Genomic DNA, 144179 nt, shown 5'->3' on the forward strand with positions numbered 1-144179 from the left:
GGGAAGGCGGGGCACTGCGTGCGGGGCGGGCCTGCGGCGGCAGAGGCGGCGTGACGCTGCACCAGCCTGAGACCCGCCGTGCGGGAAGCTGTCCCCAGATCCCGGGAACCCGGCAGTGGCGGCCTGCACAGGCTCCGCGGAAGAGGGGCGCGGAGAGTGACCTGTGCTCGCACACAGCCCCCCTGGTGGCGGCAGCAGCAGCCCCAGCGTCTCCCGCCCGTCTCTGGGCTCCGCAGTTTCAGCCGCGGCTCGCGCCCGTCTCTGGGGCTCGCGCTTCCCGCCGCGGCTCGCGCCCGTCTCGGGGGCTCGCGCTTCCCACCGCGGCTCGCGCCCGTCTCGGGGGCTCGCGCCCTCAGCCGAGGCTTGCGCCCGTCTCTGGGGTTTGCGCTTTTTAGCCGCGGCTCGCGCCCTTCTCTGGAGTTCCTTTAAGCAGCGCTCTTAAACCCCTCTCCTCGCGCGCCAGGAAACAAAGAGGGAAGAAAAAGTCTCTTGCCTCTTCGGCCGGTGCAGGCTTTTCCCCGAACTCCCTCCCGGCTAGTCGTGGCGCACCAACCCCTCCAGGCTATGCTCAAGCCGCCAACCCCAGTCCTCTCCCTGAGCTCCGTCCAAAACCAAAACCCGAGCCTCAGCTCGCAGCCTCGCCCGCCCCGGCGGGTGAGCAGACAAGCCTCTCGGGTTGGTGAGTGCTGGTCGGCACCGATCGTCTGTGCAGGAATCTCCCCGCTTTGCCCTCCACACCCGTCGCTGTGCACCACTCCGTGGTCCCGAAACTCCCCCCTCTGCCTCCCGCAGTCTCCGCCCGCGGAGGGGCTTCCTAGTGTGTGGAAACTTTTCCTCCTTTACAGCTCCCTCCCACTGGTGCAGGTGCCGTCCTTATTCTTTTGTCTCTGTTTTTTCTTTTTTCTTTTGCCCTACCCAGGTATGTGGGGAGTTTCTTGCCTTTTGGGAGCTCTGAGGTCTTCTGCCAGCCTTCAGTAGGTGTTCGGTAGGAGTTGTTCCACGTGTATATGTATTTCTGGTGTATCCGTGAGGAGGAAGGCGATCTCCACGTCTTACTCTTCCGCCATCTTCCCGCCCCACTTTCTGTTTTTCTTTTCTTTTATTCCATTGGTGATTAAAACTGAGATCATTCTTATAGGGACTAGCGTATAAAACCCCCAAGGACTAATTGCTGACTTTAAGCAACAATGACCTCAGGGTGATAGATTATCCATGATATATTTTGACCATATGCATATAGCCATTCATTAGATGCCTGGAAATATTAATGCCAAACCATCACCGCTTAAAAATGTGCTTGTTTAGAGATTGTTTTTAAGCTTGTTGAGCTGGACCACATGTTTCCCATCTCCAATAATTAAATGAATAGTGAACTAATAAGCTATCTTTTGGTTTGCTTGTAGGAATGCAATTGTTAATATGTACTGGTAAAACGGAGGTCATTGTGGGGCACAATGAAGTCATTATTGATGAGTCAGTGGAATTTTTGTTGGTTTCCTGGAGCAAACAGATATTTACATGTCTGAGCTTTTGAGCATATCTGGCAGGGGCTGAAAAATATAATGTATCTTACATATCAACTTGCAGTTGCCATCCCAGGAGTCTTTACCCACATTGGTTATAGAACAGTTTGCAAAGACCTAATGGGAGTAGCCAGGCATTCCTGGATTAAGTTATTCCATTTCATCTTCATGGAGAAGAGGTGCATTATTTAATGCTCCCTCAAGCCACCATTCACACTGGGGAGAAAAAGTGTTGTCTTAGTCAACTTGAGCTGCTAGAAAAAGTACCATAGACTGGGTGGCTTATAACAGTAGAAATTTATTTCTCACGGGTATGAGGCTGGGAAGTTCAAGATCAAGGTGCCAACAGTTTTGGCAAGGGCCAGCTTCCTGGATCATAGACAGCTGTCTTCTCCCTGTGTCCTCACATGGTGGATGGGGCAAGGGAGCTCTCTGGAGTCGCTTTTATAAGGGCACTGATCCCATTCATGAGGGCTCCACTCCCATGACCTAGTCAAGGGTGAAGGTATTAGTAAGTGGGGCCTTTGGGAGGCGATTAGTAATTAGGTCAGGAGAGTGAAGCCTCATGCATGGGATTTGAGCTCTTGTAAAAGAAATCCCACAGAGCTCCCTGCCTCCTTCCATCATGTGAGGACACAGTCAGAGGTCAGTAGGCTGCAATCCAGAAGAGGGCCCTCACCCAACCATGCTGGCACCTTGATCTCAGATTTCCAGCCTCCAAAACTGTGAGAAATAAATTTTTGTGTCTTCTAAGCCACCTAGTCCGTGGCATTTTGTTATAGCAGCCCACAAGGACCAAGACAAATGGATCTTGCCCAAGAAAACTTCCTAGCGTAGAGATAATACCCCAATAGAAAGGCAGGCAGTCAGAATCTTGGGGCAGATGGGGAGACACAGCAAGGGAGACTGAGTGAGATAAACTTTAAGAAATCCCACTGGGGGAAGAGGCAGCTATTCCATAGCTAGCACCCAGAGGGCAGAGGCCAGAGCGCAACCTATCAGCATTGAAAGACTGCATCTTTGTTCCCTCATCCACTCTCTCTCCCTGGGTCTGACCCTGGGGGGGTCTAAAACATTTGCTAGGGAGTTGGATAAAGGAGGAGAGAAGCAGTCAATGACAGCCAGTTCTCTGCTGCAGGCTTTCAAGCCTGAAGACAACTTGATCTAGAAATTTAGATTAAGAATTAGGTTGGAGTTTCGATATCAACTGTTCTGAACTTTTAAAACGACAGACTGTTCTTGGGCCTTGAACACCTATGGGACCTGCTTGAGATTTTATCTGGGGCCTGAAAAAATGGTCCATGTTTACTATGGAGTGGTGAACAAGATTAAAACTGCTTTCATGTTCACAATCTGTTGAAACTGTTTTCTTCAAAAAATGGGTTACATATACATTTTGGAATGTTTGCTAAAAAAAAAAAAATTCAGCTTGATACTTTATGACCTCTTTTTATGTGTATGTGTGTACATCCATACACACATATCATAGACACATAATCATAGACTTGTACCGCTGGAAGGATATTTAGAGATGTTCTAGTCCAAAACACTCAGTTCATAATGAGGAAAACTGTTCCATTAGGATCTCTTTCAGTTTTAAAGTTCTCTACGACTTTATGGTATTGACAGCCACTCATGGAAGATATTGCAGTAAATCACACTTTTCTCTTAGGGATATGCATTAGACTATTGTAAAGCAGGATGAAGTAACCTCTGGTGTTGGGGAGGAACTCAGGATACCAGTTGGCTCATTGCTTCTGAAGAGAACATAAGGCTGACCGCTTTTTAAAAAAAATTTGATTGGGGATCTGCCAGCTTAAATAACTGCAGTACCTGACCGAGAGCCAAGCCTGGGAGGCCAAAGACACAGAGTCCAAAGATTGCCCTTGTTTTAGACAAGATCATTCCAATTCACCTTCACAGAATGCTTGGTCCAGGGATTTAGGCTTGTAGGCTTCCAAGATGTCAGTCTTTCCATAGAGCCTTGGCTCTGTATCCCTGGGTTTTTCTCCCTACCCCAATGGCTGAGACAAATCCAGAGGGATCTTTCAAGGAGCTTTAGGCAGGAAAATAGAGGAGTAGGCAATGGCCACAGTCCATTAATCTCATTTTCTTCTGTGTTCTCCGTTTAACATCACCAAATTGCCTCTCCCTTACCACTCAGGAACCACTTATCCTGTGTAGAATATGATTGGCAGGAGGTGGGCACTTCTACTGCAGCTTGGCAAGCATTCCATGGTTGATAGAGTCCTAAAGATGCTAATACCACTCCCCTTCTCTTCTTAGGCCCCCAGTGGTTTTGAAGTAGCAGCAGTGACTGAGTGGTTAAAGTCTCAGAGCAGAGAGGCCGTTGCCTGGAGCTGTGTGTGTGTCAGGGCCTTGCATATTCAGACAGACACTGAGAGCAGTGACAAGTGTATGGAACTTTCTTGGAGAAATCTCTTGGGCAATATGCATTGATAGAACCCAGGAGTTCAGCATCTCAATGGCCTGGGGATTGAAGGAGAAGCAGGCTTGAACACAGAGATCTCTGTTTCAGCCTCGGGGATCCCCCAGCACAGTTTCAGGTTGACTCTAGTAGGAGAATCAGCTTGTCCCAGCTCTGGGCTCGTAAGCCTCCCTGGCCTGCAAGAGCACACAGGTTCCCACTGCTTAGGTTGCTGGTCACCAAGAATTCTGAAGAAGCTTTAGCTCTATAAGCAAAGTCAAGAACCACTCTGTGGTTTTGCTGACGTTTTCCTTTATAGTTATAGAGGATAAGGAACTTTTCCAGAAAAAAGAGGAGATCTTAACAGCAAAAAGCTTCCTGCCCTTAGAACGTGATACAATAAAATGACTGAATTAATTGAATGACTGCCCATCAGTTTATTCTCATTGGTATTTTAATTATCTCCTATTTTTTTCTCTTATGACTACCTGTTTGCTTTAAAGGAAACTAATAAAATCACCTTTTAATAGAATCACTACTGACCTGGGCCATTGTATTGTATTAATCAGGGTAGGTAATAACTACTGTTAAAACAACTCCTAAATCTCAGTAATTTGAGACTAGAAAGGTTATTTCTTGAAAACATTAAAGTGCAATTGGGTCTTTGGCAATTGAAGTCAGATCACTTCCAGCAAGTAGTTCCACCGTCTTCTGGGCCTCAGAGCTCTCCACTGGGTCTTCTGCATCTTTCTCCTGGCGAAGGAATAGAGCCAGCGTGAGTGGCCCTATGAGAGGTTTTAGGGAAGTCGGCACATCACAGCCACTCATGCTCAGGATCAGCCCCGGCCTCACCCCACTGCAAGGGGCTGGGAGAGGTCGTCCAGCACGTGCCCAGGAAGAAGAGGAGGCTATGGTCCTGGTGCGCACGGCAGTCTCAGCAGCGGCCCACCGATCCTCCTGCAGAAAGCAGTGCGTGTGGCGACTGTGACCCCAGGTTCTAGAGTCTAGCCAGACTGTCTGCACCGGAATTCTGGCCCTGCCACTTGTAGCTGTGTGACCTTCTTTGTCAAATGGGCATCATAATGGTATTCACCTTTTAGGGCTGTGGTGAGGGTTAAACGAGATGACTCCTGTAAGTACGTACTGAACTTAGAACAGTGGCTGCACATGGTAAATGCCTGAGGAATATTCAATGTTCATCATGAACAGGAAGCACTTAGACCAGGCCTGATAAGAGGATGCAAGAGGACATCAGCTGTAGTGTTTCTCCTTTCTCTTACTGTGACTTCAACTACAAATGTCATTTTCTAACACTTTCAAGGTCCTCTACTGACCTCCAACTGCTTCTCCTTTTCGTTTTTGTTCTCTTCTTTGCTGCAAGTTTGGGTGGCTATTTCTGTTCCTGATTTTTATTTCTTTCTCCTCCATCATGTACCCTCAAGCTGTAAAAGTCTTCTTTATTTATGCCCCACTCTGGCCTCCAGTCCCCTGCCTGCCATCAAACACCTCCTGAAAAGTTCCTCCTAATGAAACCTTGTCTTTATTGCCCATGTAAAGAATGGCTCTAAATTAAGTGGAGTGGTCCCCTCTGGTTTTCTATTCCCCCTGTTTTTATTGTATCAATTCTCATAGGAAATGAAACCCAGCAGAATCTGGGCTATTAGCAGCAGCCATGCCAGTAATTGGGAATCAGATTTTATGGAGTTGCTGGGATACTGATAGGACAAAGTCAGAAAATAGAACCTGAGATAATTAACAGATTTTGTAATTGCTTTACCTGCATGAAAGCAATCTGGAGAATTTTGGTTGGTATCCTCATAGACAATGAGCTTTATGAGAGTAGGCGTTTTGTTTTATTTGTAGCTGTAGCTCCCTCACCTGGAACAGTGCAGATAATGGGTGTTCACAACTTTTTTGCTTAACTAAGTGTTAGCAGCAGAAAGGAATGGGTAAATGGTAAATGAGAACAAGGGAACATTTATTTATTAAAGACTACTTTTTTTTTTCTACCACTACTTTTAATGGATTTTTAATTAAAAGAGTAAAGTCATTATTAATAAGTATTTTTCTTTGCATCAAAAAGGACACTAGCAATGTTGGAAGGACTAGCATATTTTATAAAAGCATATGTCTTAGGTCCAAATGGCCAGTCTTCTTCATCATATTATTCATTTTCTTTTAAAAATTGTCAAGAAGACACATTCTTCAGATTCAGTTTAATTTAAAAAAGGCAATTACTCATATGTGCACATTGGTGAAAAATGTTTTTTCTTGTGGGGAAGATAAAATGATTCTTAAATTATTTAGAAGAAAAAAACTCATGAAATTTAGCACACACAAAAAAATAGAAAAATAATGACGGCTAATTTGCCCAACCTGTATGAAATACAATATAAAGCTTTACTAAGTGGAACCCAAGGCACTACAGCTGGAATAAGATAGTAGTATCCAGCATTTATTAGTTGTTCTCTTTGTTCCATGCACTGTTAAGTGCTTTACATGCATTAACTAATTTTATCTCATACATAACAATGCCCTGAGGTAGCTACTATTTTTATCTCCGCCCAAGAAGAAAGCAGAGCAGCGAGATTAAGTAACAACCATCTCCACTCACACAGCTGGTTAAGTGTGGGACTGTATTCAAATCTAGGTTTCCCCATCCTCAGAGCTTGTAAAAGATCTTTTAGAAGAACTTAACATACGAAAAAGTTTTAATCATGTACATAACTTAAAATGTCATATAATACCTCAAAGCTTCAAATGAAGCCCAATGTCACACTCTTACACACACACACTGAACTCTCACACCCCAGAGGCAGCCACTTTCAATTATTTTAGGTTTTGCTGTTACTGAAACAGGAGGGAAGCGGGCAGGGCACAACCTTTAAAAGAATGACATAGCCATAGGACATGACAAAAACTGATTAGAACCAACTAGGTCCAAGATGGCGGAAGGTTCCACTTCCAGTGGACCTTGAGCCTCATTTTATGCTCATTGTAACATATTAGCATGAAAAATGACACCCCCACCAGCGCCATGACAGTTCTGAGGCCAACCATAAAAGGTCAAAAAATGGGCAGTGGCCGAATTCCTGGAAATCCCCACCCCTTCCCCAAAATAGTTGGAATAATGCTCCCACTGGTTAGCCTATGAAATTACCCAGCTCATAAAAACTAACCACCCCATATTTCAGGGCCTCTCGCCTTCTGAGATGGCCCACATTGTGTCTGTGGAGTGTGTTCCTCTCTAAATAAATCCATTTCTTACCTATCACTTTGTCTCTCACTGAATTCTTTCTGTAACGAGACATTAAGAACCTGAGCTTCATTAAGTCCTGAGACCAGGTGTGTGATCTCAATGAAAAGACCATGCGTTCAAGTCCCAACCTGAGTTGTACGGTTTCATTACTATTTAATGAATATTTAATGATATTTCTAAATGTAAACCTCACATTGCTATTTCTTGATATTTTCAATTTTAGACCTTATCTATTGACTTCCGAGTCTGAAAGATGAGGATTTATCTCTTTTCTGCACAATAGTTTCCTATCCTCACCTTATGGTAATTAAACAATAGTTGGTTAAAACAATATTTACTGTTACATTATAATAATATAAATATTATTCACAAAGTCAGGCATAGACCATGATCACATTCTACTTCTTCTAACAATACCCCACCCCTTCTTGGAGTTAATTCTTGTCCCATTTTCTTAGTTGCTTTGTCTTCCATGTACCTATCACAGATTAAGTCCCCCAAATCTCCTCTACAATTATAAATGTCCTCTTGATATAAATCAAACACATCAATCCTATTAGTTTCATTTTGTTTTTCTTTGAAATATCTTGATGCTCGCCATCTTCCTGCTTTTTTTAAAATTAATTTTTATCAGACTACAGTTGATTTACAATGTTGTGTTAGTTTCTGCTGTACAGCAAAGTGAATCAGTTATACACATACCTATATCTATTCTTCTTTAGATTCTATTCGCATATAGGTCATTACAGAGTATTGAGTAGAGTTCCCTGTGCTATACAGTAGGTTCTTATTAGTTATCTATTTTATATATATACTAGTGTGTATATGTCAATCCCTATCTCCCCACACGTTGGTGAAATTTTAAAGCAACAACAACAAAAAATCAGAGCCAAACATTCCATTCCATTAAATTATTATGGTTTGTAAAGTTAACTTTCAAATGTTAAAGATAAAACACACTTGAGAAGCTTCTTTATGTTTTAAGTTTTTTATAAGAACCAGCATTTCACTGAAAACATAGCAAGAGGTGGATTATTTTTACCTGATGCTCCATGTCTGTGTGTGCACATATTTCGGTCTGGGCTACACGTAGCCAATTCTCTATCACTGGGAACTGCTTTGAAAGTTGAAAGATCCAGGTGTCTTTCCTTCCTTCTCTCCCTTCCAGAGTTCAAGAGCACAGCCACAGGATGGGAAAATGGTTAAGAGAAATGAGAACACAGAAATCAGTTTGTTTTGCTTCTTGTGAGCAGTTGTGTTAAAAGGTATGAGTGAGGAGAGAGAAAGTAATGGATAATCCATTAAAATGCTGTGCCTTAGGAGTACCATCAGTGCCTCTCACTTTCTGCTAGTGACATTCCCATAAAGGAAAATTGCTGGATCATGTTCCTCCTGCCCCTCCACCCTGAGAAACTGTAATCTTCACTCCTGACTGGCTGTGGGACTGGCTGGTGAACGGATCAGCTTCATCACGCCCCACCCCCATCCTCTTCTCCACTTCCTACAGAGTCTCAGAAGTTGGCTCTCCTTTCCTGAATAGGTCTACTGATGAAGAAATGAGGTCAAATTAGCATGAAGTATCATTTTGAGAAAGAAAAGTTAGCGATGCTAACACTTTTGATACTGGGGCAGGTTTGTCAAATATGTTAAGATTTCCTTTTTGCCTAACCAGTAAGGTTACCATTTTATAAGAACCAGTCCAGATTTCCTCCTACTCTGACCTGTACCACCTACAAAAAGACTCTGGTTTTGAGTGTCAGGATCTTGAAGAGGTACAATGTTGACACTCTGGATTATCATTTCAATTTTTTTTTCCAATTTGTTCATGTCTAGAGTCTTTTTATTTATCTACTTTTAGGCTCTGAGAGAGTGACTCTGGGACTACAACTTAGAGTGGAGGAATAAAAGTAGAGAGATAATTTTGAGATTTAATATTTTGTTTTATTAAAAGATAATTTACTGGCTTTAAATCACAAAAGGATAAAGAGCCAAAAGAGACACTATATAGCTTAAATAATGACTTTTTTTCTCTAAGAAATATAGGAAAATCCTTATCACTTAACCTCATATAAACCTGTTATATCCTTTATATGTTCTTTTTTCCTGCAACATCTACCCCAGTACAGGCATCAATGAATGTTTGTTGAAAGAATGAATGACTGCTGATCCACAACAAGCTAAGGCAAGGATGGAGAGAAGGTGCCAGAAAAGGAGATAGTTTCCAGATCTCAACATTAGAACTGGATACTTAAGGGGCCTTCCTGCCTATCTGAGTGATGTCTGAGTTCTTGGGTCATGTGGTTTAAAGCAACCTTTCTCCTTACCAACCAATAGGGATTGGTTATGCAACTAGCCGAGTAATTCAAATCCATATCTATCCATTCCTGCACAAAAGATACATACTTTGCCTGGCTCATGAATAAATAAAGGCTTGTTTATCCCCTTGACTCTGGGAGAGTTGGCCTAAGGAATGGCACTGTCACACCCATTTTCTGCCTTTCATCCCTTACCATGGGTTCACGTTTATTGCTTAGCTAGGAGGGCAGTTAAGGAGGACACATGCATTTCCTGAGTGTTACAGGGTGTGGGGTGGTAACAAGATCAGACGTGAAGTCACAGAGAGTGCTGCCTACATTAAGACTGGGCCTGGGCTTCTCTGGTGGCGCAGTGGTTGAGAGTCCGCCTGCCGATGCAGGGGATGCGGGTTTGTGCCCCGGTCTGGGAGGATCCCACATGCCGAGGAGTGGCTGGGCCCGTGAGCCATGGCTGCTGAGCCTGCGCGTCCGGAGCCTGTGCTTCACAACGGGATAGGCTGCAGCAGTGAGAGGCCCGCATACCGCAAAAAAAAAAAAAAAAAAAAAAAAGACTGGGCCATATGAACAGAAAAACTGACTGAATTGAGCTGTGAACTGTTAATTAGGCTCACAAGGCAACAGGGAGAAACAGCATTCATCCAAGAGTACACATTCGGGTGTGATTTGGCTCAAGGTGAACTCTGAGGGGAATCCCATTCTGATTGCAGTGTTGAGTCATGCATGCATATATGACCTGGTTTCATTAACCCTTGGATTAAATTATATCTCATGAAAGGTTACAATTTAGTATAGTAAAATCTAGGCAAGTCATGGTTACTCTTGAGACAGGCATGAGTTCTGTTTCTCAGAATCAGTGTTAGCAAAGGGGTATCTTTTAAAAATATTACTGCAGTGCACCGTGCAGTCCTACAGCCTGCCTCCTGCTTCAGCAGTGTTTGGGATGTGCCTTGTTCCAGCCTCTGACCACCCTCCACCCTCTTTCCCAGTCACAACCTTCTGAACCATCTTCCCGGCCAGCCATCCTCTGCCTCCAAGGTCAACCAATGCTGTTTTTTGAGCTTAGTTTCTTATTGCATGTGAATCAACCATGAGTTCTCAGATGTGTAAGAATTATTCCACTGAGCTGGAGGCTGCCGTCAATGGCCTGGTCAACCTGCATCTGCAGGTCTCCTACACTTACCTCTCTCTGGGCATCTATTTTGACCGCAATTATGTGGCTCTAGAGACCACTTCTGTGAGTTGGCTGAGGAAAAGCTGAGGCCTCCAAGTGTCTCCTGAGGATGCAAAACCAACACCACAGCCGCACCCTCTTCCAGGAGGTGCAGAAGCCATCCCCAGATGAGTAAAACCCTAGATGCCATGGAAGCTGCCATGGTCCTGGAGAAGAACATGAACGAGGCCCTTCTGGATCTGCTCCCATCTCTCTGACTCCCTGGAGAGCCGATTCCTAGATGAGGAGGGGAAACTCATCAAGAAGGTGGGCAACCACCTGACTAACCTCACAGGCTGGCCAGCCCTCAGGTTGGGCTGGATGAGTGTCTCTTGGAAAGGCTCACCCTCAAATACAACTAGGAGCCTCTGGAGCCCAGTGGCCTTCTTCTGGAGGGGCCCCTTTGTCATTCCTCTGGTGTCAAAGCTTCTGCCTGAGCCTTTCCCTGCAGTCAGTAGGCAGCTTTTAAACCACGCTGAAGCTCTCTCCCAAGTCGTGAGCCAAACAGAAACAAGAAAGCATTTTGCAGAAAACAATTTTTTTAAGTGCTCTTAATCCTGAAAGCTTTCCTCCCAAATGTTACACCTATTGGTGTGCTGGTAAACTAGATCTCAAATAAAAGAAAGCACTGATTTGTACTGTTTGCCAGTTTTCATGGTGTAAATGTTCCCACCATGGCCAGTGCCAAGCCACCAATGTTCACAAAACTCCTGGATATTAGATTCAATAATCAAATCTTGCAAGCAGGTAAGACCTAGCTCCAGCACATCCATGAAAGCAAAATCTTATTCATTTTATAAGCCTTTATTAGAATCATACAAAGGGCTTTATGGAAGCTTGCATCTTCATCCATAGGTGAAGACAGGATGTGGCAAAGGGAAGACGGTGATTGCTAAACTCCCTATGATGGAGATTTAATGGGCTAGCTCTCAGGGACTAGAGATTCAAGGGAGGGAAAAGACCCTAAATGTTTTCAATTCATTTTTTCTTTGTATTACATGCCCCTTGCCCCCCACTTCCCCCTTGCCCCAAGTCATTTGTTCGGAGAACACTGGGATAGATATCTTAGAGTAAACTACTTAGACATGTGAGAACAGTGCCTTGATTTTCAGCTTTTCTTGAATTCAAAGGCTCGCTTGGTTTCATCATATAGATCTGCAAAAACTCCTCTCATAGCTTCCTTCTACCTGTAAACTATAATGTTGACTGGCTTCACCTTCCGTTTATTGTTCTTTTCTTCCATACTTTCAGAAACTGCTCTTGTCATCTAGCTCAGCAGCTTCAATAAGTTATACTTTCAAATACAGTTAGTGTTTGGTTCAATACAATACAAATGGCAGAGCAGGGCTTAGTAATGAAGTCTCTCTAGTCCCATGGTCCACATACATAATTCCCCAACAACTGTACTCCTGCTCCAGAAATTTCATAGGTGTGGTATACCTTTGGCATAGCCTCCTTTCTGGATTTATTTATTCAGACTATCTGCCATCCAGGCAAAGTGGAGCTACAGTTAGTATTTGTAGGAAGAGCCCACCAACCCAGTAATCTGTGCTAAACCAGAGTTTTTGGAAGGTACAGTTTTTTCCCCTCATTTTCCTTAGTTCCCTTCAGAAATTTCTTCCGGTAAACACTTAACTCTAAGGCTCTCATCTTCCTAGAATTAAGCCGATATAAATAGACTCCTGTGACTCCAGCTTATTATCCCTTCCAACTCTACTAGGTCACAGCTTGACACACAATATGATTTTAGAAACCCATGCCAAGTGACTGATTAGAAATATAGTGCCTCCCAGAAAGACAAACATAACCATTGATTTTGATTTTGCCCCTACTCTTTGAGTGTACTGAGGCATGTCTCTAAGCAAGTGTATCCTGGCATTTTAAAAGTGGTCTTTTGAAAACAACCCGTTGGAATCCACCATGGGCTTAAATGGGGTAATTAAGAAGGAACATATTTAACCTTAGCATGAAATACAACACTCAAGTCAAAAACTAAATTAAAGGAACATGATAGCAGCTCTCACATGCAGTAGCTAGACATTCTTATTGCTTTCAGGGGAAAATGATATTTTAAAATCAGGAAATTCTATCAGAACCACATATTTCCCAGACATTGAGATAGAAATATTAATACTGGTAGATGAAGACTGTCAACAAACTGTAGGTCGCTATCAAAACTACTGTTCTTCAAAGTGAATACCTTCCCATTCTGACCTCCGTTTTAGTCCAGCCTTGGTCTTTTGGGCAGCTGAATGAGTTCCAGGACATCTCCAGAGGCCAAATCTGGGAAGTCGATGAATAAATTGTATCAAAAGCCGAAGAGTTTCCAGTCAGCATGTTTGTCTGGCATAGCTGTCACCAGAAGGACAAAGGTAGCTATCACATTAATATGTAAAAAACAGGAAATGTCTTGTTAATAAATCCCTAGCAAAAATTTTATTAACAGTGAATGGTAAATCACCTTGCAGCTGCTAGTGGTCCACAGACTAGGAAAAATGAGAGCAATATTCACTTTATTGTGGTGGTCTGGAGCTGGATCTGCAATATCACCAAGGTATGCTTGCATTAGCTGTGTTGCATTGGGCAAATTACTTACCACTCTCTGCGTTGGTTCCTTGTCTGTACTTGGGGGATATAGGTTGATGTAAAGATCCAAATGAAATAATGTATGCAAACTTATGATCCTTAGCAATGAAGGGAAATATAAGTGGTAAAAGAACAACAAAAAATATCATTTTAGAAGAAAAAGTTGCTTGATAATTTTTTAAAGTTGGGCACAACTTGGTGAATACCTCTGATTTGGTTAGTAAAATATTGGCCGAGGAAGACTCTACCCCAAACAAGCAACTTTACCTGGAGACAAAAGGATAGCTGCTCTATTTAAAGAGGTGGTAGTGGGCAGTACATTACGTTTTCGTAGCTAAGATTGTTATATCAACTTGGATGGAAAGGCCCAACATTAGAAGATTCTGTGTGCGTATATATAACTGCAAGTGTTGGGGGAATAGTGGGTTTTATACAGGGGTGTTTCGTTTTGTTTTGATTTATTGCTTTGACCTCTTAGCTATACACTTAGTGATCTCTTAGGGCCTGAGCTTTTGTTAGTGTGGTAATCTTTTGAATAATTCTTAAATATTCTAATTCTCCCCTTTCCTGACACAAACGGAAGGACTGCATTTCTCTATCCCCTTTGAAGTTAGGCATGCCCATATGACTTAATTTGGCAAATAAAATGTGAGAGGAAGTAATGAGACTCACCTCTGATTTTCTCTATTTTGGTGATGAAGGAAGTACAAGTTGAAATGGAATCTACATCAGCCAACTCTGCCAGTTGGAAACAGGACATGTATCGTGAATGAGAAAAAAAATTGTGTTAGCCAATGAGATTTTGGGGTTTATTACTAAAGCAGAGGCTAAGCTATCCCAGCTAGTCTAGGTAGTGTAGGGCCAGGTATCTACTTGTGGATGGACATGGATTCAGAAGTAGCCAGGTGACACAGCTGAACAGCCTAACTGATACTTACAAAGAATGATTCTTCAAAGATAAAAATAGCCCACAAAAAAAAAAAAAAAAAGGAAGAAAGAAAGAAAGAAAAAAGAAAAGAAACCCTTCAGAATCTATGTCCTGAGAGCTCTTCCATTTGCACCAGGATTTGCTCTGCCTCTAGCTACTGTCTAGCTTGGGAGGTTGATCCATAGGCTTTCCCTTTTATAATCCCCGATTCAGATAACTATCATTAGCAAAATGAGACTGTGGACTACTAACTTCTTCTATTATCACTTCTTACATCTCTCTACCTTGCCAACTCCCTATCTCTCTACTTCCTTCCCTTCCTTCTTTCCTAAAAAAAAAAAATTAGCTGAATGAGTGGCTAAGCATGTTCTAGGTATTGTACACATTTCTAGAAGTGCAAAGCCAAATAACTGTGATTTGGCCTCAGAGGAGCTCTATTTAGTTAATGGCACAGTCTGACCTCCCTAAATAAATAATACTAACATAAAATGGTAATGTTATACTTGAGATATTTGCTGAATAACATGCAGGCTTGGAAATAACATGGAGTGACTATGATCTTATATGGCTAAACCTTGAACTTTCAATCCAAACAATACACAAACATCTTAGTAGGGAGATCTGCAGTTAGTAGTAGTCTTTCAAAGTTTGCTATGCCATAAGTATGGGAATGTCTTGAGTAGGCAGAGACCTTTATTTTGAAACAGAAAAAAGAATGATTAAATATGCAGAGTATTTGAGGAATGTATAAGGAATGTCTATTTCATTCTGTTAGGGCAGGATGTAGACCTTTCCAACTCACATGATCTTCTCAGTATCAGAACAATCAATCATATCTGAAAGTGACAATAGGTGGAAATAATCAAATAACAAAGAAGATACATAAACATTGTTAAGTGATTTGGGCTCTAGCCAGGAGTTAACAATGTTAGAAAATACTTTGCAGATGATTATACACTTAAAAGCCATAAACACTGACTGATTAAAGAAATTTACTAATTTAATTTTAATTAAGTTTTGTTAGTCCAAAGTAGAATTGCAATAAATGTAAAAAACATGTGCTTTCTTTTTTATTCAGCAAAGCATACATTTTTTAAAAACATAAAATCATTCAAAAAAACCAGCAAACATGCCACCAAACACAGCTAAGTTTCCCTGATGATAACATGTTGTGACTTTTTATTTTGGCATGTAGAGGTCATGGAAACTCACAATATATGCACAAAGATTCTAAGTGCTTATTTGGAACAAAGGATTTTGAGTTGTAAAACCATGAATGGCTTATAGAATGCAATTTACTAAATTAGTCTTTGTTCTTACAAAGTGATCTTATCCTTTGACAGGTGAAAATATATATAATCTACATTTTTACAATCAGTGACCCACAGTCACTGATTAATTTTCATCATTGGTGGAACTGGCAGAGTTTTCACTCTCTTCAGCTGGTGGGCTGTGTCCCCGCTGGCTTGGAATAGCAGGAAGCACTCGGTTTGTCCATAGAGGTTCTCCAGATAGAACTGGGAGGAAAGAATAGAATGAAAAACTTTCAAGGTTTGCATCTCTCAGAGTCTCACAAGGAATGATGGCAGTAGAACTGTGTTATTTCTGAAGGAATGGAGGCCCTTCTAAGAAACTTTTCTTGGGGAGAGCTAAACTGCAGGAGAAAGCCGTATCTATCTATCTATTCAGGCTTACCGCATGTAGTCAGGGATGCCAAATATGCACAAATACAAGGTGGGGCCAAGTTTGATCAAAACATGATCAGGCTGTTGGTGCCTAGCAGAGCCTTCTTTTCCTAGGGTGGTGTAGCCCTTGATGGCCAGGTCAGCACAAGGCTCTAAATAAGCCCCAAGACGTTTGTACTGTGCTTTTATGCAAAAGTCAAAAGGTTCTCAGGTTTCTTTTAGGAAAAGCACTGTACCTTTCCACTTCTTTTTCATAGAGCTACAGTTATCAAAGATCTTTATCTTCCCGTCTCCTTAAATTTAATTGTGAAAAGCCCCTGGGTTCTGCCAAAGAAAATCCCATTACTTTGGCTTCTCCAAGCCACACCAGGATTCAAGGCTGAGTGTTAGATGTCTTTGTGACTACATTTAGATGAGTGTTAGATGTTTTGGTGACTACAAAGACAATTAGATGTCTTTGTGACTACGTTTCTGCTTAAAGACAAGGTCAGACTTGAATTTCATTCAATGATTGAATTCACACCATCCAAAACTCTCCCTTTAGACAAATTAGTAAGGGCAAAGGAAATAATCTGTCAAGGCAGAGATCTTGGTTTGTGCTACTAACTCTGTGTGTGACCTTGGACAAATCTCTACCTCTCCTTTCCCTTATCTGAAAGAAGACAGGGTTGTACCTAAAGGGTTCTAGAACTCTTGCTTTGTCCCATCTGAACTGTAGCCTGGGGCATAAAAAATATATTGGATATTTACTCTGTGCAAACAGCTGCAAAGGGTTTTATGTACATTATCTCATTTAATCCTCTCAACAGTCTTATCAGGTTGAACTACTCTTATAAGCTAAGTGAAGAAACTGAAGTACAGAAAGGTTAAGGAACTTGTCTTAAATAGGGCAGCTTCTAAATCATCTAACCTCTGCAATTAAGAAGATGTGGGGAGAGAGCGAGAGAGAGCGAGAGCGAGAGCGAGAGAGAGAGAGAGAGAGAGAGAGAGAGAGAGAGAGAGAGAGAGAGAGTGTGTATGTGCACACAAGTGCTTGAGTACATGTTATAAAAGAGTGGGTTGGGATAGGAAGAACAGGAAGGAAGGAAATTAAAATCCAGTGAGTAGGGGCTTTCCTGGTGGTGCAGTGGTTGAGAGTCCGCCTGCCAATGCAGGGGACATGGGTTCGAGCCCTGGTCTGGGAGGATCCCACATGCTGCGGAGCAACTGGGCCCGTGCGCCACAGCTGCTGAGCCTGCGCTCTAGAGCCCGCGAGCCACAACTACTGAGCTCACGTGCCACGACTAGTGAAGCCCACGTGCCTAGAGCCCATGCTCCGCAACAAGAGAAGCCACTGCAATGAGAAGCCTGTGCACCACAATGAAGAGTAGCCCCCGCTCGCCGCAACCAGAGAAAAAGCCCGAGCACAGCAACGAAGACCCTACCCAGCCAAAAAAAAAAAAAAAAATCCAATAAGTATCACCTGTTTCATGTGACAGCTGACTCGGTATCCTGTAATTCTGCTTCTGGCTCTGCTACTTACTACCTAAATAACGGGCAAGTTATGTGACCTCTCTGAACTCAGTTTTCTCATCTCTACTGCCTCAGAGTACAGATATAAGGATTTACAATCTCCAAATTTCTAGGCATGGGGCTCAGGAATCCCCTATATAACAAGCACCCCAGATAATACTTAGGCACAGGCAAACCTGATCACTTGGTGAATAGAATATATTAACAGTTTATATTGTGAGAAGTTTTGCATAAAATAACGCTAACAGTAAAACTGATGAACAGCATCTACTTGATTATTCCTTTCTGCTTAGGAATGCATTAGCCTGTGAGTGCAGAGGTAAGACACATTTCTATCTGTCCAATATAGTAAGGAAAACAATGTCAGGAAGCCAGTCTTAAGAGAAGAATTTTTAAAGCATTAAAGACATTAAATAGTACATAGCAAAATAAACGTCTGTTATTGTTTTTATAGTCCAAACACAAAAATTCCTCAAGGGAGGGAGTATTTTTTTAAACAAGCATTACCATGTTGGATGAAGCTTTGAAGACCGTCTCTATTTTATTTTCCTGTAATTTACAGGGTTGGGCACCTGATGCTCTCTTGAAAAAAATGAAAATAAACCAAAATAACATTTAGTCCTGTCTAGACGTGTTAACAGTGTTAACCTTTGCAAAGGAAGCCGAGGAAAATTCAAAATACTTACATTTTTGGTCTGGTAGGGGAGCCAGGTTGTTCCGGGTGAAAGGAAGATCCCAGATTTTAGGTCTGTTTGGGGAGAGATGCTGAAAATTTTGTCCTGGGGACAAACATATTTGCATCAATCATATGAGACTCAACCAAGGGCAAATTATAAAATCCAATGGATAAAAGAATCATAAAGGTTGTTATAGATCATGAAATTTATGATGTTAACAACAACAACAACAAAATACTAATAGCTCTACCATATTGTTTCTGTCACATTCCAGTCACTGTTTACATGAAAGGAAAAGGTATCAGAAATCATTTCTTGAGTAAACTATTTAAATACAATTTTATGAACAAGCACAGTTGGCCACGCACTCTACAAAACTTAAAAGTTTGAGAAATAACATAGGGTATTAGTGTATCACATATTGGTCAATCTGGGTTGAATGAGTGGGTGATGAGTAGAATATATTCTTCGAGAGCTGTGTTTCTTACTCCTGTCTGCGCAGAGAAATTATCTGAGGAGTTAAAAAAAGATGCTGCTCTGGCTAAACACCACACCAAATAAATGAGTATCTCTGGGGCTGGGATAGGATGCCAGATTTTTGTCAGCTCCCAGGTGATTCTGTTGTGAATCCAGGATTGAGACACACTGATCTAGAAGATGGGAGCTGAGTGAAAGCACTTGGGAGATCCGGATGATCTAATTTAGATGACCAGTAGAGTTATGCTGGAGCTATGCATAACAGCTCTTAAATTTTCAGGAATTTTGTGAGCTGGTTTACATCATACTTGGTGGCTTGACGTCAGCCATGGTGGGAATATTTACATCAGGGAAATCAGCAAGTACGGATTTTTCTCTGAAGAGCCACCTATTAAACATTTATTAGCACATGACTGATTACAAGAGATGGATGTTCCAAACACCTGAAAATAGAAGGGACTACACAAAAGTTAAGTTCATTTAACAAGTTGACCGAATGGTATAATAAATAGGAGTTTGGGCTCTGGGGTCAGACAGGATTAGGCTTAATTCCCAACTCGGCCAAGTGATGTTCTGTCTCTAAATCTTAATTTCCTCACATGTAAAATGCTGAAAATAATTTTATCTGTCTTTTTCAGCTGTCATAAAGATTCGGAGAACAAAGGTAAAGCATTTAGCTTACAGAGCAAACAATAAACATTAGCAATTATTACAGTGTTATTCTGTGGCATGTTTAACATGATCTCCTGGACAGTGGGGCCTGTATTCATTTGATCTTTTGTTTAGTAGTCTAGTAGGAACCAGAATCACTACAGCAACACTCATAGGGTTTAAGTCTTCCGTTTGGGTAAAGCAGTCCTTAGAACAGGGGAAAAAAATCATTAGCCATGATCCACCTCCCATCTGCTTCAGTGAGTCCAGTGGTAGATTTGTAGGGGCAGTCATCTGAGCAGTGTCATTTGATGTCATTTGATGAATAGTAAGCAAAATTTCTAGTCTCCTTGGTGGACATTTTGCCATTATATTTTTATTCCTTTGAACTTTGAAGGTTAAATAACCTCACAAGCCATTATTTAAAAGAAAACATTCCTAAGTAGAATTACAATAAAACCCATATCAGCTCATACCTGATTATTCATCCATGAACACTTGAGCAGAAATTTGCAAAACCAAAAATGAGATAATGATAATTATGGATAATGCATATTGAGCACTTACTATTGTCAAGGACTGGACTAACTGCTGTAGGCATAATCTCATTTAATCCTAACAATCACCTTCCCTTGTGAGATAGATACTATTATCATCCCCATTTTACAAATGAGGACACTGCAGCTTGGAGAAGTTCTAAATTGTCTGCAAGATCACATGATGGGAAGTGTCCCCCAGGCTCTGGACCTAAAATCCACACTATCCTGCCTCCTTAGGGGCCAGAGCAATATTGATAGGATGGGAGAAGTGGCAGAGAAGGACTTCAGCAGTGATTTGGGAGGAGGTGGGAGGAGAGTTAAACTTTTTTCCACACTGGCATTTTGCTCAGTTTTGAAGGACAAGGCAGAATGTGCATAGTCCAAAGTTCTCTTATCTGGGCTGTAGGCACCTTCAGGGAGTGTCCAGCCTGTGGGGACAGGGTTGAGGACCACTGTCTTAGAATAAAAAGGCAGGAAGCGTTTTCATCGTTAAATGAGGAAACAGAAGTGAATGAAGATTAATAATAATTCAGCACTCATCTATTGCAAACTCACTGTATTCCAGAGCCTAGAGTACAAACAGAAGGCAAGGTGCTCAGGAGGGGCTGATGGGAAGAGAGACAGGTAAAGCTGTACTTTTGAAGGCCATGAGTAGTGCTGTGAGGGTATCAGAGGTCAGTGTGTCTTGAATCCCATAGACCTCGCTTGTACATCTGCTCTGCTACTTCCTAGCTAGCTCTGTGACCTTAGGTCAGTGGGCTAACCACTCTACTCCTCAATTTCTTCATCTCTAAAATGGGGATAAAAATTCCTCTCCTGCAGTGCTGTTGAAGGGGAAGTATGTGGTTCACTGCCCCAGAGGAGGCTTAATAAGGCAGAGATATTCTTTTATGATGGATAGTGAAAATGGGTCACACCTCCTACAGCAGTCAGGGTAACTTCTACATAGGAGGAAGTTTTGGGCTGGTTCTTAAAAGATTGTAGGAATCTGTCAAGCACACAGTGGATAAAAATAACATGGGCAAAGATGTCATAGAGTAAAAAGGTATGTAGTTGTATAGGAACTGAGAGATATTCAAGGAACTGTTCAAGGGGGTGGGGGGTGGGAGGAAAGGATTTGAGACGGGAGGTGCAGAAGTTGAGAATGGGAAGTGAGGCCAGACCATGTTGGGAGGACTTTGTTTGCAAGCTAAAAATCTGGCCTTCATCCTGTTAAGATGCAAGCTTCTGATGGGTTTAAACAGAGGTGGTCACAGCATCAGACCTACCTACTACCAGACCTGAGGAGGAGAGCGTGTTGTTGCTAGGATACTCTAGAAAATTCTGGAGAAGAAAGTTCTCTCTTGAGGGAGAAAGGAAGCAAACACTTTGTTAGTTTCCTTGTGATAGCCTGCAAATAACCAGGCTGGTAGCAAACACCACAGAGCTTTCTGTTCAATTTTCTCTGAAAGCTGCTCTCAATGAATTAAGCTGATGTGCTCCAAATTCCCTCATTAAGTTAAGTGCCTCATCCCGCATCTCTCTCCATCTAGCCCAGTGACAGGTCTCAATAAATGTTAAGCAATAATCATTACAGCTAAATGTTCAGGGCTGCTGATGTAAGCACAGGACATTAGCTGCCTGGAATTCAAACGGTAGCAATCACTGCTAGCCCATATTATTTCTACTAAACCCAGGGTGGGAAAAGAGAAAATCCAAAGTAAAGGGACCATCCAAGTTCAAGTCAGTGGTGCTGTGGTATGATTTATAGTATCCAAATGCTTTGCTACTTTAGGTTTCAAATCAAGTATGGGAGCTCAGTGTAGAAATCTACTGAGTTTCAACCTGCCTAGAGTAACAACTTGAACCCCTTAAGTGAACCCTCCCAACTGTACTCTGGAAGCTTCAGCAGTTCTAAAAACAACACCTCAAATTGGGTTAAAAAACATTCACAAAAATGAAATCTATAAGGCAGAGAGAAATCTTTTTATTTTGGGGAGTACAGTGTAATTTCTAAGAAAATCACATTGTAGGTAATCTGGTAAGCATACTAACAAACTGGACTTTGAGACTTAAAGAGAGAAATATGTACATTGCCATGGGATAACTTCCTATTTAGGAGGTCTGGGTTCAAGTTCTGAATATGTCCTTAGTGACATATTCAGAACAATTAGTTGTAAGACTGAGCAGATTCTAGGCCATGTAAATTATAACTGGAAAGGTCCTCATGAAACAAAATGGTCCCAGACTCTGTATCCAGAGGGTAGGAAAACTGTAGCCGAGAGAGATGACATGTCTTGCCTTATCAATCAGGGCTCATTCAGGAAAACAGAGACTCCTTTAGGCCTTGAAACAGAGGGAATTTCATACAGAAAGGTGGTTATACTGGTTGGTGGAAAAGGTGAGAAGCCAGAGGACAGGGTAGAAGGACAATCCAGAGATTAACCACAGCAGGAAGATGCAACCACTTCTAGGCTGGAGTGATAAGGGGAAGAGTTGGTATCACCAAGGCTCAGAAGCTAGTGGGAGCCAGAACCACAGAGTGAGGGGCTTTGTGGAGGAAGTGGGAGGAATTGGAAGCCCTGTTGGAGAATCCATAGGAAGCAGAGGGACACTGTGTAGAGCTACACCTGTTTTCCTCTTTCTCCTGCTCTTACTCTATTGCCAGTGCCTCTTGGTACTTGGCCAAAAGTACCTGGAAGCAGCTGCAAGGGAGCCTGGGAAGTGTAGTTTCCTGAGATACAAAGTAGAGCTGGAGGGAAGAGACTAGATCCGAGAGCAAAAAGGCAGCTGACTAGCACATTTACTTAAATGTCATCATCTTTTAAACAAAGGTCATCTGTAGCTTGTCTCTAAGGCATAGTGCTTAGCGTAGGGCCTGGCACATAGCTAAAAAAAAAAAAAAACCCACAAATGTGTATGTGTGTATAGTACTATGCTCAATCACTGTTCTAAGTATTTTATATGCATCAATTTGTTTAATCTTAACAGCAACTCACAGCCCTACATGTTAGGTATTTCCTCCCATTTTTGACATGAGGAAACAACGGCTCAGAGAGATTCAGTAACAGCAAGTAAATGAGAGAGTCAGAATTTGAACCCAGATAGTGTGACTTTAGAATCCCTCTCTTGGGGCAATTCCCTGGCAGTCCAGTGGTTAGAAGCTGGCTCTTTCACTGCCATGGTCCCAGGTTTGATTCCTGGTCAGGGAACTAAATCCCATAAGCCGTGTGGTGCAGCCAAAAAAACGAATCCCTTTCTTAACCACTGGATGCGCTGCCTCTTCATAAATCAGGATAATAGACATTATCCTTTAGAGACATTATCCATTAAAGAATGAGTGAAAGAACTAAGGTCCTTTCCGTTTAAAACTCTTATGATTTTGTATCTAAACATGAGAAGAAAATCAATTTAAAGTGAGTTGTATAATCAGTTTAGCAAATCCATGTACCTTAAAGTTCATTTATAGGCTGAAGATTCTTGGGAGTTTATCTTGTCATGACTCAGTTACTTAGAATGGCTCCTAGTTATTATCAGCATTCAAAAACATTGGTTGTTGGGGCTTCCCTGGTGGCGCAGTGGTTGAGAATGTGCCTGCTAATGCAGGGGACACAGGTTCGAGCCCTGGTCTGGGAAGATCCCACATGCCGCGGAGCAACTAGGCCCGTGAGCCACAACTACTGAGCCTGCGCGTCTGGAGCCTGTGCTCCGCAACAAGAGAGGCCGCGATAGTGAGAGGCCCGCGCACCGCGATGAAGAGTGGCCCCCGCTTGACACAACTAGAGAAAGCCCTCGCACAGAAACAAAGACGCAACACAGCAAAAATAAATTAATTAATTAATAAACTCCTACCCCCAACATCTACAAAAAAAAAATTGGTTGAAAAAAATAAATGCTTTGGTACAGACATGGCTAATTATTTGACATTCCCTTGGAGAACTCTGCTTCTCCTTTTCTGCCCCATAGGACTTTTCAAGTTACTTCACTGGAAAAGTGAAACAAATCCTCAAACCAATTTATTGAATTTCCTTTTATTTTAAATAATATAGAAGGTTTTAGATGGCACATGTGACACAATCTACTAGTTCTCTATCCAATATCTATTCTCTTTTTCCTCCTAGAAACAAAAATCCAATTTTGGAGGGACGGTCATGTGCCCAGTTAAAAGGATCCAATTCCCAGTCTCCTGTGCAGATAGGCATGATCATGTGACTAAAGTTCTGGCCAAAGAAATGGAAGCAGACTGTGGAATTTATGGGAGATAACTTATTAATGGGAGCTAATTCAGCTGGCGGACATCCATTTCCGCCCCACCCCCCTTCCTTCCTCCTGCTCTGTCAGACATTATGAAATGTGCAATGATCCAAAGGATGAAAGGCATAGGTTAAGTTGTAGAGCGTACAGATGGAAGGAGCCTGGGTCTCTGGTGATCACGGATTCACCAAGCACCTGGGAACCATCACCTTCGACTACTTTCATATGAGAGCAATAAACTTCTATGCTGTTTAAGCCACTGTTACTTTGGATTTCTGTTACAGGCAGATGAACCCAATCCTAACTGATATAGAAAAGACAGCCCAAGGCTGTCCTGGGAACAGAAAAGGAACAAGACTTTCACAAATTTCAAAAAATTTTCATAAAGAAGATATTAGCCAAGACAGGACTAACTCCAGAAAGCAGGCTGAGTCAAGGCCCTGGAGGCCACCAAACACAGCAGATCAATATCTTTTCTTCCTCACCCTTCTGCAGAATACAAGGAAAAACTACCCACGCTTCAGTGCTTAGTGGAGGAAGTAAAATCTTGAGGAAAGTTTTTCTCAGGAAATAGCCTTCATGTGTTTATTCCTATCTATCCTGTGCTTAAAAACATATAAATATGTATGAGGGAAGCCATACTCTACCTCACAGGTTTCAGACATCAGGTACATGAAGATGAGTGAGGAGAGCCAGACTCATGCTGCATATTAAATGGGAAGGAATATTCCTTATTTCCAAAGATATACTGTGCTCCTCTACTTCTTAAAATATACATAGCCCCCTTGGGCTTTCATTTTTCTACTTCTGAAAGAAATATGGTTCAAGCAATATATCATTTTTCCTCTTAACCCTACTATAAGAAAAACAACAACAGAAACTTGTTGATAAAGAACAACTGACACTCCACAGACAGATACTGGAGAGTGGTGCAAACTGGGTTGAACTGGGGACAGTGATGTCCAAGTGATGTCTATGGGGATAGTGGTTACTCAGATCCAGGCAATTATTGCCAAGTGAAATTTGGGTTCAGTGTTGCCAGACTTTTCAACTTCTCAAGAGAAGCTAGAGTTTTAAATTTTTACGTCAAACTTCATGATTTTTAAATACTAGTAATTAATTCACTTGATTACTGCATTAGTAATGAACTGATTTTGGAAGTTGTTTTGCAGCCTCTGCTTTATTAGAACGATAGTTCTTAGTCTCTGGTATACATCAGAATCACCTGGGGGCCGTTAACAAAGAAATAAAAATTTTAGTGTGATACATTTGTTTAACACAAATGTTAAATGGGAAAATGGTACGTATATATTGCTTGCATGTGTATAAAAATATAGATTCTTTAGTGTGATACACTTATTTAAAATGTATATATACATATATATTTAAATATGTATAAAATATCTCTGGAAGGTAAACAAAAAATTAATAACATAGCTTTGGATGAGGGGCACTCAGTAGCTGGGGCAAGAGGCAGGAGGGAGAATTGCCACGTAACCCTTTGGTGTGTATGGAGACCTGAGCCACACATGTGTGAATGTGTTCTCTTTCTACGTGTATACATAGAAGGCATTGCCATTTTCCCTTTTGCCTCACCAAGATCTTGGTTCAGTAGTCCTGGAGTGGTCATCGAACACATGATTTAAAAACAAACAATCACACAAACAAATCAACCTCTCATAGGTGATACTGCCAAGTATCCCTGCTTAAGAATACTTGCTAGTGGAAATAGTAATATTCCTGCTCTAATCTGCCAGTCACCACACATATCTGCTACGATGAGATAAGATGAGAAGGCACATATTTTTACTTGATGATTGCTCTCGAGGTGGAAAAGCAGACTGTTTCCATAGCCTGGAAATCCTGAATCCAGTACACTCAAGGGAAAAAGGTAGCCTAATCACCCATTTCCATTCTGACCCTGTCCTCTAGGCCACCTACTGTCACTCCAGTTCCTAACCCAGGACTACATAACACATTTCTTGTATAGAATCTGTCACAAATGAGAAAGAAGGAAGCAGGGACATTACCTGATGAAGGATTATGTAGATGAGGAAGATGCGGCGGCCCTGACACCTCCTGGTGACTGGATCTGCTGGTAAGCAACCTGTCTAGCAGCTTATCAGAAGAAGACACAGTCCAAGCTTTATAGAACACCTGGTTATCTAGCAATACCTGGCAGCCAGTTCTGTTATTCAATAAATCCTGCTCACTTCGGCTTTTCTGAGATTGCTGGGCAGCATGATGAGTACCAGAGCTCAGGCCAGCATGGGAAGTGGCCCCCTGGGGGGCTGTCAGGAAGTTATGGCCTAGGGTGATGGGTGGGAGACTCTGCGTTCTGATTGGCGGAAGTCCTTTATGGGCCAGAGGCTTCTTTTCTGGCAAGTGATATTTTGAATTCTCTGAGGTCCTCTTCTTAAAGTCAACCATAGCCACCTGATCACCAGGCTGTTCTTGGCAGTTGGTATCCATGTTGCTGTCAAAGGTGGTGATGATGTCATCAACTTCCGAGGTGGGCTCCGCCCTGTGCCAGTCCCTGCAGTGATCTTTCCGATAGGCCCTCTGCTCTTCTTTTTTGTTCCTGCAGAAGATTTGACTGAGCATGCTGAATCGTCCCTCCTTCTTCTGGGGTCTACTCTTCTGGGAAGGAAGGGGTCGAGTAGGCTCTGTTCTATGGGAATATAAAATAACAAGGATGCTATGTGAGGGCAGGAAGTGCAGACACCAGCAGTAACCACACAACAGACCTCCCTCTATTCCATCCACCTGAGCAGGTTGTCTGAGATCATCCATAGACACTCGAAGCCCTCTTAAGTCAAAGGTGATGTGCAAGAGCTACTCACAACCTCCTTGGCCATCCCCTTCCTTGCCACGGTCAGTTCTCTGTCCAGTTAGAACATTTCTTAGTTAGATTTCACCTGCTCCCTCAGGAACTATCCTTTCAAAATTTGTTTTCTCCCAGGGATCAAGTAAGCTGAAAATACCTCAAAGTATTACTGTTCTCACTTCTTAAGGTCAGTAGGAGTGCAAGCTTTATGTCAAAGAGATGAAGGCCAAATGTGGAGTACATTTGGCCTTCAGGCTTCAACTAGCAGCAGCAGGGTGGAGGTTGCAGATGTCAGGGGAGTGTGATTTTAGGCTTTCTCTGAAAGGGATCCCAGGAGATCTGGGCAGAGCTCTGATAGGAAGCCCGCCCATTTTACGCTGTTTGTGTGTTGTTTCTTGTTGAGCTTTTGCTAAATTTCCTATTGAAAAAGTGTACTAAAGGAAGCCGAGGAGAGAAGCTTTTGTCTGGGCTTCAGCTGCAGAAGAGGAAGTGTGTATTCCAGAGGTTGGGCGTGGCAGGAGAGGAAAATGAGCAATGCCCAATGAGCAGGCAATTTCTAAAGGAAAAAACGGTCAGCAGCTGTCCGGCTGGCTCTTCCTGTGTGGAGAGTTTCCCTGAGGCACTATTCTGTTTTTGTTCCTTGGAAAATTCTGTGTTGTTCTCTTCTGAGGCCACAATTGATTTAATGCTTTCTGTGGTATGAGTTAACGATGAAACCTGACTGTGTTCATGCCCTAAAAGCCAGATTGCAACATTACTCTTTGGAGTGAGATATTGTAATATGTAATTTGAAAAAATCACCCCTCATTTTGGCTGCATATAATGAATGGTTTTTGTTTTTGTTTTTTTTTCTGCAGGTCACACAGTGTATAATTGAATCTTTATTCCTGTGATATATTTTTATCCTCCTTTCACCTTCCAATAGGCTTTTTGAAATATTAAACACAACTTCTGGACTCCTGATACTACCAGAGAGAATCCCAGGAGATCTCTAGCATTCTTTCAAGTTTCCCCATACAGAATATACCCCTGTGCTAACTGATGCTACTTCAGCATCTTCTATAAACAATCTCCTCCTCCTCTTAAGGTTGTGATTTTGGTCAGTGGGTCTCAAAGTATGGTCCACTGAACCTGGAGGTGAGGGCCCTGATAGTCTTCAGAAGTTTCTGAGGTTTAACCTATATTCATAATAATATCACTTCTAACCGGTGTTTTGGTTTTTTGGTTTTTTTTTTTGCAGCGGAGCACAGGCTCCAGACGCGCAGGCTCAGAGGCCATGGCTCATGGGCCCAGCCGCTTCACGGCATGTGGGATCCTCCTGGACCGGGGCACGAACCCATGTCCTCTGCATCGGCAGGCGGACTCTCAACCACTGCGCCACCAGGGAAGCCCCTCACCAGTGTTTTTTCCACTGGTCTGCTTTTTACACCAAGGGTGCAAGAGAGCAAGTGGGTGAAACTGTGGGCTCCTTGGCACATATCAAGGTAGTAACAACAATAGACTTTCATTAAAAAAATTGCCATTAAACTTAATAATGTCCAGTAAATGTTATTAATTTTACTAAATATTGATCCTTGAGATACATTTTTTCGATAAAATAGGAATTACTCATAAACAATTCTACTATATACTGAAGTACAATGGTTGTTTTGAGGTAAAACATTTGTGCCGTTGTTTGAGTTGCTAGCTGAACTAGACACTTTTTTCATGAAACATGATTTTTATGGCTTATAGACAAGCTGTGGTTATTTGGAGTTGGGCATTTGATTTCTCAAAAATGAACAAAGTGAGCCTGTCATTTCAAGGTAAACAATTGACATTAATTGTTGCCAATGACAAAAATCTAGCTTTCAAGCAAAAATTAGAATTTTGGAAAATTTGTATGCACACTGTGAGCTTGACAGCTTCCTGATACATAGAGGCTTTTCTGATGAGATCAGTGGTGATATTAACAAATGTGATTTTTTTTCTGGTATTGTATAATGAAATGTACTATTTGGAAGATATTCATAACTAAGTAAACCAATATTTTCCAAATGACCAATGCAAGATATTATAAAATCATGTATAGATGTAAGACACATTTAAAGTGCTAGAGAGATGAATGGATTTTAATGTAACAGAATTCAAAAACTTCACTGATATGGTGACAGAGTCCACATTGCCACTAAGCTTTAGGAAACTACTACTTGTCAAGTTTTGGCGTAGTATCAAAGGAAAAGTATCCACAGTTATCTGAAAAGGCTCTTGAAATACTCCTCCCTTTTTCACCTACATATCTATGTGAGGCCAGATTGTTTTCATACACTTCAGTCAAAACAACCATATTGCAATGGGTTGAATGCAGAAGCTGATGTGGGAATGCAGCTCTATTTTATTAAGCTTCTATAAAGATATCAAAGAGATTCAAAGAGCAAAGTAGAACAAAACTGCTCTTCTCATTACATTTTTTTGGTTTGTTTTGAAGAATGGGTTATTTTTTAACTAAAAATATGGTATTAATGTGAACTTGTAAATGTAATGGGTTATTACTTTAATAACAAAATATTTTTTCAAAAGTTTCTCAGTTTTAATTTCTAATGCCATAAATATTGATAGGTGTAACTCACATAAACAAAAGCTCTTTAGGGTCCTCCATAATTTTTGAGAGTGTAAAAGGGTCCTGAGAACAAAAAGTTGGAGAAACGCTGATTTAGGCAAAAGAGCAACTAAGGGTATATGGCATACTCTAGGGCCTGCGTGCCAGAACTACTGAGCCCACGTGCTGCAACTACTGAAGCCCACGCGCCTAGAACCCATGCTCCGCAACAAGAAAAGCCACTGCAGTGAGAAGCCCGCGCACCGCAACAAAGAGTAGTCCCCACTCGCCGCAACTACAGAAAGCCTACGCGCAGCAACGAAGACTCAATGCAGCCATAAATAAATAAATAAATAAATAAATAGTATATGGCATAAAGGGACGAGGAAAGGGAGAAAAAGGAAAGAAGAGATTAGAGTTCAGCGAATATTAGGCTGATGGATTCATGCTTACTACTATCATTTTGCTCCACAGCGTCAAAGACATGTCATTACATGTTAGATAACGGCAAACACGATTATTAAGTTATTGCTGATTTTCTGCTAGTTTTGGCAGTTTAAACAATTTCATCCAATTTTATAAATCTTTGAAAGGAAGAAAAAATGAGTGCCTCCTGGTGCGCTCACCTGCTCTCTTGGGAGAGGAGCTTGACACAGGCCGTGTGACCGCAGTACAGGGCATAGGCCAGGGGTGTGCTCTCACTGATGTCTCGCAGGTTGCTGTCTATGCCCAGCTCCAGCAGTGACTGCACACAGTCTGCCTTTCCTGCAGCTGCAGCCCAGTGCAGAGGTGTCCTGGGGGACCACAGGGGAACAGCATAAGTGTCTGAGCACATGAATGGTACAGGTTACTTAGCTGGCAACAGCACCTGCTTGAAGTTGGGTCATGGCAGGAAAGACTTGTTGCTATTTACAGTGTGGAAATGGTATGTATTAAATGGGGCTTCAAGATGATGGTGTATGTGTGTAAGGGCCTCTCCTCTAATTCTGATATTCTGTGGCCTTCCACCTGCTTTGGTCTTTCTGAGAATTTCCTAGAAGAGGAAGTAGTGGGTCAAAGGGTATGAACAATCATAAGGCTCTTTATACATAGTGCCAAACTGCCTTCCAAAAAAACTGGCTCAATCTCTCCTCCTACTAGCTGTGTCCCTACTCCTTCCCAATATTGTATTATCACCATCTTTAAAGACTTTTGCCAACTTGGTAGGCAACATGGTACTTCAGTGTTGTTTTCTTCTGCATTTCTTTAATTAATAGTGGGGAAGAACTTTTGAGATATATGTTTATTTGCCATTTGAGTTTCTTCATTGAAATGATTCTTAATGCCCTATGCCCATTTTTCTATTAGATTATTAGTTTTTCTTACTAATTTATATGGGTTTTTAAAATATTTAAGGTATCAATTTTTTTCTAGGTTATGTTTATGAAAACATTTTCTCTAATTTGTTACTTAGCTTTTAATTTTTTTTTTTTTTTTTTTTTTTGCGGTACGTGGGCCTCTCACTGTTGTGGCCTCTCCCGTTGCGGAGCACAGGCTCTGGATGTGCAGGCTCAGCGGCCATGGCTCACGGGCCCAGCTGCTCCGCGGCATGTGGGGTCTTCCTGGACCAGGGCACGAACCTGCGTCCCCTGCATCGGCAGGCAGACTCACAACCACTGCGCCACCAGGGAAGCCCTTAGCTTTTAATTTTTTAGTGATTTTCCATAAAAAATTTTAAGGAATAATCACATTTATTTACCTCTTCATTTTTGGTTTGTTTCATGATTTTATGTTTTAGAAAGTCCTTCATCAGCCAGAAGGTGGATGAATATTCATCAGTATTTAAACCTTGTTAAATGGCAAAACTATTATTTTCTTAAGGAAGAAAAAAAAAAGCCTGAGACTGGAAGAAAATATTTGCAAACTGCACATTCGACAAAGAATTTGTATTCAGAATATGTAAAGTATTCCAAAACTGAATAAAAAAATACACACGCCAATTAAAATAAATTAGCAAAAGATCTGAACACTTTATCAAAGAAGATGCGTAAATGGTAAATAAGCACATAAAAACGTGCTCAATAACATTTGTCATTAGAGAAATCCAAATTAAAACACAATGGGATACAACTACATATTTATTTAAATGGCTAAAATTAAGAAAAAATAAAAAGAATGTATATACAGTATGTGTCTGTGTGTGTGTCTGTGTGTGTGTGTGTGTGTGTGTGTGTGTGTGTGTGTGTGTGTATAACTGAGTCACTGCTGTACAGCAGAGATTGGTACAACGTTGTAAATCAACTATACTTCAATTGAAAAAAAAATTGGAAAAAAAGAACCCCAAACCTGGCAATACCAAAGGCTGATGAAGATTCAGGGTAACCTGAACTTTTATACATTTTTGGTGGGAATACAAAATGGAAACAGTCACACCAGAAAATAGTTTGTCAGTTCCTTCTAAAGTTAAACATACTTACCATATGACCAAGCAATCTCACTTCTAGATATATAGCTAAAGAAATGAAAATTTATGTTCACACAAAAACTTATACACAAATGTTTATAGCAGCGTTATCCATAATTGCCTAAAACTGTAAACAACCCAATGTCCTTCAATGGGTGAAGACAAACTATAGTTCATCCACAAAATTGAATCCTACTCAGCAATAAAAAGAACAGCCTACTGATATATAGAACATAGATGAATCTCAAGTCATTCTACCAAGTGAAAACAACCAATGTCAAAAGATTACATACTGTATATTTCCATTTATATAACATTCTGGAAAAGGCAAAACCCAAGAGACAGAACTAATCAGTGGCTGCCAGAGCTTAGAGATGGGGGAGGCCTTGACTACAAAAGGACAACCTGAGTTGATGCTGGAGGTGACAGAATTGTCTTGAATCTTGCTTGTGATGGTAACATGAATCTATGCATGTGTTAAAATTCATAAAACTACACATCAATAAAAAGTAAATTTTACTGAATGTAAATAAAAAGGAAACCAATATTTTCTTCTAGATTTATCTGGATTGAAAAAAAAACTGCACGTGTGTCTGTATGTGTATTTTGATATGTGTGGTGAGGCCTGGAGCCAGTCTGACCATTTTTCCAGTTACATAGCCAACTTTTCTCAACACCATTTATTAGTGCAGTGGGATCATATTTTGAGATCCTGACGTATATAGTTACTTTTCTACCCTTCCTCTTTCCTCATTTAAGGATATGGTTGATTTTATGCTCAACCTCAGGGGAGGGATATAGCAGGCTGGATAAGAGAAATAGTCAGTGTCTTTCTGCTTCCAAAAGCCAAGCCCAGAACTGAGAGCAGATTTGGAGTAAATTAGCTCCCCAGCTGTAGAAAGAACTATCAAGGCAGATGGGACAAGAAGGTGATAAGAACATAAAGGACCACTGGACCCAAGAGCAAAGGGGACCCAAACCTTGCTTCCTTGGCAGAGATGCTGGGAAATGGGTGGTGGGGGATGTCTGTGTGGTGTGCCTGGGCAGTGGGACCCTGGGAGGCTAAGGAGGGGCACAGTGAAAGAGGACATTCCTGTGAATGGGGTTTCCCGTGAAGAGAGTGGCTACTCTTCCTGTCACTCTGGGAAAGGATCAGTCCTGAGGCAGGAAAGGAGGGCATGGAAGGCCTCTTCTTGGCTTTACTCTGGGGCTTGACCGCTGGCAGAAGGCCACCCCTGGGAGAGCCAAGAGGTCTCTCAGACATGGAGGCAGCCTGCGGGCCGGGCATCTGTGAAGGGGCTTGGGTCTTAGTATTTGGAGAGTAGCCATGTCCACAGTGCGACCACAGTCCCCATGGTAAATCGTGTCCTCTGTCAATCAAGCATCCTTTTCCTCATGTTATGATATGGGTAGAAATTTGAGAACCCTTAATAGGAGCGTATATTTTTTCAACACAGTCATCAATCACACTGCCTATTTGAACATGTAGCAGATATGATTCATTCCATTCTGTGTGAGTGAGGACTCCAAACAATATTTATTATGAAACAAGATGAGGCATCAGCCATATTATGCCTTCCTGCTTAGAGAATATATTGCCCATAAATTCAGTAGATGGAGGGCTGGATATCAATGCAGTCAGGTTTACCAACACGTGACAATTCTCTCTGGAGCATTGTGAAATACTCCTTCACAACAATTGCTAAGAGTGACTGTTTTAATTCTTCTGGCCATCAACATGGAAGAAGTCCAGAAGGACACAGGGAAAAATATTATTTTGCAGAGAAACAGGAGAAGCATAGATAACTTCTAACTAATACACATAGAGCCTTCGTGGGCAATATGTAGCATCCAGTTTCAGGTTATCTAAGCTGTAGTTCCTTTCTTATCTCTAAGCTTCAGGATAGTCCTACAAACATAGCAGACTGGACTCAGCTAGCACAGTGAGGAGCTGGAGAATCAGGGCCCATGATTCAGAAGAAATTCATCAGAGACAAGCAGTGGGCGATGAGGTGGTCTCTGAAGGGCAGGAGATGATGGGTACAAGAAAGCAGTGTTGGCTGGAGTGTCAGAAGCCAAGGAACGATTTATGGAACATGCAAACATTCTCTAGATAATTCCCAGATATGTGTAGGTAGGAGAGTTTGATAAAAGACTCTCCCTCCTGAAAATAAATGACTTGGGTACTAAAGGAAAGTATGACCTCATAGACTGACGAAATTTGGGACATTTAAGCTACATAGGCTATTTATGAGTTATGTGTTCTGTGCCATCAATCTTAGGCTAGTACCACCGTGTTTTAAACGTCATAGATTTATGATGTGTTTTAATATCTAGGAGGACTAGTTTCCCCATATTTTCCCTCATCCTCGTTTTTTTTTTTTAAATCATTGCCTTATTTTTCTTCTCTTTCCTCAAAAACTGTCTCTCCACTGGGGGAAAAAAAAAGAAGGAAAGCAAAGTCACAATTGTTGCAAATGCGTTAAGTACTTAAACCTATGAAAATTTTGAAAAATTCTATACTAATACAAGCTTACAGTTTCAATGTGAAGGCACAGCTACACAATGCAGGATGCAGAAACTGAAACAAAATGAAGGGCAGGATTTGATTAGTGCATGCAACACATGAGCTGAACTTTGGAGCAGGAACTAGACCTTTCTTGAGATTTTACTTCACTTTGAACCCTTGTAGGACCCAATCTTTTGCATTTTCTTTCTGCCCTTGGTTTTTCTTTCTTCCCTGAGGCTGGGGGAACTAAATTTTCTCTGCTAAGCATGTGATAATGCAAAGTGGGAACTACTCTATTCAGAGCTGGTTCTACAAGTATTCTGAAGTAGGCAAACTGTTTTCTAGCCCTCTTTTCCTAGATGTGTTCTTTTCTTCTCTTTTTGGATCATTCACCTTTTCTCCTCATGTAACTAAGTCCTATTACTCTCTTACCTGCTCAAGTTCAACATCTGCTCTTAGGAAAAGGTCTACTTTCAATGATTTATACCTTAATTTTAATTAAAGTCATCATGTTAACCATCTCCAGCTTCTGAGACTTACTGGAACCCAAGAATTTTTTCCCCCTGTGTTATAAGGATTTCAGATATCAGGAAGTAGGAAGTGCTTCTTGGGGCATCTAAAATCATGATAAGTAGGTGGCTAGATTTGCACTTCAATAGAAAAAGGTAAACAAAACTATACGTAGTGTACAAGCCTTATACTCATTTTCAATAGTCTTATTTGTTGTTATATTATTCTTATATTTCCATTGAGTCTATGCCTAACTGAAAGAAATGTTAGATACACATAGTAATTGAAAAGTTCTAATAGTTGATTATGGATGAAGGGCATGTAGGTAAAAAGCTCTGTTTAGAAGTCAAGGGTACAAGTCTTCATTTAGTTGCTAAATACCTCTGAGGCAAGTCTCTTTACCTTTCTGGACTCAGCTTCCTTTTCTATGCAAATATATCTTTAATTACTGAAGAAACCCAAAGCAGAACCCTGATAAGGTCACATCTAGTTCTGAACACAAAGCCTCTATTATGCTCTTCTCTGGGTAACAAGAGCTTGTTGACTTTATGACATAATCCAGGAACAAAGGAAAAGAATTAAGACACTGTTAAAAACAAAAAGCGCCTATAGCAGGAAGCTGATATACAGAAGGCCTTCTGAGAACACTGAGAACGGTTAGCAAAAAGTGGAAAGTCTGACAGTACTGTACAGTCATGGCGTTTCTCTTCATAACAATGATTTTTCCTGCCCTGACTAAAATAGAGCAGCTTTCATTGTCACAAGCACATGTATAAATATTACTGGCAGTAAGGCTATAGTCATACAGGATAACTCCTTAAACATCTTCTTTATTTTGAGATTAAAATTTGGAAAAGATGACTGGTAGTTCCCCACATTTCTGAGTTGCCATGGATACCTGTCATCCACATCCAGAGCCTGCAGGTTGCACTCAGGGAATCTTGCCAGCTCGTTGATGATGTCACTGAAACCTGCTGCTGCGGCGATGTGCACACACGTCTTCCCACTCTCATCGTCGTAGTTGATTATGGACGGACCATGGTGATGGCTCAGAATGATGGAACACAGAATTCTATTTCCACTCTAGAAAACAGAGTCAAAAAACGCTCATTAGGTACAATCCAGTGCTCTTCCCTGTCTATGCAAATTAAGATAAAAATTCAAAGCAAAAAAATTCAAAACAACAACAACAAAAAATTCATTTTATCAAACCCACAAACAAATTTCCACTTGTCTCAAGTCACTGCAGGGATTTTTGTCTCCTGTAAGAGCCAAATTGTCTTCCATAATCAGTGAACTAAGGAGGACTTAAATACAGGTGTAATTGACTGACATCAGAGCTAGCACAATGGGTGGGCCACCTAGATGACTTCCTCATTAAATATATTCATTTTGTTTCCCCCACTTGCTGTAGAGGTTAACCCCTGAGAAGCTGGCAGAGTTAATTTTAATGTTAACAAAATGACTATGACGAGTACTGACTAGTGACATAATGATGATCAGAATGATCTGGTAATGGTCAAATTGCTATAAATTGCATGTAATCTAATTGTCAAAAATCCTTTGTGAAAAGAAGTGGGTCATAATTTAGTAGCTAATCGATAAAAGAAATAAAAACAAATAAGTATGAAAAGGAAAGAATTTTAGGCAACCATCTAAACTGGGTTCCTCTTTCTGTGTAGGTGTATAATAAGTTTTTATCTTATCATTTTTTTTTTTTTTGGCTCTGTGGGTCTTCATTGCCGTAAATGGGCTTTCTCTAGTTTCCATGAGCGGGGGCTACTCTTCCTCGCAGTGCAGCGCGCGGGCTTCTCATTGCAGTGGCTTATCTTGTTGCAGAGTACGGTCTCTAGGGCGCACAGGCTTCAGTAGTCGTGGCGCATGGGCTTAGTTGCTCTGTGGCATGTGGGACCTTCCAGGGCCAGGGATCGAACCCATGTCCCCTGCATTGGCAGGCGGATTCTCAACCACTGCACCACCAGGGAAGCCCTTATCTTATCTTTGAAGGGAGGCTATTCTACACTCTTTTTAGTAACCTGTCCCAGCCTTAAAAGTCACCAGCTCTTTCTTGAGAGTGTCCTACATCTCTTCAGCTTAAACAAATGAGTAAGTAAATGCTGTGCATGTTACCTTTCATTGGACTGAAAAATACAAAAAACACTGCATAAGCATTTGCAATTTTAGATGACAATAAATCCTCAATGGCCAGTGAGTTCTAGTTTTATCTCACACAGTGGAAAAGTCTTATCTTTCAGATTTCTCCTGATATCTGTGTAAAGATCATAAAACAGTCCAAATAATTCATCAGCATTTTAATTTTCTCAGTGAATCTATAGAGACACTGCATCTCCACGCAGCAGGTCTTACGGGAAGAATGGAGGTCTCTAGGAGGCGTGAGGAGCAGGTTACAGAAACGGCAGAGACACGCTCTAGTTCTGGGGGCCAGGAGCCAGGTCACGTGCCAGGCTCAGGGTCCTGGGCAGAAAGAGTGTTGAACATCTTTTTTTTTTAGCATCTTTATTGGAGTATAATTGCTTTACAATGGTGTGTTAGTTTCTGCTTTATAACAAAGTGAATCAGCTGAGAGTGTTGAACTTTTTTAAAGCTGCAATTCTAATACATTCCAAGTGCTATTCCACAGCCACCTCCTAATAAATTTTCCCATGTAACATTTCTTTTGGCATTCCTCCCACTTTATTATCCCAGTTTATTTGACCCCAGGGCTGTCTTTTAGAACCTCTGAGTCAGTTTGCACAATTCTGTGGAACAGCACCCTTTCATTTTTGCTTTTCCTCTTCCTTTCCCTCCCCTCTCCCTGTTTGCACTGAGGACTCTCCGGATATCCCGTTACTCAGCGTGGCTTCACAGGGAACCATCACAGTGAACCCTCGAGTGTGCTCCCACTGTATCAGGGGACCGCAGCTGATACAAGTTCTGCAACCTCTTGCAGGACCAAAGGCTCAGGGCACTCAAAGCTCTCAACTGTGAGCCCCAGCAAGAGTGCTGAGTGGGTTTTAAATGTTACAACCAGGGCCAGCTACATAATTTGTGGGGCCCAGGGGAAATGTGGAGCCCCCTGCTCACATGGCAGAGGAATAATGTATTCCCTTCTTCTATGGTGTCTCTCTGGACCTGTCATTGCGATTTTTATTTGCTATTTAGTGTCACACTCCCTTGGGCTGGGCATGCTCATGGTGACTGCAAACCCTCACAGGTGCCTAGGGCCCCATCTTGCAACTCAGTACATGCTCAATCCTGACCCTCCCTGAGTCTGTGCCCAGACCCCTGCCAGGGGACTGAGGAGCTGGGGCCTGAGCATCTGTCCCAGGGCAGCAGGGAGGTGGGACTGTGTGAGCTGAGGCTCCAGTGTCCTATTAGACTTAACATACAAAACACAGATTCAACGACAGAATTACTGAGAATTTTCAGATGGCCACAGAGCATTATACCTGGAGCACAGAGCTCCCTGCTGAGTGTGGGGCATCTGTGGCTTTACTGGTCACACACCCATAAAGTGGGTCCTGCCTGCAACCTTTTTCCTTTTTTCCTTCTCACCTTCCCCCTTACATCCTCTTTCTCCCTCCATTCTTCCTTTGTCTCACAATGACTTAAATAATTCAGATCAATGACTTTAGTTCTATGGCATGCCTGTCATCAAAAGGTGGCTACAGTGAACACATGTAAGCTTTCATGCCTGCTTTACCAGCTTTTCTAAGGTTCTTTCACCTGATGTTACGTAAACATATTTTGAGGGGTCTGAAATACGGTATATTTAAAACAATCAAGAGACCCCTCTCCCCTTTTAAGAAGCACTAGCCATTGGAGAAGGAAAACAGAAGCAAAAAAGAGTGTCCACTCAATGAATTGATTTTGTTTATGGTTTCCTGGAAGAGCAAAGGAATTCAGGTTGCCACAGTGATTCAAACAGCAAAACACTCTGTCACGGTTCTCCTTCTGTGTGGGATGGAGTGTCAAGCACAGATGGAAAAAACAAAACTTACTTCTTACACACTGTCTTCCCCTCTCCTTGCCTGACCCACAGAGGAGCCATTCTGGAAGCAGCCAGCTGAGATAGAGGCTGCGGCCCAGCACATCTCAGTGGGCCTCTTCTGAGTTCCTGACCAGACAGTCCCAGATAGCATTTCCCTTGCAAGCTGGAGTCTTACATGGCTTTTCTGGATAAGAGAAATTCCACCCCCTTACACTTTTCCTCCACAATGCCTTTTGTCCTGAATCTTCCAGACAATTCCTTTGTCTCTAAACCTGGCCCTTACTTACAACATTGTCATTGCCTTTTTTTTTTTCCTTTGGAAGAATATCCTCCCAGGAGTAATGGTGATAGCAATGTTTACCGAGTGAACGTTCTGTGCCCAGCACTGCATTTCCACGTTCTAACTCATTTAATCCTGACTACAACTTCATGAGGTAGGTACTCGTATCATCCCACATTGTAGAGGAGAAATTGGAGGCACAGAGGGATTAAGCTGCCCACTGTCACAGCCAAGAGGTGGCAAAGCCAGGACTGACTGTCTGCAGAGCCCTTGTATTTCACCACTACACCATTTTGTCTCCAGTTAAAAGTACGGTCTATTTATTTGATCCTGCATGTTCATATGGGAGGAATTTAAGTGAAAACTGCTGTTGGGATCAGCAACATCAGTAGCAATGAAGTACGCCTTGCCAACTGAGACCTTCTTCCAACATTAGGTGCTTTAAAAACCTTTCCTAGGAGGGTTGCCACGGTGCACCCTCACAAGAATTTGAGAGAGCCCTGGAGAGTATTAGTTTGTGAGCTGAGTCCCTGGCTCAGTGGTCTCCTGGTAACAGCATTCCCTTCTTGGCAAAATGGGCTGAGTGTCAGTCAAAGGGAGTCTCCAGGCCTGGGAAGCCTTGGTCACAGACACCAGGAAGCACCAGGAGAGAAGAAATGGGATGCTGCCCAGAAGGGCCCTTAGGAAGAATGGAGAGTGGGTTTCTGTTTGGTGGGAATATCATTCAACAGGGGAAGAATATTGTATAGATAGTATGGAGCTCTAGAAATCTACATTGGGTGGCCAAATGAGATTGTGGATTTACTTATTTTTGCTGCATTTTTATTCTTTTTGTCCATGGGTAATCCATAAGGTGCCTTCATGTACTCTGAAAACTGCTGGGAACTACCGAGTCCTAGTCATTTTCTCTTTATACCTCATGAGGGAGGGGAATTCGCAAGAAGCCTTGCCAGGAAGAAAGTTGAATTAACGTACAGGAATTTTGCTGTAGGAGACTGATAAAAAACAAGATTCCAGTATCTTGATCGTAGACTCTTATTCATTTATTTATCTATTTTTGGCTGCGTTGGGTCTTCGTTGCTGCACCCATTGGGCTTTCTCTAGTTGCGGTGAGCGGGCTTCTCACTGCAGTGGAGCATGGGCTCTAGGCGTGCGGGCTTCAGTACTTGTGGCACGCGGGCTCAGTAGTTGTGGCTTGCAGGCTGTAGAGCTCAGGCTCAGGTAGTTGTGGCGCACGGGCTTAGTTGCTCTGTGGCAGGTGGGATCTTCCCGGACCAGGGCTCGAACCTGTGTCCCCTGCATTGGTAGGCGGATTCTTAACCACTGCGCCACCAGGGAAGTCCCGATTGTAGACTCTTTTTATTCTAGGTGATCTCCCAAGGAGTCTTAACGCAAGATTCAGGACTAGTTGTTTATTTGTTAACGTGTTGGCGGCATTAATTCTATGGTGGGTTCTTCAGGGAGAGAACTCCAATCTCCATCCTTCTCTTGGAGGTAGGGGTCTGTTTGTCGCATGACAGTGACTGTACAAAGCAGACGTAAGGGTTTGAGGTCACATGGCCCTTTTAAAGGGCTGGGTGGTTTTGTGCTATAAGAACACTGGCCCGTAAGTTCAGCTGGAGCCAGATGTGTTAGACTGGAATGGAGCTGGAGGGGAAGTTTTACTAGTTTGTATAGCGTGAACACTTGAGAGTTGAGGGTTTGGGGCTAACTAGAGGACAAAGGGGCCCAATATCCTGGCTTGGAGTCAGGACCATCTTCATGGTTAGCCCCTTTGGACCCAGGCTTTCTGCCTGGCCTGACTCCAGAGGCTGCTGTATCCCAAAGCCTGGGGCTGACTCTCCTGGAGAGCTAGTGGAAGTTAGAAATGGGGGGATGGGCAGTGAGGCACGGTGACCCTCAGTTGCTGAACTACTTCATTTCACAGGTGCTCTAATGACTAATATGGAAAAGCTCCCCATGAAACCTCCTTCCCTGCTGTGTTAGTGTGTAGACAGCGTCTAGCTTCTGCTTCTAGCTGTCTGGCAAGGTGACAGTCTCTAGGACATCTCTGCATTGCCCTTGCCACACCTATGACTGGAAATCTTTCTGCTGAAATGGAGTCTAGCAAAGAGTAACTCATAACAAATATTTGCTGAACAATGCATAAATAAATAAATAAAAACAAGCCTTACCAACTATGGGCAAAGCCAAACGAAATAGAATTTTACTCATCCTTTTCTTAGCTTCCCTTTCTTTTTCTCACTATCTCCCACCTTTCACTCTCTTTTCGCTTCTTTCCTCACTTGTGTTTACTCCTAGGTGAGTTCCTGTCTCTTCTCTGTCTACCTCATCCCCTTCTTCTCTGCAACCAAGCACTGGGGAGCTGACACATGCAGGCCACTTTAACTTAGGCTACCCTTCAAGACAGCTCAGTCTTTGCTCCCAGGGTAATGGGGTTGATTTCATAAATTTGACTTTCTCTTTGTTTACTCTGGGCTTATGTGGCTTTGTAGTTTTCCTCTTATCAAGCACTGGGAGTTGTGTGGCCTGAGTCTCTGTGGGCGTGGGGTGTGTTTGGGTAATGATAACCTCCCTGTGCACTAGTTTCACCACCTGTGAACTGAGGGGTTGGACTAAATGACTTGTGTGGTCCTTTCCAGTTCTAAGGCTCTTCCATCTATGAACCGGATCCCCTGGTCTATGACATTTGTAATTAGCCTTTGGCACTCTGAATATATTTAAAGTATACTTACAGGACTTTGATACAGTTCAAACAGTTGACCACAGATCTTGGCCACCACGGGAAGGAGGAGGATTCCATGCTGGACCAAATCAGTCTCAGGCACTGGGGTTGATGGTTATATTCAAGAGCTCCAAGGGTATGTGTATGTGTATAATTTCCTTAACCACATAACCACATACTGAATGAACAAACATGAAATAGTTTTATATTACTGCAGTTCTTTTCTTTCTAACCTCCCTTGAAAAATGCACTGAAAGAAAAGTACTGCTGAGGAAGATTCCAGATAAACACATTTTCTAGGTTTAGGAGGAAGGAGCTAGAGGTGAGATTTGAGGGGCAGTAGATACTTGCCCTTCTCACTGACCTGCCATCATATCTATCCTAGAATTCCTATCATTAGAAAAAACTCCTTGATACTAAGCCACATGGACTAAGGCACATGGACTTCCCTGGTGGTGCACTGGTTAAGGCAACTGCCAATGCAGGGGACACAGGTTTGATCCCTGGTCTGGGAAGATCCCACACGCGGCAGAACAACTAAGCCCATGAGCCACAACTACTGAGCCTGTGCTCTAGAGCCCGCGAGCCACAACTCCCGAGCCTTTGCACCACAACTACTGAAGCCCATGTGCCTAGATCCCGTGCTCTGCAGCAAGAGAAGTCACCACAACGAGAAGCCTGTGCACCGCAACGAAGAGTATCCCCCGCTTGCCACAACTAGAGAAAGCCCACACGCAGCAACAAAGACCCAATGCAGCCAAAAAAAAAAAAAAAAAAAAACACTAAGGTATTGCATTCCTAGAAGTTTTTGTTAAGCTGAAAATGGTATTTCACAAAAAGAATCCAATAAGCCACTATTCCCACTGGCTTGGGATGGATAAGCTTATTGAACTGAATTCAGTGAACACCTTTTTGGTGTTCACAAAGATTCACAAAGATCTGTTCTGGATCTTGAGACATCTGGATGAGTAAGGCACACTGCCCTTAAGCACATAGTCTAGAAGACGAGACATAGGCACCCCACTGATTGTAACACCAGTAACAGAAGTAAGGAAGTGCTAGACGGAGGGAAAAATTCTGAAAGGGAGCTCAACAAAGAGGGTGAACTTAGTTGGGCCTTGAGAAATAAGGAAGAACAAGTATAAATTCTGCAGTTAGAAGGGATGATGCAGGGAGTGCAAGAAGAAAGAAGTATTTCACCAAAAGGGAAGCGCATGACCAAGGGGAAGACAGGATGAATCTTTACGATGTACTGAGGAGATTATTAATATTCTAGTATGGTTGGAGTAAAGCCTATATGGCTTGAAGAGGAAAGGGCAGGGAGTGGGGTGGGTTGCAGAGAGCTTGTTCATGGCAGTAAGTGCAAGTCACGGAGTTTGTTTTTTACCAGAAAATGGCACTTGGTGAAGGTTTTTGAGCCAAGAACCAGCAGTGACCATAATTGTTTTGTTGTAGTAACAGTTATGTTAGTACATTCCTTTGTGATTTGTAGAAAGAGCACTTGGTGCAATGTGAGAATAGATTGGAGAAGGAAAGGGCTGAAAGTAGGAATACAGATACTGAAACTGTTCAGGTGGGAGACAGGGGAAGCTTGATCTAAGGCACTGATGGTAGGTGTACTATATTGTCTCCATTTGTTCTTCCCGGTTAACTCTCCATCTTTTTTAATCCTGCTTTTCATCCTTTAGCATGTATGAATTGCATCAAATGGGCCCCTTTGCCCTTTGGCTTCTGGTTGGGATCGGCCAGTGAGTGGTACTGACAGGAGATGGATGTAGGAGGAAAGAGTGATTGGGGCATTTATCCTCCAGTTCCCTCCCTGCTAGGCCACAGTTTGACTGTTCCATCAAAGTCTACAGTTTCCATCCTAGGCCCTTTCCTACAGCTACAGCTTTTGCTGTGTCTTAGTAACCACTGCCTCCCATGCCCTCCCAGATGCCCTAATGGCAACCTGCTGTTGTGTGTAAATAGCCTCTTTATGAATCTATGCTCAAATAATCCCATCTGAGTGGGTTGTTTCCTGCTGGGGCCAATTACAATACACCAATACACCAATTGGCCAATAACCAATTACACATGAAGGATGATAAGGAAGCAGTGTCCATGGGCCACATGATGGCCTTTGGCTTGGGCTACCGGGTGGATGGGAATGTGACGGGAAGGAGAGAGCATGGATTCAGTTTGAACATGCTGAGTTTGACGTGTCCATGGGAAATTATGGGAAGATGCCTGGTAGAGCTGGAAATGTGAGTTTAACGTTCAAGAGACAGGTCAGAGCTGGATTTTGATCTGAGGAAATTCTGAGTAGAATGATAGTTGAAGCCTTAGGAACCGATGGGCTTTCTGAGGAAAGGAGAATGAGAAAAAGATTAATGACTAAATTTCTGCAGTGTTGAGGAGTGAGAGGAAGATGAGTCCGAGAGATACCTGTGTAGAGTCCTGATAAGCTAGTGTCATCACAGATAGGCAAGAACATGCCCCGAAGGGCTGAGATTCCATCAAGGGAGACTGGATGCAGATAGGGACAGAGTTCTGCTCAGTGTTAGCCCAGAGAGAGCCATGCAATCTGGTCTCCTGGGCAGATGGGGGAGGTGAACAAGGGCAATGGGCCCACAGGAGGGCACCACCAGCTACCAAGGGACCCAAGAAATGGGGGCTGAAGTGAAACTTAGTTTACTTTTTGGGCCCAATGTTTCAGATCTTTACTGCTTTGGTTGCCTGGATCAAATACAGAAGCTTTATTAGTTCAAAGTGCTATAGCTTTAAATATGGTCTCATATAGTTGAAGAGAAAAGCAGGAAGTTCAGTGAAAGGAATTAATGACAATGGGAAATAGACTCATTTATGTGGAAAAACTTTATGAGGAACACAGTGCTGGCCCTGAGTTATAAATGAAGAAGGCGGCTAACGGTGGCAAGCATAATCCCGGTTGCAGCTGACATTTGGAATTACCCTCAGTCTTCTTCGCAGAATAAAGGGCAGAACACACCACTTCTGAATTTTACTGCTAACCGCAGGGAGGGAGACGGTGTACAGTTCCTCCAGAGTGTGATTCTTAACCTTTTGGCGAGGGCGGGGGGTAGTTACAGATCCTCATTGAAGAAACTGAACACCTTCCTCAGAAAATTGTATGCTAACATCCTCACACATAAGAACATGCAATATTACATACAACTGTAGGGGTCCTAGAAGGAACCTGTCTTCTAAATCTTTCCCCCCACAATGCCAGATGCAGAATAGGTGCTCATGAAATTTTTTTTTCTCATGAAATATTTATTAAGCTATTGAGAATATAAATGTGTGAGGCATTATGCTTATTATACAAAATCATGGTCAAAACGTAAATATCTTAGGTAGGAGTAGCTAAGGTTTTAGAACTCATTAATACGAATTCATTTATCACAGTGGTTTTCAACCCCAGGTGGACATTACAATCTCCTGGAGGAAGGGAAAACTTTAAAAATTACTGACACCCAGGCTCCACCCCAGACAAACTGACTGAAAAACTAAGGGTGTAGGGCTTGGGTATCAGTATTGCCTAAAAGCTCTTCAGATGATTCTAATGTGCAGACAGGACTGAAATCAATGTAGCAGGTTAACAGCTGTAACATTTAGTAGAGAGAAAGAATACAGTATGTAGATGAGGGTATGATAACTAAGCTTTCATGGAGGAAATTGGGAGCCATCATAAAAATGATAATCTATTCCAATTACAAAGAATATTACACATCACTGTCATGTGCATGGTCTCATTCATGCCCCAAAGATACACCTACAGTTAAGCCAAGCAGGTTTAGGTGACTCTTTCCAGAACAAAGCCAGGTCTGTTAATGCAAACTCAGATCTTCTGAGTCGAGCACATTTTTCTTTGGATTTTGCCAAGTTGCCTCTTGGAGGATCAAAACAAGGGTTCCCACCCATGAAGAGCCCAACTCAGAAGGGGTCTGGAGTGGGGTCTGGGAACCTGTTGTTTTACACGCACTGCTGATGATTCGACTGCAAAGCCATCTCCCAAGCAGCAGCTCTAAACTGGCTGTGGGAGAGGAAGGTGGAGCAGAGGAGGCATATCAGTCAGAATTACCCGGGGAGATTTTTCAAAATGCACACGCATGAGACCCATCCCAGATCTGTGAAATCAGAAAACAGGGGCGATGGGAGTGAATATACAGAAAATGCTTGATTCTGATACCACTCTCACCTTAGCTGAGAGCCAACACATGTGGGATACATCTTGGCTGCCCAGCCAGGCTGCCCTGGGGCCACTGCTCCAATGGTGACCCCTGACCAGCCAGAGGACTGGGCTCTGGGCAGGGACTGGCATGAGGGCAGCTGATTACATACTGAAAGTATGGAGGAGCGTGCTAAGGGCAGGTGAGGATGACAAAAACATGCTTTGTTCACTTCACAGTTTTGCAGGGCTGGCCCTGCTACAGGGTAACTGAAGCCAAATTTGTAGGAACAAAAACAGACTAGTTTCCAAATCACTTCTGTTTTGCCCTTATCTCAGGCACACATGTCAACCCTGAAAGTGCCAGGTGCCCTTCTCTGCTGTGTGTGGCATGTGAAAACACCTGAGTGAAACCACCATCAGGGCGTGCAGAATCACAGGGATCCTGGCAGCAGTTCAGCAAGGGTGCCCTTATTGGGCTGATAGAAATAAACAGTGGGGATGCCTAGGTTAGGCATGAAAAGACAGAATGGGCTAGCAAGTTTGTTGAAAGGATGCATAGTATCGCTCTCCTCTCAAGGACAGAATAGGTAACTCTTAGTTAATCATTCCCTTTGAATGATTTCCTTAGAAGACACTTCAGTAAATGTTAGCTATGGTCACTCTTTCACCTTAGTCTCAGTTTTCCCCTCTTTGGGTTTTGTGGTTTTTTAAAATTTTTGGCTGCACTGCACCGCACAGCATGTGGAACCCCAGACCAGGGATCAAACCCATACCCGCCGCGTTGGAAGGTGGAGTCTTAACCACTGGACCACCAGGAAGTCCCAGTTTTCCCCGCCTTGGACTGTAGATTTCTATTTCTCTGGTCATGTGTACTGATACAGACTCCCTTTTGGGATAGTGAGGTAGGGTTATGAGCCACGATTCTCACTGGTCAGAGTACCATTGTTCAGGGTCACCTCTGCTCCAGAGGATTTGGAAGGAAGAAGAGAGTCATGGTCCAAAGACTTTGAAGGGACTTTCCTAATAATTCTTTGAAGGGTTATCCTGGTACACTGTGAGCCAGCAGCAATCATTGAGATGGAGAAAGAGAGAGTGAGAGAGGTGTGTGTGTGTGTGTGTGTGTGTGTGTGTAACAGCCGAGGTGGGTGATATTCTGTAACTCCTCCCCCTCTTTACCTTGGCAGGATTTCTTCTCAGCAACTGATGTACCCAAATCCTCCAAAGTGACAGGTTTGCTGTTGCTGCTTTGGATATGAATGAAGGGAAGAGGGCAGCATGTATCTTACTTGCTCTGTTGTACATATAAAGTCCACATCAGTGCTGGGACTGTACCTTTGAAAATTCCATCTTTCAGGTCTGACATACTCAGAATTGTTAACATTACTTTACACCATTTATACTTGAGACAAGCTCACTGGCTAACTTCTCACCTGCACAGCCCAGTGGAGAGCCGTTTTAAAGTCTTTATCCACAAGGGTGGGGTCTGCCCCCTTCTTCAGCAGCATTTGGGTGTGTTGAGGCCGGTTGTGGAAAGTTGCCCAGTGGAGTGGTGTCATTCCCTACAAAACCACAATCAGAGGGACACAGATGAGCACAGGATATCAAGAAGGAAAACGGAGCACACTTTCTCCTCAGGCCTGAGGGCGTCACCAGATGTGCTGGTTGCCGCCTGTCAGTTCATTCGTTCCTTGAGCCATTCATTCAACAGATACTTATTGGGCTTCTACTTGGTGCCAGGCAAACAGGTGTTAAGGATACTACAGTGAATGAGATAAATAAGATCCTGTCCTCGTGGGAATTACACTGTGGTAGAGGAAGATAGATAATAAATAAATGCACACAAACAATCAAAAGGATTTTCCAGATTGTTGAATGCTACAAAGTGGTTGAGAGTTCGTGCCCCAGTCCGGGAAGATCCCACATGCTGTGGAGTGGCTGGACCCGTAAGCCTGTCTATTTTACTACGGTATCCCCAGGGACTGAACCAAGGCTAAATAAACAGCTGTTGAATGAATGAATGAAAGAATGAATGAATAGGGAGAGGAGGAGAAAGATGTGAGATGAGGTTGGAGAGAGGCAGGGCTGATCCTGGGAGCGTGGGATGGGGAATACCCTGCATAAGGCCTTTGGATTTTATTCTAAACTCAATAGAAAGACAGTGGGGGATTTTAAGCAGATGTTGACATGACCTGATTTACACTGTTTAGAAGAAATCACTCTGTGGCAGCTTGGAGAACAGATCTGGATGAGTCAATCTGGTGAATCCCACCTTCTTTCAGAGCTTAAGGTCACACACAATAGGCATCATTTAATAATAAGATAAGCTTTCCTGGGAAACATTTGCCAAAAAGAACCAGTATTATTTGGGAGTGTACTATGAAAAGATGGCCTCTTCTCCTTGACGATGGCTCTCAATAATATGAAATGTATCTAAAATGGTTCTAGATTAAGATGCCTGGTAAAGGGAGCAGAGGACGTAGGTAGCTTTCTCTTTTTGGAGCTGTCTCTGCAGGTAACATAAAGATAATGTCACCGCCTTGCCCTTCTCTGCTCATCCAAGATGAGCTGAGTGGAGAAGATGGGCCTCAGCCTAGCTAGGAGTGCAGAACTAATATTATTCCAGAATTAATATGTATTCATCTAGAGATCTTTATGAGTTCTTATGTATATCATCTCACTTAATCCTCCAAACAGCTTTTTGGATTTAGCATTGTGGTGAAGTCCACTATGTGCTCACCAAACTCTACTTCCTCTCCCTCCAGGGCACATAGTCAGTCTACACTCCCCAGCCTCCCAGCAGATACATGTAGCCACGAGACTGAGTCCTGAACATTGCAGTGTGGACAGAAAGGATGGAAGGATGGAAGCCCCTACCCCTCCAAGGTCTGTCTAGAAAACAAAACCTATGTTGTCTTTGACATATTTTCTTCTCCTCACCTGACAATGGAATGTGGAGGAGGACAAGGCTCAAGAATGTGCTGGAATCATGTGATTAATCAACTCAGGACCCTGAGGTGATTAATCAACTCAGGACCCTGACTGATGAGGGAGGACAGGGTCACCTCATCAACCAGCACTGAGCTATGAAGCAAGCAGGAATTAAGCTTTTATTATGTCAGGCCACTGAGATTTTGAATTGTTTGCTATAGCAGTTGGCCAACTCTGACAGGTGCCACTGTCCTTCCCATTTTGTGGAAGAGGAAGCTAAGCCCTAGGGAAGTTTACAAGTCTATGATCGAGCTGAATCTAGGGTGTGATGCTTGTGGGGCTGTGAGATTAGAATGTTAAACCCCCTTGACCAGTTCCATATTCTAAATCATTACATTATGGTCTGCTTTCAAATTTCACATAACACTGAGCCTCCAGATACTCTTAAGGATATTTCAAGAAATTGGTTCCATATGGAAAAGAATGCTGGTCTAAAAACAGTGGAATGTCTTGTTCTTATTCCAACAGCTGAATGTTACTTTGGGTTCAGAATAGCTCAAAGCATTTCAATGGGTCCTCTTCATTTTTTAATTTGACCCACTGGAATTAGACATCTGGACTCCAGGGAATCAGATTCTTTTTACTGTGCAAGGATTATTCCCAGTGCTGAGTCCCATGTGCTTCAGAATCATTGGCTTCCTTATGAAGTGCCGCCACCTGTATCCAGGGTTAAAGACATTGGAGACAATTTTGAAGTCACTGGGGTGTTAAGCTCCAAGAAGGCAGGGCCCTTGTCTGCCTGTCTGAATCCCTGGAGCCTAAAACAGTGCCAGGCACATTGCGGATGCTAAGCAAAGGCTTATTAAATGACTGAGTGACTTCTTACTGTTCTTGATTGAATTTTTTGCTTTTGCAAAATTTGGCTTTGCTTTCTAAAATCATTCAAAGAAGAAAGACAGAACATGACTTCTTTATAGAAAATGAACTTGTCTGATACGATCATTGTTACCAATTGTTCAATTGAAACTTGTTAGAATTCTTGATGAGCGCTCCAAATGAGGTAGATGGAAATCACTATATGCAGAGATATAGATTTAGCAATATGAGAATTCAGTGTGAAATTGTGAATTAAACTGTCATTATGTACTGGTAATCCTTGTCTCCTAAATATAGCTTCTAGGCTTAAAGAGTTATTCTCTTAAAACAACAACCACCCCTCCCCAACCCACTGCTAGAAAAAACAAAACAAAACAACCCTCCCCACCTCCTGCATGCTATGGTAAATGGTGGGGAGGGGCACTACCATTTTTCATATACCTACTTGGTGCCAAGAACTTTATTCACTTCACTGAATCTTTACAACAATCCTAAGAGATAGGTATTTTTAGACCCATTTTACAGGTGAGGAAACTGAAACACAGGTTAAATAGTGGGTTGGCCAAAAAGTCCGTTCGGGCTACGGACAAACCCAAATGAACGTTTTGGCCAGCCCAATAACTTCCCTAAGGCCACTGACTGGGTACAAGGCAAAGGTGGGATTCAAATCCAGGTCTCTCCAACTCTGGAGGAAAATGCTCGTTCCACACATCAAGCTAGTAGACTTTCAATTTTGGAAATGAGCTCGGCTGCTGGACAGTTTTTTTCCTTGTGATTTTAGCTAGATTCGGGGTCTTCTCACTGTCTAGAATGGTGATTCTCAGTAGCATCAGGGCTGCCACCCTTTACTATTACTTGTTTCGTTTGGCATCACCTCTAGTTTTCTTCTAAAAGTGCAGCTGGCAAATATTTATTTTTGTAAGGTATTGAAATATATATATTCTCCCCCCACTCCTCCCCTACCCTGCAATTTGGAATCAGTGTTATAATAACTGTTGATCCTCTGAGTGGCCCCAAATCAAGACTTGAAACACTCCTTTACTTCTCTAAATAATAATATGTTATATAATATACATTTGTATATTTATATTACAATATAAACAGGTTTCAAACATTCACTCAAGTCAAGGGAAACTTCCTGTTGCTATTTTTTTCAATTGGGCTAATGAGAAATACAAATACATCCTCTTAGTAATATGAAAACCAAAACTTTTAGAATCAGCTCAAGTACAGCCCTTTGTATTGCACAACACACTTTGTTTAGGAACTTTTTCCTACAACTGCCTCCTCCTTCCTTCAGCTTCTATTAACACAGCTAACACATCTTAGTTGTGTTATGTTAGGACTCTGGTGGCCATTTAAGGGTCAGACTTCAGGCTTGGCAATTGGCATTTGCACTGAGCTGTGATAGGGACCAAGATTAGCTGTGATGCACTTAAAGGCAGAGGCTGTGGCTCATTCACTGTGATATGCCCAAGTACACATTAGGTGTTCAAGAAGTGTTCATAGGAAGAATTAATTAGTGAATTGCAGGTTATCCAGGCTTCCTTGAATTCATGGGGAGTATAAGATACTAGAGTCTGTCGAACGCAAGCCAGCCACCTGCGGCCAAACTGTGAGGCTCCTCATTGAGTCACTGAGGACTCAACTGGGCCTTCAAAGAATCTAAGGGCTGAAAATCTAGGAGCTACCTGAGGATATATTACAACAAACACCCAGATGACTCTTGTAACAGGAGAATTCCACTTTCTTGATAAAGAAGGAGTATTGGCTCAAACAGTGAAGAGTAACTTACATTCATTTAAGAACACAGCTCTCTAGAATGTTTTGGAGGGAAATGTTAAGTTTTGGTTGACTTAGGCTCCATCTCGAGATAGCTGATAGGACTGTGTGTGGTGATTGCTGGGTGCATAGCGGGGCTGTTTTGGAACACACTCTTGTACAGATGAGTAATACTGTGCCTTGAGCCTGTGCCACCAACATTTCAGTTAAGGGCTTTCAAGTCCTATTAGCTTCTCAGAACTTTTTTCTTTTTTTCCAAAACCACTGTAACTTTTATGTTTTATGAAGCAGAAATCTGATGAAGTGCTTAGCAGTTTTCATGTTTCAGAACTGCACTTTTAGACCAGCTCTTGCAGATGCTGAAAGACACAGAGAGAGAATGTGTGATGTGGCTAGGTGCTTGGTTCACCCCTCGCCTTGGTGCACTGGGAGCAGAATTTTAGCAGGTGTTTGAAAGATCAGCAAAACAATTCTAGATCATCTGAAAGATCTAGAATTTCACAGAAGTCCAGTTTGGCTCAGTTTGACATTTTAATATCCACACATTATTAATGTTGTGATTACCTCTCACAGAAGTTATAGAGGGTCTTCTGTGTACAAAAGACTGGAATAAACGATGTACTTTAAAAGATTCTAAAAAAACCTAGATCGTTAGCAGTGCTGTAATGAAAGCCATTTTCTTCAAATTTATTTGGGAAAAAACTTACAATTACAGATCACAAAGATTAGTAGTGCATTAGCAAAAAAAGCTTGCATATTAACATTGCAAATTTGTTCTTTAAAATAGTTTGATATCTGTTATTCAGTATAATTTTTTTTAATTCTATATATTTTATTTTATGTAATTTGAAACATTTTTCTGAGAAGGGATCCATAGGCTTCCCCAACATACCAGATGTGTCCATGTCATGAAAATGGACAAGGACCCCTGCCCTAGAATCTACAGTACATTTTTGAAGATCTAGAAAAATATAAAATTTTAATTTTTTGAGAGGAGATTTTGAAAATAACTAAAAGTCACCTGGAGTCAAGCCTGGTAAATAAAATGGGTCACTGAGTTGGGTCAACAAAACAAAGAGAGAAAAGACCAATAAAATAAAATTATATGACTTTTTCTTGAATTTAATAATGTATTTATCTAAACATGTATTTTTGGGGGGACTCTACTAGGTGCAAGTTACTGAACTAGATTCTAGGGACACAGATAAAAAATACTGACCCTAGAAAATTATGGGGAAAGGAGGGTTGGGGGAGAAAGGGAAGTGAGGGCTTCTAAGTAGTAGTGACTCTACTCCATTTGTTAAGGTGTTCATTTTTAGGATAAAAATTCTCGTTCATTAAAATTTTTTTGCTTTATTATTTTACCTTTTGCCAACTGTAAAATAAAAAGATTTCTAGGGTCCGGGACTATTTCTACTGATTTTGCCTTTATAGTGCACAGTCTCTGCTTATGCTTGTATCTTAGGAATGTTGTAAGTGGATTTTAGTGCTAAGAACTATATCCAAAGATTCACATCTGGTTTTGCAACTTGGATTTATTTTCTGAGAGTGCTGTTGTAATGGAAGTTTGGATTGTCAAGCCACTCACAAAAATCTACTTATATCAGAATGTGCATTTAATATAGGATCAACAATCTATCCTAAATACCATGCATAACAGTGCTTTTCTGGATAAATGCATTCAAAGTTCTAACCCAGATGCCAACATTTCATAGCCACTCTTGATGGGGTGCTCTTCGTGTCAAAGCTAAAATGAAAGCAGGAGAGGTTAGGTTCCAGGAATTTAGCAACTTAACTCTCTGTAGCTGCAACAGACAAGCCTCTCGCTTTGTCAGTGATTCCCCTGAGGTCCAGAAGAACAAAGGCACAAAGGACAATCTGACCCATCTGACCCATCTTGCCTTTCCCACAGTGTTAAACTTTACAGTGTGAATAGCTTCTAAATAAGTCACTTTATAACTAAGCAGTGTGGTTAATGAAACAGGAAAAACAAACATCACTGAAATGAGAACAAAGAGTTCAGAAATGGAACCATATATTTAAAAAAATCTTGTAACAAAGTAAAAGAAAATTTAGCATAGCATAGTTATGTCCCTAGGGGTAGGGAAGGCCTTCTTTAAAAAGATACCAAAAGCAAAAGCAACAATGGACAAGAATGATCATTTTGATTATATCATATTTAAAATTTTCTGTACATGAAAAGACATCATGAACAGTTCTAAAATAAGGAACAGACTATGAAAAAATATTTGCAATCCAACAGCAAAGGATTAATGCTCAGAATATAAAATAAACTCCTATGAATCTGTAAGAAAATTACAAGTAACACAACAGATGAATGGACAAAGGATCTAAACAGGCAAGTCACAGGAGATCTAAAAATGACCATTGCACCTACGAAATTATGCTCGATCTCACTAGCTATAAGGGAAATGCAAATTAAAACAATAACAAGAAAATCCAGCAATAGGAAAACAGTGATAAACACCTTTTTACACTATGGGTGGAGCTATAAATTGATGCAGTCGTTTTGAAGAACCACCAGGCATGCATATTAAAAATAAAAATAGGGAACCATCACGCAATGTTGGTGGGAATGTAAACTGGTGCAACTACTGTGGAAAACAGTACGGAGGTCCCTTAAAAAACTAAAAATAGAACTACCATATGATCCAGCAGTTCCATTCCTGGGTATATATCCATAAAAAATACTTATTTGAAATGACACATGCACCCCAATGTTCATAGTAGCACTATTTACAACAGCCAAGACATGGAAGCTACCCAAGTTCCCATCAATAGATGATTGGATTAAGATGATGTGGTGTGTGTATATATATATATATATATTATATATATATACACACACACACAATGGAATATTACTCAGCCATAAAAAGAATGAAATATTGCCATTTGCAGCAATGTGGATGAACCTACAGAACACTATACTTAGTGAAATAAGTCAGACAGAGAAAGACAAATACTATGTGATATCACTTATATGTGGAATCTAAAAAATAATGGAAAAGAATGTATATACAAAACAGAAACAGACTCACAGATATAGAAAACAAATTTTCGGTTACCAGTGGGTGGGGGGAGAGGGACAAATCAGGGGTACAGGATTAACAGATACAAACTACTATATATAAAATAGATACGCAGGAGAGAGGGAGAAGATGGCGGAAGAGTAAGATGCGGAGATCACCTTCCTCCCCACAGATACACCAGAAATACATCTACATGTGGAACAACTCCTATAGAACACCTACTGAACGCTGGCAGAAGACCTCAGACCTCCCAAAAGGCAAGAAACTGCCCACGTACCTGGGTAGGGCAAAAGAAAAAAGAATAAACAGAGACAAAAGGATAGGGATGGGACCTGTACAAGAGGGAGGGAGCTGTGAAGGAGGAAAGGTTTCCACACACTACGAAGCCCCTTCGCGGGCAGAGCATGTGGGTGGCGGAGGGGGGAAGCTTCGGAGCTGCAGAAGAGAGCACAGCAATAGAGGTGCGGAGGGCAAAGTGGAGAGATTCCCGCACAGAGGATCGGTGCCGACTGGCACGCACCAGCCCGAGAGGCTTGTCTGCTCACCCGCCGGGGTGGGCGGGGGCTGGGAGCTGAGGCTCAGGCTTCGGTTGGAGCGCAGGGAGAGGACTGGGGTTGGCGCTGTGAACACAGCCTGCAGGGGGTTAGTGCACCACAGCTAGCCGGGAGGGAGTCCGGGGAAAAGTCTGGACCTGCCAAAGAGGCAAAAGACTTTTTCTTCCCTCTTTGTTTCCTGGTGCGCGAGGAGAGGGGATTAAGAGCACTGCTTAAAGGAGCTCCAGAGATGGGCGCAAGCTGCGGCTACCAGCGCGGACCCCAGAGACGGGCATGAGACGCTGCCGCCACCAAGAAGCCTGTGTGAGAGCACAGGTCACTATCCACACCTCCCTTCCGGGGAGCCTGTGCAGCCCACCACTGCCAGGGTCCTGGGATCCAGGGACAACTTCCCCGGGAGAACGCACGGCGCCCCTCAGGCTGGTGCAACATCACACCAACCTCTGCCGCCTCAGGCTCGCCCCGAACTCCGTACCCCCTCCCTCCCCCGGCCTGAGTGAGCCAGAGCCCCCGAGTCAGCTGCTCCTTTAACCCCGTCCTGTCTGAGCGGAGAACAGACGCCCTCCGGTGACCTACACGCAGAGACAGGGCAAAATCCAAAGCTGAGCCCCAGGAACTGTGCGAACAAAGGAGAGAAAGGGAAATCTCTCCCAGCAGCCTCAGAAACAGTGGATTAAAGCTCCACTATCAACTTGATGTACCCTGCATCTGTGGAATACCTGAATAGGCAATGAATCATCCCAAATTGAGGAGGTGGACTTTGGGAGCAAAGATATATTATTTTTTCCCCTTTTTCTCTTTTTGTGACTGTGTATGTGTATGCTTCTGTATGAGATTTTGTCTGTATAGCTTTGCTTTCACCATTTGTCCTAGGGTTCTATCAGTCCGTTTTTTTTTTTTTTTTTTTAACTTAAAAACTTTTGTTTCGTAATAATTATTTTTTATTTTAATAACTGTATTTTATTTTATCTTACTCTATTTTATTTTATCCTTTCTTTCTTTCTTTCTTTCTCTCTTTCTCTCTCTCTCTTTCTTTCTTTCTTTTTTCTTTCATTCTTTCTTTCTACTTTTTCTCCCTTTTATTCTGAGCCGTGTGGATGAAAGGCTCTTGGTGCTGCAGCCAGGAGTCAGTGCTGTGCCTCTGAAGTGGGAGAGCCACCTTCAGGACACTGGTCCACAAGAGACCTCCCAGCTCCACGTAATATCAAATGGCGAAAATCTCCCAGAGATCTCCATCTCAACACGAGAAACCAGCTTCACTCAACGACCAGCAAGCTACAGTGCTGGACACCCTAGGCCAAACAACTAGCAAGCCAGGAACACAACATCACCCATTAGCAGAGAGGCTGCCTAAAATCATAATAAGTCCACAGACACCCCAAAATACACCACCAGACGTGGACCTGCCCACCAGAGAGACAAGATCCAGCCTCATCCACCAGGAAGCCTACACAACCCACTGAAACAACTTTAGCCACTGGGGACAGACACCAAAAACAACGGGAACTACAAACCGGCAGCCTGCAAAAAGGAGACCCCAAACACAGTAAGATAAGCAAAATGAGAAGACAGAAAAACACACAGCAGATGAAGGAGCAGGATAAAAACCCACCAGACCTAACAAATGAAGAGGAAATAGGCAGTCTACCTGAAAAAGAATTCAGAATAATGATAGTAAAGATGATCCAATATCTTGGAAATAGAATAGACAAAATCCAAGAAACATTTAACAAGGACCTAGAAGAACTAAAGATGAAACAAGCAACGATGAACAACACAATAAATGAAATTAAAAATACTCTAGATGGGATCAATAGCAGAATAACTAAGGCAGAAGAATGGATAAGTGACCTGGAAGATAAAATAGTGGAAATAACTACTGCAGAGCAGAATAAAGAAAAAAGAATGAAAAGAACTGAGGACAGTCTCAGAGACCTCTGGGACAACATTAAACACACCAACATTCGAATTATAGGGGTTCCAGAAGAAGAAAAGAAAAAGAAAGGGACTGAGAAAATATTTAAAGAGATTATAGTTGAAAACTTCCCTAATATGGGAAAGGAAATAGTTAATCAGGTCCAGGAAGCACAGAGAGTCCCATACATGATAAATCCAAGGAGAAACACGCCAAGACACATACTAATCAAACTGTCAAAAATTAAATACAAAGAAAACATATTAAAAGCAGCAAGGGAAAAACAACAAATAACACACAAGGGAATCCCCATAAGGTTAACAGCTGATATTTCAGCAGAAATTCTGCAAGCCAGAAGGGAGTGGCAGGACATATTTAAAGTGATGAAGGAGAAAAACCTACAACCAAGATTACTCTACCCAGCAAGGATCTCATTCAGATTTAATGGAGAAATTAAAACCTTTACAGACAAGCAAAAGCTGAGAGAGTTCAGCACCACCAAACCAGGTTTACAACAAATGCTAAAGGAACTTCTCTAGGCAAGAAACACAAGAGAAGGAAAAGACTTACAATAACAAACCCAAAACAATTAAGAAAATGGGAATAGGAAAATACATATCGATAATTACCTTATATGTAAATGGATTAAATGCTCCCACCAAAAGACACAGACTGGCTGAATGGATACAAAAACAAGACCCATATATATGCTGTCTACAAGAGACCCACTTCAGACCTAGGGACACATACAGACTGAAAGTAAGGGGATGGAAAAAGATATTCCATGCAAATGGAAACCAAAAGAAAGCTGGAGTAGCAATTCTCATATCAGACAAAATAGACTTTAAAATAAAGACTATTAGAAGAGACAAAGAAGGACACTACATAATGATCAAGGGATCGATCCAAGAAGAAGATATAACAATTGTAAATATTTATGCACCCAACATAGGAGCACCTCAGTACATAAGGCAAATACTAACAGCCATAAAAGGGGAAATCGACAGTAACATATTCATAATAGGGGACTTTAACAGCCCACTTTCACCAATGGACAGATCATCCAAAATGAAACTAAATAAGGAAACACAAGCTTTAAATGATACATTAAACAAGATGGACTTAATTGATATTTATAGGACATTCCATCCAAAAACAACAGAACACACATTTTTCTCATGTGCTCATGGAACATTCTCCAGGATAGATCATATCTTGGGTTACAAATCAAGCCTTGGTAAATTTAAGAAAATTGAAACTGTATCAACTATCTTTTCCGACCACAACGCTATGAGACTAGATATCAATTACAGGAAAAGATCTGTAAAAAATACAAACACATGGAGGCTAAACAATACACTACTTAAAAACGAAGTGATCACTGAAGAAATCAAAGAGGAAATCAAAAAATACCTCGAAACAAATGACAATAGAGACATGATGACCCAAAACCTATGGGATGCAGCAAAAGCAGTTCTAAGAGGGAAGTTTATAGCAATACAATCCTACCTTAAGAAACAGGAAACATCTCGAATAAACAACCTAACCTTGCACCTAAAGCAATTAGAGAAAGAAGAACAAAAAAAACCCAAAGTTAGCAGAAGGAAAGAAATCATAAAGATCAGATCAGAAATAAATGAAGGAAACGATAGCAAAGATCAATAAAACTAAAAGCTGGTTCTTTGGGAAGATAAACAAAACTGACAAACCATTAGCCAGACTCATCAAGAAAGAATGGGAGAAGACTCAAATCAATAGAATTAGAAATGAAAAAGGAGAAGTAACAACTGACACTGCAGAAATACAAAAGATCATGAGAGATTACTACAAGCAATACTATGCCAATAAAATGGGCAACCTGGAAGAAATGGACAAATTCTTAGAAATGCACAACCTGCCATGACTGAATCAGGAAGAAATAGAAAATATGAACAGACCAATCACAAGCACTGAAATTGAAACTGTGATTAAAAATCTTCCAACAAACAAAAGCCCAGGACCAGATGGCTTCACAGGTGAATTCTATTAAACATTTAGAGAAGAGCTAACACCTATCCTTCTCAAAGTCTTCCAAAATACAGCAGAGGGAGGAACATTCCCAAACTCATTCTACGAGCCACCCTGATACCAAAACCAGACAAGGATATCACAAAGAAAGAAAACTACAGGCCAATATCACTGATGAACATAGATGTAACAATCCTCAACAAAATACTAGCAAACAGAATCCAACAGCACATTAAAAGGATCACACACCATGATCCAGTGGGGTTTATTCCAGGAATGCAATGATTCTTCAATATACGCAAATCAATCAACGTGATACACCATATTAACAAATTGAAGGAGAAAAACCATATGATCATCTCAATAGATGCAGAGAAAGCTTTTGACAAAATTCAACACCCATTTATGATAAAAAGCCTGCAGAAAGTAGGAATAGAGGGAACTTTCCTCAAAATAATAAAGGCCATATATGACAAACCCACAGCCAACATCGTCCCCAACGGTTAAAAACTGAAAGCATTTCCACTAAGATCAGGAACAAGACAAGTTTGCCCACTCTCACCACTATTATTCAACACAGTTTTGGAAGTTTTAGCCACAGCAATCAGAGAAGAAAAGGAAATAAAAGGAATCCAAATCGGAAAAGAAGAAGTAAAGCTGTCACTGTTTGCAGATGACATGATACTATACATAGAGAATCCTGAAGATGCTACCAGAAAACTACTAGAGTTAATCAATGAATTTGGTAAAGTAGCAGGGTACAAAATTAATGCACAGAAGTCTGTGGCATTCCTATACACTAATGATGAAAAATCTGAAAGAGAAATTAAGAAAACACTCCCATTTACCATTGCAACAAAAAGAATAAAATATCTAGGAATAAACCTACCTAAGGAGACAAAAGACCTCTTTGCAGAAAATTATAAGACACTGATGAAAGAAATTAAAGATGATACAAATCGATGGAGAGATATATCATGTTCTTGGATTGGAAGAATCAACATTGTGAAAATGACTCTACTACCCAAAGCAATCTACAGATTCAATGCGATCCCTATCAAACTACCACTGGCATTTTTCACAGAACTAGAACAAAAAATTTCACAATTTGTATGGAAAAACAAAAGACCCCGAATAGCCAAAGCAATCTTGAGAACGAAAAATGGAGCTGGAGGAATCAGGCTCCCTGACTTTAGACTATACTACAAAGCTACAGTAATCAAGACAGTATGGTATTGGCACAAAAACAGCAATGTAGATCAATGGAACAGGATAGAAAGCCCAGAGAAACACCCACGCACATATGGTCACCTTATCTTTGATAAAGGTGGTAGGAATGAACAGTGGAGAAAGGACAGCCTCTTCAATAAGTGGTGCTGGGAAAACTGGACAGGTACATGTAAAAGTATGAGATTAGAACACTCCCTAACACCATACACAAAAATAAGCTCAAAATGGATTAAAGACCTAAATGTAAGGCCAGAAACTATCAAACTCTTAGAGGAAAACATAGACATAAATCACAGCAAGATCCTTTTTGAGCCATCTCCTAGAGAAATGGAAATAAAAACAAAAATAAACAAATGAGACCTAATGAAACTTAAAAGCTTTTGCATAGCAAAGGAAACCATAAAGAAGACCAAAAGACAACCCTCAGAATGGGAGAAAATATTTGTAAATGAAGCAAAAGACAAAGGATTAACCTCCTAAATTTACAAGCAGCTCAATATCAAAAAATCAAACAACCCAATCTAAAAATGGGCAGAAGACCTAAATAGACATTTCTCCAAAGAAGATATACAGATTGCCAACAAACACATGAAAGAATGCTCAACATCATTAATCATTAGAGAAATGCAAATCAAAACTACAATGAGATATCATCTCACACCGGTCAGAATGGCCATCATCAAAAAGTCTAGAAACAATAAATGCTGGAGAGGGTGTGGAGAAAAGGGAACACTCTTGCACTGCTGGTGGGAATGTGAATTGGTACAGCCACTATGGAGAACAGTATGGAGGTTCCTTAAAGAACTACAAATAGAACTACCACGTGACGCAGCAATCCCACTACTGGGCATATACCCTGAGAAAACCATAATTCAAACAGTGTCATGTACCAAAATGTTCATTTCAGCTCTATTTACAATAGCCAGGAGATGGAAACAACCTAAGTGTTCATCATCGGATGAATGGATAAAGATGTGGCACATATATACAATGGAATATTGTATATAAAAAGAAATAAAAAGAAACGAAATTATTTGTAGTGAGGTGGATGGACCTAGAGTCTGTCATACAGAGTGAAGTAAGTCAGAAAGAGAAAGACAAATACCGTATGCTAACACATATATATGGAATCTAAGGGAAAAAAATGTCACGAAGAACCTAGGGGTAAGACGGGAATAAAGACACAGATCTACTAGAGAATGGACTTGAGGATATGGGGAGGGGGAAGGGTAAGCTGTGACAAAGTGAGAGAGTGGCATGGACATATAGACACTACCAAACGTAAGATAGCTAGTGGGAAGCAGCCGCATGGCACAAGGAGATCAGCTCGGTGCTTTGTGACCACCTGGAGGGGTGGGATAGGCAGGGTGGGAGGGAGGGAGACGCAAGAGGGAAGAGATATGGGAACATATGTATATGTATAAGTGATTCACTTTGTTATAAAGCAGAAACTAACACACCATTAAAGTAATTATACTCCAATAAAGATGTAAAAAAAAAAATAGATACACAACAAGGATGTACTACATAGCGTAGGGGATTATACTGTTGTAGTAACCTATAATGGAATATAATCTGCAAAAGTACTGAATCACTATGCTATATACCCGAAACTAACACAATATGGTTAATCAACTATACTTCAATTAAAAAAAATAGAACCCCTCCCACACACACAAATGTACACTCTCTACTGCCCAACAATTTTTCTTCTAGAGAAATGTTCATATAAAATACTCAAGGAGGCTTATACAAACACCCTTCAGAGTAGTGTTTGTGACAGTGAAACATTGGAGACAACCTAAATATTGATATGGGCACAGAAAATATAAGGACGTATTTTCATAGTGTGAATCATGAAGCCATTAAAAGGAACGAGCCAGATTTATATGCATCAACATATCCAAGAGACTCTGAGACATACTCTTGAGTGAAAATCAAAGTTGCAGAACAACATATAACATGAGATATCTTTCATGTTATACTCCATAGTGCCTATGTGTCTCTATATATATACACACATAGTGTAAAAAGACAAAAGACTGGGAAAGAGACACATCAAATAGCAATTGGGGGCTAAGGTGGTGGGGTGGAAGTGATCATGGACTTCTAGTATTACTTGTAATATTTAAAAATTTAAAGAAGCAAATGTGTTCATGTATTGCTTATACAAGTAAAAACTAACAACACAAAAAATGTTTTAAGTCACTGAGCTCAGATTCGGACAGCCTCTAGAGTGATATTCATCTCTCTGATATAAGGTGGCAGATATGGTTTTTTTATGTAAGCAGTTAGAGGATGGCTTCAGAAACAAATTTTTTCCTTCCTCTCTCCCTCTCTCCATTCTTTAGTTTCAGTTAACAACCTAATATGTCTCTTAATGAAGTTAGATTTCTATTAATTGATCATTTAACCTTTAACCATTACTGTAATAAGCTTGGGAGTCCTTCAGTTATTGGAAAATAATTTTATTCACACTATGTAGGGGTTGTGTCTTGCTCTTTCCTCTTGTCGTTAGGAAACCATAATGTTCTGCCAGGAATCGCTTACCTTTTCCCTGATTTCTTTTGCCTTTGCTGTTTTTTGCTTCCTGTTATTTAGCAGCTGTAGAGTGTGTGTGTGCTTTAACTGTTACCCCCTCATATATGATGGAGACTACATTGTGCTTGGAAGTCACTGGAAAAGTGATTGTGGGAGGGGCGGGGTTCAGTAAGCGACTGCTTATTCAGAACACTAGAAGCCAAATGCAGGAACTCCTCCAAGGTAACAAATGACAAAGCCTGGGCCGTGTTCTTTCCATTTCAGAACTGTCCTTTGTCCAATGGCAAAGAGCAAATTAGCCCTTGCAAATTTATGTGGATTGGCTCACACCAGCAATATATATGTTAATGAAACACACAGGGAAGACTTAGTAGTTGGCTTCAGATGGACTTCAAACATGCTGTGACATGGTGTGAAGAGGAAGCTGCGACATTAGGGGGAAGTGTCCTTTTTGAAGCTCCTGCTCAAAAATGCCAACAGGTCAGAATGCTGGTGTAAGAGCAGGAGGAATGTTCTATGAGAGGTTGCTTTGCATGAGAAGGAGCTAGAGACTTTTCCAATATTTACCACATATTATCTGAGAAGTGTTAAAATTACCACCATTAGAAAGATTTTTGTCTACATTCATTGTCTCCACCAGCCAAGGGCCTCCCAGGGTGGGAAAAAATAGGGAACTGTCACTTTGCTAGGGGATGTTCAGCTCCACTGAGGAGGGGACAGAGTTGGATGTCTGTAAGAAGAATTTAGCTTTAGGGTGTGAATAACTGAATTTGCCCCCTTTCTAATAAGCCCCAGTTAGTGGAGGGAGTGAAGGTAGGAGTTGGAGGTGGAAGAAGTGGTTGGCAAGTTGCCCAAAATCTAGAAGTTCTTGATCAGCTGACATAAACTGCAAGCCCCCAAGCTCCCTGATTTCACACCATGGGCAGAGTGATCAGAGTGTACTTGCTGGTTCTCTGGTTCTCATTTTTAAAGCAGAAGTTTAAAACAGTGCAATATTCTCTCATCTGAGGTTTTGCTTTAAACCACTGAAGACATGGGTGGGTGAAAGCAGCATGTACCCACTGAGTCAGGGAGGTGCCCAACCTCAGACCCAGGCTGTGATGTAGGGGCTTTTTGGTGTGGTCATCACTGCCAAGCCCGTTGGAAGGAGGCCTTTGTTCAGAAGGCTCAAGAAAGATGGGGAGCCCAGCCCAAGAGAAATATGGGGTAGGGGGCCCGCCCCTGTTAGAGGGCTTCCTCCCATCCTGTTGTCTATGGCCAGGTCGTCTTGAAAACAGTGTTACTTGGCATCTGGAGGCATATGCACTTTCAGTGCTATCAGACTTTCTTAAAGTTATCAGACATTCTTAGTGCAGTCAAACCAAGCTTCCTTTAAAAAAAAATCCCTTTAAAAATCAGGTATTTAAATCAGTTTTAAGAAACTATTAAAGAAATCAGGCTGGCTAATAAAAATCAGACCTGGTTTTTAGAAGAGTTAAGTAGATAAAAGACCCTCAACTGCTTTGGGGCAGCTCTGCCTGGTCTGACCCCCCCTCCCTCAGGAACTTAGTTGGGAGTGCCGTGCTGTCTTGTTGGAAGCCTTGTACAGGATTGCCTTGCAACGTAAAGCAAACAGCAGTTGTGATCGTTGGCATTAATAATGTGGCTTCTGGGCTTCCCTGGTGGCGCAGTGGCTGAGAATCTGCCTGCTAATGCAGGGGACACGGGTTCGAGCCCTGGTCTGGGAGGATCCCACATGCCACGGAGCAACTGGGCCTGTGAGCCACAACTACTGAGCCTGCGTGTCTGGAGCCTGTGCTCCGCAACAAGAGAGGCCGTGATAGTGAGAGGCCCGCGCACGGCGATGAAGAGTGGCCCCCACTTGCCACAACTAGAGAAAGCCCTTGCACAGAAACTAAGACCCAACACAGCAAAAATAAATTAAAAAAATAATAATAATGTGGCTTCTGGAGCAGGGAGCCTAGAATTATAATCTATCTGTCATCTTTCACTCAAAGAGAGAGTGTCGGCAGCCATCGAAGTTTCTGGTACTTGAGAAGACAGGAAAGAGCAATATTTATTTCTCAATGTCCAAAGGGAAATTATAAAATTTCAGTGGTATGATAAATGCTTAAATACTTAATGCAATAAATCCTTCCCTATTAAAAGCTACCCACACCCACAGAGGGATAAATTTCTTCCTGAATTAACAGCGGAGACACAGCCTTCCCTCTCAGGGTAGGAACACAGAACTGCTCCACCCCCTCCTTGCACCTTTAAGAGAGGAAGCACTGTGGTTCAGAAAGGCCCTTATTCCCACCCTAACATGCACAATGCCAACTGTTCCTTGAGAGGGCAGGCTCACCTCACTGTCCTGCTGATTAATCTCGTTGAGGCTTGACTGTTGTAGCAGGACTGTTAGGAGCCTGTAAGAAAAACAGGAGAAGTGGCTTAAAAGAGCAGAGTCTGAATGCAAACATGACATTAGAAATACAGTCTGCTGAAGGCCTCCAAATGACCATATGCCCTTTGCATTTACTAGGGGAAAGATCCACGGAAAAAAAGCCAGTGTGATGGATAAGAAGGCAGGTAGGAGGAAGACCTCTATCTCTTCTCCCACCTCCTCTCTGTCTTAGTGCTTCTGGAGCAGCCAAAGAGAACGGAGAAAGCGAATCCTCACACTTATTACTCACCAGAACGGTATCCCTTTGCATTCACTCTAAGAAGCAAAGTCCTCCAGTGCTTATTTTTTATTCATTTTCCATAAATTTATAGAGTGCTTTCAAATTGCTTCACCACCAGGTACACGTGTCATGCCTTCTAAATGTACTGGAGGCAGTCAGCATTTACAACTTCCGCTTATTCTTTCTAAAACGCACAAATACCTAAGCATGCAATGGCAGTTCAGTGTGAAACAACTGCCAATGATTCTCAAGTTCAAGTTCTTATCCCACTTGGGCCCAATACTTGGTTGACTGAGGTCAGTACTCCATATGTGGGAGAGAAGCAGTTGAGTATAGTGGTTAGGAGCCCAGACTCTGGAGCCAGACTACCTGGGTTCACATCCCAGTCCTGTCACTGACCAGCTCTGTGACCACAGGCAAGTAACTTCACTTCTCTGTGCCTATGCATCCTCATCTATAAAATGGGGGTAATAAAAAGTGCCTACCTTATAGATCAGTGTGAGGATTAAATGAGTTAATATGCATACAGCATTTAAAGCATGCCTAGAACACAGTAAGTGTTATTTCTAGAATACTTAACCCTAGAAGTTTTAACCCTGGCTCCATCTCAGAATTCCCTGGGGAGATTTTTTTTACCTGGGCTGTATATTCAAGGTTTCTGATGCAGGAGGTCTGGAGAGCAGCACAGCTTCTACCGTTTAAATAAGCTGTTCAGAAAATTCTGGTAAACAATCAGATTTGGAAACCACTGAGAAAGGTGATGAGTGAATAAATCAATGGATACTCATTGTTATAGAAGGAATTGTGTCCCTCTCAAATCTATATGTTGAAGCTCTAACCCCCCAACGCCTTAGAATGTGACTATATTTGGAGATAGAGCCTTTAAAGAGGTAAATAAGTTAAAATGAAAGATTACAGCGGGCCTTAATCCCATTTGACTGGTGTTCTCATAAAAAGAGGAGATTAGGACACACAGAGTGACACCAGAGGCACACGCTTACAGTGGAAAGACCATGTGAAGAGGCAGCAAGAGGATGGCAATCTGCAAGCCAAGGAGAGAGTCTCAGAGGAAACCAACCCTGCTGGCACCTTGATGTTGGCCTTCCAGCAGCAGCCTTCAGAACTGTGAAAAAATAAATTTCTGCTGTTTAAGCCATCCAGCCTGTGGTATTTTGTTACAGTCACCCCAGCAAACTAATATACTCACCAAGATGATAAAGGATTGTCTATGGGCAGACAATGAAAAAATTCGGCAACTATTTTGGAACAATTATTTGAAAAATAAGATGGCTTAGCCTCCTCCTGAATCAGATTTTCACTGTCTCTCAGCTGAGATGACATCTAAAGTCCTAAGTAGCAAATTGCTTAATATTAATCAGAGGGATTGATCATACTGTGTTATAAAGAGAACTTAAATGGGGGCGGACTTCTTCAGTGGGGGGCATATAACCAAGAAGCCTAGGTTTTAAATCTAGTCTTATCACTGTTTTTTGGGGAGCCAGGATACTGCTGTGATTTAATTCTGGCCTCACCACTGCATGACCTCGCTGAGCTTCTGTATCCTCACTTCGCTAACAAGGATAATAACAGCGGTGGTGGTGGTGAGGGTTAAATAACATAACAGGTGTAAAACTCCTAGTATACAGATTTTAAAGGAACAGTGTCTATGACTGTAAACAGCACATCTCTTTATCCTTTCTGAATTCTAGAATTTCTCCGTCAGGTGGGAAGATGCTACAAAAATAACTGTATTTTGGTTAATGCTATTTTTTATATTTTCCCTTATAGCTGCTTTATGCGGGGGAGGGTAACGGGTGACTATCTTTCTTCTTTCTTTCTTTCCTTCTCTCTCTCTCTCCTCTCCTTTCTCCTCTCCTCCCCTACCCTGCCCTCTACTCTTCTCTTCCCTTCCCTTTCCTTTCTCTCTCTTTCTCTCTCTCTCTTTCCCCTCTCTCTCATTAATGGCCATTGTCTAATCTCTCGGGCACATGTGGTCCAAAGTGCTGGGGGAGGGAGAGTGAGAGTTAGCAGAGGTCAGTGGTGGTCCAATCTGGTTATCCTCGGCTAACCCTGAGCAGACTGAGATCAGCTGTAGTCGGACAGGATCTTCTGGGGCTCCTCCAGAGCAGCGTGATCACATTCGGGGAAGTTGGCTCTAACCAGATGAGAATGGGGGTGGGGAGATCAAGACCTCTTCTCACATCCTGGGTGAGCCTCCAAGGGTCACAGGGTGAGCCCTGTGCTGGATAGTCCTCTGTTTGTCTCTCAGATCCAGTCTCTGCCCTGCAATGTCCTACTCTGAGGCTGACCTCCAATAATTCATCATCCAGGTCCCTTGCCCTCTGACCTCCCACTGGGTTTGGTCAGTGGGAGAACCAGCAGGAGGAAGGAAAGAAGCCACTTTCCTTTCTGACAATGATTTTTTTCCTCTACTAAAGGCCTTGGCTCCTGCCAGGTGGCCCCTCTCCTACACTACAACTACCGCCCAGCTCTCAGCAGGTTTCCAGTAACAGCTTCCTTCCTCACCTCTTGTGGCCTAGGGGAGGAACATTTTCCTGCTTTTGGAGGGGCGTGGGGGTGGCAGACTGTCATCATCTCTTGCCAGTTAATTTCAAATAGTCTTTCATTAAACTTTCTTAGTCATCTCGTTTACTATTTCATGTCTTCCCTGTCACGATCCTGAGTGATATATGCCAATCTATACTGCTTGCCTCCATTTGACTCCTAAGTCACCGAGACTGATCGATCTTTAAAGCTGGTACAAATTTACAGATGAGTATTCTCTCTCTTTCTCTCATTTTATGAGAGCAAATGACCTGATGCACTACACTGCTTGCCAAGGCCATCACACATTGCCCTGGTTGTCCAGCCTGGGCTAGAAACCAGGTGTCTGCTTTCCAGCCTTGTGCTTCTATCCTGTTCCGTGGTTCAGAGGTAATCTGCAAGATACTTGTCCCACATCTGTCTTAATTAACAGCGGACTTGCAGACCTCTTAGTTTTGTTTTCTCGGAGCTCCTGTTTTGTGCTAAGGTGATCCAGGAGTATTTCTCCCATGACCCCCCAGCCCAATTTCCTATTAGCACCAGCTAAAACTCTGCTCTCAGATCTCCAGGCCACAGCATAAGGCTCACCTCATCCCAGCTGCCAGGACAGCAGGCACAGGTCCCCAGCAGGAGCTTTCCCAGACAGGCAGAGTGGTCAGTGATAAGAGCACGGAGGCTAGAGCCAGACTGCCTCTATTAGAAGCCCTGCTCCCTCACCAATCAGCCAGACCTTGGACAAGGTATAAAACTCTCAGTGCCTACATTTTCTTATCTGTAAAATAAACATAACAACCCTACTTCTTAAAGATTTGTTGTAACTTTAAATAGGTCAAAGCATATAAAGAACTTAACATGGACTTCACATACTATAATAAATTCTATATAATGATTAATTTCTTAAAAGGCTCCTACCCTTTATATTCTGGGGTCCCGTGATTGCCATTAGGTGATTGGTAGGCCAGAGAGAGCTCAGCTAGATGTATCCAGGAAAGCGGGGAGGGTTGTCTCCTTGAGCTTCTCTGTTTTGCTGGCCCCTTGGGCTCACAGTCCTGGAGGGGGCTCAGCCCAGGGATGGCTGGGAAAAAGAGTCCCCAAGCCAGTCATCTGCTCTCCTGTCCCTGAAGCTGCCTGAAACATCCACTGCAGGTTAGAATGCATCACCTGGAAACTAGAGAATAGGACCCCAAAGAAATGATTTCCCTCCTCCCTCTGGCTGTAGTCAAGAGCAATGAAAAGAGGCAGAGCTGCTGGCACTCTGGCAGGAAAAAAAAAAAAAAAATCTGCTGGTAACCATGGAGACCATAAAAAAGACTTTCAGAGAGCCCTGTGGCTGCTTTCAGAGGAAATCGCTGCTCGCCTTGCAACTCTAGCATGCGCAGTGTTGTACAAACACAACTGCGTGCTCTTTGGAGCTCTGTCTTAATGATCATGCCCCCTCTTTCACATGGACGCCCTCTGAATGTCCCAGCCAAGGAAGCAAGAAAAGCAATAGGGAGCTGAAAGGGAGAAAACTCGGACCTGCTGAGAAGCAGAGCATTCAAAGCAGGAAGGGGACTCGTGAGATGAAACCTGTGCTCCTTTGCTTTTGTACATCCAGCTTGCCTTCGTGTTCTTAATTATAGGTCCTTTATCCTGGTAGCAGCTTAGATTTCCCACAGAGATGTAGCTTAGCTAAGGCTGTATATTGCCACTGGTTGGTTTGCTAGTGAGTTGTTTCCATCAGAGAACCAAAATTTCTCTGGAGGCAAAGGGCTAATTGAAGTGTCCCCTTGGCTTGTTTATAAGCAGCTTCAGTTTGAGACTTCACTCTAAATAGTCTCCAGCAAGCACCGAGTGGAAGGAGTGTGCTGTTTGGAAATATAGGAGTTAGTGGATTTTAAAAGGAGTATGAATACCTGAGTACAAGGCCACAAAGTGGCTGGTACATATGCTTATGATTAGAGGAAAAATATAGATGCATGTACACTGAATGGTTGAGTCTAATGTTCATTGGGTTCTAAAATCTTGCAATGTTCTACAATGTCCCAAGGTTAATACAGATGGGAGAGCTGTTCATACCCTGATGACCTTCGCAGTAAATGTATGCTCATGTCAGTGGGTGCAGGACTGTGTGGGCATGCACCTGTGTGTGCAGATATATTTTTTGTGGACCTGTGTGTGCTAAGGTGAAGAAGGCCAGGGTGAGAGCTTGTGGGTGGCCGTAGCAGGGTTTCATTCTTTAGTGCTGATCTACGGTACTTTATTTCTATCTTCCATCATCATCATCATCGATATCATCACCCTCATCATCACCACTCACACTTACTGAACATGGACAATTGACAGTGTTCAGTGCTTTCCACATATTTTCTCATTTACTTTTGCCTACTTACCTATGAGGTAAGTACTGTATTATTCCTACTTTCTAGAAAAGAAAGCTAGCTGAACCTTGACATGTTAACTTGCCCAAGATAATGTGGTCTGTAAGATACGGAGCCAGATTCATACTCAGTCAGTCTGACTCCTGAGCTGGCACTCCTGGCCACCCTTTACCTCAATCCCAAAACAGGAATTTAGGTGGTTTTCAGATACATATAGTAAAACAAGATCACAAGCGAAAACACTAGGCAAAGAGAAAATGAGGGCAGGATAAAGAACACATAATTATGGTCCTATGTGCATGCCAGAGGTGAGACACAAATTAGGCTTTGAGTTTTCTAAATATGCAAAGAGAGAAACATGACCATAAGTCACAGTGTCCACATAGTAAAAATAAAAAATAATTTATCAGGAGAAGCACAGGAATTCCTCCTTTAGTAGCAATTTTTCTTGTGGTTTTTCAGAGAAGATTTTTTTGGACACTGTAACAAAAAAAAAATTTCCTGACAATCAGACAATAAGGAGTTTTGTATGGCTGTTTCTTATAAGGCCTCTCAGTGTAGACTGAGGGCTTAATGATAAAATGTGGCCATTAAAGTAAATTCAACAAGTCCACAGCGGTGGACTCCAGGAGCACAGCAGACCCATTGGGCAGGTTACTTATCTTCACACATGCAGTATGCAATTAGTTTTCTTCTTGATGCCTTAGTTTTCTCATCTATAAAATGGGGATAGAAATATTACCTATCACATAGAGGTGTGGTAAAGATTAGATGAGATAGTACGTGGAAAGCACTAAGAACATGATAAACAATGAGTGCTATTTGTCATCGTCATCCTTTTTGTAACTACAGACCTATATGCTTTAATGGTCGGACAAGCTGGCCTAAAGTTGTATTCACTTAGGAAAATTAAATAGTCAAACAGGTATGCATGGCCTAATGGAAGGTCATTCCCTTCTGCGTTATGATTTTAGGATTAGAAAGTGCCCATAAGACAGACCAAGAACATTTTTTCTCAGAAAACGATTCTGAGTTCATGCAGACACACAAACAAATGGGCAACTGAAGTCCAACTTCTCTGGTGCGGTTAGTTTCGGCTTGAAGGATTTAATGCAGATGTTATCAAACTCTGCCACGGCCATAAAATTTCTCAGTAAAACAATGATAAAATATCTAATTTTAAGCAATGTAATTCCATAAGGAATTCTTTCAGTCAAGCTAGTTTTGAAATGTTCTCTAGGTAACAAAGCCAGTTGATTTGCTATATGGGTTGTGTCAAACTAAAGGTTGGCACTTGCCATCTATCCCTACAAGGATGAAATCACAAGCTGCTGAGACTGCTGACCTTCAACACCCCCTGAAAGGAGTTCAGGGTAGATCAGGAATGAGGCACTCTGTGCTCTGGGAAAAACTGGCAGGACTGGCCTTCAGATATTTTCAGGAGAAGATTTTATGAGCCCAATTCTTGCATCTCCTCATATCTAGAAAAGCACTAAAATCTTTCATGGTGACGTCTGCTCCTCGTGACCAGCAGCAACCTTCTGCAAAACTGTGTGCTGGACTGCATGTACTCCCCCTTCACTAAAATCACATATATACTGACCTTCCCCCCTACCCCTTTGCAGCAGTTGCTCAGAGCTATCTGAAATGCTCTCTCCTCGGCTATAAGTCCTCATTTTGCCCCAAATAAAACTTAACTCACAACTCTCACGTTGTGCTTTTTTTTTTTTTTTTTTCAGTCGACAGTTGTTAAGGTTTAACCCAATTCATTTTTGGAGAACATTTAACAGGTATGATAATTTTGGTTTTGGAATATTTAATCTTAACCTTTGGGTTTTAATAGTTACAGCAGCTAGCATTACCATAAGAAAAGCAGATTTTATCTTCCAGAATCAGCTAACTGTCCATTTAGGACAATAAAACTATATCATCAGCACACAGAGGATGTTTATTTTTCTGGCTTCAGCTCTTCCTAAGGTGGTGACTGGGTCATTTGGGACAATTTCATGAGAAGGGGAAGCCACAGCTCTGTGTTATCTCAGTTATAGTGATGTAATGTAAATCCTAGAGAGTCTAGGGGCACTGCTGGGCATAATAAGAAATAGTCTAATAAGTCCACAAAAGAGGAAGTACATTTAGTTTTTAATATATTATTGTAGTGATTTCAAATGATGAACCAAATCTATTGACCAAATTGATCCTTAGTGTGATTCTGACTGCCAAGGCTTAGTTCACCCCTCAGGTGCAATGGTTTAATGGCAGAGCCAGGTTTTCACCAAAATTCTTGTCCCCCTTTCTTGGATTGGAATCATCACCAGAAGGTGGATTCTTGGTCAGGGACTATATTCCCCACCGCTCTTTATGGCCAAATGACTCATCCTTATTAATGGAATGTGAGCAGAAGTGAACTGTGCCATTCACAGGCTGAGATTTTAAAGAAATAAGTAAGGCTTATCTAAGCTCCTCTTACCCTATCTGCAGGCCAAACAAAAAGGATTCTGTGATGCTAGGAGATGATGAAGCCACAAGCTTGCATCCCTGAATTACCTGTGGAGGGGAGGCTCCCTGCCCCCATCCAGGAAACATACATTGGACTAAACTTTTATTATGTTAAAATGCTGAAGCTTTGGGTTTTATTTGTTACAACAGCTATGATTACCATAACTAAAGCAGGTGTTCATTTTCCAGAATCAGGTAGATTTTGAAATGACTACTCTGAGTGAGGCAGGCAAAAATCATCTAAGTGGAGTAAATTGGAGCAGAAGAGTCTTAAAAGGTACATTTAAAATGTATTTTCTAAAGATTACTCTTGGGAAGACAGTATGATTTTGTGACTAAATATTTCGTGGGTTGTCTAGAAAACTCACTCTTTTTTCATCAAAAGGTAGTCATCTTTTTATGATGTCTACTGATTGTTAGCTCTGGGATTGCTGTTTCTTCTCTAAACTTCCTTGTTTTGTTGGGCTTTGAGTAAATCCTAGTTTTCTATTATTCCTGGATATGATCCAATGATAATAAGAGGCAAGGCTTGGTTGGGAATAGTCCTGGAATTTCCCAAGTCCTTTAACTTTAGTGTAAACAGACTGAAATGAAGAAATCCTATTACCTCTCAACCTGGAAGGGGCCTTGGTCTCCTCAACCCCCGCATGGCTTCAGTTTACTTCTGAACACAGGGTCTGAAGGAGGCAGCAGAATGCACCCACCGTGCTGCTGGCCTGCAGCCTAGCTCTGGGGAGTGTGAAGTTCCTGTCTGAGGCCTGCTCTGTCAGCAGAGGTTCAGGAAGTGCCTGGAACGGAACCTTGCTGATTCCACAGTGGGAAGTGTGCTGTCATCAAGCTGCCAGGAGGGGCTTTCGAAAGACTGGGGACCCAGGCCACTTGGATACAGAGGCCTGGGGTAGCTACAACTGGTCTGGGCAAAGCTTTTTCCTTTGTTGCTCAATCGTCTTACAAAAAGGTGACCTCAATCATCCAACTATTTGAGGGCTTTCTTTGCATGGTCTCCAGCAGCACACACTTCTGGTTTTCCTTCTCACCCACTGGTCCCCCTGTCTCAGTCTCCTTTGCTGGGTCTTTGCCTCCTTCCAGCCCATAAATGTTGGCATGACTCTGGGTTCATACATTAACCTTCCCTTACCCTGTTTGGTTTCCATCACAACACTCGTCACTATTTGAAATTATCCTATTTATTTGTTTACTAGTGTGCCACTTAACTCCTGCACTAGAACGTAAGCTCTGTGAGGTCAGAGACACTGGCTTGCCCACTGGGGAACTCTAGGGCCTAGAGCGGTGGTTGGTCCATAATAAGCAATCAATAAATAGTTATTGAGTTAATAATTGCCTGATTAATTGAATGAATGAATATAAGAAATTCAGATGATGACAAACAGCATTTCTTCTTAAATCAGAGACTAGGAGAAAAGGGTTTTATCGAAGTAAAATTGGGATTGAGACTAGAGTTGAGATTGTTCCAGGATATTTTGATTCACTGAGATGGGGTCCTGTCTGCTGCAAATACCAAAAAAATGGATGGATTTTGTTTTTATTTGCCACATGGATTGGATTAGGTGACCTTCTAATCCAAGTTGGGTGCCTCCCAACTTGAGCGTCGTGTGAACCTGGCTACGTACCTCACATCGGGCTCAGCGGTGGCAGCGTGCAGTGGCAGACGGCCATTTTTATCAGGGATATTGTGCTTGGCACCATTTCTTAGTAGACTCACACAGCCTTCCAGCCAACCCTGGAAAAGCAAGAGCATCGTTATATAACACAATCTCGCATAACATAGTAACAGAGTCCAACAAACTTTCTCCAGTTTTCTTTCCCTTTCTTCTTTGGTTTGGCTAAAAACATGTTCTACTGGACCTAAAGTGGTTGGTTAAGGACCATAACTCCCATTTGGACAACAGAGGGCTGAAGGTCTTGAGGTGTGGATTCCTGAGTCTTCTGAGACCTTTACCCTGTAAGATGCAGACTGAGTCCTAGACTCTTCTGCGTCTGCCTCCCCATTTCTAGGGCCACTTGCTGGCATTCCACTTTTATACCCAGTTCCTAGAGCCAAATGTGGCAATGTGATGGGGGTGATTAATCAGCTCTAGACCCTCATTCTATGGGCTTAGCTCCAAATCATGCTCGTCAATGGTCTGACCTGGATGTCATTGTCCAATTCCAAAACTGGGCTCCTATGTCATTCTTGAGTCACAGCCTCCACTCGATGCCTCAATTCATCTATATCTGATAAATGGTCCTTCGTCCTCTTTTCCAAGTTCTTTTTCTAGTAATCACAAAGATAATATCTTGCTTATTCTAGTCAGTCCCCTTCCTGATGCCTGGAATTCTAAACTAAGCCCTACTCCAATGGCTGGGACCCTGCCACCCTGTTGACTGATCTCTCTGCTGCTGAATATGGGGCTATCACCAGCACCCTCTAAGGGCTCCCCATTGTTGTGTTTTATCCCCCTATGAATTCCCCAAGAAACTTCCTTTGAACTCCCTGTTGTCTACTAATTCACCAGATTGAGACCTGATATTGCCACATCTGATGCTTGTCCGTCCTTGATTAGCACTTACAGCTGGGTCATTTCTCCACTGTCTCTCCTATTTCAAAGGGAAAATATAACCACAGGCTAGTCCTCCCTTTCTGTTTGTTAATACTTTAAGTAACTGACCCAACCCTGCTGATAACTGAGTTTGGCTCACATGCCAAGGAGAACACCTCCTACATTCATCCAGAATCATTTGGGTTACTCACCTAATTAAAAGTAAACTTATAAGTAAATGAAGTATATAAGTATACTTATATGAAGTATATGAGTATAATAATAACTATGAGTAACTGAAATTATTATTATGAAGAATAATATAATAAAACTCTATTTTTTCCTGCCTTCTTCCATTCCTGTATAGTTAAGCCTCAAGATTACCCAGTAACAAGAGAAAGATTACTGAAGATTTTCCCATGCAGTACTGGAAGCAATAAAAATGTTACTAAATGCATGGAGGAGAAAAAAAGATAATCATCAGAAAAGACCTTTCGGTTCTGAAAAGTCTGCAAAGAAAATCTTTCTACAAAAGCACATTAAAATTCATAGGGTCTAAAATTGAATATGGCTTTGTAGAACTGACCAATAATATCTGTCTTAAGTAGAAGCAAATAATTTTCATAGTTTACTAATGTATTAAATCTGGTTTTAGTTCCTAATGCCCATCATCAAGTTTTCTGATTAAAAGGGAAAAATATGGCCAGGAGACCCAAAAGAAAGGCATGCTGGACAAATTTCAGAGTTGCCAAATTTTTGGGTGGCCAAAGTTTTAGAGTTTTTGAAAAACAAATCTTCTGATGCAGAAGGGTTTGAAACATTTTTATCATTTTGCAACATTTCCTGGAACTATGGGTGTATGTGGTTTTCTTTCTTTTCTTCAGAAAAGAAATCAGAAAAGCATTGACTTCATCTGAAACCCATGGTCACTATTCAGAACCAACAAATATGTTTTGGACCTACTATGTTCTGGGTGATTCTGCATGTGGTTCTCCTTCAACAGTGATAAACTTAGGGTATTATTTTTACTACATTTTACAAATGAGGAAAGAGGCATAAGGAGGTGAAGAAATTTGCCAAGGATCACACAGCTATGGTAAGTTTATTTGTATACTGAGCTTGAAGCTGTGACTGAGACAGTTTCTGAGTGCTCCCTTTGCCTAGTTCCTCTTTAATACTTGAATACAAACATTGCCAGAGGGATTGGTGGGCTTCACTGTGTAATCACTAAGATACCACCTACTCTCACCTTCCCAGGGATCCTCAGGAGAGCCAGTGAGGGGCCCTGCTTTGGGCTGCCAGACAGAGGTGGGGTCAACAGTAAGAGGGTAATGCCCATGCTGTCATGCCGGCGTACTTCCCTATGCAGCTCCTTAGAATGTGTTCCTAGAAAGAGTTGTATGCAACAGTGGCACCTCGCTAGGCTCACTGTTCACTGTGATCTAGAGGAGAACTTCTTCCCAGTCCCTTAAGTGCTACCTAGCCCAAGAAATTTGAAATTTTGAATTTTAGAATTTTGAAAGAAGTGTAGCTTGGTTTCACTCTGTTCTGTATGCTAGCGGCAGTTAAATTTAGAAACCATCTCTATTCCCTTCCTCCATCCCCTGATCCAAATTTTCTCTTTTCCTCATCTCAGACACCAAAAATCCCTACAGCAAGAGCAGTTATTAGGGCAGGTGCCAGAAGGGAGGAGGACTGCAAAGGCCATCATAAGTCTGTCTGAGACACTGGACTTCACCTAGTACTCACAGATCAGTGTGTTTCAAACTTGAATGGGCATAAAAATTGTTGGGGAGAAATGTTTAACGTGCAGGTACTTCTCTCTCCACCCATAACCCCTGTCCTGCTCCCAGAGTGTCTGACTCAGGAGGTCTAGGGTGTAATCCAGGAACCCACATTTGAAACAAGCACCCCAACACTTTGAAAAATTCTTCCCAGTTTCATGTGTGAGTCCTAGAGAAAGAGGGCATGCAAATAAGAAATGAAAGAGTAGTGTCTAAAGAAAATCTCTGTGAGGACTGGGCAACACTTTATTGCAAGCAGGAAGGTGTGGTGTTTGGGGAAGGGAAGTGTTCTACTTGTCCAGGGCAGCTTCAGGACACCGTGGGTGAATCCACCACTGTCAATGGGCAGCAACAGCAAATGCAAGAAGCTGCATCGGCAGCAACAGTGGTTATGATGAAGATTTGCAGGAGCCACGTTGGAGAGGAGGGAGAATGATGACCTTCGTGTGGCAACAAGGAGGACTTGTTTGACTTGGACTCAAGACAGCCCTGGAGTCTCCCGAAAGGATTACAGGGAAGATTTGAGAGGATAGAGGTTTGAAGATTTTCAGTAAGGCTTTACCAAGCTTGTGCTAATATTGGGAAATGCCAGACTGAAATCTCGTGTTGAGGACTGGCTCTGTGTAATTTTTAAGTTAGGCACTGATTGTGGGTTGAATCCTATGCTTGGTGTTGTCCTTAAGAGACTGGTATTTCTCCCCTACTCCCTACCCACCACTCTTCCCAGTTCTCATTGTTCTCTACTTTGCTCATCCTTCAGCTTCCACTCAACTAATCCTACCCCAAAGAGGTTAACTGCAGCTTCAAGTGTTACCACCCACTGAGGGTATTAACAGAGGGCATTCTTAGGAGTACCAAGTGTGCTGAGAAATGCCCCAAGGGAAATTCTGATGCAATTAAGATGGAAAAGAATATTTCTCTCATGGCAATATCACCTCTAACTTAGAGGATTGTTAGGAAGATCCAAAATGACTTCAATCCATGAAACCAACTCTAAGTCATTATATAAATGTTGGACATTATTAAAGCAAAACTTTTAAGTTCTATTTCTGTTGGCCAGCTGCACAAATCTAAGAACACTCTTCTGCAAGTGGGGCCCCATAACAACACATTTAGTCCACCCCACTCTTTGACAGCCACCACAGACACAGTTGGTACCAGATAGGTTGCCAGGCATAGACTTGTGCGGCCATAAGCATCCTGCATGTTAATATTGGCTCCCATCTTCAACAGCAGCTTCACTGTGTCCACTTGACGTCCAGAAACCGCATGCATTAAGGGTGTACATCCTAGAATGAGACATTTCAACAGCTTTAAGAATGTTTGACTTGTGACTTCAGACTATACTACAAAGCTACAGTAATCAAGACAGCATGGTACTGGCACAAAAACAGAAATAGAGATCAATGGAACAGGATAGAAAGTCCAGAGATAAACCCACACACATATGGTCACCTTATCTTTGATAAAAGAGGCAAGAATATACAATGGAGAAAAGACAGCCTCTTCAATAAGTGATGCTGGGAAAACTGGACAGCTACATGTAAAAGAATGAAATTAGGACACTTCCTAACACCATACACAAAAATAAACTCAAAATGGATTAAAGACCTAAATGTAAGGCCAGGCACTATCAAACTCTTAGAGGAAAACACAGGAAGAACACTCTTTGACATAAATCACAGCAAGATCCTTTTTGACCCAACTCCTAGAGTAATGGAAATAAAAACAAAAATAAACAAATGGGACCTAATGAAACTTAAAAGCTTTTGCACAGCAAAGGAAAGCATAAACAAGATGAAAAGACAACCCTCAGAATGGGAGAAAATATTTGTAAACAAAGCAACTGACAAAAGATTTATCTCCAAAATACACAAGCAGCTCATGCAGCTCAATATCAAAAAAACAAACCCAATCCAAAAATAGGTAGAAGACCTAAATAGACATTTCTCCAAAGAAGATATACAGATTGCCAACAAACACATAAAAGGATGCTCAACATCACTAATCATTAGAGAAATGCAAATCAAAACTACAATGAGGTATCACCTCATACCAGTCAGAATGGCTGTCATCAAAAAATTTACAAACAATAACTGCTGGAGAGGGTGTGGAGAGAAGGGAACCCTTTTGCACTGTTGGTGGGAATGTAAATTGATACAGCCACTATGGAGAACAGCATGGAGGTTCTTAAAAAACTAAAAATAGAACTACCATATGACCCAGCAATCCCACTACTGGGCATATACCCTGAGAAAACTATAATTCAAAAAGAGTCATGTACCACAATGTTCACTGCAGCTCTATTTACAATAGCCAGGTCATGGAAGCAATAAGTGTCCATCGACAGTTGAATGGATAAAGAAGATGTGGCACATATATACAATGGAATATTACTCAGCCATGAAAAGAAATGAAATTGAGTTATTTGTAGTGAGGTGGATGGACCTAGAGTCTGTCATACAGAGTGAAGTAAGTCAGAAAGAGAAAAACAAATACCATATGCTAACACATATATATGGAAACTAAAAAAAAGGGTCTGATGAACCTAGGGCCAGGACAGGAATAAAGACACAGACGTAGAGAATGGACTTGAGGACATGGGGAGGGGGAAGCGTAAGCTGGGACGAAGTGAGACAGTGGCATGGACATATATACACTACCAAATGTAAAATAGATAGCTAGTGGGAAGCAGCCGCATAGCACGGGGAGATCAGCTCGGTGCTTTGTGACCACCTAGAGGGGTGGAAGAGGGAGGGTGGGAGGGAGACGGAAGAGGGAGGGGATATGGGGATATATAGCTGATTCACTTTGTTATACAGCAGAAAGTAACACACCACTGTAAAGCAATTATACTCCAATAAAGATGTTAAAAAAATAAAATATAACATGTTATGAAAAAAAATGTTTGACTTGTGAAATTTATGAGTAGACTTTATTTTCCTGTTCATTTATTATGCTCTTTGCAGATGAACTACCCTCAACACAAACTCAGCTGCTGACCTGAAGAGAGATGATGATTGTTGCTACATTTATATAAACTATGTATTTTTCACACCCTATTAAATCTTTTGTAATTTTGCTGTAATTGGTTGATTAAAACATTTTGTGCAGATGATAAAATTTGCTTATTACTACCTTGGGAATCAGCATAATTTGGGACATAACAGGCAGGTTTATCCTGACTTGAACAATGCAGAATCTGGAAGTACCTTTGGAAAGCAATGCCAGCCAGGCAGACAGGGGCAGCACACATTTATTGGAGGTGGTAAGTGATATAGGGCAGTGATGGTAGCCTAGCCTTGGGTTGTACAAATTCTTGCTAAAAGTGGCCACTTTTACTGAAATACTTTTCTGTTTTTGGAATCAATATAGGCCACATTTGGTTTTCGTGTGTTTTCTTCCTGAATAAAAACAGAGATGAAATTACACATTCTGATTAACTTCGCAGGGCTGTTGGAACAAGCCATACTGCTGAGGCAGAATCCAGGTAGGTGCTTCACACTCCTTCAGGTGAAGAAACCAATGTAAGACATATCCCTTTCCCAGCTGAGACTTGTTTAGATGTCTTTTGATTGGAGATTCATGTAGAGGTTATAATTCTTCTCCAGGTGAACTGCAAACTATGACCTCAGTGATCCCTGAGAATGTATAAATTCCAGGACTACTGTTCTTATTGAAAGATTGCAGCCAGCAAACCAGTTTCTCTCCAAATTTCTGCCTTCTAATATTCTTCCAGGCGTCTGTACTGGGTAAAAGCATCAATGAAGTGCTCTGTCTTAAATAGTGGCAAAATTTTTCTCTCTCTCTCCCCTTCTCTTTCTTCTCTTCTCTCTTTCCCTTTCCCTCTCCCTCTTTTCCCTTATTTCCCTCCCTCCCTCCCCCTTCCTTCCTCCCTCCCTCCCTCCCTCCCTTCCTTGCTTCCCTTTCCTTCCTTCCTTCCTTCTTCCCTCCCTCCCTCCTTCCCTCCTTTCCTCTTTATTTATATTTTGCTTATGGGTGTTGAATTGCTCCAGCACCATTTGTTGAAGAGGCTTTCTTCCACTAAATTACATTTGCACCTTTGTCAAATATCAGTTGAGCATATTTGTGTGAGTCTGAGTTCTCTGTTCTTTCCCACTGATCTATGTGTCTATCCGTCAGCCCACACTACATAGTCTTGATTTCTGTAGCTATATAGTAAGCCTTGGAATTGGGTAGACTGATTCTCTCCCACTTTATTCTTTTTTTTTTTTGCGGTACACGGGCCTCTCACTGTTGTGGCCTCTCCCGTTGCGGAGCACAGGCTCTGGACGCGCAGGCTCAGCAGCCATGGCTCACGGGCCTAGCCGCTCCGTGGCACGTGGGATCTTCCCGGACTGGGGCAGGAACCTGTGTCCCCTGCATCAGCAGGCAGACTCTCAACCACTGCGCCACCAGGGAAGCCTCCACTTTATTCTTCTTTTTCAAAATTGTTTTAACTATCTTAGTTTCTTTGCTTTCTATATAAATTTTAGATAATCTTGTCTATATCCACACACAAAAAAAATCTTGCTGGAGTCTGATAGAAATTGCATTAAACCTGTATAAGAATTTGGGGAGCATTGCATGTTTACTATATCGAATATTCTAATCCGTGAACATGGTATGTCTCTCCATTTATTTAGATCTTTGATTTCCTTCATCAGCATTTTATAGTTTACAGTATAGAAGTCTTGCATGTATTTTGTTTTATTCACACCTAAATATTCTTTATTGAGTGATTTTACTTGGTATTGTGATTTTAATTTTGGTGTCCATGTGTTCATTTCTAATATATAGAAATAAATTTGTTTTTGTGTATTGATCTTGTGTCCTGTGACCTTGCTCAACTCACTAGTTGCAGGAGTTTTTGGTAGGTTCCTTAGGATATTCTATGTAGACAATCAAGCTGTGCAAAAAACGAACCATTTTATTTTTCTTTTTCAATATGTATGCTTTTCATTTTTTATTTCCTTTTCTTGCCTTTTTGCACTGGCTAAGTACTATGCTGAATATGAGGGAGAGAGAGCATTTTTGCTTTGTTGCCCATCTTAGGGGCAAAGCATTCAGTCTTTCACCAGTAAGTAAAATGTTAGCTCTAGAGTTTTTTTGTAGATACGCTTTATCAAATTGAGGAAGTTCCCCTCTATCCCTATTTTCTGAGAGTTTTTAATCATGAATGTGTGCTAAGTTTTGTCAGATGCTTTTTCTGCATCCACTGATATGATCATGTGATTTTTCTTCTGTAGCTGGTCAATATGATGGATTACACAGATTGAGTTTCAAGTACTGAAATAGACTTACGTTCCTAGAACAAATCACACTTGGTCATGGTATATAATTAGTTTTATATATTACTGAATTCTATTCGCTGATATTTGCTAAGGATGTCTGTATCCGTATTCATGTGGAGTATTGGTCTGTAGGTTTAGTTTTTGTATCATCTTTGTCACATTTTGATATCAGAGTAATACTAGCTTCATAATCATAACCAGGAAAAGTTTCCTCCTCGTATCTTTTCTGGAAGAGATTATGCAGAGTTGATATGAATTTTATTTAAAAGTTTGTAGAAGTTTCCAGTGGAATCATCTAAGCCTGATGATGTCTGTTTCTGGGAATTTTAAAATTATGAGTTTAAGTTCCTTAATAGTTATAGGACTATTCAAATAATGTTTCCTATTGGATGAACTGTGGTAGTTTATCTTTTTTGAGGAATTGATCCATTTCATCTAAATACTCAAATTACGTGTGCAGAGTGGCTTGTTGTATTTTCTTATTATCTGCAGGGTCATTCCTGATAGTGATAATTTGTGTCTTCTTACGTTTTCTTTTTGTCATTATTGCTAGAGGTTTGTCAATTTTATTGATCTTTTCAAAGAATTAGTTTCTTGTTTCATTGATATTCTCTATTTTCTGTTTTCAATTTCATTGATTTCTATTCTTCTCTTTATTACTTCTTTCCTTCTGTTTGCTTTGGGTTTTACTCTACTTTTTCTAGGTTCTTGAGGTGAGAACTTAGATTATTGACCAATACTTTTCCTCTTTTCTAATGAATGTATTTAGTGCCATAAATTTCCCTCTTAGCATTGCTTTAGATATCTGCCACAAATTTTGATATGTTGTATCTTTGTTTCCATTCATAATCAGTTAGTACAAGCCAGGATTGAATGCAATCAGTCTGACTCTTGTATTTATCACACAAGTGGTGTTTAACCTTTGACTCTTCTCATTCCCAACTTCTAACCCCAAGGCAGATGTACAAGTAATTCTGCTTTAAAAAACGAACGAACAAAAAACTACCATGGATAAATTAGGGAGCACCCACACACTTTACAAAACATTTTATTGTCATGATAAGGGAATCCCAAGCTCCTCTTGGGACAGGTCAACTGGTTAAAAACCATTAATGACTTCCTAGAAATACTAGGATAGAGAAACCGATGCTAAATCCTTTGTTACAGTTCCATAGGTCCTTGAGGCTGCCACTTCTTCCTCTTCTCCTCCTCCCCCTTTTTCTTCTCCTTGTTCTTCTTTGTCTTCATCTTCATTCAGTCTGTTTTCTTTCAGTTGTTCAGATTTGTTTCATTTCTATTGTTCTATTTTCAAGTTCATTGATCCTTTCCTCTGCTTCCTCATTCTGCTACTGAGCTTAGCCATAGAGATTTTAATTGTAATTATTGTATTTTTCAGTTTTAAAATTTTCCATTTGGTTCTTCTTTATATCTGTATTTCTTTGCTGAGCCTTTCTATTTTTCATTTGTTTCGAGCATATTTGTAATTGCTCATTGAAGCATTTTTTTCATGGCTACTTGAAGATCTTTGCCAGATAATTCTAACATGTCATCTCAGTGTTGGCATCTATTGTCTTTTTCCATTCAGTTTGAGGTCTTACTGATACTTGGTATGTCAAGTGATTTTCTACCAAAACTTGGACATTTGGGGTATTGCATTATAAGTTGCCTAAATCTTACTTAAATCCTCTATTTTAGCTGGTTTTCTCTGATACTGCTCCAAAGGGTAAGTGAGGGTGGGGTGCCACTTCATTATTGCCAGGTAGGATTAAAAGTCTAAGTCCCCTATTTAGTCTTCATTGACATCTAAGGGAGAAGACTCTTCATTACTGTGTGGTGGTGACAGTCCTAATTCTCAAGAAGGATTCCTCTGACACTGCCTCAGCAGTGGGGATATGGAGACTTCATTACTGTGTGAAGGTGGAGGCCCAGGATCCACACTTGGTCTTTGCTGGAATGAGTGGGGTTGGGGTCATAGTTTTTTGTTTTTTGTTTTTTTTGGTGGTAGTGTTTGATGGAGTAGACTCATTATCGTCTAAAAGTTTTCTCTCTTGCTATGCAGCCCCTTTCTTGTTCTTTGGCTAGAGAGCAGGCTTTTGTTGGGGGCTTTTTTGACCTCTGTCCACTGGCATTCCTATGTTGTCAGCTTCTTCAGCTCCAAGTCTGGGAAGTATGAGGCAAAAAGGAAACCCAGGAAACTCACCACTATGTCATTCCTTGGGTCCCATCGTACTAGCTAGTCTGTCATTGTCTCTCCACCTTCCAGAGTGTTCTTATGTTTATGCTATATACAATGTCCAGGAGTTCTGGTTGCATTTAGCAGAAGGAATAAAGCAAAAAGTACTACTTCTACTCCATCTTCCCAGAAGCAGAAGTCCTTGCTCTCTGGCTTTAATAGCCTCACTTTCCCAACATCCACTGCTACCAAAAATAGCCTCCTCTTTTCATACCCATTTTCTAACTTCAACTAATGGGCCTATCTACTTTAGTCACTCATACAAAGAAGTTGAAGACAAACTCAAACCAAATAACTTCATGAGAAGAGGTGATGTAAAAGAATTTGAAGATTTGTGTCCATGACTCTCATTAAATAAAATACTGAGGAACCTGCACACAGCTACAGGCAGGATATTCCTTGACCCTCCAGTATCAAAGTAGTTTGTCAAATATAATTTTATTAACATTGTTCACCTCTGGAGGCCATCTCTAAAATGATAGATCAGAACATTCTGCAGGATTCAAAATGCATAAATAGCTCACCTTCACGGTCACAGCATTCTAGGATGGAAGGGTCTTCCCGAATCACGGCAGTCAAAGCATTGACATCTCCGTTAGATGCTGCCTGATAAACCATGGTCAGGTCAACTTCTTCAGATGAATCACCTTCATGAATCAAACAGAGACAAACTTACTGTGTGGAGAGAATTCACTGAAAGAATAACAACACCCAAAGCGTCACCCACACAAGTGATTCATGAAAATCTCTCTGGTGAATCCAGGCAGAAGGCTGAGTCATCCTGATCACATGCACCTTACCACTTCTGAAGAAAGGTGGGCCACTGTGGGCTGTAACATCACCATGTATTGGGAAGGAGTCTGAGGGATTAGGTGTCCTCTGAGATTTAATGATTCTCTCCAAGTATTTGAAATCAGTGAGACCAGATTGGGAAGTGGAGCCCTTATCTTGGTTCTGGGTTTCTTTTTTGATCTGAAATATGTTACTTTCCCTTTCAATGACTCAGTTTACCTACTTTTTTTTTTTTTTTTTTTTTTGCGGTACGTGGGTCTCTCACTGTTGTGGCCTCTCCCATTGTGGAGCACAGGCTCCGGATGCGCAGGCTCAGCGGTCATGGCTCACGGGCCCAGCCGCTCCACAGCATGTGGGATCTTCCCAGACTGGGGCACGAACCCGTGTCCCCTGCATCAGCAGGCGGAATCTCAACCACTGCGCCACCAGGGAAGCCCAGTTTACCCACCTTTGAAGGAGATATTGTGCTCCTTATTCTCTGTTCTCTAGCTGGACTCTCTACCCTTTCCCTCTTGCTCTGAACCCTGAAGGCTAACCTTGATGACCACATCACCCAGGCCCCCTGGCCCTCAGTGTCCATGGGAGGCACTGGTAGGAGAGTGGTGAGGAGAAGAGAGATGGGGCATTTCCTCCTGCTTTCCCGTAGTTCAGGGTCTAGCAGTAGCTGCTTCTCTCCCACCAGGAGGGTCCTCCTCCCCAGAACCAGCCCTCACTGGGCTCCCTGTGGTAACAAACATTGTCCTTTCAACCCTGCTCATCTCTGTATGTAGTCCCTTCACAGAAGCCCTTCATTTGAACCATCTGAGGTTTCATGACACGGTGTTCCCAGAAGAAACAGCTGTATGCAAGTCCTTTGAATTTGGTAGCCACCTGTATCATACCTTTGTGCATGATTGAACCAACTAATAGTATTACCAAAGGTGACAAGAGAACTGTGGGTCAAGTGACCCCAGGGGAGCAATGGAAGGGCTGGGAGACAAACTTTGTTTACAGGAACACCCCTTCTGAGGTGCTGGGCCAAGCCCCTCTACTTAATTTCTCCCACACATGGCCATGTTTCAGGGAAAATATATGTGTACAAGAAAAGTTTTTAAAATTGCGTTTTTCTACTAGTGTAGGCATTATGCTAGAGATACTTTACAGTTCTAATTGATCTTTGGCAGTGGTCCTAACCCTTTGGTTGGGAAGGGTTGGGCTTTGTTTCTCAGTCCCAGTATTTCTGGGAAGTCACCAATGACTTTTTAACCAGTTGACCTGTCCCAGGAGAAGCTTGTCGTTAAAAATGATTCACTTACAACAACAAACTCCATTGTAAAGTGAGTAGCTGCTCGCTAATTTATCCATGATAGGTTTGTTACTGTAGCTGTTGCTTTTAAAGCCTTCTCACCTTTACATTTGTCTGAGGGCTGGAAATGAGCAGTGAGGGATGTGAAAGGCAAAGGCCACTTCTGTGTGAGTGTAAGGACCCTGGAGCCACACCACTAGGGTTCAATTCCTAGTTTGTACTAATTAGCTGTGTAAACTTGGGCCAGTTACCCTCTCTGGGCCTTAGTTTCCTTGTCTTTAAAATGGAGATGATGATGATGACAACCATGCATCTCATAAGGTTGCTGTGAGGAGTAAATGAATTAATATTTAATCCTATGTGCTCTTAGGACAGGGCATAGTGTGTAGTTAATGCTGTATATACTTTGGTACTACTACTGTTACCATTTTTTTTCTGATAGTGTGCAAGTTTAGAGAGCATTTGAAATCTGGGACATGTAGAGGAAAAGGTCTCTCTGATGATGGCTAGCTAAAAGATCCATAGATTGTATAGAACATTCACTCTCTATTAGAAACTCCCCCAGGAGTCTAGACATTTTGTGAATATTGCTCACAATATCTTTGGACACAAGAAATAGGGTCCAGACCCAAGCACAAAGGTGGGCCTGGTATCTGGTTGTATGACCACATCCATAGATGCTGGTGATGTCACTTCAGAAGTACTGAAGTGAGGTACTGAGGTATGCTGTGGTACAAGGTATGCTGAGGTATGAGGTATGCTGAGGTTCGAGGTATGCTGAGATTCAAGTTATGCTGTGTTTATAGCCTGTTTATATCTTATACATCATGTTCATATAACATACATAAATGTGTTTATAACCTGTTCATTACTGAGTGCAATAAAATCTGTAAGGCACATTCATCAGACTGTAGAGTACATACAGCTGAGAGAAACAAGGAATGTATTGCCTGATAGAATTAGAATTCCAAACAACTTGCCAGAAGGATTCTAATAACATTGTATTTAATAGGGATAAACATTTAGTCTGTGAAATATCCAGTTGAACTAAGTGAAGGGTGGTTGAACCTGTAGTTTTCGTTCCTCAATATCCCCTCACCCTGCTGGTGACCTTAACCTGATTATTCTCTAGGGACCACCTCCTCTCCACTTTCAGCACAGGCGGTTGACTACATTCCTGCTCAGGGCCAGAACATGTGACCTAGAACTAGCCATTCAGCACCAGCATTATCCTGGCCACAGATATTGGTTCAGGGATGTGCCTCAATCAGAGCCCATAAAAGACAATGATATTTTGGATATTTGGGGAGTGCTGGGAACAAGTTTTGTTCTACCACCCATGAAACTGGGAGTTATGGGGGGGACATCTTATGGGTGGAGAGCTTATGAATGAAGACAACACAAGAAGAGCAGAGCTGTGCTAAGAGAAAGAAATAATTGAGACCTGATGACATCATTTGAATTCCTGAATCAAGCCATACCTTAAGCCAGCACCATTTCTGGAACATTTACATGCCCCAATAAATTTCTTTTTTTGCTTAAGTCAGTTTGCATAGATTTTATGTGTTTGTTTTTCTTTTTAATCACTGCAAGAGTTCTAACAGAAGGTTTTAGTGGTGGCACATTAAAAAAGCATTTAGGGATTTAGTTGGGCAATTAACACTATAGGAATTAACAGTGATCTCTGGCTGCAGTAATAATAGTCTAGTAATGAGACTGAGGGAGATAATAGGCTTTCTCCATTCTTTTTTTTTTTAACACTAAAGAGGCTTTTAATTATGTAGTATTATCTCTAAGTACAAAGACTTTCCCAATCACGTCACTTAGAGATCATTTTATACACTGCTCTGTTTGGCTGCCAGTCTCTTGTCTCTCTCCTCAGCAATGGTAAGGCGGACACCCTTTCCACGAGGAAGAGAGATCCATGCTTTGTTGCCTTTGCCAATAATGAAAATGTTGGAGAGCCGGGTGGCAAAGCTATTGCCGTTGGCATCTTTCACATGAACTACATCAAAAGAACCAGGATGTCTCTCCCGGTTAGTGATCACATCAATTCTTCCCAGGTTAGCACCTCCAGTCACCATGCACAGGTTACCAGTGTCAAATTAGATGAAATCAGTAATCTTGCCAGTCTCCAAATCAATTTGAATGGTATCATTCACCTTGATGAGGGGATCAGGGTAGCGGATGGTGCGAGCATCATGGGTCACCAGATGAGGGATTCCTTTTGTCCCCACACAGATCTTTCTCACTTTGCATAACTTATACTTGGCCTCCTCAGGTGTAATATGATGAACAGCAAAGCGACCCTTGGTGTCATAGATCAGATGAAAATTCTCTCCAGTCTTGTCAATGCTGATGACATCCATAAAACCAGCAGGGTAGGTTATATCAGTGCGGACCTTGCCATCAATCTTAATGAAATGCTGCATGCAGATCTTCTTTACTTTATCTCCTATTAGGGCATATTTAAGTCTGTTCCTTAGGAAAATAATTAGGGGGAGACATTCCCTCAGCTTGTGGGGACCAGTAGATGGATGAGGAGCAAACACACCAGTCAGTTTATCCAGCATCCAATGCTTTGGAGCTGCTATGCGCTTCAGGTGCTTCTTAGGACCACGAGCCATGGCTGCGCTAGGCACGGAAAGAGTTTTTTTCCGTTCTTAACTGGTCAGTGTTATGTTGAGGTCTATGGCCCATGGATTAAATGGGCTATAGGTAGCTGGAGAACATTCGGAGGAGAGTGACCAGAGTATGACTGGACTTCATGTCACCTGATGAACAGTGGAAGGAAACAGATCTGTTCACTCTGAAGATTACTCTGTGTGGTCATGATGGTTGCCTTCAGATATTTGAAGAGGTTTTTTTGTTTTGTTTTGTTTTTTAAATTTAAAAAACCATGGTAAATATACATATGCCATTTTAACCACTTTTAAGTGTAGAGTTCAGTGGCTTGATGTACATTCACACTGTTGCAACCATCACCACTATTCATCTCCAGAACTCTTTTCAGCTTCTAAAACTCAAACTCTGTTTCCATTAGACAAAAACTCCCCATTCCTCCCTCCCCTCCATCTCCTGGAAACCACCATTCCATTTTCTGTCTCTATGAATTTGACCACTCTAGATATCTCATTTAAGTGGAATCAGTAGTATTTGTCCTTTTGTTACTGGCTTATTTCACTTAGCATAATGTCCTCGAGATTCATCCACATTGTAGCATGTGTCAGAATTTCCTTCTTTTTAAAGGTTGAATGATAATCTGTTGTTATGTATGTACCACATTTTGTTTATTCATTCATCTACTGGTGGACACTTGGGTTGTTTCCACCTTTTGGCTATTGTGAATAATGTTGCTGCAAACATCGGTATAAAAATAACTCTTGCAGACTCTTCTGAGTATATACTTACAAGTGAAATTGCTGGATCACATGATAGTTCTATTTTTAATTTTTTAAGGAACCACTGTACTGTTTTCCAATGTGGCTGCAACATTTTATATTCTTACCAACAATGCACAAGGGTTCCAATTTCCCCATGTCCTTACCAACACTTTTATTTCCTGTTTTTGCTTGTTTGTTGTAATAATAGCGAGCCTAATGGGTGTGAAGTGATATCTTGTGGTTCTGATTTGCATTTCCCTATGATTAGAGATGCTGAGCATTTTTTCATATGCTTTTTTGGCCATTTGTATATCTTCTTTGGAGAAATGTCTAAGTCCTTTGCCCATTTTTTTTTTTTTAGATGTTGGGGGTAGGAGTTAATTAATTAATTTTTGCTGTGTTGCGTCTTCGTTTCTGTGTGAGGGCTTTCTCTAGTTGTGGCAAGCAGGGGTCACTCTTCATCGCGGTGCGCGGGCCTCTCACTATGGCGGCCTCTGTTGTTGCAGAGCACAGGCTCCAGATGCTCAGGCTCAGTAGTTGTGGCTCACGGGCCCAGTTGCTCCATGGCATGTGGGATCCTCCCAGACCAGAGCTCGAACCCATGTCCCCTGCATTAGCAGGCAGATTCTCAACCACTGCGCCACCAGGGAAGCCCCCTTTGCCCATTGTTTGCTTTTCTGTTAAGTTGTAGAAATTCTTTATATATTCTGGATATTAACTCTATATTAGATATATAATTTGTATACATTTTCTCCCATTCTGTGGGTTGCCTTATCGCTCTGTTGATAGTATCGATGTATAAAAGCATTTAACTTTGATATAGTTCAATTTGTCTACCTTTTGTTGTCTGTGCTTTTGACATCACATCTAAGAAATTACAGTAAGCCCACTACATATGAACAAGTTCTGTTCTGAGAGTGTGTTTGTAAGTCCAATTTGTTTGTAAGTCCAACAAAACTAACCTAGGTACCCAACAAACACAATTGGCTATATGGTACTGTACTGTAATAGGTTTACAGTACTTTTCACACAAATAATACATAAAAAACAAATAAAAAATAATGAAGACATTTTTAATCTTACAGTATAGTACCTTGAAAAGTACAGTAGTACCAGCTACATCACCACTGCTTTTACGCTTGCTTCCAGACATCCTGGGCTTGCAATAAGGATGCTGTACTACTGAACTTTATACAGTACTGTATGGTACACAAAAGCACAACCACTTGTAGAGGATGCACACAGGTGACAATGTGAGCCAGACATGTGAACTAACTTACATGATTGGACATGCAAACTCACATTTGCATTTTTGAAAGTTTGCAACTTGAAGGTCGTATGTAAGGGACTTACTCTATTGCCAAATTCAATGTCATGAAGCTTTCCTCCTATGGTTTTTTTTTTTTTTTTTGCGGTACGCAGGCCTCTCACTGCTGTGGCCTCCCTCGTTGTGGAGCACAGGTTCTGGACGTGCAGGCTCAGCGGCCATGGCTCACAGGCCCAGCCACTTTGTGGCATGTGGGATCTTCCCGGACCAGGGCAGGAACCTGTGTCCCCTGCATTGGCAGGCGGACTCTCAACCACCACACCACCAGAAGCCCCCCGCTATGTTTTCTTCTAAGAGTTTTATAGTTTTAGGTCTTATGACTAGATCGTTGATTCATTTTGAGTCATTCTGCATGTGGTTGTCCAGTTGTTTCTCCACTATTGCTGAAAAGACAATTCTTCCCCTATTGAATGGTCCTGGCGCCCTTGTTGACTCCTCAGTTGACCCCTAAGTTGACCATAGATATATGAGATTATTTCTAGACTCCCAGTTCTATTCCATGGATCTATATGTTTGTCTTTATGCCAGTACTACACTGTTTTGATTGCTGTAGCTTTGTAGTATGGTTTGAAATCAGGAAGTGTGAGACCTCCAACTTTGTTCTTCTTTTGTAAGATTTTTTTTTTGGCTATCTGGGTCCCTTGAAATTCCATATGAATTTTAGGATGGATTTTTATATTTCTGCAAAAACATCATTGGTATTTTGTTAGGGGGTTCATCAAATCTGTAAATCTCTTTGGGTAGTACTGACATCTTAACAATATTGTCTTTCAATCCATGAAACACAAGACATCTTTCCATTTATTGGTGTCTTCTTTAATTTCTTTCAAAAATGTTTTGTAGTTTTCAGTGTATAAGTCTTTTGCCTTCTTGGTTAATTTTATTCCTAAGTATTTTATTCTTTTTGATGCTACTGTAAACAGGATTATTTTTCAAAGAGCTTTTAGCCAAGTTTATGGTTAAACTTTTATGTGAAATTCCAGCAGTTAGAAATAGCAGTGGGTGAGAATGACAGAAGAGTATTTTAATGGTCAGAGAACTGTAAAAATGTCCTAGGTCTCCTCAAGAGGTAGTGAACTTCCTGTAATTAAAGATGTCAATCTTGGGACTTCCCTGGTGGTCCAGTGGTTAACACTTCACCTTCCAATTCAGGGGTTGTGGGTTCGATCCCTAGTCAGGGAGCCAAGATCCCACATGCCTCACGGCCAAAAAAACAAAACATAAAACAGAAGCACTATTGTAACAAATTCAATAAAGACTTTAAAAATAGCCCACCTCAAAAAGAAAAGAAAAATCTTAAAAAAAAATAAGATGTCAGTCTTGGCTAGGTGGTCACCAAGGGAGTGTGTTGCAGAAGGAATTCAGACACAGAGTGAAACACAAGGTATGGGGAAAGGAAGACGTGTGAGGCAAAACAGGATGTATTTCAGGGTTTCTTCTAACCCTAAGATACCATACTAAACTACAGAGTGATTAGGAAATAGGAAATGAAGGAGCTTCCATAGAAGTTGTATAGAAACAGTCAATTTAAATTGTAGTCAATGCAAATAATTAGGCCTAAACTTAAGATAGTACAAAGAATTTCTGTAGAAATGATGAAGGGTGAAGTAGAAGTAACAAGAATGAGGAGAAGGATAACTGATGGTCCCGGTGGAATCTAAAATAGAGGCAAGAAAAATTTTTTTCTATCAAAGGTCATAAAATCATTTAAGATATGCAGAAGATCTACATAAACAAACAATACATAAATTCTTCCTTCTCTCCTTCCTTCTTTCCTTATCCATCTCACTATCTATTATCTGTATATTTTTTTAATCTACCTACCTATCTGGTATCATCTATCTATCTACCATCTATTTATCATCTATTTATCTTTCTTTCCATTCAGCTTTCAGAGGAGGAGCATCGTTTGAATGGCTTTTGTCTCTCTAACTGTGTGAAAGTTAAACAGATAGTCTTATATATGGATGCAGAAAGAAAAATTCTAAAATTCACCAAGGGAGAGAGACTGAAAGTAGAGAGAATGGAAAACAGACATAAAGGAAATAGGAAGAAAGAAGCATGTGAACAGATACAGATTATATTTTATAAAAAGTTATCTATGTATATGTATACATGAAAAATATAAAAGACAAGAAGACGATGCAACAAACATCAATAGAGATAATTTTTAGATATTATTCAGTACTTTCTATATTTTCCCAATTCTCTACAATGAATTTATATACTTTTTATAATCATCAAAATAAATCAAGTTTTAAGTGGTGAGAGAGGAGTGTGTCTTACTAGCTTTACATTAATGTGTTACTACTAGAAGGGTAGACAGAGCCTTGTGCGTCTGTAATAGAGAAAACAAGTCCTTGATATTTGACAAAGTGATGAAAAAGTTAAAACATACATGTATTTTAAAAATTCTGACCTTTATAAATACCCTAGTAGATTTTTTTTAAAACAGGTACATGTTTTAAATTTTTATTAATTTTTACCTAAAAATTGGAAGGATAGGCTTTTTGGAAATCATCTGTTTTCTTCATTTTTCATGGTTAAAAACCTTGTAAACAGTTTTCTGGATGTGTCATAAATTATCAACTTAATTCCAAGGGCCCAACTTTTTAATAGTAGGATTGCAGAAATATGACAGGCTGCTAGAAATGTTTTAGATTAGAGGACCTTCTTCAAAGCTTCTCACATTTTACACAAATATGGGTTCCTTCACATAGTGGTTCTGTCTCTGGGTTACTGCAGAGTTCCTTGGGAAAGCCCTTGACTGCATCAATTACTGGGCCTACTTTGTTGAAATTACCCAGAGGTCAGCTTGGCATTTGTTCTGCTTAAGTTGAGACCGTTTTGTGGAACAGCCAGGTCAATGTAAGGATGGATTGGGTACTGCAGTTTCAAGAGTCCAGACCAGAGGGTCTTGGGAGGATTTCTTTGGTTCATCCTATTCTGAGAATCCTTGGGTGGCTGAATGCAGCCTAGACTCACTAGTGAAGTCTGGATTCATTTTGGGGCAACTACAGAAGATTCCACAGATATTTCTTAGATAATTTTTTGGAGTGGAATTGATTGCATCTGCAGAACTGAAATTTACTCATTCATCCATTTACTTAACATCTACCATGGGCTAGTGAAATTGCAGGTACAAATGTTGTAGAGTCTCTCTGTTCCTAAGAAAAACATGCCCTAATGGGAAAAGAAGTATGTAATTTATGATTGAGATATACCGGGGATGTTATGGCAGGACAGGAGGAAGAATGATTTAAACGAATAGTTTCCTGGGCATCCTCCTAATCCAGATCACTCTATCCTCCCTCAGGATTATCTTGGGTGCTTTGGGGACAGTAGAGAAATTGTGTTTTGGGAGCTGCCTGGAATGATCTATCCATAAGGTGGTGAGGTCTTTTCACTTTTGGGGAAGATGCCAGGCCTTCACTGCACCCTGACGGCTCCATGTAACAATATTGCCACCCACTGGTGATAAAGAGTCTCTCTGGGCCTTGACCCAGGCCCTGAGACAGGATGGTGCCAGTTCTGCTGGACAGAATTAAAACCCAGTTTGGAACACTCTGGCCATGTAGGAACAAGTCTAAGGTCACTGATACAGTTGGCTGGCATTGAAAGCAAATTAGTGTCGTGTGACTCATCATATACATCATATGATACACAGCATGCATACATGCAGGCAATATAGAAAAATAGTAAGAGCCCAGCCTCCAGAGTTTGAATCCTAGCACTGCCAATTTCCTGAGAGCTGTGTGATCTTGGGCAAGTTACTTAACCTCTCTATTCTCATTCCCCTCTTGTCAAATGGGTAAGAATAGTATTTACCTCACAGGGTTGTTCTGAGAGCTAAATGAGTTCATCCACATAAAGTACAATGCCTGGCACAAAGTATTCAAGGTATGTCAACAATAATATATACCACCATTACTACTCTGACATAGATAGGAACCTCTGTCTTCTTTCCCCTTAAAGAGACCCTTTGCCTTGCTCAGCAGGCTGTAGCAATTTTGTGAGCTGAAACATTTTGCTATTTCTCACGTTTTCTCCTACAGTCCCTCCGGGTGTACTGGCTGAGGCTTTAAGAGCGTTTTATAAAGTGCCAGTCATATGGGAGGAGGAAAAGGAGTTTCTTTCTAACATTTTAAAGAGAAAAATAGCTCCAAGCTTTCTGCATGTGCCAGCTGAGAACAAATACTCAAAGCAACCTTCATGCCCTGGGAGTGGAAAAGAAGGGATTTCATTCTCTGGGGAGGAAGTCTTGCAACAATATTATCTCAAGGGTAAGTATCTGGCCACAATCAGACCTTTCTTCATAACCAAACTCGTGATGCAACACATGCTGTATTTCTTTGAATCTCAGCATCACTGTGTTCCTCGGGGTGACTCTTCTGACCGGTGAATGCCATTCCATGGCTCGCATCTCTGCTGGACATGGGGTGGGGGATAGTGCTGGGAAATGGAATTCGCTGTTCTAAGAAACATGTCTGTGTTAAACTTCAGTGATGATGCCTCCCTAGAGTGCATTTTCATAAAATGAACTTTCATTTTAATGCTACTAATTCTTAAAAAGAACTCAATCTTCAATGCATAGGACCTTTAGTATGTGTGCAATAAATGGACTGACTGATTGATGTAGTATTCATGCTCAATAGCTTTCTCACCCATTGGAGTTTTGTGGAAATCTCCTTGATGCTAAAAATATTGTGTCAAGTTCTTTGGTAAGTAGGCAAGTATAAATCTTAAATGATTTTACGAAGGACTATGCTAGCCTAGCCAGTCTTTGGAAATTAAAAAGTAAGCCAAGTGTTATTTTGAACACTGTTCCTTTGATCTTTCTTACTTTCTTCTTGATCAAATGTATGACACCACCCACCTCTTTCACTTTTAAGAAATGGGAAGTGTTCATGTCAGGAATTTGCCATTTTAACTGGGGACTCTGGAAGGAGACGAATAGGTGAAGAAGCCGGGTTTGTTTAGTTAGCAGAATAGTAGACTTAGTTGGACATGGCAGCTGTTGGAAAAGCTGGAATAGAGTTTAGGATTGTTTTCTGTAGATCCAGAGGGAAGAACTAGTATTGGTGGGTAGAAATGAGAATAATTAAGATTTTAAATAACTAGAGCTGTTCAGAATTAGAAGAGATTATATTGTGAGCTGTGTACTCCTCATCATTACTCATGTCTAAGCAGGTTCTGATCAAGCATATCTTGGGATGCTCTTGAGGAGATATCTGTATTGAGTAGAAGGTTGACCTCTAAGGTTCCTTCTGTGATTAATATTCTATGTGTCTTTCTCATATCTGTGTAGAACCAAATAATGAATCACCTAATGCTGATGAACAATGACTGTTGTGCTGAAAAGGATTTGGAGAAGTGGGTTTTCCTTGAGTCCTTTAAAAGGTATCCTTCCTAGTGGCCCTCCACTGTGGCCACTTGTAAAACTGCCCTAAGTGCCTTGATCACCTAAAAATAGTTTAAGAAAACAAATGCAATTTGGGTGGCTTGCCCAAGTGTCAGAGATTGAACCAATCTATCTCTCTGTAGTCCTTTAGATTTGCATCTCTCCTTTTGTAGTCATCCTGTCAGCTGGGCTTCCATGGCTGTCTTCATTGTCTTGACTGTGTTTTCTCCCTCTTCATGACTGTCTCATGGGTTCCTTAAGGTAATTGAAATGGAATCCCTTCTTACTATATTGGAGTTGTTGCTTTATAAAAGGTACAGAATAAAACCCAACCTGGTGAATACCCTACATATGACCCCACTAGAATTTTGGCAGTATGGCTTTGCTTTTTTTGCAGAAAAAAAAAATCTTGAACATTAGATAGGAGAAGTTAGAGTAGTGTTGGATACATTGTAGATACTTGATAAATATGTTTATTGATTTAATTAGCATATTCTTTTCCAACTGGCAAATTGTAGAGTACATATATGAAATGAAGTCTCATTCTTCCCAATCCTTGGGAATAGAATTAGGAAAAGTGATAGAAGAAGGAGTCTTCTGTTCCTTTAAATAATTTCATAAGGCACTATCATTTCAAGTAGAGTTGAAGTAAATGAATAGCCTCCCTCAACTCTCATAGACTATGGATATATGGTTAAGTAAGGCTGATTTAAACTGTATCATCAGAGCTGTGAGCATGTAATATTGTGAGGTCTAAAACAGTGGCAACACAGCAAAGGAAACCATAAACAAAATGAGAAGACAACCTATGGAATGGGAGAACATATTTGCGAACAGTGCAACCGACAAGGGCTTAATTTCCAAAATATACAAACAGCTCACACAACTCAACAACAAAAAAAACAAAGAACTCAACCAAAAAGTGGGCTGAAGACATAAATAAACATTTCTCTGAAGACATACAGATGGCCAATAGGCACATGAAAAGATGCTCAACATTGCTAATTATTAGAGAAATGCAAATCAAAGCTCTGAGGTACCACCTCACACTGATCAGAATGGCCATCATTAAAAAGTCTACAAATAACAATTGCGGGAGAGGGTGTGGAGAAAAGGAAAACCTCCTATACTGTTGGTGGGAATGTAAATTGGTGGAGCCACTATGGAGAACAGTATGGAGGTTCCTCAGAAAACTAAACATAGAATTACCATAGGATCCAACAATCCCACTCCTGGGCATATATCTGGACAAAAGTATAATTCAAAAAGATATATTCACCCCTATGTTCACAGCAGCACTTTTCACAATAGCCAAGACATGGAAACAACCTAAATGTCCATGGACAGATGAATGGATAAAGATGCCATTTGCGGCAACACAGATGCAACTAGAGATTATGATACTAAGTGAAGTAAGTCACAAAGAGAAAGACAAATACCATATGATATTACTTATATGTGGAATCTAAAATATGACACAAATGAACTTACGTACAAAACAGAAACAGACTCACAGACATACACAACACACTTGTGGTTGCCAAGGGGAGTGGGGGAGAGGGGCAGGGATGGACTGGGAGTTTGGGGTTAGTGGATGCAACCTATTACATATAGAATGGATAACAACAAGGTCCTACTGTACAGCACAGGGAACTATATTCAATATCCTGAGATAAACCATAATGGAAAAGAATATAAAAAAGAATGTATATGTATGTATAACTGAGTCTCTTTGCTGTACAGCAGAAATGAACATAACATTGTAAATAAACTATACTTCAATTTTAAAAATGCAAAAAAAAAAAGGTGACAACAGAAATGACTTCTCAATTAAATCTTAATCTCATAAAGAACTTTCTTTTTGAACAACAGAAATATTAGCCAAGTGTATTACTATGAACCAATCTGGGTTCCGTTCTCTAGTTTGTAAAATAAGGTTGACTACATCCCTGGGTCTCAACACTGGCTAAACATTAGAACCATCTGGGGAGACAAAAAACCAAAAACCAAAAAAAAAAAACCCCTGATACCTAAGTGCTAACCCCAGATATTTTGATTTAATTGATCTGTCATTTCATATGTTATTTCATTTTGGATTACAAAAATTATGAAGATACAGATAAGAGGAAAATGTATACTCAAAGATAATCACTATTAAGATGTTGGTATGTCGTATATACTTGATTTATAGGCTTGTTTCCCACACATCCTGGAGCCCTCATTCCTCCACCTGCCTGTGTAATGTAAATATGGGAGTGGGGAGAAGTGCTAGCAGGAGGGGAAGCTTGGAAACCCGAAAGATCTAGTTGCTTCAGAATGTGAAGTTGTGAGCCTCTGCCCTTTCCATCTTCCCCCTCTAAAATCTAAACTGTCTCCTGTCCCCTATCCTGCACTCAAAATGGACATGGCTGAAAATAAGTGGTAACCCAACCCAAAGGCTATATAAAACAGAAGGTCAGTTCCTAAGGAGCAAGCATAATGGTTAAAAGGTACAAAAAGCTGTGAGGTCAGGAGGCATAGAACAGGAGGGAGAGAGTTCTGGAAGGTGCTGTAGCTTGGGGTGGGTAGCGCCCTAGGACAGTGGACTCCTGCCTGTGGCTGAAGCTTGGGGGCAGTGGCTGCTGGTGGGGCAGGATTCATTGACCAAGGTAGCAACGCAAATCTCAAATCTCCCACACTGTGATCTTCTATGGATGAGAATAAAATAATAGAACTTGAAGAAAATGACTGAAATTTTCTGAGATCCAATGTGAGTTTGGCTAACACTAAGGCCATTTTGCTACTCATTTATTAAGTGAATCTCTGTTTCTCCTCGCACTCCGAATTCCCCTCCCACAATAAGGGACCAGATGAAGGGTAATATTAAAAGGATCTAGGGCTTCCCTGGTGGCGCAGTGGTCGAGAGTCCGCCTGCCGATGCAGGGGACATGGGTTCGTGCCCTGGTCCGGGAAGATCCCACATGCTGCGGAGTGGCTGGGCCCGTGAGCCATGGCTGCTGAGCCTGCGCGTCCGGAGCCTGTGCTCTGCAACGGGAGAGGCCGCAACACTGAGAGGCCCGCGTACAGCAAAAAAAAAAAAAAAAGGATCTAATGACTGGCTTGTCAGGTCCCCCATCAGACTAGAGGCAGGCCTAACAGCTGGAGCAGGGTTGATAACTTTTTAGCTGCTGGACTGTGGGCTGTGTATGTTCCTGGGGAATGGCTGGAATAATCGCTATTGATCTGAGGATACAGAGGTATTTTAATATTGTAACAACCAGTGACTAATAGTTCTTAGCATGGTGCTGGAGTTACATTTTACAAAAAAGAAGATCATGCTGTACATATAATTTTGATTGTTGCTCTTTTTCAAACCCTTAATATTGGATCACAAATATTTTCCTATGCCATAAGGTAAGATTTGAAAATGTTATTTATAAAATGTGGCATAAAATCCCATTGACTGGAATGAGCACAACTGATTTAATCATTCTCTTACTATTGAACATTTAAATTGTTTCTCTTTTGGGAGGAATTATTAATTCTGTAGCTATTCCAAATAATGCTATAACATTCTTGCATATATGCGTTTCTGTGCATCTTTATTTCCTTTGGACACATTCCTAGAAATGAACTTGGGAATCAACAGATTTGACTCTTTGTCAAATTGCCCTCCAGAAAGGTTGACCCAACACACCCTACCCAAGCAGGGCTTGAGAGCATACATTTACCTCATTCTTAATGACACTGTGATTTATTGTTTTTTAAAAAATAATGTGAAAGAAGGAAAAGAGTATATCATTTCCAATGGTCATTTCTTTTATTATTCCTGAGAGAGAAGTTTTTTCACATGTTTATGGCCATTTCATGAATTACTTGTTGGTATCCTTTACATATTATTTCAAGGCATTTGTCGTTATCTAATTGATTTGAAAGAGCTCTATATACATTAAGGACACTAACTCTTCATCTGCTATCTATGCTGCAGTTATTTTTCCCTGTTTGCCACTTAAGTTCTCAGTTTGTTTTGTTGGTTTTTGAAAAATAAACCAACAAAATCTATGGATATTGCACTTATGATTCATTGCCCGTGGAACCTTATACTTATGTGTTAACATTTAGCTGTAATTAATATGGAAATTTTAAACTTTATATTTGTATGCCACAATTACTTTTTTTCCCCCAAATATTGTATAATTCTCCTTTCTTCACTAATTTGTAAGGGCAATTTGTAAGTTATAGTACTAACTCAATAACACCTTGGAGGAGGCTCCTCCTACAGCCCATTCACTGGAACTGTGGCTTGGAAAGCATGGATCCCAGAACTAACTTCTCTGCAGCGGTATACGCATGAATGTGGGAATGTGGCCAAAGTCCATCTCAATCACATTCCGAAGAGTCTTGTGGTCTGTCTATAGTCAAGGTTCTTAGCTTTTTTGTGTTTCCTGCACAGTTTTGAATTCTAGAATTTTTGGTAGCATATTTGAAGGAATTAAACTCAGAACAATCCTAAAGTTAGCAAAAAGTTCGATACAACCATTCTGACGGCACAACAATGTCTCCCAGTAGCTATGAAAGCATCCACTGTTCCGGGGGGTCTCTGTCACTGTCTGAATAACAATTATAATTATGGTCAACAATATGCCACGCTTAATATGCACCAGGTACTGTGCTAAACCTTTTCTAGAAATCAACTCATTTAATTCTCACCTTATGAGAATTATTCCCACTTTATAGATGGGGAAACTGAGGCATAGGGCAGGAAAGTGACTTACTCAAAGTCACACAGTTAGTAAGTGGTGAAACTCAGATAAGGCTGCAGGCTGTCAGGCCTCAGATTCAACCCTCTGACCAATGTGCACTACTGTCTATCACTGCCCATTCACTCAGGTGGCGAAGCCCTCATATATTCCAGTGAACCTGTGACCTTTCTTGGTGCTGGACAATATTCCACATTCCATTCTCTCTTACTCACAGCAGCCTATATCCTACTCTCCACAAGCTGTGAAGCTCAGTATTCTGCTGGAGAGACATCACTGCGCTAGAGTTTATACTCACTTGTAGCAAAAATAAAATCTACACATTAACTGAAAATTGGGAATGCATCTATGAGGAGCTGTTTGTACACCAAGGAGAGAATTAAAGTTAGTGGTAATAGCATAAGGATTCTAATATGAGGTTGAGCGAATTCTTTTAAAATATTAAGATAAATGTCAAATATCCAAGGAACAAATAGTTCTCATACTGAAGCACAGAAAGAGAATGAAATTTTTCTAATTTATTTTCTAAGGCTAGCATAAACTGCTAAAGACATGTGCATACAGGCACCTATAGATGGACCCAATTTGTAAACTCAGAGTTTTAAGTTTTAAATTAAATTCCGCGAGATCAGATTAAGTTGGATGTTGAAAGAATAATACACCATGACTGAACAGAGTTTATTCTAGAATACAGATGGTTTGATTTTCCAGTGTCTATTAATAAAATATATCACATCAGTAGAACAAAGGGGAAATATATGATTATATGAATAAAGAATAGAAATGCATTTAATAAAATTTGATATCTGTTCCTTAAAAAAGCTTAACAACTAGGAATAAAAGATTTCATTATCAATATGATTAACTACATTTATTTCTAATCAATTTCAAACACCACACCTAATAGTGAAAAAATAGGGAAAGAAGACAAATTTTATCTAATGCAGTAATATATGAAGCAAAAAGAAATGAAATAATAATCATAAAGAGAAAAATTATCAAAGTTTAATCAAAGCTAACTTTTACTCATGTTCTTTGCACTGTCCTAACAGTTTCCTTTGAATTAAGCTATTTATTTATTTCAACAATTTTATGAAGTAGGTAGTATCTTTACCCTATTTACAGATGAGGGAATTGAAGCACAGAGAGCTTTAATAATTTCCCCTAAGTTGTACAGCTATTAAATGGCAGAGCAGGATCTGAAACCAGTCCATCTGGTTTCATCCTGTGCACCAGGATGGCACAAGAGAATTAACCAGAGAACCATTAGAATTAATAAGTTAGCCAGATTTAGAAATAAATATGAAACTAAATAGTTCTTCTATATTAAATAATATGAGGAAACTAACTCCTCCTTACATTGAAAATAACTCACTAAAATGAAAATATAAAATACCCAGTAATAAATATTCAGAATCTAAATAAGGAACTAAGAAAAGAGTTGGATTCATGAAGATACATGCCATGTTTCCAGATAGGAGAACTAAATAGTATAACTAATTTTAATTATTATACAGATTCATTTTTAAGTTTAATGTCATTTCAGTGAAAGTTCCAACAGTTTTTTTGGGGGGTGGGCTCAGAAAAATGATACTGACTTTCATTTGTAAAAATAAATGGATAAATTTATGCTTTGAAGAAGAAAAAAAAGAATATACTTAAGTATTTGCTTATCTATACATAGAATCTCTTTGTAAGGATATATAAGAAACTGCTTACATTGTTTTGCTTCCAGGAGGGGATTTGGATGGCTGGAGGGGTTGGTGTGAGGGAGATTTTTCACTGTACATTGTTTTATACCTTGAAATTGTGTGAATGTATTACTACACCAAAAGCAAAAACAAACAAAAAGAGGAAAACAAAAACAAAAAAAATTGAAAAAAAAACAAAAAAAATTGAAAAAAGTGTCAAAGGAGGATTTCTCTATCAAATCGTAAAACATTATGAAACTATAATAATTTTAAAAGTAAGATTGTGCTTCAAGACTATATCGATTCCTAGAACAGCATAGAAAGTCTAGAAACCTGCCTGGCACCAGCATGGAAAGTGGAAGCTAACAGGTAGGCTGGCTTTTAAGCAATGGGATGAGTTGTATCTAGAAGGCAAGTCTTAGACTGAGAGGATAGAACTCCAGAAAAAGAGGAAAGGGAAAGTAGAAGTACTCCAAGACCTGTGAGCTTTTCTGGGAATTATTTTCTTTCTGATGTGGTTTTCTTGCTAGGCAAATTCTGCCTCTTCCAATTTCCAAACAAAAAGTAGTGCTATCAAAAACAGACACCTAGATCAATGGAAAAGAATATAGAGCCCAGATGGGACTTCCCTGGTGGCACAGTGGTTAAGAATCCACCTGCCAATGCAGGGGACACGGGTTTGAGCCCTGGTCTGGGAAGATCCCACATGCCGCGGAGCAACTAAGCCCATGAACCACAACTACTGAGCCTGTGTTCCAGAGCCCGTGAGCCACAACTACTGAGCCCGCATGCCACAACTACTGAAGCCCGCACACTTAGAGCCCATGCTCCGCAACAAGAGAAGCCACTGCAATGAGAAGCCTGTGCACAGCAACCAAGAGTAGCCCCCGGTCACTGCAACTAGAGAAAGCCCTCATGCCGCAACAAAGATCCAATGCAGCCAAAAAAAAAAAAGAATATAGAGCTCAGAAATAAACCCAGACACTTATGGTCAATTAATCTATGACAAAGGAGGCAAGAATATACAATGGAGAAAAGACAGTCTCTTCAGTAAGTGGTGCTGGGAAAACTGGACAGCTACATGTAAAAGAATGAAATCAGAACATTCTCTAACACCATATACAAAAGTAAACTCAAAATGGATTAAAGACCTAAATGTGAGACCGGATACTATAAAACTCCTAGAGGAAAACATAGGCAGAACACCCTTTGACATAAATCACAGCAATATTTTTTTGGATCTGTCTCTTAAAGTAAAGGAAATAAAAGCAAAAATAAACAAATGGGACCTAATTAAACTCCAAAGCTTTGCACAGCAAAGGAAACCATCGACAAAGACAATCTACTGAATGGGAGAAAATATTTGCAAATGATATGACTGATAAAGGATTAATATCCAACATATATAAATAGTTCACATAACTCAACATTAAAAAAAAAACTGATTAAAAACTGGGCAGAAGGGACTTCCTTGGTGGTGCAGTGGTTAAGAATCCGCCTGCCAACGCAGGGGACACAGGTTCGAGCCCTGGTCCGGGGAGATTCCGCATGTTGCGGAGCAACTAAGCCCATGTGCCACAACTACTGAAGCCCAAGTGCCTAGAGCCTGTGCTCTGCAATGAGAGAAGCCACTGCAATGAGAAGCATGTGCACCGCAATGAAGAGTAGCTCCCGCTCACTACAACTAGAGAAAGGCCACACGCAGCAACGAAGACCCAACGCAGCCAAAAAAAAAAAAGAGAGCAGAAGAACTGAATAGACATTTTTCCAAAAAGGAAATGCAGATGGCCAACAGGTACATGAAAAGATACTCAAGGTCTCTAGGGTTTTGGGGCCAGGAGTAGGGAGGTATGCCATGCCAGAATGTTTTTACACGGCAACTTTGGCCTGTACTGGTCCATCTCTGGTCCTCACCATCATCCTGCTTTGCTTCTTCGGCCAATACTGCCAGGGCCACTTTGGCGAGTACTAATGTATTCTCTGTCCTAAATATGAATGTAGACCCAATTCCCGACATATTGTTGGAATTAGAAACACAGTCACTGAACAATAAGCAGAAAAGAAGGAATGATAATAAAGAGGACAATCACCATTCTCCCCAGTCCAAAAGGAGTAAGAGAAACCCTGTTTTTCAGGAGTCTCAGGATGCAACGAAACGCAATAAGGAAGGAACCACTAAGAGGAACCAAAGTGTGTGCATGTTCAAGCAATGATAATGACAGGAGCAGCAGTGTTAATTCCCCAGAAACAGAATTGTATCAGAAAGCAGCTTAAACCAGATCATTGCTGAACTCCAAGAGTACCCCTCAGTCCTTATATGAGGAGTATGCGGTATGCCAAGGTCCTTATTTCCACATCAACCAGATCATAAGGGAGGCACACTTCAACAGCCTATAGCAGTAAGGACAATCTCCAACACGATGAACTAGGAGCTCCTTATTCCAGCCTAAAATTTGTTTATAAAAGCAACTGCACACACACACACACACACACACACACACACACACACAAAAAAGATTCTCAACATCGTTAATCATCAGGAAATGCAAATCAAAACCACAATGAGACATCACCTCACACCTGCCAGAATGGCCATTGTCAAAAAGAACACAAGTAACAAATGTTGTCAAGGATGTAGAGAAAAGGAAACCCATCTACACTGTTGGTGGGAATGTAAATTGGTGCAGCCACTGTGGAAAACAGTATGGAGGTTTCTCAAAAAAACTAAAAACAGGGTTACCATACGACCGAGCAATTCCACTCCTGGGTTTATATCCGAATGTAACAAAAACACTAATTCAAAAAGCTACATGTACCCCAATGTTCATAGCAGCATTATTTACAATTGCCAAGATACAGAAGCAACCTAAGTGTCTGTCAACAGATGAATGGATAAAGAAGATGTGGTGTATATATACAATGGAATACTACTCAGCCATAAAAAGGAATGAAATGTTGACATTTGCAGCAACATGGATGAGTTGGAGGGCCTTATGCTGAGTGAAATAAGTCAGACAGAGAAAGACTATATATCACTTATATGTGGAATCTAAGAAAAACAACAAACTAGTGAATACAACAAAAAAGAAGCAGACTCACAGATATAGAGAACAAACTAGTGATTAACAGTAGGTGGTGGTAGGGAGGAAGGGGGCAGTAGGAGGTACAAACTATTGGATATAAGAGAGGCTCAAGGATATACTGTACACATGGGGAATATAGACAATATTTTGTAATAACTGTAAATGAAAATTAACCTTTAAAAATTATATAAAAAATTAAAAAATAAAATTTAAAAAAGGAGTGCTATGCTATGAATTCATTACAAAGGGGGAGGTAACTTGAGGGATGGATGTTCTCTTGACCAGAGAAGACCGGTTGTCCATATGACCTTAGGTAAGTCATCTATAAGAATCACTAGCACTTGCTAAGTGGTTACTCTGGGCCAGGCATAGTTCCAAGTGCTTTGTATGTATTATGTCATTGAATCTTTCTAACAATCCTCTGAAGACTGTTATAACCATCTTTATAACAAACCCATAACACCCTCTAGCAGTTACTGAGTGATTACTATGGGCCAGCAGTGGTTGCAGGTACTTTGCATGTATTCCTTAATTCAATCTTTATAAACAATCCTTTGTAATAGCACCATCTTAATTTACAAGGTAGGAAAGTGAGGTATAGAGATGTTAAACAGCTGGGTCACACAGTAAGTGTCACCAGCATAGCCCACTAACAATTCATGGAAAAATAGAATCTGGGTAATAAAATACAGTCTAACCTTTTTTCTTGTTCCTTTGTTATTAGTCTGGTTTCACTTGCTCACAGGAAGCCGCGTGCAGAGGCCTCGTACTAGTACTTGGCACTTCAGACCAGAGCTCCTCCTCGGGTGAAGCGCCCGTGCAAGACGCCTCAGCTCTGGGCGTGGACAGAAGCGCTGCTGCACACACCACCTCAATTCAAGATGGCCGCCGGCCGTGGGCAGAGACGCTGCTCCGGGCCTGCGCTCTGGAGCCTGAGCGGTATGGCTGTGCCTACCCTGGGAGAGCTCCGCCCCGCCCCCCCCCCCGGCCCCCCCCACCCCGCCCTGCTGAGGAGATCCTATAAAGCAGCCCCGCCCACAACCTGTAGGGACAGCGGGTCCTCTAGAGAGTGAGCTCGTGTTTCTCCATTCTTTGAGCAAAGAAGAAAACTCGTCTTTACTTCTGAACCAAACTCAGGCTCATTCTGTTGGCTCCAGTGACACCTGCAGAAGGACCGTTTCTGGGTCCTGACTGGGAAGGGTCGGTAAAAAGAGTGGCAGCACTGGGACTTGAATTGTTTGGTTTGACTCCAGTGGCCATTACAGTCCAATACACTGTACCACAGCTAACCCCTCTGTTTCAGCGTTCACATGTAAAAAGTGAGGGAGCTGGATTACACATTCACTGAGCTCTTTTCAATTCTACAAGTTACTACTATTCTAAGACAAAACACTTCCAGGATCTGGACCGGCTTCTGCAGTGACCACCTGAAAGCAGACAGCTGCGAGCCCATCCCCAGACCTCTGCGTAGTGGTCATGCTGAGTCAGCTGACTTGAATAGCACTAAGTAAGAAGGATAAAAATGTCATTTCAGATGAATTTCAGGTGTTCCTCTCATGATTCTTAAAAGTAAGGTGTTTTTGTTGTTTTTTGAACACCAAACTGTGTTCTGATTTACTGTTGGGAGTTAGAGAACAGAGGAATGATCTTGGGGTCACCCAGGATCAAAGCTTAGGATGTCAAGGTTAAAATAATTCTCTTCCCTCTTTATCAATTGCTATTTATTTGTGACCTTGATTACAGGGTCGGGGCCTTCTGAAATGTCTCTTGGAGAATTGTTAAACCTGTTGCTGCACAGAACAAATAGGTTGAGTAGGAAAATGATAAAGAACCTGGCTTCAGAAGCTTCTGGGGTGGAAGCCAAGACCTGACCTTACAAATTACCAATTCCCATCACATCAGTTCCACAGGTCGAATCCCAGTGAATTCTACCCTTTTAGCCACCTCCTCCTCCTCCTAGGATTCTGGTGTCTTTCTTTGCTCTAAAGGCAGGTTGCTATGGAGACTGGATCCACTCCTACCATGGAAGAGGTCGGCCTGTCACTAAGCTGAGCCTACTGGGCAGAACTCATTGCAAATGGAAGCTCAGCCCTGGGGAGACTTGAGCAAACCTAGCTGCCATCACCTTTATTTTCTTTTGTGCTAGGAGTCATGAAGGGATTGATGAGGTGGGTTATAAGAATCCAAAAAGTATAACTTCATGGTGAACAAGAGTGTGAGGAAGCCTTGGGGGTCAGAAACCAGAGTTAAAAATGGGAGCTTTGCCTTTGTCCTGTGTGGCCTTGGATAAGTCATGTAACCTCAGATGGACTAGAAATGGAATCTATCTCACAGGCTGTGTTGAGGATCCAGTGAGATGACAGGAGTGAAAGTTTTGCACAGTGTCTGGTTTAATAAATGGGAGCTGCTTAATAAACCAGAGTTATCAGTCTTCTTCTGATTATTACTACTGGTTAATATTCTTGGCCTGATCTCTGTCTCCATTTGGAAGCTACTCCCCATCCCCGCATGGAGGTTGAGTTGCTAGGGTTTATCTTGGCAGCCGAGAAGCTGGGAACAGGCTGGGGCTAAGAGACTCTGAAGAATAGAGCCCTTTGCTAGTTAAGAGAATACAACACTTCCTATACTGAGTTCTTTTTTGTATTGCTTGAATATTTGGAAGAAGGTGATGCTAATTTTACATTTAGAAAGAAACCCCAGTACTTAAAAAACTCTGTAAGAACCAGTTGATATCTAATAGTGCAACACCTGTAACATTAAATTACCATCTAAAAGAATTTAAACCATACTGTGATAACCTAAGATGGATACATCGCCCATGTGGTGTTCTGGCTGGGAATGCATAATCTAAATCTAGTTGTGAGGGAGCGTCAGACAAACCCATGAAGAGGAACTTGGTATTAAAAAAAGAGAGAGACTATAAGTTCAAAACTGTCAATGTCATAAAAGACAAAGAAAGTCTAAAGAAATGTTCCAGGTTAAAGGAGACTAAAGAGGCCTGATAACTAAATGTAGTACCTAATCCTAGACTGGATCCTGTACTGGGGGTAAAATGCTATAAAAGACATTATTGGATCAATAGACAAAACTGGAATGCAGGCAGATGAGATAAAAGTACATACACATGTATACACACACACACAAACACAAATAAGCATATACATACATACATATAGAGAAAGGCAGAGAGACAGATAGAGAAACAGAGAGATACAAAGAGACGTAGAGATGGACACAGAGAAAGAGCTAACAATAAAGCAAATGGGGTAAAATGTTAACAGGTGAATCTGGGTAAAAGACAGTGTTCTTTATACTGATCTTACAATGTTTCCTTAAGTTTGAAATTATTTTCAAACAAAAAGTTAAAAAAGCATTAGAATGTTATTAAATGTTATATGTGTATATTTTTTAAATTCTGAGGATACTTTTAGAAATGGAAATAGTTCTCATGTAGATTGGAACATTGTCCCTTCACTTCTTCCCCCAATGGACACAATAAAACAAGAGTGGCCTCATCAATAAGCAACTGACATTTTAAAATTTTACGTTGAGAAAACAAAGTTAGGGCCCTTATTAAGCACACGGGCCTATTTATTAGGCTTACAAGTGTGCTAAACATGACTCCTGGGTGGATGTGGTCTTTCTGCAACACGGTGTCTAGCCCATACCCATCTTTTACACCAACCTTGGGCCTCAGTGCATCTAGACCCTTACCTCCTCACCTTGTCCTATATTTGCGGATGGGTGAGAGGTTTGTTTTTCTACTTGTTTGGGAATAAAAGTAGCTACAAGTTTAGTGGTTCTTCCTTTAGGCTCCATTAAAATATCCTTGCATCCAAATGGTTGCCTCAAAGGGAAAATCTATGGATATCAGTTAATCAACCCAGTTGTTTAATAATTACTAAAGAAATATGGAGTTAATGAATAGAGATGGTAGGAAAAGCTCAGTGTGGTGACCCAGCTGACTTCCAGACAAGGGGCTAATCTGAGGATTTGCCTTCTGAAGTTGATCTAGCCAAGTTGTGGGACATAACATCAGGGTTGATTCAGGAGATCTGGCTCACCAGGTGGGCCTTCATTCCCTCTGCGTACCACTCCCAGATTCTCCTTCTTGCGAAGCATAGTCAGGCAAGAGGCCCCATTCCTGAGGACACTGTAGTTGTCCTATGGTGGAGAATGCTGACAACGACACCACTCCCCTCAACCCCAATCCACTGAATCACTTTTGGTTTCATGGTTCTCTAAGCCAGTGAATGGTAATTGGATAAGATCAGTCAGGGGCTTCCCTCTAGCTAGGTCCAGAAGAGGGGCTGGGAGTGGATTGATGTGTCACAACCTTTCTCAGGAGCTGGCTGATGGAAGGGAAGTTCCTGTGTGCTGGAAAGAGGACAAAGAAGGAGGCAGAGGAGGGGGAGGGGCAGGCTTCCAGGCAACGTGTTTGCCCGGGTTAGGTCTTGAGTGGGCAAGAAAATTGCAAAAAGAATTCTTCTCCTGTTACTTCTTCCCTCTGTTCCTCTTTCTTGACCAAGAGAGGGAGAAGGCTGAGCATTTTCCCACAGGCAGCAGATAATCTGCTTCTGAACCTCTGGAATGGTCACCTCCCAGCTAATCTTCCTGTATCTGGACCAATCAATCTGAAAATCAATCACAGAATTCTCCTCAGTGTTCCTGGGTTTCATCCCATTCAAGGTCTGTGCCCCAAATCAACTGAGCCCAAGTCATCCCCTCTCTTTCCTGTCTCCTTTGCCTGCCTTTTCTCTACTTTCTTCCCAAACCCCTTTGAAAATTTGCTTATTCTTCCTTTGGAGGCATTCTTCCTTTGTCACATCAGAATTTTAACTTTTGCTTTTTCAGCAAAGTGCATATCTGTGCACTCTGAATTCTTTTTGTTTGGTGTTCCCAGTTTGGATGAAAAGTTGGAAATTAAAACCAGCACATATGCATGTGGGAGTTTTAAAAATCCACAATACAAGGGATAACAGCTTGATTGTAAAAATAATGCTTCATTAATTTAATTTTTTGTTAATGTCTTATTTCTTCATTAAAATGTATGGTTGATCAAGGAAGAGTATTGCAGTAGAAAAAAGATGGGTTTTGAAGTCAGACAGGTTTAGGCTTGAACCTCAGTTTTGCCATTTTATCTTATGCCCTTTCCATCCCACCTCCCAAATGCCAACCATTCTTCCGACTTAAATGAGAATAGATTTTACCAAAAACCCAGCCATGAGATTGTATACCTCTGAGAAGGAACTTGAGATCTGACCTTTTTTCATGCCAAGTAGCAGGCTGAATGGTGGCCTTGAAGGTATATCCATGTCCTAGTCCCTGGGACCTGTGACTATGACCTCATATGGCAAAAGAGTGCATGTCACCTCACATGTTTAAAGATTGAGTTAAGGATTTTGAGAGTAGAAGCTTATCCTGGCGTATCTGGGTGGGCCCTAAATGCAAGCACATGTACTGTTATAAGAGAGAGGCAGAGGGAGTTCTCAGACACACATGCAGAGGAAAAGGCCATGTGAAGATGGAGGCGGATTGGGGTGATGAAGCCACGGCAGTTAGAAGCTGGAGGAGACAAGGAAGGACTCTTCCCTAGAGCCTTCGGAAGGAGCACACGCCCTGCTGACATCTTGATTTCATACTTCTGGCTTCCAGAGCTGTGAGAGACTGCATTTCTCTTGTCTGAAGCCACTCAGTTTACGGTAATTTGTTAGAGCAGCCCTAGGACACGATGCTCTGTATAAATCTGGGCTGGAGGGCTGAGGCCCTCCTCGCATTCTCACAACAGCTCTACCAGAGAAAAACCTGTAAGGGTGGGCCACACCCCCCAGAGGTGCCTGCAGACACACTGCTCAGCTTCCTCAAACCCTTCTTACAGAGCTGGGGCAGGGCTGGGCTGGGTGAGGCCCTTGGGACCTCCCTTGTTGTTTCTATTTTCTCTCTGAGGCCTGGGTTCCTCCTCATGCAGGGATCTTTGGTTACATAACTGAAGTTTCAACTTCAGTAGGAACCTCTGTGTTCTGTAGTAAATGATTTTACTACAGGTCCTTTTCTGCGTGTGGGCTTTGAGAGGGAAGACAGCCAGGGAGAACACGTGGGACCAGAGAGATGTTGCCGTGGTGAAAGTAAGAAGCACAAAGCCGGAGTGGAGAGCTCTGAAGACCCAGGCTTCCTCCCTCACAGCTTCACAGGGCAAGCCAGGGACACGGCCGAATCCTCTTGGCCAGGAAGATAACACAATCTTTCAGCCTCCTAGCAACCCTGTGAATGTATAATATTATCCACATTTCACAGATGAGAAGATCAACCAGTTTGTCCAAGTCCGTGCAACTGGGATGAGGACTGAGACTGGACTAGAGCAAATGTCCATCTGTCCCCGAGCCCCTGGCATGGGGTTGTCTTATTACCTCTGCTAAAGAGAAAAATAGAAAAATGCAATTGGAGGGACTCAGACTTACCAAATCCACCTGGTTTTGGTTTGAGCCAAACTGAAGGTCATTATTCATCATAGTTTCCAAGTGCACATTGCTGACCATTCTCTGGGCAACCATAAGCCAGAGCTGCCTGAGCCCTACCTCCACCTCAAAGTAGCTGTTAAGACCAGAGATTGCCCTTGGAAAGAAACTTCTTAGTCTGTTGTCTGGATAGCGAACACCTGGGTCTCAGTCCCCTCTGTTACTAATTAGCTGTGTGTTATGATCATAAATTGGCCCCCATTTTAACCTCTCAGTGCTTCACTTTTCCCATCTGACATCTTAGGGGGATGGATGGAATGAGCGGTTCTCAATCTTTGTTGTACATTAGAACTTCCTGGGAAGCTTTGTCTGGCCATGCCCCTCACCAAATAAACTGGAATATCCAGTGGTGGAATCCAGGCGTCAGGATTTTCAAAAACTGCCTAGGTGATTTTTATATGTGGCCAAGTTTTTTCTTTTCAATGTTACATTTCAGGTAGATCTGTAATCTCACAGGGATGAAAGGAGAAAGCCAAGTCTTTAATAATTATAATAAAAAAATAATAAAGCTTATGGACAGCAATGCAACATTTCCTTCCCCCCACCCCCATGATGAATTAACAGCTGGTAGAGGATGCAATGGCTCAGAATCAAAAACAAAAACAAAAATCAAGCCAACCTCGGGAACAATCCACAGTCAATGACTTTCCATACATAATTCAAACAAGTCAAATGCCAACCAGTTGTGGAGAACACCATGGACTTCCTTGGTTTTTGTTAGTGTTTTTCTTTTGAAGGCAAGATAAAATAGGACACAAAGTCGTACCTAAATGCCGATGTCTACATCCCATAAAGGCGATGCCGTCGCAGTGGTCTTACAAGACTTCTAAGATCTTTCCAGATGTAATGTCTTTCGTCAACATCTGCATGTAAAGCTAGTGGACACTAGAGCTTTGATTCCCCAGATATTAGAAATTCAAGGAAAAATCCTCTACTAAAGCCCTACCCATACTCAACTTTTCAGGAGAAAGTCACTTCACCATGGTTTTGCCCAACAATATGGTATTTAGAATCTATGCAATGGTCTAAACCTATTATGGCCTTTCATGCTTTTAAGAAGGTGGAAGGGTTAATGTGATAATAGAACTATTCAGGTATCATTTAGTTAACTGTTGTTCTAGGGGTTGCTCTAAGTGGTACTCTGGAGTTCTAAAGAAAATAAATAATGTAGTATAGTCAACTGGCCTTAACTAAACCCTCATTTGTTCTGAGAACTGCTAAATTCAAGCTAGAGATAGAGAGGTGAATAGTCTTTCACATTTGAGGAACTCACAGTCGAGGGTGGTAATAATTATAACAGCAACGATAATAACAAAAGCAGCCACAGTTTGAAAGTAGTTAATGCATATCAGGCAATGTGACAGGTGCTTTTTGTACATTATTTTAGATTCTCACAACAACCTTGCTAGGTGAGCATCGTTTCCTTTATTTTACTGCTGAGGCAATTAAGGCCCAGAGAGGTCAGGTAACTTGCTAAGATCACACAGCTAAGAAGTAGTTATTCTGCCATTCTAACCTACGTCGCCCATGCTATTTCCACCATACCACAGCACCTCTAGAGAGAAATGATTGAAAAATAGAGATGGAGGTGTCAGGGAGAGGGTTAACTTACAAGGGGAAGAATCAGGTCTAGGGTGGAGAAATAGCTGTGAATTGCTCACATGAAAGGTGTTTTAAGAAAATAAAAATTATAAATTAATATTTTAACTATGTTTTGGGCTCAGTACTGTTAGGAGACACAACACTGGAACAGATGGATTCATTACGAGGGGCTAGTGCTCTGCAGTCAGTTCTAGCTCCCTCAAATTAGTCTTAAAAAATAAACCCATTGTGTTTCTCTTTGAATTGCACAGCTCAAAAATGTCATTTTTTAGCCAGTATGAGGTCTTTGGATCTAAGCATATTTTCACTTTTGCTGATTGCCGTCAGTGATACAAACTACACAAAGGATGTGGTGGGCACAACTGTAACAATCACTTTCTCTACGGTGTTCCTAGCCCAATGCTGTGTAAACTGGCACATCCTGAAGATGCGCGCGCGTGCTCACACACACACACACACACACACACACACACACACACACAGCAGTTACTCAGAAATCTAAATGTAAGTCTGTAACTTGACAAAGCACTGAACTGAAATAATTCACCCATGAAACCAGATGTAGCTTGAAGGGTAGGTAGTAAACACACTATGGCCTAGAGCAGGAAAAGGGAAAAGGAAAGAAGCAATGACTTTTCTTACTGAGGCTTTCGCAGACCACCATTTTCACGGTGTAGCCAAAACAGGTAAATGACCAAAGGATCTTAGGATTCTGAGGAATACTCAGAGCGTATTGAAAGTGGTTTAGATATCAGATATGTTTTTTAAAAATCTTCTAAAATATTACTTACATTTAAAGAATGGAAATTTGAGGAAAGCTGCATAATTACACATAAGTATATATATAATATACATATATATGCATACACGCACACACTTCATATGCAAAACGTACAGGCACAGACTGAATGGCTGAATACATGTTTTTTATAAGGATGGATCAATTTCACAGCAATCATTTTGTGTGGAAAATTACTTCCACACTGGGAATTTATGAGTAAGAAAGATATATCCTTTCATTGCAAATAATAACATAGTGATAAGTCATTACACAACCTCGGATGAGATAATATATCAACTACAGCATAAATCTGGGCAACATATATTCCTGAAGGGAATCAAGAGATATTTATGAAACTATAGCAATGAGATATTAGGTTTATGTTACTTATTATAATGTATATATTTTAAAGATTCGAACAAAAAGCTAATGAGAATAAAGATGATACTATCTGAAATAGCTGGTGTGCTTGAAACCCAATTTTTAAAATTTGTAGGTAGGAGCACTTTAGCAAGACTAATAGACCATAAGCTTATTTTTCCCTTCTAAATGCTTATCAAATGAGAACTGAACATTTAGAACAGGTTTGTTTCCTATGTGAAATCCTCTTCCCACATCACACCCACACACAGACACACACACACATTACTCTCTCTCCCTGTACAAATGCAAATCCCTACCGTTGGACTAAAGATGCAAAGAACCAAGGGTGAGTTAAAGCAGCGTTTTTACCTTTTTGCTGATCAAACACAGATGGAGTGCTGAAATCCATGGTTGCCTGTCTCATCATTTACCATCAGAATGGCAAAAAGCATCCAGGTCTCTAGAGAGGAGAAAACACCATCTCACACATTACAGTCAACACAACAGTCAGTTACAGCATCCCTTGCCAAGACCTCTGTTTGAGAATTAAGTGTGCATTGGAGCTGCCAGCCTTTGTCAAGGCAAATGATGGAAATAGGTAAATGTTATTCCTGTAATACCTGACAGGAAAAAGAGTTACTTCCTATGGTCTCACTGATCAGCTATACACACTCTATCCCCCAACAAATACAGAAAAAAAAGCTCAAACCTTGAAAAATGGTTTTCATAGAGGGCCACCTGCCTTGGATCTGGGCCAGGAAAATACTGGAGGTAACGGAGCCTCAGCAGCTGGTGTGTTGTTTTAAACCAAAAGAAATCTCAATGGGTGAGTGAGGATTCACAGGGCCAGACGGAGCATGTGCAAAGCTGCCAATGCAGTTTGGATTCAGCTGTGTTCTTGGTGGAGTGAGAACTGCATTTGGGTCATGTGAGCAGAGTACCATCTCAACGGAATAGCACGTAAATATTGTAGCAGGAGGCTGCTGGCCATGTGCTGTATGGAGTAATTACTGGCTTTCACAGCTCATCTTTAGTCTCCCTTCAGCTCTTTTCTCCAAATGACAGGGAGGATGGGGGGGAAGGAAGTAGCGTTTGAAAGGTTGGATTTCAGGGCTCAGATATCCATGGCGATAAAATTAAAACAGTGTGCAATCACAAGGGTGTTTAGTGCAGTATTATATGTTGTGGAGAAACCTCAAATCACCAAATGTGTATCATTTGAGGATCAGTTGAATAAATGGTAGTAAATTCATACTCTAGATTTAAAACTCTGAAGTAAATCTGTATGAATTTATCTGGTAGGATGACTCTAATCTATTATTAAATGAAAAAATTATATATTTCATTTGTTCTCATCTTTATAAAACCAGCAACCACCCACTGTATATGTAAATATGTTCATGTATGTTCATAGGAACAGAGGAAGATGTATGAAGATATACTGTTAATATTGGTTACCTCAGGGGATTGCAATTAAAGTAGGAGATTTCTATCTTGTTCTTTATCTACCTCTGTATTTTTAGGCTTATTAAAACAAGACTGTTGTTTTATATTTGTTATTAAAAATCTGGTATAATAAATTCAAAACAAAGCTCTACAATCAAGACAATCAGGTTTTTGGATAAGTCAAATAATCATATAGAAGATGATCTTGTAAATGCTGTTGATAATAATAAATTTTTTTAACTTAATTAGTGTGTGACTATGGAAATAAAAGCAGAAACCATTTTTCTTTGTATATGGCCACACTTGTTTTGATCTACTGATATGGACTGTGTTTTTCCATAGACAGGCTTCATTCTTATCTCTTGCCTCTCATATTTTCCCCGTCAACAGACTGTCTGGCCTCAGTTCCCTTGTGACAATACTAGGACCCACTTACCTTCCTCACATCAGCCTTTCCCCTACAAACACCATGTGTTCATTTTATTTAAAACATGGGCAGAACCTACTTCTTATAAATCATTACACAAAATGTGCTCCATAGATAAATTTCTTAAATTTCCCAGTGCTGGTTTTTTGTTTTTTTTTTGCATTAACCATGAAAGCCAGACTTTGGAGGCCGAGAGTGAATTGGTGAAGACACTTTGGCTTACACTAGCAGATATTCAGTTAAGGAGAGATGGCTTAAGCTCATCCAACTGACTGAGGTAAGAGGAGCTGTGGTCACTTGGTCCCAAACACAAGCAAAATCAAGGATTTGAGCAAAATCAAGGATTTATTTGGTTGGTCAAAATGTTCGTTCGTTTTCTCCCATAAGATGGCTCTAGCAGCACTTAGTTGTCTTTAACTTCATTTGAAACAATTTTGTTAGATTGTATTGTGACAGCTGTCATTATCAGCGTGCATTTAAAAAAAGACATCAAAGTTGGTAAATTTTTTTTTAACATCTTTATTGGAGTGTAATTGCTTTACAGTGGTGTGTTAGTTTCTGCTGTATAACAAAGTGAATCAGCTATACGTACACATACATCCCCATATCCCCTCCCTCTTGCATCTCCCTCCCACCCTCCCTATCCCACCCCTCTAGGTGGTCACAAAGCACCGAGCTGATCCCCCTGTGCTATGCGGCTGCTTCCCACTAGCTATCTATTTTACATTTGGTACTGTATATATGTCCATGCCACTCTCTCAAAGTTGGTGAATTTTTGTGTAGGCATTTTAATATTGAAGATGGAAGAAAAAAAGCAACATTTTCGGCATATTACGCTTTATTATTTCAAGAAAGGTAAAAACAACAAAAAAAGAAAAGTAAAAACAGAGAAAAAAAAGGGAAAAAAAGATTTGTGCAGTGTATGGAGAAGGTGCCATGACTGATCAAACATGTCAAAAGTGGTTTGCGAAGTTTCATGCTGGAGATTTCTCGCTGGACGATGCTCCAGGGTTGGGTAGACCAATTGAAGTTTATAGCGATCAAGTTGAGACATTAATTGAGAACAATCAGCGTTATACCACACGGGAGATAGCCGAAGTCCTCAAAATACCCAAATCATGCGTTGAAAATCATTTGCACCAGCTTGGTTACGTAAGTCGCTTTGATGTTTGGGTTCCACCTAAGTTAAGCGAAAAAAACCTCCTTGACCGTATTTCCGCATGCAATTCTCTACTGAAACGTAATGAAAACGTTCTGTTTTTGAAACAAATTGTCACGGGTGATGAAAAGTGGATACTGTACAATAATGTGGAGCAGAAGACATCATGGGGCAAGCGAAATGAGCCACCACCAACCACACCAAAGGCTGGTCTTCATCCAAAGGTGATGTTGTGTTAATGGTGGGGTTGGAAGGGCGTCCTCTATAATGAGCTCCTTCTGGGAACCCAAACGGTTAATCCCAACAAGTGCTGCTCCCAATTAGACCAACTGAAAGCAGCACTCGAAGAAAAGCGTCCAGAATTAGTCAACAGAAAACGCATAATCTTCCATCAGAATAACGCAAGACCGCATGTTTCTTTGATGACCAGGCAAAAACTGTTACAGCTTGGCTGAGAAGTTCTGATTCATCCGCCACGTTCACCAAACATTGCGCCTTCAGATTTCCATTTATTTTGCTCTTTACAAAATTCTCTTAATGGAAAAATTTTCAATTCCCTGGAAGACTGTAAAAGGCACCTGGAACAGTTCTTTGCTCAAAAAAGATAAAAAGTTTTGGGAAGATGGAATTATGAAGTTGCCTGAAAAGTGGCAGAAGGTAGTGGAAAAAAAGGGTGAATACGTTGTTCAATGAAGTTCTTGGTGAAAATGAAAAATGTGTCTTTTATTTTTACTTAAAAACCAAAGGCACTTTTCCGCCAACCGAATAGATTAACCTCCTTTTAATTCATTTGTTCATTAATTCATCAGTTGCTATGGAAAGATTACTATGCTCCAGTCATGTTGATAGGCACTGATGATGCAGCCGTCAGTAAGATAGGAAAGGTCTTTATGCTCAATGAACTTCACTTTGGTGCAGCTTCTGCTTCTGGCTATGCTGGAGTAATAGGGACTGGATTTACCCTCCTGCTTAAACAGCTAGAAAACTAAGCAAAATATTTGAAATGATATTTTTCAGACAGCAAGCAGTGCAGGCCAGAGATCCCTGGGAGAAGAGAAACAAGAGAGCTGAGCCTGATGAGTCCCCAACTGACTGCTTGGGAAGAGTTTCCAGGCTGAAGCGCAGGGAGGGTGTGGTGGGTTCAGTGGTGCCCTTCCACCCCAAAGATGCATCCACATCTTAATTTTCAGAATCTGTGAATGTGACCTTATTTGGAAAAGGGGTCTTTGCCTATGTAATCAAATTAAGGATCTCAAGTTGGACTCACCCTAGATTATCTGAGTGGGCCCTAAATTCAATGACAAGTGTCCTTATAAGAGACACACATAGTGAAGTGGAGTTCATGTGACCGGAGATAGGAATGATGCAGCCACAAGCCAAGGTACACTTGGAGCCACTAGAAGCTGGAAGAGGCAAGGAACAGATTGCCCCTTGAGCCTTCAGAGATAGTATGGTGCTGTTGACACCTTGATTTTGAACTTCTGGTTTCCAGAATTGTGAGAAAATAAATTTCTGTGTTCTCAGCCACCAAGTCTGTGCTAATTTGTTACAGAAGCTTCAAGAAACTAACACAGAGGAGGACTTCTCAAAATAGATGCAGTCTCTATAACTGTTATATTTCTGTGCCCATTTATATCATTACCAAAACCAAATTAAAATGTAGACAATTTCACACTTGTAAAAGGGCTGTTTTGGACTCATTTTGAAAAAAGGTAGTCAAATAGAGTGGAGAGGACATGAGTTTGAGTCTATTTCTTGTTAACTGTGTGATTTGGGCAAATCATATAACTTTTTGAGCCTCAGTGTCTTAATCTGTGGTATGGGGACCCCACACCCTAAATTCTTGTGAGAGTTATTACTGTTCAGTCCACTTCCCGGGCTGCAAACATAGAGATAATTCTTTCTATGCAACCAAAGCCAAGTGTAAGATAACATTTGGTTGTTTTTTTCAAGTGCATTTTGAATAAGGCCCTTATTCGGACATATTCACACACTTTTCACACATACCAGGTGCCTGTGGTTCATTAATTCTTATCTACAATGTAGGAGGGGAAGAGAGGAGGTCTGTGTGACTGCAAAATCGGGCTCTGTGCTGCCTCTCCAGCTCATCTCTCACCACCCTCCCTCCGTTCTCACATCCGGCCACACTGGTCTGCTTTCTGTTCCTCGAACATGCCATGCCCTTTCCCAAACTCCCAAAACTTTGCTATTATATCCCACCACTTGGAATGCTCTTTCCCCAGTTCAAACGTCACCATTTCACAGAGGCTTTCTCTGACCACATTTTCTAAAATAGTCTTTCATTCCTTTACCCCATCTGTCACTTCCTTCTCTAGAATGCCACTTTGTGGGTTAACAATGAGGAAAATCCCCGTCAGGGAGACAGGCCTTTGCCCATGTACAACATCTGTCTAGTTCAGGGCTTCTCAGACTACCTGTGGTGAAGGACCAGGTTTTTAAATTTCCAAAGCATCATGGAACTGATACATTAATAAAATATAATGAAAATTAATAATTGAAAAAGAAAAAAATAAGATTTACAGAATGCAACCCCCAATCTTTATTATTAGATTCAAACAAGCATAAAGTTACATCAAAAGATGTAATCAAAACATAGAATAATCAAAGAATTTTTAAAATGTACACACTGTTCATTGAAAGTACATTTAGGCATTAATATGCTGTGCTGTCCAATATGGTCATCACTAGCTACATATTGCTATTTAAGTTAAAATTTAATAAAATAAAAAATTTATTTCCTCAATCACAGCAGCCACTGTGATTGTATTTTGTCATAATTAAAAACTTCTTGTTCTTTAAGAGATGCTGGTGAGAAAACAAAAAAACAAACCACAGACAGGAAGAAAATATTTGTAAAACGTACCTGATAAAGGATTGGTATCCAGAATACACAAAGAATTATCAAAACCTAGTAATAAAAAAACCCTAATTTTAAAAAGCACAAAGATTTGAACAGACATGTCACCAAAGAAAACATATAGATGGCAAATAAGTCTATGAAAAGATGCTCAGCATTATTACTCATTGGAAAGTATAAATTAAAATCACAATGAAATACCACTACGCACCTATTGGAATGGCTTTAAAAAAAGCTAAAAACACACTGTGTGCTGGTGATGATGATAGAACTCTGACACATTGCTGGTGGGAAGGCAAAATAACCCAGCTATTTTGGAAAACAGTTTGGCTGTTTCTTATAAAGTAAACATAAATATGGCCCAGCAATCCAACTCCCTGGCATTTACTTAAGAGAAATGAAAACATATGTTTTCACAAATACCTATATGTGAATGTTTATAGCAATTCTATTATCACCCAAAACTGGAAACAACCCAAATGTTCATCAACTGGTAAATGAATGAACAAGCTGTGGTATATCTATATGATGGAATACTACTCAGCAATGAAAAGGAATGAAGCACTGATACATGCAAGAAATGAGTGGATCTTAAATACGCTTGATTGAGTGAAAGAAACCAGACACAAAAGACTACATACCACAAGATTCTCTTTAGAAGGCATCCTGGCAAAAGATACAGAGATAGAAACCAGAGGAGTGCTTTCCAGCAGGGAGGGAATAAACTACAAAGAGGCCAGAGAGAACTTCTGGAGTGATGGAAATATTCTCTATCTTGATTGTGGTGATGGTTATACACTCTCTATTCACTTGACAAACTCAGAGAACTAAAACCCCTCCAAAAGGAGAAGATTACTAAATCATACCTCAATAAACCTGAAAGAACAAACAATATAAATTTTACTTCTATAATTTAACTAATAATATTATCCTAAAATATGTTTTAAAACACACTTAAAAATTAAAATGATTGAAAATAGCAAGTTTTAAAAATAAATAAGTGTGAAGAAAACATAGGTAGTACTCTCTTTGACAAAGGTTGTAGTATTGTTTTTTTGGCTATTTCTCCTCAGGCAAGGGAAACCAAAGCAAAAATAAACAAATGTGACTATATCAAACTAAAAAAATTTTTGCACAGTGAAGGAAACTATCTACAAAAGGAAAAGGTCACCTACTGTATGGGAGAAGATACTTGCAAATGATATATCTGATAAGTGGCTAATATCCAAAATATACAAAGAACTTGTACAACTCAATTAACATCAAAAAAAATCACACAACCCATTTAAAAAATGGCAGAGGATCTGAATAGGCATTTTCCCAAAGAAGATATACAGATAGCCAACAGCCACATGAAAGGATGCACAACATAACTAATGATCAGGGAGAAGCAATCAAAACCACAATGAGATATCACCTCACACCTGTCAGAGTGGCTATTATCCAAAAGACATCAGATAACAAGTGTTGAGAAGGATGTGGAGAAAAGGAAACCCTTGTACACTATTGGTGGGAATGTTAATTGGAATGTTAATTGTGGAAAACAGTATGGAGACTCCTCAAAAAATTAAAAATAGAGCTACCATATGATCCAGCAATTCCACTCCTGGGTATTTATCTGAAGGAAAAAAAACCCCACTAATTCGAAAAGATACATGTACCCCTATGTTCATTGAGGCATTATTTACAATAGCCAAGATATGGAAACTACCTAAGTGCCCATCAATAGATGAATGGATAAAGAAGATGTGGTATATATAGAATGAAGTATTACCCAGCCATAAAAATGAACTCTTGTCATTTGAGGACTTCCCTGGTGGTGCGGTGGTTAAGAATCCTCCTGCCAATGCAGGGGACACAGGTTCGAGCCCTGGTCCAGGAAGATCCCACATACCACGGAGCTACTAACCCCGTGTGCCACAACTACTGAGCCTGCACTCTAGAACCCATGAGCCACAACTACTGAGCCCACACACCTAGAGCCTGTGCACCGCAACAAAGAGTAGCCCCCATTCGCCACAACTAGAGAAAGCCTAAGTGCAGCAATGAAGACCCAACGCAGTCAAAAATAAATTTAAAAAAACAAAAAAACTCTTGTCATTTGAGACAACACGATGGGCCTGGAGGGTATTATGTTAAGTGAAATAAGTCATACAGAGAAAGACAAATACTGTATTGATTTCACTTATATGTGGAACCTAAAAAACAAATGAACAAATATAACAAAATAGAAAAAGACTCACAGATACAGAGAACAAACAGGTGGTTGCCAGAGGGAAGGGGGCTGGGGAAGGAAAGAAGAAAGAAAAATAAATGCTTATTTTTCTGAGATCTGTATACACAATTAGATTATAGTGCATGAACTAACCTTAAAATATCACGTATTTAACACTATCCTACTGTGCGTGACTTTCCACACAAGTTTGACAGCACCCGAAGTGGTCTACACCACGTTCACAGAGACAAGTCCATTACCACAGGCTTGGAGGTGTGACAATGTCTAACTGCTGTAACAATTTCTAAATGGTTACGTTTAGAAGTACTCTCAGTTTCTGAACATACCTTGTCTCGAACTGGTGACAAGCAGTTCCTGGACTGGCACCAGCTGTGGCCCACACCTTGCACAGGGCTGGTTCAAATCCCTCTTCCTTTGACTCTTCCCATGGCGGGCTTCCTCCTACCATCCAGGTCTCGGCTCAGAGAGGCCTTACCCAACCTCTATATTCCATGTAAAGCGGCAGTTGCCTCCCTGCCCAACCCTAATTACAGTTAATAAAATGTCCTCATTTTTCCCTTCTTGCAACTGTCACTCTCTGTAATTAACTTGTACTTCATTATATCTTCATTTTCTGTCTCTCTGTAGTCTATGCTGTTGTTCCCCAGACTTTTCAATGTGTTTCAGCTGACTTCCAAATATCTGTGTCTGTGTCTCGGTCTGAAGGCATTTTCCCAGAATACAGAAGGTCACTTTGCCAGCTCTGGGGGCTAGGCCAGAAGTGCCAGGGAGCTAATCACCCCCTTCCCCAACCCACAGCAACCCTCAACCAGTGACCCTTGGGAGCTGGCCTATAGACACCAGCTGCCTTGCCTTTAGATGTAATGATTCTGAGGTGTGCTGTTTTACTCCATTTCCCAATGTTACCCTTTAAGAAATAAGCTTCACTGTCACCTGTGATAACTGGTTTAATAACACACTTTTTATGGGCTGCCATTCCCTACCTGTATGACATCTCCCCACCCACCTTTCCTACCCCATGGTATTTCCTGCACTTCTCAATAAGCTACTTGCATTGTAATCATTGTCCCAGGATCTTCTTCTGGGAAAACTCAAATTAAGACACTTCTCCAGTAGAGGGTAAACTTCGTAAGGACAGGGCCCTTGTCTGCTTTGCCCACTCTGTGACCCCAGTCCAATTCAGAATGAGGCAGAGGAAGTGCTAATAAATATTTAGTGAATGAAGGACTTCACTAGAGGACTTTCCTTGCCAAAGTTGATGATTTGTTCACTGACAATGTTGCATGAGGACCCAATTAACCATCACTTATTGGGGTAATTCCTTATTAAGAACTTTCTGGTGAGGACGTCTGATGACCTTGACATTTTCCCATGTAAACAAGAAACCATATATTTGAGGATTTCAGATGTGCTGCTATGTTTTAATGATATTCTGATAGTGTTGTAAACCTAGCGTACACTTACAGGGAGGTTTTAGGTAGTCCTACATTTTATTCGGGTGAAAGCAGAGGCTTCTCTGCAGCGTTCTCAAGTTACGGAAGTGGGAACTATAATGGCGGCTATGTAGGCAGTGATGGGAGCTTGGACATGACACAGCCCTGAGTTTAAGTTCCAGCTCAGCACATTTCTAGCTTTGTGATACGGAGCAAATTACTTAACCACAGTTATAAACGAGGATAAAAAATACTCATCTCGTAGGGTTGTTGTAAGAGTTAAAACCCAGTAATATATGTAAAGTGCTATTGTGAAAAACTGAGATTATGCACTGGTTTTAAAGCAATCTGTTGAAGTCACTTAACTATTTTACTGAAAAATGCCTTTAGGTTTGTTTCTGATTTTAGAAGGATATGCATAGTCTTTCTTCCTGGTTAATTAAAAGGAGACCAAAGAAATCAGTTAGTAGGTTAATTATTCATAAGACTCACGAGAAAAATCAATCTCTTAAAACAAACATGGTTACAACTTTAAGTGAACAAATATAGTTCTCTACCACAAACTTTCTAAAATCTGTAAATTCTTATAACAAATAAAAGGTTGTAAAGTCAGAAGTTCTTGGATCTACCAAATAAAACTTTCAATATTCTATCGCTTTTCCCATTATTAAGCAGACTCTATAATGCTAAGGTGACAGGTAAGTGTAGATTAAATTTAAATTTTATGGTAACTGGCACATAATTTTTTTGAACCTTCTTATAACTAAACAGTACTTTGCATTCTCAAAGTAGTTTGGTCAATATCTTCTCTATTTAAAACTTTTCATTAAGATTCATGATATGTTAATTTCAATTATCATTTTAATCAATACCAACTTAAATAATTCAGGTTTTTTCATGTTTCCACAGTGCTTGCTATAGACTGAATGTTTGTGTTCCCCCAAAATTCATGCTTTGAAACCTACTCCCCTGTATAATGGTATTTGGAGGTGTGGCCTTTGGGAGGTAATTAGGTCATGAGGGTGGAGCCCTCATAAATAGGATTAGTGCTCTTAAAAAGACTGTTTTTTTTTTTTTGAGATTTTAATTGGATCCTTTTAAGTGGTCATTTCAGAGCTTCTAGAGCTGTACTGTTCAATAAGGTAGCTATCAGCTAATATATGTGGCTACTGAGCATTTAAAATGTGGCTACTCCAAATTGAGATGTGCTTTAAGTGTAAAATACATACTGGATTTTGAATACTTAGTATGAAAAAAACAACACAAAATGTCCCCTTAATAAATTTTATGTTAATTTTATATTATGATAATATTTTAGACAAATTGTGTTAAATACAGTATATCACTAAAATTAATTTTACCTGCTTCTTTCTACTTATTTTTGAATATGATTACTAGAAAAATTAATACTACACACATGGACTGCATTTTATTTCTATTGGACTGTGCTATTTTATAAGATCTTGGAGTGATCTTTAGGAAAGGCTGTTTAGCTGACTGGTTGAGCCATATTCCTTACTTTCAGCAGGATTGATGGGGCACAGTTTGAAAGAGGGTAGAGGAGGAGGAAAGGAAGCATGGCCACACTGAAGAGCATGGAATACTGAAGCACCCAGAGAAGCCATTATCATATTTTCATTGTTACCATTATTGTTATATAACCCAGGAGTCCATCACCAAGTTTTAGGTTCCCAGAAGGTATGATCTGAAAGATAGGTCTTCTGTCTCTCACAGTGCCAAAACAGTGCTACTCATATAGTCAGTAGCCAGTAACAGATACTGGTTTGTTAAACACTAAATGTCAAGTGCCCAAATGGACAAATCCAACTTTTGGCAAAATGGTGAAGCAGGTGATGGAAGCCTTCTGACACTACAGTGAGTATTCCTTTCCTCCTCCCCTTCCCAGTCTGCACAATCCCATTCCTGGTTAGTGCAGACACCCCCATTTCTGACTTTGTCCTATGTTTTCCATTTATTTTTAGTTTTCAGGCTACTTTAAATTTTATTTTCATGTATATCATGATGGGAATTTGGTGAGTATCAGGCATTTCTAGCATGCTCAGGTTAATCTGTAGCAATGACTTTATTTATTCATCAGTCATATAATAAAATAGAGATGTGATCCCCATTCATGAGAAGCTTTCAGTTTAGGGATGATTTAGGAGGCCTTCTTCTGTGGTCTTCTGGCATCTCAGAGTCCTTGGATGCTATTCTTGGTCACCAGAAGCCTGAGGAAATATCTCTGAATGGCCAATGTCTGTTAAGACCCTCCCCATAACTGGGCAGGGAGAATGCTCTTCTTTTTATCCCTCTTCCCTGCCTCTCTAAGAGGCAAGTTTTCTAGCCTACCTTGCCCAGATGAAAAATGTAAAGGGATTCCTCACCCTGTTATTCCAGTTGAATGTATTTAAGCTAGTATTAGCTGGTAGACATGCTCTTACCATAGGTGTCCACACAATAGAATAATTTTGGTCTTTACTTTTGAAATCTAGAGTTGATATTTTTGAAATTTTTTCATTCTCTGAATTGCATTTGTTTTGTTTTTAGATTTCCACCTCAACTGGAAAGAGTGGAGGATTTACATTCAATTGCATCTGGATTGTGGCCACTCCCTCAGTAATGCAATGGATTTGGGAAAATACAGAAAAGAAAATCTGATACAAGCCCAACCCACAGTGCTTTTAAATATCTGTGGACGGTGAATTTGCTGAACATCTCAAAAGTATTTTTAAAAAGTTCTAACTTTGGCCACATACCCTTTCCTTCTATTTTCAACTCATGAATTATTGGCCAAGTTCAAATGAAGCCCTGTGGTTTGAATTAAATTGGCACATGTCATAGAGGCCTGGCTCCAGCAATCTCACTGCTCTCCTCCTCCCCTTCCTGGCAGGCTCTGGAGGGTTTAGAAGATAATTTTCATTGCATTAATTTTTCTGAGAGGAAATCCTTGTGAGAAATCTAGTTGAACTTGGCTCTCCAAAGTTTCTTGTACAGTTAGAAAAACAAAATTTGAGGTTACTAAGCAGGTTAATGGAAGAGAAACCTCTAGCTGTTTGCTTAGAAATGTTGCTAAGGAGGCCGAAGTCTCACTCAATAGAGTCACTCTGTTTTATGACCATAGACTGTACCCTTAACAGCCACAAAAGGGACAGGACAAGTTCGAGTGTATTGTTGTATCAGTGCCAGTCCCTGCCAACTGCAAGAAGAACAGCATACAATGTGAGACACTCTTGGTACATGAAAGCCCCAGTATGATCCTGTAGGCTAAAGTTTCTTAAATTTTAACAGGCACACGTATCACCTGGAAGATGCAAGTTCTGATTTAGTAGATCTAGATAGGAACCAGAGACTCTGGATTTCTAGCAAGTACCCAGATGATGCAGGTAGGTGGTTCATCCTTTGTGTAGCAAGGGGCTAGAATATTTTTCTAATATTAAGTAAAATATACACTTACGGACTTTTACCCAGAGATTCTCTACTGAACAGTAAAAACCTAGAAATATAAACTCAGTCCCCAAGGGGTCTCAGAAAATCTACCTGTAACAGAAGTGAGCCAGAGGTGGAAACTGGTTAATGACTGGTGGTCATTACCACCTTGAATCTCCATGGCTATTTTTAGGGCAAAGAAGGGGTAGGCCTATGGCTAGATGTTACTAGAGTCACACAGTCTGAGCTTCCCTCAGAGCTCTGCTTCGTTGTAGCTCTGCGCACCTGTGCAAATTATGAAACCTCTGAATATTTTTCCTAATATGTACACTGGAGATAATAATGGTACCCACCGTAACAGGTTGTTGTGAGGATGAAATGGGATAACAAAATGGTGGTGTGCTGGAGTCAGCTCCTACCGGCTCCTACCAGCTGACTGAAAGACAGTCAGGAATTCTATGGCTTGAAATTGGCTGTGGTAGGAGTATTTACACCATGGGAACTGGCAAATGCTACAAGTCGGGGCCTCTTTTTTTTTTTCTTTTTAGCACTGATTTACCAGCATATCCCTCTGTGTAAAGTACCTAAAAGAGCTCAATAAATGTAAGTTACTACCATCTTAGCTACCTTTTCTGAATTACTCCAGCACTTGTCATTTGAAACACATCATTTAGCACTGGATATTCCATGCCAGCCTCCTTCTTTAAAAAAATTCCGTAATTGAGTTCTTCTCAAGAGTTATAGAGTCTCTCAAAGGTGTGACCACATTCTGCCACATCTCATGATGGATCAATGCCTTGCTCTTTCACCTCTCCAAGGAAAACACTGAGCACACTTTCAGAATTTTTGGAATACATACCTCTAACAGCTTTGATCCTCTCCACAGGAAACATCAGAGAACAAACTGAACAATCTCAGGGTAGATCCCAGGATATTAATGTCTTTCCAAAATATGTCCAATGATAAGTATGCCTGAATCAGAACAGGTAGGAACAGAATATATATGAGTTCTATAGACTAGATTTGTGGCCCAGTCACAAGTTTTCACACATTTGTCTAAATAATTGTAGCTGGTAGATTAATTGGAAAATGAACCCTGTCATAGTAGATGAGGAGGTGATTTTCTTGTGTGTTTGTGCTGACAGCCTGATTTTGAACATAAGGGACCTTAAGAATCAGCATAGCCATCTAATGTGAATGCCCTCAACTTTTCTCTCCTATGCTTCTAAATTTCTCTGTTCCTTCCCCTAGCCTCTCCTTATTTCCTTCTGCTAGGCTACCATTAGTTCACCTCAACCTACATAAAAACTTTCCCTAGAGAAGCAGATTTGCACAACCATTAAGAGTTTGGACTCTGGAGCCTGAGTGCTAGGTTTAAACCCCAGTCTTGTAACTTGACACTGTTCAAGCTATGCCTTATTTTCCTATCTGTAAAATCAGAATACTACTAGCAAGTTTCTCATAAAATTTTGGAGTGAATTAAATTGATTTAAATATGTCAAGCTCTGAGAGCAATGCTTTACCCATAGTAATTCTCTTGTACATTTACTATTATTTTTTCCATCAATTATTTCATCTCTTTTGCAACTTCATCGTTTTCTCTCGATTCTTTTTCCTAGCCTATATGTATGCTCATATCTTTCAATTCTTAAAAACAAACACAATGTAAAACAAAACTGTGATGTTTCTTCAAACAGGTCTATTCTTCCTTTCCTGATGTACTTTTAGGAAAAAAAAAAAAAGCCTACATTTGTTCTTTCCTTCCTGACTACCCTATCTCTCCTTGGTCCAATTTCAGCTCTATAGCTGCTGAGAGCAGGCACTGCTGCACAGATAAGCACTGATAAGCACTGGTTCTGATGGACCTGTTAGGATTTACTTCACCAGTGACCACACTTAGGTTTCCAATGGCTGGGGGAGTTGATTGAGAACATCTGCTGTGAAAAACATATAGGCTCAAATAATATTTTCCTTAAATCTCAGGGCTCTTACCACTTAAGCATCAGCATTATTTTAGGGGTGGAGGTGGGACCTTGGCAGTTTAGCCGTGGCAATGTTGCATGGTGGAAATAATGGTGAATTTTGCTGTCACAAGACCTGGGCTCAAGTTCTCCTTCTTCTGTACACATGGCAGATACTCTGTCAGTACTTAAATGAATTATATGCTCAGCAAATAACTCAGGACTCTTGCCTTCTTATTTTTATCCTAATACACCAGCTGTCCAGGTTGGGTCTGACTCTTGACAGAGCTTGAACGGAGGTTGGATGTCTGGACCTGTAACTCAGGCCTCTACGTGCTGGAATGAATAAACCCAGGGGCTTTAAAAGGATTTTCTCTCTGAAGGAGATTAAGGCAGGGAGATGAAGGGCTGATGAAGTTGGCCACAGGATCCAGATTCCACCCTGAAATAGAGAAATGGGGTTCAGATGGAATCCTCTCCTGCTTGAAGCCAGTCTGGCATTTCTCAGGTATCATTTATATATCTCTTCTCTCTTTAGCTCTGCCTCTAATCTCCTTTTCCTCTCGGGAGAAATTTAACTCTTGAATTCTTCCTGTCATATGTCTTGTAAAAAAGAAATCTCACTGTCCAGAGAAGCATAAACCAGATTAGAACAAAAAGCTATCTTAACCATCCTTCTTTTACAAACAGAACAAGAGAGTTGATAACTAAACCAGTAATCATCAGAGAAAACATTTTTCTTTTATTTGTAGGAAGAAAAATAAGGAAGTTTGGATTATTGCCTGGCTGGTTGAGGCGACACTGTGGTACATGAATACAGCATCAACAATTTAATGACATCAAGGGTTTGGCGGTTTCCTTTATATCCTGTCCAAAAGGATGTTTTCACATGAGGTTTTGCCAGATAAGTTTTGCAATGCTGTGTGTTAACAGCAATCCCTTTTTTGATTTCACAGTCTTTTTGTAAGACACAACTTTAAAAAAATCTTATTTTCTTCCCCCTGAAAATAGTGCTGGGGTGAACAGATTTATATTAAGCTTGCAGAGCGGAAAATTAAAATTTTAGTCAGCCATTGTGTATTTTATTTGATCTACATTACGTTAAACAGCTTGTTTGATGACAGGCTTTGGGTCCCTAACATGACTATCTTTTTGGTATCATGCAGACCCAACTCATATGTTTCTGGGTGAAACAATGCCTGAATCCTTCCTTGGCCTAATTTGTCCTATTTGTCTGTGAGAAATTTGCTGAAGGAGTTATACATGCAGCAATAGATCAGCCTTTGGGCAAGTTTAGCTTGATGGAATATTTCACCTATCATCAGGATTTAAGCTTCCAGAGCTTATATTCTGACATTTCCCTCTCTTTCCCTTAGAGAAAGAAACTGTATTGAAACCAAAACTGAGATATGAGGAGGAAAGGAGCACTCAATTTACAGCATGAAGTTTTTGGCATGGCTAGGTTTAGGGAGACAAAACAATTGTTTTCAAGGGCTACATCTGAATTCATCTCTGACTCTCCAGGTAACAGGCTCAAGCTTTCCTTCACCCAGTTAAATAAACAAACTGAAATTCTACAGGCATAGGAGTATCACTGTCATATTCTCTCTGTTATAATTCAAGATACAGAAAACACACTGGGGAAGCCTTTAGCTATCTGCTTGATGGGCTATGAGAGAAGCGATTTTCATTATTAGTCTACTAATAATATTTGATGGGAACAAGAGGTGGCTTTGGTGATTTCTGAATCCCCTTCTGGCAATGACAGAAGATTTCCACAAGAGGAAATCAGCCTCTATAAGTGCTGTTTACATAATTCTGTTTGCATGAGACGGACTCATGTGTATTAAATTCTGTGTTTGCCATGTGCAAATAGAGATCCAAATCGGAATTCTTAAGTTCTTCTCTTAGTGAAAAACCAAATAGCTGACTTGGAGAAGATCATTCATTGACTACTGATCAATAAATGGGTATCGGGCACTCGTTGAGTGCTTGGCCTGATTCACTATCCCAACGTGCTTTGTAAATGAGCTGCTACTCTATGACCTATTACACCCCTAACCTCCCCCGCCCCCAATAATCAGAAATGAGAAATATTTTTTCTTTTTAAAAATCCAATTTTGTATGCGTGGATAGGTATAAATTAAGTATACATTCTGTCTCTGGTCACCCCCTGTCCATCTTTCATCTTCTGATGTCCTATTTTCAATTTTATTCACCTCTTCTGCTGGCTCATGAGTCTCACACATTCTGACCTCCCTGGACCACTTTCCAGAACAAGTCCTATGTGCTCAGAAGCCTTCCTGCCCCTTGGACAGGTATAATTACCCTTCAAGGCCAGCACCTGTGAGTCAGATGTCAGTGGTTAGGTATTCTAAGACCCAGCTCTGTGGATACAATCATCCTCTCAAATAAACACAGATTCCTTCAGATGATTACAGAGGTTTAGAGTAGAAAGAACTTTAAGGGCAAACAGTCCCACATTCTGAGAAGGGAGAAAACCAAGACCACAGAGGTGTGTTGACCCAGGCCAGTGCTTTCTCCACTGCTCCCTATGGCCTCTTGCTCTGTGAGTGGAAATCAACATTAGTTTATTATCACAGGTGACTTCTGGGGATGATACCTTAGACGAGGACCTGTGACTTTAAGAGACGGGCACTATGAGGGGACACAAATCACTTATTATACTTTTGAACACACAGATCTGTTTACCACCAGGTGCGAGTCACCCCTATAAGCACTGATTGCTCTGCTTGGCCCCCTAAGTCTGAATAATCTCTGAAGGCGCCAACCCAAATCCTTGCCTCTCCCCTACCTTTCACCTCCCTTTAATGTCCATGATCCCCCCTTGCTATCTTGCTTTCATGATTTCACTCACAACTCCCATGGATAATAATATGTTTATAAAGAACAGATAGTTTGTATTAAGAGTTTATGATGGGACAGAGGCTATGCTAGGCTCTTTATGAGTATTGTTTCATTTAATTCTCACAAGAACCCAAGGAGACAGGTAGCATTAATAGCTCCATTTTCAGATGGGGATATTAAGGCTTGGAGGGGCTAAGTCACTTGCCCAAAGTTCAGGAGTCAGAGTTTGAACAGAGGTAGCCTAACTCCAGACCTAAGGTCTGAATTGTACTATTAATAAATCAACAAAAACACTTTGAGCATTGACTATATGCAAGACATTCAGCCAGGTTCTATGAAGGATGGGGCTTCCAGTCTAGATGAGGTGTCTGGACATTTACATAACACATGTCAGCGACACATTGTATGATGAGCATGACAAAACAATAAGTCAATAATAGGCTATGGTGAGAGTCTTAGTCTTTTCTTTCTTTCTTTCTTTCTTTTTTGGTGCCAGGGACCTCTTTGGCAATCTAGTAAAACCTATAGACTCCTTATTAGGATAAATGCATACAAGTGTAGGGGCTTCCCTGGTGGCGCAGTGGTTGAGAGTCTGCCTGCCGATGCAGGGGACGCAGGTTCGTGCCCCGGTCCGGGAAGATCCCACATGCCGTGGAGTGGCTGGGCCCGTGAGCCATGGCCGCTGAGCCTGTGCTCCACAGCGGGAGAGGCCACAACAGTGAGAGGCCCACGTACCGCAAAAAAAAGAAAAAAAAAAAAAAAAAAAAGAACAAGTGTACAATTGCAAAGAAAATCAATTATATAGCAATATTGTAAAAAAAAGTTTTAAAATGTTGTAATATGGTAGTATATAAGCGTCTGTAGTAGCACATTACATAGCATGATTTAGTGGTAGCTTTGATAACTACAGTAATTTTGAAGTAGGGCTGAGCATGAACAGTATTATGAGATATCTATAAGAAACATATGATATGAAAATATTTGTGATTTCTATTGGTGACAGTCACATTACATCTACTGCCACTGTGATTTGTGACTGAAGTAAATGCTACATTCAGTTAGAGGTTAGTGAAAATAGTTTTCCATTCAAGTTTCAAGCATCTCCTCAAAACACCTCAGGGGATCCTGAGCCCCAAGTTAAGAACTCAAGTGGTTTAAAGGAAGGAACAATCACTTGTGGTCTGGAGACCCCAGGGAGCAGATATTATATTCTTTATCACATTTTTCTTTTATTTTTATTTATTTTTATTATTTTTTTTTTTTGCGGTACGCGGGCCTCTCACTGCTGTGGCCCCTCCCGCCGCGGAGCACAGGCTCCGGACGCACAGGCCCAGCGGCCATGGCTCACGGGCCCAGCTGCTCCGCGGCATGTGGGATCCCCCTGGACCAGGGCACGAACCCGTGTCCCCTGCATCGGCAGGTGGACCCTCAACCACTGCGCCACCAGGGAGGTCCCATTTTTCTTTTATTTTTAATTGCAGTAAAAACATAAAGTTTACTATCTTAACCATTTTTAAGCGTAAAATTCAGTAGTGTTAGGCATACTCACACTGCTGTGTAACAAATCCCCAGGACTTTTTCATCTTGCAAAACTTAAACTCTATATCCATTAAACATTAACTCCCACTTCCCCTTCCTCTCAGTCCCTGGCAATCACCATTCTGCTTTCTCTTCCTATAAATTTAACCACTTTATGTTGTAAAAGTGGAATAATGCAATATTTGTCTTATTTCACTTAGCATAAGTTCCTCACAGTTCACCATGTTGTAGCACGTGACAGGATGGAGCAGATATCGTTAAGCCATTTTACAGTTAGGCAGAGAGTAATGGCTTGCTAAATGATGCACAATGAATTAACCCATGCTTCTACTGGCTCTTCAGTTTCTCAGTCCCATGCATGTTCCCTTATACAGTACTAATGAACTTGGAAAGTAGTCTCCAGCTATATGGTAATGGAAAAAGTCTCTTTTTGAAGTTATCAGGTCATAAGACATCATAGAGATCACCACTTTGAGAACCAGTGACAATGGAGGAGAAGTGCAGTGGGCACAGAGGGGCCAGAGTTGTAGGAAACCAAGTGGATGTAAGTGCAAACTGCTTCTCATTTCCAGAGCTCTCCAAACCCAACGTCTCAGTCCCAGGGAGTGTAAATGTTACGTATTTTCTTTTAATTGGAGTATAATTGCTTTACAGTGTTGTGTTAGTTTCTGCTGTATAATGAAGTGAATCAGCTCTATGCATACATATGACCCCTCCCTCTTGGACATCCCTCCCAACACCCTCTGCCATCCCACCCATCTAGGTCACCACAGAGCACCAAGCTGAGCTCCCTGTGCTATTCAGCAGCTTCCCACTAGCTATCTATTTTACACATGGTAGTATATATGTCAATCCTAATCTTCCAATTCATCCCACCCTCCCCTTCCCCTCCATGTCCACATGTCCATTCTCTATGTCTGTGTCTCTATTCCTGCCCGGCAAATAGGTTCATCTGTACCATTTTTCTAGATTCCACATATATGCGTTAATATACAATATTTGTTTTTCTGTTTCTGGCTTACTTCACTTTGTATGACAAACTCTAGGTCCATCCACATCTCTACAAATGACCCAATTTTGTTCCTTTTTATGGCTGAGTAATAGTCCATTGTATATATGTACCACATCTTCTTTATCCATTCCTCTGTTGATGGACATTTAGGTTGCTTCCATGTCCTGGCTATTGTAAATAGAGCTGCAATGAACATTGAGGTGCATGTGTCTTTTTGAATTATGGTTTTATCAGGGTATATGCCCAGTAGTGGGATTGCTGGGTCATATGGTAGTTCTATTTTTAGTTTTTTAAGAAACCTCCATATGTATTTTCATTGTGCTATGTATTTCCACATACTAGTTCTTCTTGTTGCTCTGTAATAAAAAGACTTTCTCATTGCTCACTAAACAGACACATTCTTGCAATGTTATCACATCTAATGGGACTAAATTCCTGCATCTGGGAGAGGTTATTTTGTAAGATCGTGTGGCCTTGTCTCTCTAGTATTCCTTCATGAAAAAGCAATGGTAAAACCACAACTTTGAATATCAAAAAGTGAATTTGGGCATATTTCAGTAATTGTGAACAGTAATGTTTAATTTCAAGAGTGAGGTTTCTGTTATAGCTTTTCACATTTTGTACTAGGCTGGCAAATGTAACTGACATAACGACAATGGGGAATTAAAATTCATTACACTGCATGATGAAAATCTTTAACAGAAACCTCACTCTTCAAATTAAACTAGGCTGTTTATAATTATTGACACCTACTCTAACTCACTTTCTGGTATTCAGAGCTGCGGTTTTACAACTGCTTTCTCTAGGAGAAATACTGATGTTTCTGGACTACAAGCAACATATGGTATCAAGATGTGGTTTACTTTGCATTTCCCTGGTGAGTAATGTTGCCAAGAATCTTTTCAGTTGTATGCTGACCATTTCGGTATCCTCTTTTGTGAAGTACCTGGTCAGGATTCTTGCCCAATTTAAAAAATTGTGTAGAATTTCTGAAGAAGAGTATTTTCTAGATATAAATGCTTTGCCAGGTGTGTGTATGTATATGTGTGTGGGTGTGCACACACACGCATGCGCCAGTCAGTCTCAAGTTTTCTTTTTCTTTTCTCTGAATAGTGTCGTTCATTGAATGGAATTTCTTAATTTATCAATTAAATCCAACTTATCGATATTTTGTTGTGTTCTGTTTAAGAAACTGTGGCCTACCCCAAAGTCCTGAAAATATTTCCTGTGTTTTCTTCTAGAATCTTTATTGTTTTACTTTATACTTTTAAGTATATGATCCATCTTGAGTTAATTTCTGTGTATGGTATGAAAAAGGGTCAAGTTTCCTTTTTTTTCCATATGGATATCCATTTGAGCCAGCACAGTTTATTGAAAAGACCATCCTTCTTCCGCTGAATTCCTGTAATGTCTTCGTTGTAAATCAAGTGATTGATCATATACGTATGGATCTGTTCCTAAACTCTATTCTATTCCATGGTCTATTGTCTATTCTTGTACCAAGACCACACGTTAAAATTAGTCTAGCTTTGATATTTGGTTTGTTTTTCCTCTTCATGATTACCTTAGTTATAATAGGTCCTTTGTATTTCCATATGAATTTTACAAATAGCTTGTCAATTTCCACCAATTAAAAAAAACTGCTGAGATCTTTATTGGGATTGCTTTGAATTTATAGATGAATTGGAGAGAACTGATATCTTAAAAATCTTACATCTTTGAATTCCATGTTCATGGTATATTTTTTCATTTATTTAGGTTTTCTTTTACTTTCCTCAGCAATTTTCTGTATATTTCAGTGTAGAATTTCTGGTCATCTTTCATTTGATTTATTCGACATAATTGATGCTTTTGGTGCTTTCAAAATTTTACTATCTAGTTGCTTGCTTCTTTTTTTTAAAAAAAATTTTATTGGAGTGTAGTTGATTTACAACGTTGTGTTAGGCCTGCTTTTTCAAAAATAGAGTTATTTCTCTGTTGAAATTCTTCAACTTTTCTTCTATTTTGACTAACATTTCCTACATTTTCTTGAACATATTAATCATAGTTATTTTAAACTCCCTGTCAGTTCATGTCAATATCTAACTTGCCTATAAATCTTTCTCCATTAAATATATTTTTCATTTGGATTTCAGTAATTCAGTTTTTTAATTTTTTATTATATTTTTGCATGCACTGAAAATTCTGGTTAAATGCCAGATGTCATAAATAAAAAATTATAGAGACTTGAGATGCTGTTTTCTTCCAAGGTTGTTTTCTTCTTGCAGGCAAATAGACAAGTCTTGTGAAAACCTGGTTTTATGCTTTTTTGGGCTAATTTATTTCAATTTTCCCCTATTTTTATAGATTGGTTTTTATTCCTGAGGAATGGCTCTTACTCCTAGGGCATGACCCTTCTGAGGTTTCAGTTCAAAGCCTGGGATATTTACCAAAATACTTCCCCCTTAGCAAGCCTTTAATTATGAATTCTGCTTCCCTGGTACTACTGAAATCTTGGATCAGCTCTTTAGCTATCCAGGTGCTTTCTTCTCTTCCCGTCCCCGCCCCCACCCCCCCTGCCTTTTAGTTTCACCCTGTGCAAGCTCAGTTTAGGAATCCATCACTTTAGGGAAATGTGTATGCAGAATTTTAGGCTCCTTCTCTGATGTTCTCATTTTTCCAGGACTTTGCTCTCTAGTAGCAAACTCTAAACTACTCCAAACTCTGACTTCTGCCTCTTCAGCCCAGTAAGACTGCTGTTTTCTATACCCCCATTTATAAATGTCTTCAGGGAAATATCTCAGATAAATATGGCCTTTCCTTCAAGTCTTGTCTGTGTTTGTTGTCGCCAATGCCTTCAGACAATTGTTTTATGTATTTTGTCTGACACTTAAAGTTGTTTCTTCAGTCAGGGTTAGTAAGATGCCAGCTATTCCACCATAACTGTGTATTGCAGGACTATTTTTGTGGAAAAATATAACAAAAATTGCCCTAAGTCCCTTTTTCAGATACATCAACTCATCTAAGATATGAGGTTAGGGTGGGATGTAAGGGGAAAGAAGAAAAGATAAATTATTATTCATTCAGGATGAAGCTCAGGCAGTACATAAATGACTTTCTAACCTTTGAAAACATTATGAAAATTAAATTTAAAGGATTAACCCTGATAACAATGAATCAAACTCATGCTTCTTCATACTCATTTTCAAAGGGAAAAACATGAAACCACATGTGGCTCCAGCACTTTCTGCTGAAAATTATTTTAAAACATAACCTGTCATGACTTTAGTTGGGCAAATTCACAGGGCTCAATGGGGGTTAAAAGGAAAAGCACATATAACTATAACTGACCTAAAACTTTGAGATAAAAGTTACTTAAAACAGGGCTTCCCTGGTGGCGCAGTGGTTGAGCGTCCGCCTGCCGATGCAGGGGACGCGGGTTCGTGCCCGGGTCCGGGAAGATCCCACATGCCCGAGAGCCATGGCCGCTGAGCCTGCGCGTTCGGAGCCTGTGCTCCGCAACGCGAGAGGCCACAACAGTGAGAGGCCCGCGTACCGCAAAAAAAAAAAAAAAAAGTTACTTAAAACAATTAACTCTTAATGGCAAGAAAGTTTGTACAGGCAACGTAGGGAGGGTGAAGTGGAAAGGAAAAGAGTAGATAAATTCTTAAGGTGGTGGGTTTCTCAGATCTGCAAGAGCATTGATATAGGGAACAGGAGTGGCTATAAGAGTCATCCCAGGGATGATACAATCCGGCTTTCTGTGTCTCCTCCCCTTCTACTCAGTGACTCTCCCAAGGCACCTAGGGTCCTGATGCTACTCAGGGTTCTCAGTCCTGTGATCCCAGGCCTGTTGTTAGCAAGGGGACTTGGACTGAGGGTGTGGAATTTAAGAGCTAGATTTGCCATTTACTGGCTTGTGACCTTCACCAAGTTACTTAATGAATCTGTTAAGAACCTTTTGATTGCAAGTAAATGGAAACCAGGTCTCAAAGGCTTAAACAAGAAGAGTAACTTATCATCTTAAATAATAAATCCAAGTTACAACGTCTTTAGAGTGGGTTAATTGTCTTGATAACATCATGAAGATGTTATCTTCTTTCCATCTTTCTACTCTGTCATCTTTATGTATCCGTATCATCTTTAGCTACTTTTCTTGGTTCCCTGAGTCACATCCAGACACAACATCCAATGGAAGAAAAAGAAAATTTTCTTCCTGCTTATCTCTTTTTATTAGCTAGTAATCCTTTCCCAGAAGCCCCCAGGAGACCTCATCTCATGAATTATTGAAAATAACTAGGTCACTTGTTCCCACCTAAGCCAAACCCCAGCAAGGAGAATGGGGTTCCTCTCGAATCTGTGTACAAGCCAGAGCCACCTGGGGAGGGATGGACATTTGAATTAAATTTAAACTCTGCCAACAAGGAAGGAGGTTATTGGGTAAACAACCACTGGTGTCCATTACACTTAAATTTGCTGAACCTCATTTTCTTTATCTGCAACATGTGGGAATAATAGCATCTGGTTTATACGGTTGTTATAAGGATTAAAGAGAATAATCCATAGATTATTTCTCCAAAAATTCCCCAAGACTTGTTTTTAAAGTCTCTGAGTATCTCATAGACACACACTAATGGATGGCAAAGTCCTATCACAGTGTATACAGTCAAGTGGGTAGAACAGTCTCTCTTCCTTGGTGTAAGGTCTACAGTATTGATAATGTCTCAGGTGCTATATTATACAATAGGTGCTTTACATATATTTTTTTCTAATCCTGCCAACAAAAATGTAGTCATGCATGCTCTTCATTCATTCTCTCAGTCAACATATATTTGATTGCCAGTAATCTCATTTTACAGACAATGAAAATGAGGTTTAGAGAGGTTGAATAATGTTCAAAGTGACACAACTAGTAAGTGGAGAAATAAGAATTGTGCTTAGGTCTGTCTGACTCCACTCTTTGCAAATCTCTTATGACTTCCTTTCCTGAAAGCTTCCTGGTGTTCTCTTTCACCAAGCTTAGTCTATTGAAAAAAGGAGTGGCTGGGAGCCATTGCGAGGTGTCAATTCACACTTTAAGATCTGCAGGAAAGAGCTGTCTGTTGTTTGTTGGCTCACACCCATCACCAAGCTGCCCTGGAACGTTGGGTTAGTTCTGCTCTGCTCCAGCAGGTGGCAGGTTGGTATCATTCAGCGCTTGCCTTCTTTACTTGTGAGGAAGCGATAAAGGGGTGAGAATGATTTTCCTGGAAAACTGTAGAAATCAGACTTATCACTTTTTGGTCCCACTCCGTAGGAAGAGCAGCTGACCCTTTTCAGCTGCTGTCATGTATGAAGTGAGGGATGAAATAAACTGCCTTTGAATTCACCCTTTTACTTTTGAAAGGTGCTCTCATATATTTCATACACATTCATCCCAGTTACAAATGTTAAGATGCTTAGGACAGATATTGTCAGCTATTGTTCTCAATTCTATTGTTTTATTCACTTAATCGCCCTGAGCTTCCTAAAGCAGAGGGTATGAGTTACTTACCTTTGGGCGCCCAACACCAGGCACCGTGCTGGGTATTTGTAGAGTACATCTGTGAATTACTTGAAGTAAGATGATCTGGGTTTGAGCTTTGACTTGGTCATTTCCTATTTGGGAGGCTCTCAGCAAGTCGTTTGCTTTCTGAGTCTCAGTTTCCTCATTGGCAGCACACTGATGATAATGATGATGATGATGATAATTCTTAAGCTCACTTGTTGTGAGAATGAAAGGCATATGAAAAGGACTTGAAAGGACCTGTTAGAGACAGGTGTTACTTTTAGGTGACCGGGCAAAGTTGTAAAATATATTAGTGGTTGATACTTTCTCATAGGGATTAGAATATAAAGTGCCTGGAACCAGAATTTAGGCAGACCCCACTGGGGACATTTCACCTCTGGTTGTCATTTCCTGCCCACAGCTCAAGTACTTATCTTCATCACTGAACATGGAGAATCACTGAAGTGATCTATCGATACTTATTGTCTGTCCTGGCTCCAATTCTACCTTCCTCAATCCAAGTTTCTAAAGGTATTATTCCAGGAGGTCCTCCCATAACCTAGCTTCAGTCTGCTTTCCCCTCTGACCACCATTTCCCACCCACTCATGTCCACGCACAGAGCATCTGCAGCAGGTTGACTCTGGGAACCCCAGCTTGTCTTGTGCATGTTCACATCTCTGCCTGTGTGTGCTCTCACTCTCTCTCCTTCTTCTCTTTCCCCCTGAACCACACTCGTTCTTCACGATCTCTCCTCCAAGAAGGCTTCCTCTAGCCCACATTGATCTCCCCCCTTAGAACTCCCACTGCTCTTATGAGGCAGTATAGGTCACTGAATATTTAAAGACATGGTCTTTGGTGTCAAACATCCTGGAATCAAATCCTCCAAGTTATATAAACTTTGTGCGCCTCAGTTTCCTTACCCTTAAAATAAGAATAATAATAGTCCTACTTCATAAAGCTGTTTTGAGGATTTAACGGGATAATGTATATAAAGCGTTCGACACAATACCTGGAATAGAGTAAGGACTCAGTACACAGTAGCTATTATGATTACCATTATTATCATTAAATACATTACTTGATATTTCTTTACTGCCTTTTTGGATTATGCCTCCTCCTCCTAGGAAGACAGTCAGCTTCCTGTATTCAGGGACCATATTTTATGTTTCTCTGTGGCCCTGGCATTGCCCTGCGCATTCCCTAAACAAGAGAGGTGTACCACAACTTGTTATTGCTCAGTCAGTCTTACCTTATAGTAAGAAGTAAAACTGATCCTCAAGTTAACTTTTCGCAAAGCCACGTAGATACTGGTTGAAGATGCCATTGCCACATGCCAAGAATCTCTACAGAGTTTTCCGATCATTAGACACTGGCCATTCAAAATCCATACAGCAGTCTGTATAACTGTAATATACATTTAATTAAAACAAAGAGAGTATTTTCTACACAATTTGGCATTATCTGTAGGATAGGAAAGAAGCGAAAAAGGAGAAAAATGTGACAAGTGACCAAATGATATCGATGAAGAATAGGATATTTTTACAGTTTACCAAGAGAGGATAATGAGATTGAGTGGTATATCTTCTTTCCCCACTCCCCAGCTCTGGGGTTTTGTGATGTCAGTGATGAATAATGGCCCAGGTCCAGGATTCTGCTGCTTTTCTCCTTTAGTTTCCAGGATTCTCAAAAGAAGCACTAAACTGTTTTTTCTTTCCCTGCCAGAGGTAGATATGGTTGCAAAGCTCTTCTCAGCCCCAAATGAAGATGATTGTACCTGTGGTCTCAGGAGATTCAGCTCTGTTTCTCAAGCCTTTTGTATGTGTGCTGGGAAACCCTAGGGTGAAATGTCACTTCTCTAGAGAGTTAGGGGATCTTTCACCACAACAAAGTAGCTTGATCTCACACTGGGTCTGAGCCTTACCCTGGGGTCCCTCTGCTGGCTGTGAGAAACAAGAGCAGAAAACAGTTCTTTGGGATAAGAAACCCAGAATTTTGTCTTTGAAGGTAATACATAGAGACAAGAATGTTCCTGTTCGGTTGGGGCAGTCATACTTGGGTTATGGTATAAAATGAGGAGAGAAGACCGAGCTAGCGATAGCAACACAAGTTTCCCTCCACAAAAAGGATTAACAACTGGATTCAGGTCTCAATCCAAAAATAAAAATTAATCTAATACAGAGTACTGAAAAAAAAATCTCCTTTGAGGAATACCTGTAATGTACAGCTGTAGTTCGTTTTCAGTGCAAGATCAGAAATCAGCAGAGATTGCTCAATCTGTTCGTGTAAACCCACTGGACGGCGTGCTGCTCACCTACAAGCACTCTGCCTTTCCCCCAGCTTGCTTCAGTCTAGTCTAATTCATGAGTCAGATTACCAAGGTACCATGGTGAGAGGTACCATAGAAATACCAAAGTGAATGGACGGAATTGGACACTCAAGCGAGCTCAGTAGATGCAACATCCTAA

General features: G+C 40.9%; 2 protein-coding genes and 1 pseudogene across 3 annotated transcripts; 1 reads left to right on the forward strand and 2 right to left on the reverse strand.

Moving 5' to 3' along the window:
• Positions 1-15305: 15305 nt before the first annotated feature.
• Positions 15306-116262, reverse strand: ANKRD55 (ankyrin repeat domain 55). Of its 2 annotated transcripts, XM_065874729.1 has the most exons (11): positions 116192-116249; positions 85385-85507; positions 78492-78622; positions 74641-74750; positions 65288-65348; positions 47488-47616; positions 35789-35973; positions 30055-30222; positions 26054-26694; positions 18133-18225; positions 15645-15766 (listed from the first exon to the last, which is right to left on the reverse strand). In XM_065874729.1, the coding sequence occupies exons 1-11, from the start codon at positions 116247-116249 to the stop codon at positions 15645-15647; spliced, it is 1821 nt and encodes a 606-aa protein (XP_065730801.1). The 2 variants fall into 2 exon arrangements, with proteins under 2 accessions (XP_065730802.1, XP_065730801.1); XM_065874730.1 differs by lacking the exon at positions 47488-47616 and having other exon boundaries at positions 15306-15766; positions 116192-116262.
• LOC136121596 (small ribosomal subunit protein eS4, X isoform-like) lies at positions 88773-89564 on the reverse strand. The gene is given in 1 exon segment (XM_065875515.1): positions 88773-89564. A coding segment is annotated over 1 exon segment (792 nt).
• Positions 105470-105902, forward strand: LOC136121597 (protein VCF1-like; annotated as a pseudogene).
• Positions 116263-144179: the final 27917 nt, after the last annotated feature.

The sequence above is a fragment of the Phocoena phocoena genome, chromosome 3, assembly GCF_963924675.1.
Source record: "Phocoena phocoena chromosome 3, mPhoPho1.1, whole genome shotgun sequence".
Classification (NCBI taxonomy): domain Eukaryota; kingdom Metazoa; phylum Chordata; class Mammalia; order Artiodactyla; family Phocoenidae; genus Phocoena; species Phocoena phocoena.

Excerpts from the sequence above, each read along its gene's own strand:
- ANKRD55 (XM_065874729.1), bottom strand. The coding sequence starts at position 116,249 with ATGATGAGACAGGCAACCATGGATTTCAGCACTCCATCTGTGTTTGAT. Across the intron at positions 78,623-85,384 it reads AGAATGCTGTGACCGTGAAG|GATGTACACCCTTAATGCAT; the intron begins GTGAGCTATTTA and ends GTCTCATTCTAG. Across the intron at positions 26,695-30,054 it reads CTCCTCTCCCAAGAGAGCAG|AACAGAGCCTACTCGACCCC; the intron begins GTGAGCGCACCA and ends ATATTCCCATAG.